The following is a 140,695-nucleotide window of genomic DNA, read 5'->3' as shown; positions in this document are numbered from 1 at the left end:
TAACATAGAAAAACAAACAATCACCACATAAGGAAACAGTAGGGCACCGTTATAGACTCACAAGCATACAAACGCACCTACACAAGTAAAAAAAACAATCGTGTATCGTCTTAGGATTCCAGCTGCCTAAACAAAGGGAAGCCACGAAAACTTACTCAAAGTAAAGATGGAGGGGATGCAAAAGTAGCGTAAATGCAAGGGAAATGAGAGGCAATAGGGGTAATGAGAAGGAGGAAAAAACGCTTACAACAAACAAGAAAATATACGCAACAGACAATACAAGACAGACAAAACAACCAGTTAAAAATAGGGGCACCGCCTTGGAACGGCCAGTAACCTAAATAAAGGAAACTGGGGTGTTTAAACGCGTTTAGGGCATGCCAACCTCGCACTTACCCTATCTTCAACAAGTTAGACAACACAATGTAAATAAAATCCCCGCTGAGAAAGGCTCTAACATTAGTCAAAAAATAACAGATAAATAAAGCAAAACATAAAATTAAAGCAAATCTCAGGTATATTTACACCAAAGTACACAACAACTTGTCTGAAGTCAGAGCAACAAGAGCCTGACTTTAAAGGGCATGACTAAGAAAAGGCTATAATGCCAATTTCAAAAATCTTCTTTTCTGAAACCTGAAGACCTATAGCTTAGATATTTGGTATGAGGCATTTTCTAGTGGATTTTTTTGGTCCAAGATACGATACCAGGGTCAGTATTGTGCCCGCCCCATGGTCCCTTGAATTTACATAGAGTTATGCTTTAGACAGGCTCTAAAGGCTATATTTCAGCTTAATAAATACATATATATATATTAATATTTTACTCCTTTCGCAACAAAACTTTTGTTAAAACTATTTGATAACATAATAGGCCCAATCCTAAACTACTCCTCAGAAGTCTGGTTTGAAAATGGAACAAGTACTAATGCTTTTCTGTAAACGCACTCTAGGTGTCTAGGTGTGAAACTATGCACTCCGAACACTTTTGTATATCATAATAGAGAAACTCATAGTATTTCATTTATGTTTAGACGTTTTTATCAGTAATTAAATCATGTGTATAAGGTATATAGGCTTCAGTAGAGATCTCGGTTGTTCGTAGTGTTGTGGTATTCGGATTCTACACGATTTCGGGTATCCAAATAATATATGAATGAGCGTTTGCTCGATTATTATACTATTCTATTTGACACCAACAAACATCCAGTCGATTATAACTATAGGACCATTCTATATGTTCAGCGTTTTAGTTCGTTCGAAAAGCTGTTTACTTGATTCAAATTCTGAAGATGTTTTTACTTACGCATGTTTCTTTTTATCATCATTACGTTTTAGATTATATGAATTGAACATGATTTGATAACAGTATTCTAGATTCATTACCTTTGGAAACAGCTGGCAAAAGATACAAAACAGAGACATTTCCAAATAGATAACTAATCAAGGCGTGTATCCAAACAGGATGTTTATGTGAGATTCGTTCCTTCATTTGATACGAAAAAAAAAACGAACATAGATAAAATACAATTAAAGAGATAGCAGTAAACGAATTTTTACAAGAAATATGCTTATGAAGTACAGTTCTTACTATTCCAGTCACATTTTCTATAACAAGAGTATTGTTGCTGATTTCTTTGTAAATACAAATGTACTAGTATAAGACCATGTCATTGATGTTGTTTATCATTCGAGAGATCTCTGAGGGTAGTTATCGGAACTGTTTCAGTTGGTAATATGTCTAGAGGGTGTGTGGACGGTAGCATGCAATACCACTAACGTCCATGAACAGGCTCAGTCAAACCGAAACTGCAACATTTTCGTTTTTGTCGTGTTGAGCGACCTGTGGAGTTTACACTTTTTTCTATTTCATTACTTTTAAAACTATCGTCAACAAACATTAAAAAATCAAGCATTTTGGACACGAGCAAAATTTAAAGTATCAATTTCGACCTTATTTGATGACGGATCATCATAAAACTTTCAGGATACCTTTGTAAGCGCTAAAGCCTTACAAAATGCAAAAACAAATATAAAATGTCTACAAAATGGTGATTTTTCTTGAATTTTACAATGGAAAGAATATATCTTTATCATAAACCTAACATTACTAAAGATATTTCAAAAATACCAAAATGACAACCTTGGTGGGATTTTGAATGATGTATTGTTTATATACCGGTATTGTTACGGATTAGGTCGATAAAAATAGATGAAATATATAAGTCATTGATGTTGAATATCATAAATATGCAGTAAATCTACATAGAGAATTAAGACAATTAAATTTCTCTTAATTATTTAATTTCTCTAACTTTTTTGAAAAAAGTGTATGTAAAAGTATGTAAAAGATGTGTTCGACCTATTACTGAACTCTTTGAAATTTCGTCCATTGAGAGCCAGACACGCTCATCAGCATATAGATGAAGAATGTTCATGAGCCCATTATTAAGGAAATGTATCAATATTTTGTTTATAAGCGCATATTATTAAGTCATTGCAAATTCGTGTACCATGTTTGGTGTATCTCTCCACTACAATGTCTTTTTGGTGTCAGCCTACTTTACGAGGTATGGGTCTATTGCTGTGTTTGGGATGTTCTATGCTTCAGGGACATCTACCTTGCCTTTTGTTTTTATGAGTCAAGTGTTGCTTCATACTTGCTGCTCATCGCCGTAGAGGAACGTCTGTAATGTCTGAAACATCAATATTTCTTTGTAAAATATAGCAAAAAGATCTTTTGGACACAGAGAACACAACTACACAAAAGTAAAAATTGCGGTTTGTTGGAGACTGTTCTTGAGAGAAAATAAAATGTGCAACATCTTTATTACAACGGCAGAAGTAGAACCTTGTTACACAAATCATTGAACGAATTCTATGATCAACCTTCTTTAGCAACTTAATGGATTATTTTTTGGATAGATCTTTTCAACAGTTAAGGTATTGGACCCGTAATAGAGTACCTCCTTTTTGAAGAGTATTCAATTCATACCATAAACCTACTTTGACTTTGTTGTGTTTTTAAATCTCACCTTAAGAATAAATTATTGTGTAGCTAATAAGAATAAAGCATGGGCAGGATGGATTTAATGAAGAAAAATGATGGATATTATTTCATTAATATATGTTATATGATTCACAATAGTTATTGCATAGGATAGGTATTTTCATAAAACATAAAATTCAGTTTAAATAAATGCATGTATATTTCTGATATTTTTAAAAAAAGATTTCTAGTACTAGCTAATACATCATTAATTTTAAGAAATTAGCACTACGTTACAGGTATAACAAAGGGCATTACACATAGTTTGTCAGCCCTTGATCATATAACATGATCATAACACAGATATCTGTAGAATAATATCCCTATTATTTATTTTAATTATGTTGGGTTTCAAGTCGTCCTGACGTATATGACCATATATTAAGGACTTTCCGGTTTTCCTCAGTACAGGAAGGTCGTACGTGCATCTGGAAATATGTCACACACGAACGAGCACCTTGGTAGAACCAGCAGCCATTTGCAAACCAAAGGGATAGTCTCCTGACGTGAAAGAAATATGAAACCAGTGAGATTAAGAGCCAACGGCGGTGTGGGGCAAGCGATTTTACGTCGGCGGCCTAAACCACTCGGAAACAGGGCCTCCTGGTGAGCACTATCATGTATGTTAATGGATATGTGAATAAAACTGTAGTCCAGAAGTTTAAGAACATATTCAAAGATAACGAAGTTGTTCACTTTTTCACTTTTGTATCTGTATAAGCGTCAGAGATTCTTTTTTCATGGTAAACGTGCTAAGATCTTGTATATTTACATATATACTAAGGCATTGAACCTACACCTCATATACCGTAAATACCGCTAACTTGGAATTGGATAAATTACATTAGCCATTCAGGAGCTTGACTGTTATCTCAGATCTACCTATAGATATAAAATTTGAAAGCACCTTAGATGTGCCAAATGAATTTTGGTTTTCATTTGAAAATATTGACTTAACAAATATTTGTTTTGAGACTTAAGAATTAGAGACTTGGAAAAATTGGAATATTGAGATATGCCAAGTTTAAACACGATAACATTTATTGTTTTCCTCCACTTATTTGTGGGACTAAAGTGCAGCAATGTTATGAAAAACAATGGAACAGCCGGGAAAGATCTCGATGTGCAAATGCTGATCGCACTTGGAAGAAAATTGAACAAACCATTACTTACGATTATAGGAAAGGTGATTGAAAATCATCATTTGTGCACTGCTTGGTCGGAATGGACAACTTGTGGCGCCACGAATATTGATTTCTTTTCAACTAGAAATCGAACCAGAACCTGTGCGTTGGATAGGTTAAGAAATTTTGGCATACCGGAGGCACAAACTGGCGTTTGCGAAGGTATTTGTCCCACGGATTACAACATGACTGCAGGTGGGTTCTGCCTGAAACATTACACCACAAAGAAATCTCGTGATGACGCCGTTCGCGTGTGCAAGGATGACGGAGCTTTTCTAGTCAACATTGACTCGGATTCTAAGTACGAAGTCGTTAAAACTATACTGGCTGCTAACGACGAGAAACAAAATTTACATATCGATGGCCGGCGCAAGAATTCGACTTCCCAATGGGAGTATACTTACGGATCTAGAAGCGGCGTTTTCCATTGGTACAGTGGCTATCCCAACACTGGTGCCAATAACTTATGTTTGATGTTGACTGGGTATAGGACAGTAACTAACCAACAATTTCTTTGGTTCAATAACCCATGCAATAGTGCGTATGCGTATATCTGTGAAGTTCCTGCGTGAATAACAATAGTGTTTTAATGCATATACTAGTAGTGAAATTTCTCAAAGTTATATTTATATAGTATTTATATAGTATTTCAGCGGATTGATAATAGTGAGACTAAGATATTGCTTTTCAATTCCAAATTTCGCTTTAAAAGCTTATCATATTCGAAACTGTTTAGACTGTGTAATTTGGAAGATCTTGAAAAGTTTCGTACTTTGTATTATACTATTCTTAACCAAATGAAAGGATTGTTTTATGTCCAGCCAGAGATAAATGTTAAGAGTTATGCCCGGGAAGTGATAATGTTTTATGTTACAAAATAAATTTGGGACAAGTGACAAATTATTCAAAATGTTAAAAAAATGTTTGGCAAGCGATACATATTCAAGTTGAATTTATATTAAAATATGCCTGTCCGATATTTCAAAAGATCAAACGCCAGATTAGGTATTTCCGTTATTTGTAATGCAAATGAAAACATTATAAATAACAACATTCTGTAAAACGCAGGGAACTGTACAGTATAAATTTTATTTTCAATCATTTAATTATGCATATAGGGTGGTCAGAAATTTTACTGACTGGACTTTAGATTTTGGCTAAAATTATCTTTCTTTAAAATTGAAGTTTGGTCATATTATGAGCATTAGAACATGATTTTGTATTTCATTTAATAGAAAACTAACAAACAAACATGTCCGAGTCTGAAATCGAAACCAGGTTGACTCGTCAGTAAAACATTTCCTGCAATCATGATCAATACACCGCGAAGGAATTCATACCAAATGACCGATTACTGAAAGCTTTATTATTCAGGCAGTATACCTCCAGTGATAAACAATTTTCAATTTGAACGAAAACAAATAGATGTCCTTAAACTAAGTACGAAAGCTTTCTTAAGAAAAACAGCGTTATTTCCTGAACTCTTTAAATTTTTATTGTTTTCATGCGATCTGGCTGCCAGGCCCTTCAACCATGTATTGACCTCCAAATGGATAATACAGATATATTTAGTTTACATATATTGTTTTCATTTTTGTACAATTATAAAACGTTTTCAGACATTCGTTTATTAAGTATACATAATGTGTATAAATTCAAAGTATTTTTGTTACTTTAGAAGAGTGAAAAGTAACACATAATCTGTGCACCTATTCATAAATATTTCAAATACATTACGTACAGTTTGGAATTTTATTTGAATATAAAATCATATATAATTATTTTTTTTTATTTTATAAATATTATTGGCAACTGCAAAGTTCGCTTTACTGGCCTTGTGGTAGAGGGTCCTCTTCGAGGTCGTGGGTTCGGTCCCCGGCTGCATCATACTAAAGCACACTTAGCTCCCTTGCTTGGCCATCAGTATTAACTCGTACTCTCGTGGCGATGGATTCCATCTGGAATGAGGGGTCAAGAGAGATATAAGTTGAAAGACCGGAAATGAATTAGTACAAAAATCTGAAAACAAGCTGTTGAGTTTTGCTGAGTTATTGTTTCACAAAAGCTGTAACGGAAAAGAAAGCTCACCGACTGATAACACAACAATTGCAAATTTGGCATATCATTCTAGTTTTATGTGGAAATTCTCAGCTTTAAATATGCTTACAGTGTTCACAAGCATAGACATACGATTTGAAAACTTTGTACATTGATTAGTGTCTCTTTTGATTTACTTAATTTCGGGCACGAAAATTCCGAACATGCCAATAAACTTTCCGTAATTTTGTTTACATATAACAATAGACAACAAATTTAGCCTTGGTAATAAATCGAAAATCACAAATTAAGTTAATGACATAATTTGAAAAGAATACCAAAAAGGCAAGAAAATATGTAAAAAAAATAGCCAATATGTAAGTAGGGTCAAAATGCTATGTTATTTGGAGATTGATGTTTGTTTAACAAATCTTGGATAAGTTTTGGAATTATGATTATGTAATTTACTTGAAATATGATCGATTGACTTAAAAGGTTTTGACACGCTCACATTGTATGGGATGCAACTGGACCATTGACCAAATTTCAACCTATTTTGGGGATACTTAATCTGAAATCTATATATTACATCAATTTCAACGTTTTTAAAATAATTAACATAAAACTGATAAAATGATAACATTGGAAATGCAAAATGACATTTTTACATTAAAACAACAGAAAAATGCAATTCTTATTAACAGTTCTGGCCCTTTTCTAAGGTAACAAAAGACAGAATCAACCAGTTCTGATGTATGAAGTTGTATTAGATTATTCTCTTCATATTAAATATAAAATTACTATTCTAGTTCTATTTTTCGCAATATTTCATGAAACAAAAACGCGCTGTTCAGTCTACCAGGCCTACGTGAGTCTGAAAACATATTGAGTAAGTTTTTTTAAATATCCTGGTGACGGTTGAATTGATTTGTGTTTTTTAAGTTTAATCAAATATTACTGTGTGTGTGTTGAAGCATAAGGGACGTTTAACCCAAAGCTGATTATGTATAAAAGCCGTTATCCGACAATTCATGGCAATGAAAGAATTTAGTTTATGCATAGAAAGATAAGGAAATGCAGCTCAAATAGATATCGCAAAATAAATTAATACCTTATGTTGCCATGGAATTATTTCCGGCTTTCATTTTGATTGAATATTGAAAAATTCCAACAGCTTCCTTATTTTCTAGCCGATTTTGAAATTCATTCACTAAAAATGTTCGTATGTGTAGGACATTTTTGCACAAATCCAAGATCTGTGTGAATGAATTAAATTAACAAAGAATAACAAAGAAGAAGTTTACATACAATTCAAAGCAATTCATTTTGAAGTGAAACCTGTCTATAAATAACAGCATTGGGGAACGAAAAAATCGGTTTAATTTCACAGGGAGTCTCTCAAATTAGGTATGATACACTATTTATCGTTAATCGGGAAGACAAAATAGTGGCCATTAAAAGCAGATGGTATTGTACCAGATTGCAATTGATTGTATATACGCCAGGTTTTCAATATAATAATTGAAAACTATGAAATTTTAAGCGTTAAGAGATGTTCATAAGAGCTTCAAAATTTGTGAAATGGACTGTTTTTGTCATTACAATGTCTTATAGTTACAAGCACTTTGTTTCGAAGCGTTCTGGGATGTACTCGCGAAATAAGACGAATAACAAATAAAGTCTGGCCAACCTATTGTATTTACCTAGTTTCTGATTTATCTGTATAGGTGACGTTTGTTCAACAAAATGTTTTTATAAACCGTACATCAATATCTCAAAACCTTTTTCTTCATTCAATTATTATAAGTAATTTTTTCGCATATACCGTAACGCAAAATGACTTTACGTCAACTTTCCAATATGGCGGCGCCGTAGCGCGAATTACTTTGGGTCTACCCAACATTACGATGACTAAGTTTATTCTATTCTTGTGATAAATGAAAAAGCAATCTTTCCTCAACGCTAGTCAAAACAAAATAATAATAATAATAATAATAATAATAGTACGAACACCACAAATGGACAAGAAGGAAAACAAAATCAAGCAAAGATGTGCTAGCAAACGCCTCGTTATTTCAATAACACATTGACATTACGTTACATATTACACTTAAGGAACGTATTTTACTTGATGTAGACTTAAAATAACCCCTCTCCGAGTCAGGAATGGAAGTGGTTGTTACTAGAGATATAACTAAATACATTACCTATTTTATATATGAAGTGGAACCTAAACTTCGTAGACTGTACATGTCTGAATGCCAAAGTTTCGGAAAGAACAATATCAAGTAGTTTACTTTGAAAAGACAAATGAACGCACAATAATACGCACAATCTTGGGACCAAAAGAAAAGTCCGGCCTTTTGGAAGTTTCTGACATATTGAATAACGGAGTAATTTGGCCAAGAACAATTAACTGCATACCATAAGTCGTTCTTTATGATCTGGAGCAAGTTGTTCAGACTCGCGATTAGTTCTGTTTTATGACATTTTGATGGTGTCTCAGTCATTTAAATTACGAAAATGAAACGGACGGTCGTGAAACGTGACTTTTATTGCTTAAACTGGAATTTCGTTTCAACAATACTAAGATTTGATTTGTTTAACCATAAGACTTCATTCCACATTGTTATAGAAAATAGATTATCCCTATTAGACACTTTGTGAACAAAAATGTTTTGTTTGTTTGTTTTGGGTTTAACGGCGTTTTTCAACGGTATTTCAGTCATGTAACGGCGGGTAGTTAACCTAACCAGTGTTCCTGGATTCTGTACCAGTACAAGCCTGTTCTCCGCAAGTAACTGCCAACTTCCCCACATGAATTATCAGAGGTGGAGGACGAATGATTTCAGACACAATGTCTTTTATCAAATCGTCACGGAGAACATACGCCCCGCCCGAGGATCGAACTCGCGACCCCGCGATCCGTAGACCAACGCTCTCCCTACTGAGCTAAGCGGGCGGGCTGAACAAAAATGTACTGAGTCAGTTTGTAGAAGAGCTGTCCCAATGTTTCTTGTGCTATAATGAAAATGAATCTAGCCATACATCCTAACAGACATTGAAATTATTTAAAATCATAGAACTCACTTTCAAACAACCCGACAAATGGACTCCAAAATATCTGTACTAAGCCCAAATAACCTATGGCATAAGGGGAGTCCTACAAATGCCTGCAGAAACGTACTATGTATGAAGGCCTTTAAAATGACTTTAACTAGATCTGAAGTACAAATGGTAGAAACTTTACCTATAAAATGTAAATACAATCCTGTCATTTGATAAAATGAAATACAGATCATTGAACGTATATGCCTCTTGTATTGTGCAAAATTGTCTTTCTGGAATGGTGGTCTGTGGGCCTGTTTCTGTAAGTCCTCTAGTTTTTCGATTTCGTAACCCAGAAATTAGCACAGACCATAAGTTATTTCAGATACAACATGCAAAATTCTGGATATTTATTACATGTATTGGTTTACAGAAAAGATAATAAATTGAAATAAGCTTATTTACTTAAATGATTATTTACGAATAGGTAGTTCAATTTACTGGCATTTGTGTTGGTGTTTTAAGCTTTATTTTTTATCTGAATGAAATCAGTATTAAACAATGATTTCTTGGAAGGTTAATGTTCAATCATTATTCTTCCAACATTGATTTCTTTAGACCTAACCATTCTTGCTAATTTTATAATGCTAACCCTGACAAAAACCGCATTGCCCGTCCTTTTGTCCAAATATCATATTCTGGATAACTTCTCTAAACGATTTCAACAAATTAGGTCAAAATCTAGATAAATCGATTTGTTTGCATGGCCAGTTGTTTGGACAATGCACGGTTAAGGAAAATGACCCCATAAAACCCTAACAAATGCTGTGTATTGCGGAATACCAATGAAAGTATTCATAGTCTTAAGGGATCTGATACTACTTAACAGAAATGTATCAATATCAAGTAAACAAGCACATCTTGTCAAGCCACTGTAAATGCGATATAATTGATGTATGTTTTATTAGTATTGGTCCTATGAAATGTTATAAAATGTGCAATACCGTTAAAATGTCCGGAAACGTTCGGTGACAGTTTAAGGGAATCTGGCCCAAGCTTAAAAGATACTGCTATTCATCTTTCTTAGAGGATTGTAATGCACCGATATAGGTTTAATTTCCATATTTACGCCAACAATTAAACACATCCTGCACATAAAAATGTTCTATAATAAAAGTTTGTTATACCGAATCAGCTGTTTTAACAGTTTTACCAAGAAGACACTTTAAACACACGAAAAATGTATGTGTTGTGATTTTTAATAACGATTCATTGAAATATATATAGAATTTTTTTTTATTATGTATCCGATTTTATTTAACAAATTAAGCATTAAAGTTTTTGGAATGCTACTGTACTTATATGTATATAAGCTAGTCAAAGACATATCCACCTTAGCATATTTACACATTCCATTGCTCAGAATATAAAAGGTGTAGCCACATGTCTTCCCTGGTTCTTGTAGAAATATCTTGTCACAAAGGCCCGTATAATAACATACACTAGTCTTATGTATTGATTTATTTTAACTTTGTCTGAATTCAAGACCATAGTCGACATCGACTCAAGGATGCCAACAATGGTTTCAAGTTACACAGACACAGGTGGCCATATGGCGACTTTCCAGAGTTTTGTCGTAGAAGAAGATCCTGGTGTATCATAAATTATATCTTACACGGGCGAGCACGAGGATACAACAAATGGTCATTCGCATACCAACTACATAGCTTCATTAAGAAAAGAATTCTACACAAAATAAATAAAATTCCACGGCGGTGAGGGGAAAGCGATTCCATGTTTGTGACCTAAACCACTCGGCTGCGGAGGGTCTTGATGAACAATTGAATAAGTGTTACTAAATATGTAAATCAAACAGTGAACCACAACTTACATATTTCTCTTACATAACTATAAAATAAAAATCCCTTATTTTTGTATACAGAAGATATAGAAAATATTTAAAGATAAAACAGATATTCACTTTTTCACCTATATACCTGTATATACGTCAGAGATTCCTTTTTTCATGATAAACGTTCTAAGATCCTGATTATTTACATATGTACTTAGACATTGAACTTACGCTTCATATACCGTTAACACCGTTAACTTGGCACTGAATAAATAGCTAGACAATCAGAAGAATTTACTGACGATCAAGTTGTCGGTGTTTAACAGTATTCTCACATCCATTCAATCAGATGTGTATATATATAGTTTGAAAGCACTTCAGTTGCGCCAAATGAATTTTGGTTTTCATGTGAATATATCGACTTTAAAAGTATTTATTTTCACACATAAGATTTAAAAACATTACGATGAAAGTTGGAATATTGGGAAAAATGACATGTTTAAACACGATTACATTTATTGTTATCTTACAGTCATTTGTGGGACTGAAGTGTAGCAATGTTATGAAAAGCAATCATGGAACTGCCGGGAAAGATCTCGATGCGCAAATGCTGATTGCACTTGGAAGAAAAATGAACAAACCATTACTTACGATTATAGGAAAGGTGATTGAAAATCATCATTTGTGTACAGCTTGGTCCGAATGGACAACTTGCAGCGCCACGAGTATTGATTTCTTTTCGACTAGAAACCGAACCAGAAAATGTGCGTTGGATAGGTCAAGAAATTATGGCGTACCGGAGGCACAAACTGGCGTTTGTGAAGGTATTTGTCCCACGGATTACAACATGACGGCAGATGGGTTCTGCATGAAACATTACACCACAAAGAAATCTCGTGATGACGCGGTTCGAGTGTGCAAGGATGACGGAGCGTTTCTAGTCAACATTGACTCGGATTCTAAGTACGAAGCCGTTAAAACTATACTGATTGCAGACGACGAGAAAGAAAATTTACATATCGATGGCTGGCGTAAGAATTTGACTTCTCAATGGGAGTATACTTACGGATCTAAGATCGGCTACGTACACTGGTACAGCGGCTATCCCAACACTGGTGCCAGTAGCTTATGTTTGATGTTGACTGGGTATAGGACAGTAACTAACCAACAATTCCTTTGGTTCAATCATCCATGCACAACAGCGTATCCGTTTATCTGCGAAGTTCCAGCATGAAAAGCAGTTGTACTTTTGTGTAACATGTTGATTTAATCCACCTATATTTCACGTTCTCAAAGCTTCACATCTACCTAGCATTGCAATGGATTTTTACTAAGTGTAAATATAACATAATTATAAATAGTAGTTGCTTATCATCAGTTGACTAGTGAAACATTTTTAATTCCTAGGTATAAACATGCAAGTCATATTTCGTCAGTCTTATTTCTGATGACAAGCTTTACAGCTTGATGAAAAACTGTCTAGACTGTTCAACTCAGTTCAGAGGACAATTAACCCCTGTTCTTGAAAATTTCCATATTTTCAATATGCATAATTCTTATTCATATATCCTTGTGAAATCACTGCTTTTGTTGCGCCGAGGAAAGTGTGCTACTATATTATAAATACTGTATAGCAAAATCGTGTTTTGCTTAAATTTATTCACTCAAAATCGGTTTTATGTCACCAGCATTTTTCACGTTTTAGTGTACTGATAACTCCAAAACACAGTTTTCTATACATTATTTCTTAAATCAAATAAAAAGATCCAACCAGTGATTCTGTTATGATTTAGGCCCGACAGGTGATACACGTGAAAGATATATAAAGAAAGTAAAGTGCGACAAGTGACAATTGTTTCGAAACATTTAAAAAAAATCATTTTTGACAATTATGATGAAAATGAATAAACATCACAAACATCACTGACCATGTTGACAATAATTTCAAATGTTTTATGTCAAGCAAGTGAAATATATCGACATTTGTGTCATATTAAACAACGGACTTTGGTTATGTCTATTTGGTATAATGCATTTAGAATAAAACCATTTATAAATGACAACATTCTGCAGGAAGAAGGGAACAGTTTAACTTAAATACTTTTATCATGTATATACTTTGGTTAGATATAAAAGGCCCATAATGCCTTTGTTTAAATGTTGCTGCCACATTTTCCGTTATGTAATTACGGCTGTTGTATCAGTTTCAACATAAAATTCACAGCCTTCTGAAACTTTAACCCTCATCCTGACCAATAGAGTCCACAGATATAATAAATTTACTTTTTTAAAACTTATCATATAATTGTTATACAGTTATCAGACATTGTTTAATAGATTTATTCGATATGTGTTGATTCAGATTATTTAGTTACTTTAAAGTAATGGAAAGTTAGATTTTTTTCTATAATACTTCTATTAGGAAACATTTCAAATATTACAGTTTGTATTTTCTTATTAATATATAATTAATGTATTTGACGTTTTGATACCCGTTATTATTATTTGCAACCGCGAAATCCGCATTGATAGCCTAATGGTAAAGCGTCTACTTCGAGTGCGGGATGCTGTGGGTTCGATCTTCAGTGGTGTGAAAAATGATACTATACCGGTTTTGCTTTCATTTCAGCATAAAACGGGAAACTGGCGTCCATTCTCTCGTTCTATCGTTGCAATTAAACGTGACAATAAATTAGTATAAAAACGAAAATAGATTCGTATAAAAAAACTGTTATAACTCCTGTTTTAAAGAGTTATTGCCCTTGTTTTCCGCACATCTTCATGCAAAACCTTTCAGTATTTTGTTTTCAAGTTATGTTCTTAAATACTGTTTCTTAAAGGTATGAATGACCAACCATAATACAATATAGATTATTGAATATTAAATGGAGGTGATTTTATAATAAATTTCTGCTTTTTTGCGTGATATTATTCTATCGCCCAAACCATTATAAAGTAAAACACATAAAACAACAATAACACATTTTACATGTAGTGGTACGCTTATAAAATAAATCTGCAAGTGATTCCTTGGAAACATGGATAATCTGAGAATTTGAGAACCTGAGAAATTTGCAAGGAATCAGCTAAATTCATCTCAAAACTCTTAGTTCTTGTAGCAACCGTCAATGTTATAGCATCAGCTTTATATGAAACGACCAGCATCTTAGAAGTGGCGACCAGGTAGATAGTAAATTCCAAAGACAGCAAAAGCCAGCTAGATTAAATTTTATGACGTAACAGTCAGGTCAGCAAGAACTAGTGAATTGATATAATTGGATATTGACAAATTTCTTATGTTGCTAAGGATTATATTGACAATCAGAAAATACAGAGAACTTCAATTTACATTTAACCACACTTCACAAACATACATATACATTTGTATGTTCAATGAATTGTATAATTATTCTGAATAAAAGAAATTGAGTTTCCTGGTTTTAAGACTAGACAATACTTGATGGATAACATACCTAATAGTGCACCTCCTTTTGAAGAGTATTCAATTCCTGCTAAAACTGCTTTTGGCTTTTCAATGGGGCATAGGTTCAAGCCCCACTGGAATTTTTTTCTTAATTCCTTTTTTTCCTAGTAAGATTTTACTTTTTTGTCAAGACTTATTATTGATTTTTTTGTACAAAATTGATTTTTTTTTATTTGAATAGATATTTCTTGCTGTTCAAATTTAATTAACCCCTGAAACAGAAGGGGACAAAGTCAGACATCTTTAAAAATACTGAGTTACTTGTGGTAAAATTTTGCCATACTTCTTTAGATTAAATACTGTGAAAGAAATATAGGTAGGTTTTACTTTTGTCCCATCTTATTTTTGAATGAAGTGACAAAATATTATACAGTCCCACAGGACTCGGTCTTAACTTTTCAATGTTGTAGTTAAAATTCTGTCACATTAAATCTGTTTACTTGAGACAACTTGGAAAATAATGATAGTGACAGATTTACTAATAACTGTTGTTTCTTTCATCAAAATTAATGGTATAATGAAAACATTTTGGACAATGGTCATCACTTTGAAATTTGTCTCTACTTTAGCTTAAGAAAATATCATAAATTACACAAAACTTATAAAAATATATAACGACACAGAGTGACGGTAAACATTATTTAAAAATTGCAACACAGTGTGAAACAATGTCATCTTGAAGAATATGCCAAGCAAATGTCCGTTTTCAACCATTTCTATCAGGTATCTAATACTGTAAGGGATATCCACTGGAAACAGACTACACAATTATTGTCTTTGGTCTACAAATAGTTTAGAAAGGCATTTTATATAGCATTAAAAGCTTGTTTACAATTCTTATCTCAACATTGTCTTAAAACGTGACACGAGGTCAAGTAATAATTCCTGCAACATACATATATGCCTTAAGTAGAATACGGCCTCATCAGAACAAACAGAAATTCTTCCAGTTCTGATTGCACTACCTCCTTTAAAACCTCAAGGAACCTGTCATTCGTGTGAAGATGTGTGTATTATTAAGCTGACGAGCCTAACATTTGTGCATAACTTTGTTTCCTAATTCTAGAAAAATAACAGTTAAAAGTTCAAGAACAGACTCCTTAGTTCGGCTGACATTTATCTCTGTATCGCTACATCGATATCTTCAGGCGAAAGCTTGGAATCTACCCCCGCCAGTGTAACTGTAGCATAAGCATGATGTCTGTACCTGGTGTGAGACAATAGGATCAGGACTTTAAAGTTCTCCGCGTTACTTAGCTTAGAGAAGAACTGTTGTCTCGATTTTGGTGTGTTGAAAATCAGTTATACGCTAGGCTTCGGGTAGACAACACTCTTTGTTTCGTAAAAGTTACAAAGTATCGGTTTAAAATACCATGTTTTAGAGAGGTTTATAGTAAACTTTTACAATTATCAAATTTAGTTCGAAATATTTAACGTAGAAATATGAATAATCTGACATCCTATGTTCGGAGAACAGCTTTGCATTTGCCACGGTACATGTTTCTTCTACGGGAGTGAGTTCCTGTGCAGCACCGTTGTTTCGTTGATTGGCAATTTTGGTACAGTCGTTTAAAACACAAATCATAATTCATTTGAATGATTATTGGCACTAAATTTGATCACAGGGATTAATTTATTTAACATGCCGCTATATGCATTTATATTTTGCAAAATTATTAGGAACAGTTGTAGTTTGTATAATGTTAAAGAACTGTTTACTTATACCTATAACTTGCAACTACAGTACAACCTCTCCAGGCAGCCCTCTCATAAGGCAAACACTCTCTATAACAACTTCATCAAAATTTCCCTAAACTGAAATAGCTCAGTGGTTTGCACACTGGCCTTCCAATCCTGAGGTCGGGGGTTCGATCCCCGGCAGCTACTCGGGAATTTTCAGAAACGCTTTTCAGTGTTTCCCACCCAACCAGAGGCGTACTGGTCAGGAACCCAGGCAATCCTTGTGTGTATTAGTGCTATACACTGGGCACGTTAAAGAACCAGGCTGTCTATTCGCAACAAGCTAGGCTAAGTTAGCCGGACAAGCCTGTATCTGATTTCTGATCTCTCTGTCATGGGGGCTTTGTCTCACTCTGTCCCTCTGGTCAGGTCGCTCTGTGTCTGTACTAGTAGAGGATGAATTATGCGCCCTGTGTGGCTGCATTTGAACTATGTAAGGCGCCTTTGAACGTGAAATTGATCATGAAAAGGGCGCTATATAAATCTGGTATAATAATAATAATAATAATAATCATAATAATTTAAGGGGGAATGGTACTTTGTCAAAATTTAAGATTTGCTGATTGTCTTATATACCAAAATAAACTTGAAGATATTTCCAATTGATATCATCATCTTTTAGAGCAATAAACATGCGTGTGACGTTACCATGACGTCGCAAACATGACCCGTTTTCGCGCTTTTTACGTCCGTTAATGGTAGCACTAAAATAGTATAAAACTCGATACTACAAGCGTATTGTTGGCGTCAATGCATTAGATTATATATCAAACGACAGAATAAAGCAATTTCTTAGTGATTATTAACATGAACAGGTATTTTCTATCTGAATTTTCGAAGGAGGTTCGAAAACAGACATTTGGTTGTTTAAGAAAATTCAGGAAGAAAATCGATTCTGATCCATTTTGCAAAAAATTGGCCCGTGGAATTTTTGCCAAATTTTTATATGTGAAAATTCATTATGTTGTTAATATCTATGCCAAAATAGAAAAAAGTTCACCGAAGCGTTTTTGTAGTAAAACCGTTTGAACTTGACTACTGCAGCGTCGTTAAAAGACATGTAATCGTTATGTAACGTTGCATGTGTTTATTTTAAATGGCTTGTCATAATTCTACCTGGAAACCTATAAACAAGCAGTTATGAGACATGAATTAAATATTTCAATCTAATCGTAAAAATATTACACATTTCATAACATGCAGTATTCCAAAATATTTTCGTTGAAAAGTGCGTATCTTTTAAATTACTAGAAGTTCTTGATGTTCATTTCAATAGCCACTTCATGCACCTTTTTCAAACTCAGCTGCTCTCTAAAATAAGTCGCGATAAATACGGACAGGCTAAAAAAGTTAAGTTTTTGAAGAAACGGAGTGTCGGGAGTAATAATAAAACGGAGAAAAGCAAAATAGAAGAATCGTCAATTATGCATATTTTGGTAATGTATTTGACAATGGTTGCAAAATATGCGGAAAAAGACTTTACTGAAGCCCGCCCGCTTAGCTCAATAGGTAAGAGCGTTGGTCTACGGATCTCGGGGTCGCTAGTTCGATCCTCGGACGGGGCGTATGTTCTCCGTCAATCTGACTAAAGTACATCTCCTATATTACGCTACGCATAGGATCTGAAAACGACCTATTCATTGCCTCGTTCTGACGGCTCTTTCGCTAGCCAATCAGAGCCTAGCTTACAACATCTTGCAAATCTACATGTAGCATTGACTTTTGATATTTACAATTCTTATGTCGTTATGTATCAGATAGCCGGCTAGCTCAGTCGGTAGGCCACTTGCTTTGTAAGCGAGGGGTCCCGGGTTCGAGTCCTGGAATAACCGCATATTTTTCTTATCCTTTGACAATCGTCGTCTGATTGGATAAAATAAAAATAGCAATAATGGAAATCCAAAATATACAGAAGACGAATGGGTCGTTCTCAGATCTTCGTTTAGAAGATCAAGTACTTTAGTCAGATTGGTTCTCCGTGACTATTTGATGAACGACACTGTGTCTGATATCATTAGTCTTCCACCTCTGATTCATGTGGGGAAGTTGGCAGTTACTTGCGGAGAACAGGTTTGTACTGGTACAGAATCCAGGAAAACTGGTTAGGTTAACAGCCCGCCGTTATATGACTGAAAAACTGTTGAAAAAATGGCGTTAAACTCAAAACAAAGACTTTACTGGAAAAGAACCTATTTTCCGAAACTAAGTATGGTCTATATAGTGTACTACATTTTAAAATGTAAAATCTAAAATGCTATGGCATTTTACGGAACCCCTATTTAATTAACGTTGCAGCTGCACTAGGTAAGCATGGGATAATTAAAATACAAACATTTCCGCACAGTTCTATCCGAATGTTAATTTCGTTTAAATTGTATTAATGATACAATTAAAGGCAGATTTATAGAATTTAAGTAAGTACTACAGTAATAAGACTGTTAAAAAAGTTGATTAATTTTCTGAATCAAGTTTTTACGCTCGTTTCAACAGTATGGCGGGTAGTTTCCTTAAACATTGTTCCTGGGAACGACCAGTACTAAACCCCTAACTTCCGACACAAACTACCAAGTGTTCTCACATAAAGAGCCATGTTCGGTAGCGGGGCTCGAACTTACAGTCCTCCATCAGTGAGATATCTCAGTGAATCAGACCACGTAGGCAGTCCTAAAAGTTGACAGTTTATATATATACGCTATTTTTGTTTGCAAGCAGTACAACGGAATTTTAAAATTCGAATGTTACGTATGAATTTTAAGATTCCGCCGCGTACTGTTTGCAAATATTACACGTCAATAGTTACCGTTCTACTGTTTTAACATATGTTATTTGAGCCGCGCCATGAAAAAACCAACATAGTGGCTTTGCGACTAGCTTTGATCCAGACCAGCTTGCGCAGTCTTGTCAGGATCTATTTTGTTCGCTTTTAAAGCCTATTGCAATATAAGAAACCGTTAGCGAACAGCATGGATCCTGACCAGACTGCAAAGCCACCGTATGTTGATTTTCACAAGGCGCGGCTCATTTCATTTAAATATTTATGTTATTTGTTATTTGTTGCACAGGGCGGGGAAAAAAGCCTGAACAGAAACGGCTAAATTATGAGTTTTAAACATGCCATCACGGACAGGTGCCCCTTCCGTTTACATGACGACATAACGATATAGAAAAGATGAATGTTCGTCCAGATGCCGTTTGTTTCGCGGCTTGTTTCACAATATTGTCTTTCCTAAAATTCAATAAAAAATATATTAAAGTTTGCAATGTTGGTCCAAATAGAAACTAGCAGTATACACTAGAGAACGATCACTCAAAAAGATGCTAAATCCGTTCCCGATCCTGGATTATGTACTGAGCTTTTATTTTACACGTATTTTAGAAAGAATAAGTTTGAATAGAATGGCTGTATAATAAGTCTTAATAAATTAAGAATGCTTATATTTTTAATAAAAAAAAAACAGCCAATGAGCGGCAGTAAGCTTGTCTACCTGCCTGACATAACTGAAATACTGAAAGGGCCGTAAAACAGGATTCTATCAATCAAAACAAACAATAATATGAATTCATTTGGAATTTCCATATAAGCCGACAATCTCGCATGTTATGCGCCCTTTTCCGAGGTCACCGTACCGCGCTACTGATAATTTCCTTACAAGTCAACACGATGCTGGTACAAATCTATACTTTAGGTTGTGTTTCTGTAATAAAAATGTAAATAACAGTATCTGTTTGTCTCCCTTGGCTATATTTTTGCATGAAAACAAAAATGAGATAATCTCGTAAATATTAGTACTAAAGAAATATTATCAATAAATCTATCTATAAATATAAATTTGCCATCAAAATAATATGTTTGTTTCAAAGCACCTTATTACATAAAATAAATACACATACAAAAATGATATATATGCAAATTTAACACACCCGTGTGAGTGATAATTTTCTATGACTGCTATATAAAAATAGGAATTTTCTAAATGTTTGAGTGAAAAAGAGCAATAATTTTATTGAGTTTTCTGTCAATTATTTATGTTAATTTCGTTTTGAAAATTATATTATTATTGACCCTTGAGCCATTGGATATGCTATGGTATTCACTGGAAAAGGTCAATATTGTCCTCCTCCGTTGAATATCACATCATATCCGATGGCTTAACAGTCAATAACTGTTTTATTATATGGGTTCAAACATCAGACAAAGTTCTTCAATTGACTGCTTTAGGAAAAAGTTGAAAACGTTTTTCTTCAGAGACTACTTTGCATTATTCTAAGTTTTGACTGAGTTTTAAACAGTGATGCTGGTGACAGTGATAGAAATTTAATGTTTGTCTGTGATAATTGTATGTTAGTAATATTTTAAAATATAGTATTATCATTGACTTTAAATTAATAATTGCTATTTTGATTCGTTTTAATTAATCTTATTTAAAATATTTTATATTTAATATTTTATTTCAACTTGTATTGTAAAACGCCATTGAATATGTTTTAAATGTAGAAATAGGCGTTTAAGCAAATAAACCAGTTTCAGTTTCCAGTTTCAGTTTCAGTTTTCAGTAAGTTTATAAATAAGTAACAAATATTGTTGCAACATATGTAATGTTTGAAAGTAACAATAACTGTGTGAAAACTTATCAAAGTTTACACGAAAACAATTAAATATGGTCAACTTCATAGATTCCAAAAAATTGGAGCAATTCTGTAAAAGCTATGGAGCCCGATATTCGTGCTCAATTGCATAAAGAGGCAAGCAATTCTGGACTGATGTACAAACATATTATAGAGGACGATGACTCTGCAGCAACGAAATAAACAAGGGAGAAAGTCAATTCTGACATTGTAAAATTTTCAGATCCAGCACATACAAAACGGATCGTAGAAAATAAACTTGAAAAGATTAGTCGAGCCTGTCCATCATTAACCGAAAAAGTGAAATCATCATAAAAAATTCACATACGCTGTCAATCAAAACAAGCAAAAAGGAGAAGCTGAATTAATACAGGCGCTAGAAAGCATAGTTCCACATATGTATGGAGAGCACCATCTTGCAGCCACTGGTTTAAAAATAAGGCTAATAATGTAAATATTCACGTGCTTACGTCATGTCTTAAGCGACGCTGTTTATTGCGTCACAATGCTCTAATTTAAACGGTTGTACTAGAAAAACACTTCGGTGAACTTTTTTCTATTTTGGCACAGCCATTAACAACATAATGAATTTTTACATACAAAAATTTGGCAAAAATTCCACGGGCCATTTTTTTGCAAAATGGATCAGAATCGATTTTTTTCCTGAATTTTCTTAAACAACCAAAAGTCTGTTTTCGCACCTCCTTCGAAAATTCGGATAGAAAATACCTTTTCATGTTAATGATCACTAAGAAATGGCTTTATTCTGTCGTTTGATATATAATCTAATGCATTGACGCCAACAATACGTTTGTAGTATCGAGTTTTATACCATTTTAGTGCTACCATTAACGGACGTAAAAAGCGCGAAAACGGGTCATGTTTGCGACGTCATGGTAACGTCATACGCATGTTTATCGCTCTAAAAGATGATGATACAAATTTGAAATATCTTCAAGTTTATTTTGGTATATACGACTATTAGCAAGTCTTAAATTTTGACAAAGTACCATTCCCCCTTAAATATGTTTTTTGGGGCATTGAAGTAGCTGGGCAGTTCGAAATGTTCCCATTGTTTTTAAATTCTTATTTCCAACAGAGGGAAATGTCAACGTACCAACTTCAAGTATCAATCCGTTTATCTAAAATATGTACACTTTACTAAAGCTGAGATCAAAATGTTTCCTGTTTATAAAACCATAGATAATTTGCAGAAACGTAACCGTAAAGGGTTAGTTATCATATGTAATGTGCAGGCCAAATTTGAATAGAATAGCTCATTTCAATCGGTGAACATATTCTATGTCATACAACAAATTATTATGTTTTCCATCTTTAGCAGAACATTACATTATAAAGAGACATGGCAACTTTTATTTATTAACTAATCAGTCTAGAATATGGAATATAGATTCAAAAGGATTTTTAACAGGCTGCATTGACCAAAGTCCTCTTCACCTACTCAAACTCAAAAGAAGACACATTTCCAAACTCTGATATCAAAAACAGAGTATTTGTTTGAAAGTCCATGCACACACTAGCAATCTTATCTTCGCCGTCTAGCAGTTTTGTAGACTTAGCACCGCCGGCGTCTATCTGGATAACAGTCTTCCTACAAGCAACATAAATGTTATTGTACATGTCTGCTGCGATTCCTAGCGGGTCGACAACATTGATTCCGTGGTAATCAAACAGTAAATCTCCATTTGCTGCAAAAGCAAACACCGAACTCTTCCCATAATTGGATACAAATAGAATATTTCTCTCCTTGTTAGAGGTTAAAACCAAGGGTTCTGTAAATATCGCCCTTCCTTTGGAATCAGTTTGAATCCGCTGTGAAACTTTTCCTTTGAAATCAACAAACTGAATTTGCCACTTTGCAATATTTAGGTTTGTCGGGATTTTTATTGACAACGCTAATCCACCAGTAAATGCTGTGATTCCAAAGCATTCACCTAGAGGAGTGCTAAATGCTTCGTGAAAGTTTTTTCCAACGGGTCGATTGTAAACCATTCGTTTACACGGCAATGTTAGATAGATTTTCCGCCTTTTTTCTACATAACATATATCTCCAGGAAATATGCGGGATTTATCGATATTGTGTTTCCTCTTCGTGATCATATATGATGCCTTGTCGTGTAGATAACATAGTTTCCATTTAAAAGTTTCTGTGCAACAATTGCAGAATTTGTTGCCTTGATAGCTTATTTGACAGAGAAATGCGACATCTCCATTTTGTACAACAGTTCCACATCGAACTTTCTTTTGAAACGCTTTGCTCGAATTTATCGGCAGTGCATGTGTTTCTTGTGTGTGTATGATACATTCATAAAACCGATTCTCTACTTGACCATTTTTATATTGTTCCTTTCCCGTAACAGGTTGCTGTGTTACTTTAGCATGCTTTGTGTCTAAATGTACGCAACAGGCTGAGCATATGGTCTGTTGACACTGTTTGCAGTAAAACACATTTTCTGCATCACATTTACATTTTTCACATTGCAGTACACTATCAGACCCGTTTTGAAATTCACATGCAGCTGTATTGCTCGTTTGCCCACGCCCAGCCGAGGCAGAACATCCCATACTTCCGTAGCAATTATGAGTATTCAGTTATCATTTACTTTCTAAATAAATCACTTTTCGGCATTTGCAATTAATAAAAATCATGACAAAAGCTCCCTGCAATATATTTAATGTTTCCTTATTTTCTTAAACAAGACTTGTAATTTCTGTTAAATCATTGTATCACGTTTTCAGTTATTCATAACAGTAGCGAATTTGTATGAGACTTATCACACTTCACACAGCTTTATCAAAACAAGAGGATCTTAGGTAATAGTTGGAGTGTTTGTTTTGGGGACAGAAGAGTAGTGGGAACGTGACATGTCTAGTTTTGACGGTACGAGTTCTCCAATCATACATCAGTTATACACAAAATGACAAAAGTTATTGATAGGAGGGTTTGTTATCACATATGCCTATTTAGTTCAAATTTTAGCCATTTGTCGAAACACGTTTGTATAGTTATGCCGAGGAATATCATGCTTATCAAAATATAACAACTTACAAAAAAAGAATGTGATAATAATCAAAGTGATACAGCAATATCCCGTGACTTCCGTTGAAACTTGAGAGTACATAATAGACAAAAAAGCATATATAGAAATTGATGAAAATAAAGCTCTAATCAGATATTGTAGAGATGGTACCTACCCAAGAAAATTTAATTGGAACAACTCTGAATTGACCAATAAACTAAAGCCAACATAAAACATTGGTCAAAAGTGAAAAAAAAATCAAATAGGTCCTTTTACCAACAACTGATCAGGCAGGCTAAATATGACCTACATTTGTTTAAATCTCTTTGTATTCAATATAGAACATGCACACTTTTCTCATAGCTTACACTGACAGTTATTTTATAAGTTGTAGTGAGGCCCTGGTAGAAAGTTTAGTAGTGCATGAAAATAAAGTACAATAATGCTTAAATTCCATTAAAGAAATTTTACGGAATTAAACGTTATTAAGTTTTGATGTTTTAGCCAAAGTTATTTATTGTTCCCAATGATGATACAGTGGTTAACGCAAAATTTATATGTTAAAATGTAAAATGTTTATATCCAACAATGAGAAATTTATAAAAAAAGTTAAATTGGTATCTCGTTTTTGTAACAACGTAGCTAGACTGGTTACATTCATCATTTTGAAAGTGTTTCTTATGCTTTAGTCATTTTGAAGCATTTCTCTTACTGTTTAAGAGTACTTTGCTGCAAATAATGTAACACAAAAAGTCATTGTCATCAAACGAAATTACAACATTTTAAGGTAGTGGTTGAATTACAACATTTTAAGGTAGCTGATAGGTAATGACTCTCTGCAATGTATTATAAGCAATTCAACATTCTCTGGATGGAACTATCACGATCATTACTTTCCATGAAAAATGAGTAAATTCTGAAAAATTACGTTGCAAAGACGTTAGTAGTATGTAAGTATTGGCAGTGGTAACATAATCATTTTAGGGCATTCCTCCTGTACCATAGCTATAAATGGCGATATTTTCAATTTCTATAGTTTATAGGGCTCAGTAAAAGCTTATGCAGTAGAATGATAGGGAAAAAAATCATTACATGGATCGAGAAAGGCATAGAGTCTACACTTAAAGCGCATCAATGAGAATTTTGCGTATGTACATTGTATAGACTTGAAACCACATTGCTTAAGGATTTCGATTGATTATTTTAATCAATGAAGTATAAGTGCTTTATCATTACAAGTAACAGACACTTGAAAATTAAGTGTTTCAGCAAGTGCTCAATGTTGGTACGTGACGTGTTTGATAAGATAAGTTGAAATATTACGTAAACAATTTTACTCCCTCATCTTAAATATAATGCACGCTAAGCTAGAAGGCTGAATGAAGTTTTGTCGTTTCACTGTTTCAAGGCAAAAAACATTGAATTTGTTCGAAACACCGACACAATTAAAGGTCTTATTTATGACATCATTAATTGTAAACTAGCCATTTTGTGAACTAACAAATAGAAAAATGAAAACAGATTCTAGATATATTTTACCGTACTGCTGCAACAAATCATTAGCTGATAATCGATGTGTCTGGCACTTCAAATTTAAAAGTTGAATTTGTTGATAGTGTAGTCGACTTGATGGATGTTCTCCAGACTTGATCGGTAACAACATAATATGGACCTTTTTCAAGTTTGTTCAGAAGTGTTTGCTTGACTGCGTTTGGGATTAAATTTTTCAAGCTATGAAAAATTGCTGCCTTGCCTTAAATTGTATGTCCGTAATATATTCCAGGTCAAAAGGTCAGGATCGTGTGAGCTGTTTATAGTTACATCATTAGAGGAAGCGCGGACTGTTCCTATATTGTACATTTCTGTAAGTGGCAGCATTATACAATGCTATGATCATTTGACGACGTAAATTCCTTACTATTAATCCGACATTAAATTAAGCACCATGAATGGATGACTGTGCTACGGGGGTATGAGCATTATGTCATACGCACCGAACCGTAAAATGATATAAAGTCATAGCAGTCTGAATATCTTTTTTACTGCTTAATTTGCTTTCAAGTTTCAATAACACTCTCACTGGAATGGGTATCCTATTTGCCGTTGTCTAAACCACAAAATGCGATCATGATATTATTAATCCAATGAAAGAAACAAACGTAATACTTTCAAAGCAAAAACGTGTTTATTTATCAAACAGGTCCCTTTGTACAGAGGAAAGACTATTAAAAGGGTATTAGGTCCATATTGCGGTGCACGTTTACGTTTTTTTTCTGTAATGCACTTCAGAATACAAAGATAATTGCAAATGTATTTTTCTTAGTAATTTGATTGTAACGTTTTGGCACAGCACTGTAGCTGCCAGGAAATTTTATGGATTGATGTATGGCTTTTGGAATTGGTATTTGTGGTTAATATCCATCTGGTTCCCATGTTTTCTATAATCACAATTAGCTGTTATTTGGTCCTCGACTCTGAGTATTCCCTGTACACAGCTGAAGCGCTCTCATATATTGTCACATTGTGACCCATGTCCGCAATCCGTCTATCAGAACCTGTAATTTGTAAATATGCTTCAGTAGAATGCATACGTGAGAACCTTTTGGAGAGATGAAGTAGATTTTCAGACTTTCCGGAGACGTCAGACTTTCTGAAGATAGTCAGTTGTAAAGGGTGATTTATTTGCAGTGCCACCAGCTCAAGCATTTTCGCATTAGCACTGTTATTGCCTATAAAGGAACAAGTACAGAAAAGCCCACCCATTTAGCTACTTCATGGGGCCGTGAGTTCGATCCTCGGGCTAGGCATTATGTTCTCCGTGACGATTTGATAAAAGACATTGTGTCTGAAATCATTCGTCATCCATCTCTGATTCATATATGTGGAGAAAGTTGAAAGTTACTTGCGGTTTGCGGTATAGAATCCAGAAACACTAGTTACGTTAACTGCCTGCCGTTACATAACTAAAGTATTGTTGTTAAACCGGAAACAAACCCAAAAAATAGTACTGCAAGAAATTATGTTTGGTATTACTCTAAAAATGACACCTACTCAGTTTTCCGTTGCCAAAATATTTTTTCAACAAATTATCTTTGTATTTTTATATGTTTTTAAAATAAAGCAAATCATTGTGCTGTCGTACTCTTTGTACTTTAATTATACAATCCGGGAAGAAATGTTTCTGGCGAAAAGGAACGTTATAGTTCCTACAATCTTTGTAGTAAAAAACAGCACTTAAATTTTTATGCAATCTAGTTTTATTATTTTAGAAGAAGATGACTCTCACAGATACTGCGGAAAAAAACAGTATCATTTTACTTTTCCAACGCAAAATCTATTTATATGTACGTTTTCATTAAAGAAGTTAACAGGAAATTTTCCCAAGCTGGAATTTGAATCGCAGCAGGACAGCAAATGAATGAGGATGACGAAGTCTTCTGTATTTAGTACATCACTCAAATTGATCAAACATTCTCAAAACGGAAGGAGAGTCAAAATTGTATATGATCTTTATGGTTCACCTATTTCGCATTACAATATAAATTCACAGATGCGACGTCTATTTTTATAAACACAATTTAGCTCTTCTATAAATATATATGTATCACGCTCGTCTTATTAGAAACCATCCGAATTGAAAAACGGTCCTTTCAGTTTTAAGGACCTTTCGGCTCTACTCAGCTTTTTGGATTTCATTTTAAATATCTAGTAGCTTTATTTTCACTTAAACAATCGTTTGATAATAACAACAGGACTCAATAATGTGTCCAAAATCGATCTAGAACCGCAAGATATAGGTTATTTTACCGACGGGAATCCTGATTGCACCCTGACTTCTTGAGGAAATAGCTGATGATGTATGCGCGGATAGTCTATTGCTTCTTTTTATACCCAGTTGAACCATAACGTTTCCATGGTAACCTTTAAAACATTCACCGGATATTACATGCATTTTTATGTAATGTATGCATATATCACTGACGTCATTAAATTCCTTCTACAGGATGTTAAAATAACTGTAACTAGAATTGGATACCTTAAACTAAGGTAACATTACTGAAGTCAAAATAATACATTAGGTTATTCTTATTAGTATTTCTTCCATATTTCTAGGTATATAAGATAGTATTTTTGTAATGGATAGCTTTACATGGCAGTGCAATATAGTTCAAGATAAAATGAAAATGTTTTAAAAATATTGGGTTTGCTGATCTATTTATTCTTAGAAATACCTGTGCTGTTGAAGTTGTTATTCTTGTCCCACCAGAAGCGCCTACTATTAATTTGACATCTCCGTTTCCATCCACAACTATGCTAGGACTCATTGATGAAAGAGGACGTTTCCACGGTGATATAAAATTGGCAGCAGACGGCGGAACGCCGAAATAATTATTTTTTCCTGGTGTTGAAAAGTCGTCCATTTCGTCATTGAAAACAATTCCTGTACGTCTACCAATAATCTTTGATCCAAAAACTAAAAGACGTTACTTAAAATATGTATTATGAACTGTAGTTGAAAAGAAGTAACAATTCTGTAATTAATTTGTTTTACCAGTATCAAAATATAACAAACACCTGTTTAAGTTAAATAGTCAGCCGATTGACTCATTTACTTGGACCCCAAACTACTTACATAACTGCTTAAGCCAAGTGGCCTTTTAAGCTTTAACAAGAGCTGTCACTTATGGTGACAAATGCCCCCGCAGCACCTTGACCTTTGACCTTGTGACCCCAAAGTCAGTAGGGGTGGTGTACTCATAAAGTACTATCAGCATGTAAAGTTTGAATGTCCTGGGTGAAGTGGTTCGCGAGTAAAGTGCCTTCATGCAAAAAGTTAATGTTGACCCCTGTGACCTTGACCTTTGCCCTGGTGACCCCAAAGTCAGTAGGAGTGGTGTACTCAATAAGTACTATCAGCGTGTGAAGTTTGAAGGTCCTGGGTGCAGTGGTTCGCATGTAAAGTGCCTTCATGCAAAAAGTTAACGTTGGCCCCTCTGACCTTTGACCTGGTGACCCCAAAGTCACTAGGGATGGTGTACTCAATAAGTACTATGAGCATGTGAAGTTTGAAGGTTCTGGGTGAATTCGTTCGCATGTAAAGTGCCTTCATGCAATAAGTTAACGTTGGCCCCTGTGACCTTGACCTTTGACCTGGTGACCCCAAAGTCAGTAGGGTTGGTGTTCTCGTAAAGTACTATCAGCATGTACAGTTCGAAGGTCCTGTGACCTTGACCTTTGCCCTGGTGACCCCAAAGTCAGTAGGAGTGGTGTACTCAATAAGTACTATCAGCGTGTGAAGTTTGAAGGTCCTGGGTGCAGTGGTTCGTTTGTAAGTGCCTTCATAAAAAAAAGTTAAACTTTGGCCCCTTGACCTTTTGACTGGTGACCCAAAGCATGGGGATGGTTTTTCTAAAAGTACTATGAGCAGTAAAGTTGGAAGGTTCTGGGTGAATTTTTTTGCAGTAAGTGCCTTTCATGCAATAATTTAAAACTTTGGCCCCCTGTGACCTTGACCTTTGACCTGGTGCCCCCCAAAGTCAGGGGGTTTGGTGTTCTCGTAAAGTACTATAGCGTCAGTTCGAAGGTCCGGGGTGAAGTGGTCGCTAGAAAAGTCTTCAGTAATAAGAAAATGTTGGCTCTGGCCCTTGACCTTGTCGGGTGACCCCAATGCAGTAGAACTGGGTCCAAAAAAGTATATCAGCATGTAAATTTGGGGTCCGGGGTGCGTGGTTCGCGATTAAAGTCCCCATGCAAAAATTTAAAGTTGGCCCCCTGGCCTTGATTTTGATTGGTGACCCTAAGTCAGTAGGAGTGGTGTCTAAAAAGAAATTTCAGCTGTAAATTTTAAAGGTTCGGGGTTTGAGGGGTTTCGCGGTAAGTCCTTTCATGCAAAAAGTTAACGTTGGCCCTTGTGACTTGACCTTTGACCTGGGATCCCAAAGTCGTAGGGTTGGTGTACTAATAAGTCTATCAGCACGGAAGTTTAAAGGGTTTTGGGGGTTGCAGTGGTTGGGAGTAAAAAGTCCCTTTCCGAAAAAAAGTTAAGTTGTGACAACGAACGAACGAACAACTAACTAACGAAAAAAGGGAAAGTCGAAACTAAATGCCTCCTTCGGGGGCTTTTTAAAGGTTTTTGGGGGCTTATTCGTTTAACATTTTTTTGTATCGAATGCTTTTTGTTTTTCTAAATAAAATGTTTTAAAATTTTAATTCAACACTTTTCAAACCCCACATCTGGTTTTGGGGAAAATTTTGTCCAAAATTTTTAAATGATTTTTTTATTATAAAAAAAACAAAAACGATAGAGTCTAACGAAAAACTCATTTAACGTATGTATAAAAAAATTAGGTAACCTTATATGACAGTCACTTTTTAAATTTCCAAATCGCAGCAGTACTTTGAACCTTGAATTCTTTCAAATGGGAAATGTTCAAACATTTTCATTATAAAATTTTAATTTCATTCGGTTTTGCGCGCTATTAAGGATGGCGGGAATAAAGAAGTTATTTAATCATATTTTAAAATTTTTCCCGGGCCAAAAAGCCAAATATGCATGATTTCATAAGTAATGAAAATTTACCCCAATGTGTAAAGCTTTATAGGAAATTGCACTCGTGTTTTTGCGGTTTTAAAATGCACTGGGTGTAGCGAAAAAACTCAACGGAGAATTATGCATATTTTCCAAAACAAAAACAGATTCTTTAAAGCACATTTTCAATTTTATTCTTGTCAGGATAAGTCATTTTCTCCTGTGAGATTTTAATACTGGTCGTAAAATGATAAATCCCCGGATGGCATACATGCCGCATAGAGGCAGCACCAGTTGCTTTTTTTTTGGCTTGGTTTCCCCCTTTTTCCCCGTCCCGATGCAACGAATATACGTACACTTGATATCAATGTTATGTTTTATTTAAATGAACTGTCTTAAAAAAATTGTCCCAAATTCATTCAAATCTGTCGTTTTTTTTTGAGATTAAAAAAAAAAAAACAAAAGAAAACAGGTGGGGTTTGAAAAAATGTTGAGTTTGTCTGCATTAAATCCGGTGTTTTCTCTTTCTTTTTTTAAATTTTTTTTATTTTTTACTGTAAAGGGTACTGGGAAAAGACACGGCATCCCCCTTCGGGCCCGAACTGAAAGATGTGTTTTCCGTGGGCCCCGGGACGTAAAAATTGGATTAGTGGGAGACCGAAAGTAGTTGTGTCGTTAATCGAGCCCCCTTTTGACTCCAAAATTTGGGTCCCTCATATTCTTGACCCGTGAAACGGATAAGCCTTAATACTATTCAGATAACCGGGGTGTTAAGTTTTGTCGCACGCGTACACGAAGAAATACCCATTAGAAAATCTTAAAATTGTTTACTCTTTGGGTCAGGGGGGGACGCTCGTGGGTAGTTGATTTACGTTGTTAAACGATTTGTCGTACGTTCATCTAGATGGACAAAGGTCGGCATACAGCTGTGTACGTAGAACCCAGAAGACAATGGACCAGTGTGTGAATATTATCTTATTTTTATTTAGGAAGGAAATTGCAATAAAACGTAAATTTCATTTTTATATTCATTTGTTTCTTTTCTTCTCCCTACAATTTACAGTGATCGAAATATTGTAATCTGTAAAAACTAAAATAGTTTTGATATGATTGAACTTTAAACGCTTCAGAGATCTAAATGCGATGATCTAAATGAAAGAGATATATTTTTCGTTGTGTGCAAGTTTGTTTAATATCAAATCAGAAATAAAACCACCATCATGCAGACAAGAAATTGTTGATAGACGCCCGGCGGACGACGGACATCAAGTGGTCACAAAAGCTCACATTGAGCCTTTTCTCAGGTGAGCTAAACAAATACATTTTTTGTACACATTTTTGTATACATTTGGAATTAACAAAAGAGCGGATGTGTTATATAACACAGGCAAAAGGTGACAATAACAAATTTAAATATCTTGGAAACAAATTAGAATTGCTATTTATTTGTATATATCATAAAAGATTCAGTATCTTTTGCCAACATTTCATATACTCTTAACAAAGTATTTACCTAAATGTCGGATAAATGTCATATATCTATTCATTCTATAATTAAAAATATTGCCAAACTACAGAGAATGCGATAGCACACTTACATACAATAACAGGGTAAAATAATCTAAAATATAAAGAAGCTCTCATTAGTGTTCGGTGAAGATCTGAAAATCCCAACCCGAGGGCGCACCGCTCAAGTCTTAAACGAGGGTTGGGATTTCGGATCTTCACCGAACACCAATGATGGATTCTATTTCTCACTTACACTGCGAAAAAAGGGACAATATACTGGAGTGTACGGTCCCGTATATTTCGAAAATACGGGCGTATACGGGATGTATATTACAAATATACGGACCTAATATACGATCCCGTATTCGGAACATCTAGTATACGGGAAGTCCGTATATTTGTCATGCATATACGGGATCCCGTATACGCCGAATATACATAAATGTATATTTCCCGTATATATGCAATATACGAACTTTCCTAAAAAATCCCTAGAAATGGTGTTTATTCGTGTCCTGCTTTAACATAAGTTTCATTTTCATGTATTCGAAGGGTCTTGAGACTTTTTTTCCCGTATACTTTCCGTATTTTAGAATATACGGAACACGTATACGAGCCTGTATATTCCGAATATACGTAGTATACGGATCCCGTATTTTTGTCATATACGGACTGTGATTGCATCTAATATACGGGGCATATACGGACTTGTATTTTTCTAATATACGGGCTTCGGTTTTTTTTCCGTATACGCATGATATACGTAGTATACGGATCCCGTATTTTTGTCATATACGGACTGTGATTGCATCTAATATACGGAGCATATACGGACTTGTATTTTCTAATATACGGGCTTCGGATTTTTTCCGTATACGCATGATATACTAAGTATACGTATCCCGTACTTTTGTCATATACGGGGCATATACGAACTGTACTTTTTGATATAGTGCTACGGAATAGTCCCGTATATGCATGGTATACGCAATATACGGATCCCGTACTTGTGTCATATACGGGGAAAATACGAAACTGTATTTTTTATATACGGGCTACGGAATAGTCCCGTATATGCATGGTATACGGAATATACGGATCCCGTACTTGTGTCATATACGGAATGTAATTTGCATCTGATATACGGGGATATACGAACCTGTAGTTTTTGATATACGGGCCAGGTTTTTCCCCGTTTATGCAAGATATGCAGAGTATACAGATTCCTATTTGTGTCACATTTAGACTGAATTTGGTTTTCGTATTCGATGAATTCACGGACTAGTATTTCTAAAAGATACATTTACAGACTTTCCGTATATGCATGTATAGTATACAAATCCCGTATTTTTCTTTTATGAAAATGATTTTGTATATGGGCACACACTGAAAGATGACAAATGAATGTCGGTGATACCTACAACAGAATACGGTATGTTAGAAAAAAGCAAGACAAAGACAGGGTATGAGAAAAAAATCATATTGTTATTAATTGGAGACATGTCAGATTAAACTAACATTTTATTCAACTTAAAACTTTTTAAATCAGTTTTCAAACGGTTATGAATCATTTCATTTCTTGTCCAAATGAAATAAGCAGAATTAAAATGTGAGTAATCACATCAAGCATTTCTTTATATTATTATATGTTCATTTCTGATTGAAAAACTAGCAATTCGAACACTTAATTCTGCGCGGTGGACTCAACAAATCAGTTTGAGTATCACTTCTTTTACTATTGTCTGTACATGTTTTCGTTATTCCCATGAATGCTGATTACCGCTATAGCTTTTCGATTTGCCGTCTTCTAAAAAGAGCAGTACACCCCTCCTAATGTCCGAAGATGTACTTTAAAAAGACGCATGTTGGTTCTGTACTGGAACACGATATGTAAGCAGGTTACAAATTATGAACCACATGGAAATATTCAGTTTCCTGATCTCAATAAGTATAAGCTTTATCTGTTGTTACGAATGTCACTGAGAACGAATGGCTCATCCGGGCTGTCTGTCTGCATCTGTTGATCAAACTAGTAGAAACTTCACACATAAGTATATTCTCTATCGTGATAATAAATAGTCGTCCGTTTTCTGATTCCAGTAAAAACAACTCTTGTGTCAACCTGGAATAAAAAAAATGCACGCATTAAAAGTTATAAAAAATGGACTCTTGCAATTCATGGATACTGATAATTATATATATTAAATGATGTGAAAATATGAACGAATAAAATGACATGTGGTCGCGCCGGGAAACAAACCTGACCGCAGCGGGCAATAAAGAAGTTTTCCACTGTCGTTACCAATTATAACGCAAGGCAGGGTTTAGTGTTTAATGCGCGTTAAATATACAATTTTTATCGTAAAAAATAGTTAAAACATCTTATTCTCATGTGTTTCCGCAACATTATAGTCTGTCAGTATACGTAGCATAACTATACACCATTAATATCCATATATCTAAAAAAATATAATGCCGTGCCATGAGAAAACCAACATAGTGGTTTGCGACCAGCATGGATCGAGACCAGCCTGCGCATCCGTGCAGTCTGGTCAGGAGCCATGCTGTTCGCTTCAAAGCCTATTGGAATTGAGAAAAACTGTTAGCGAACAGCATGGATCCTGAGCAGGACTGCGCGGATGCGCAGGTTGGTCTCGATCCATGCTGGTCGAAAACTAAAAACTACGTTGGTTTTCTCATGGCACGGCTCAATTATATATTTTTTTTCTGTTCTTGTCGGACGATCTGGGGCCAGTGCCTTTTTTAGTATTCGTTTAAACATTGCGTTATTTCTTAAATTTATTTTAACCCCAAGATTGCATACAGTTACACTAAAAATAAGATACTTTAATTGCGTCAAATGTTTAATCACCCTTTAAATTTCATTGTGTATTACAATATTGCCTGGGATAAGAAATATCCGGTCAGTGTTGTTTCAAGCTGGGTCATAAAAATATGATAACCCACTTACTACAAGTGATAGGTACTTTAAATTTTATGGTTTTATGGTTAACCTGTCAAATACATCATTTTGCGCCCTGCTGAAAAAAAAAAGACGTTTGTGGTCATATTTGAAGATTTACAGCTGTAAAATGGCATAAAACAGAGAACTGAAAAAAATACCAGTCAATCGGAAATAGCGGTCAACTTTAATTTGTTAAAATGTCAAATGGTCCGTTGAAATCGATTTTAAAATAACAGACTAAGCTCAGCAATTACTTATTGTTTGTACATGTATGGTCCTAAAGTAAGTGTTTGTTTTAGATGTATAATATGTAACGATTTTAAATATGTTAGATACCATATTCATATTACTAAATATTACTTTTATTTTGACAGTAAATAAAGTATTTATACATATTCGACTTGTTCCGCATTTCACTTTATATTAATTTAAACTTCATTCAAGTACATCGTTAGTAAACCGTTTGCCCGTAATGCATCAGATAAAAAAATATAATGACCAAAGCGATTAGTTATCGATTCACCCCACCCCCACCCCCGTGTTACAACAACAACACTTTGTACGGGAATCGGCAAATTGGATTATTTGTTCTCCCGCTTATCGGTTTTAAAGATGTTACTAAAAATTGGTAATGCAAAAGATCTATAGTATGTATGTATTTTAGGTCACTATAAAATTCTTAAAACTTTAGGTTAATAATCAATTTACATATATATAATTGTTATTATTATCAACCTTTTTTATATAATACTTGAAAAAAAATACGCATGACAACCGCTACATAGACTTACAAAGTCTGTAGAGATAAAATAATCTGTAATAGTATTAATTTCTTCATACTGACACTGATATTTTCGCAGAGAAAAACATTTTCTCTAGACAGAGGCAAGAGAGTTGTAATTTTTGCAAAAGTGCCATCTAGAAAAAAAGCGTTATTTTGTCAGATTACCGGTACCCATTTTCTAAAAATAAAAGATTGTAATTATTAACTTTATTAATGCTTTCCGAGATTCCAGTTTATATCGAATGAATGAACGTGTGTGCCGCCTTATTCATTCTTAAAGCTAGCCTCGGCTACCTAGCTTCTACGAAATAAAACTTCTATCCGGAGTTGTTTTTGTCCTTTCAACTTTAATCTCGTTTAACCCCAATGGTATTCATCAAATGATTTTTGCACGTATATTTTTTATTTCAAACACTTGTAACAGCAACATTTGGTGACTGACATCCTTGTAGACTATCGGATGAAAGAATGAATGAATAATAGTTAAATGATTAGTTGTGAAGAAAATTATCAATCGAATGAATGAATGAATGAATGAACTACTTAACGGCTATTCTGAATTTCCTTTTTTATATTAAGATTACAAAATATAAACTGACCTTTTTGACGCTTCTGAATTGTGTTAAAGCAATAAAAAGCAACCGGTTTCCGATTAATTGAAATATAATTCATGGTCTGGTTTGTCACAAAAAAAAATCAGTTTATTAAAAATTAAAACATATAAATCAAATAAGTACTTACTCGTGACTTCCTTTCCCTCTGAAATATGCAATACAGATTATCGCGTGCGGTCACTTGAGCCAGATGTTATCGCTTCGGGATATATGGAACGCGCGAAGCGTGACGAAGCGTGTTCTCAAACTGATTGGAATACCTAATATCTATGCATTAAAGATCCCAATTAATTTGCGCTAATTTGTGTTAATTGGCATTCATCGAGTTTCTGATTTTTTCAATTTGCAGGTAGAAAAATGTTAGAAATTGTCAGACTGGGTTACCAGGCTTAGGGTACATGGGCTATCTATCTGATTTAGTTAATATGCATACAATTATATCAATTAATGTTGCAGTAAAACTGTTCGGCAGAAATTATATGTACAGTTTATTTTCTGGGAGATGGGTAAATCAGTGTAAATGCTATATCATTTGATTTAATGAAGACACTCATTAACCTTTGCCAATATTTTTCGAGCGTTTTCGTTAATCAGTCAGTCACGCCATCCACGTTACCACGGTTATCATTGCTTTAAAGTAAAGTATGTGATGTTATCGCTACCTGTTTTATCTTTATAAATTTTATTTTTTCTCTTAAAGTATTTATTTTTTAGTACGCTTGTTGATGGTAATGTGTCTTTCTTTTTGTCTAGAATATTTTAAATAATTGACTTTTTACAACGGGTGAATATGATAAATTTTAATAAATGGACCATAAATATCACGGTGCGTTGACAAATAAGTGGAAAGTTTGCAAATAAATTTAGGGGAAAATGTATGGCCAAAACTCAAACCCACTACCCTGATATTGGCAGCTAAACGCTTTGCGCCCAGCTACCTGCACATGCGATAGTATATATATCAACTAAGAATTATATATGTAATATTTGTATCGCAATTCATGTTTGGACATTGAAAATGAATTTATGGAAATATACGAAATATTCACATGTGCTAGGTCAATACTAAAGAACCTACATCCACGAGAAATAAAATAGTCTGCCACAGTGTATACTACAGTGGAAGAGAGGGGACATAGGAAACATTTTATTTATCACGTGCACACGTGTTAGCACCACATTCGCACATGTTAGATACCACGTGCGAATGTGTTGATTTACACGTGCGCACGTAATAACTATCTTAGCAACACGTTCGCATGTGATAGCTATCACGTTCGCAGTTGTTAGCTGACACGTTCGAACGTGAAATATTACCAACGAAACTATCGAGATATCAGCCTTTTTTCATAAACAAGAAACACTTACTTCGTAAATTACAGCTAACTATAAATAACACTTCTTATGAAAGACATCCATTTAGAAAAATTGCAGATCTTTCACGCTTTTTCATTGATCAGCTAACACGTGCGCACGTGTTAGTTATCACATGGGCACATGGTAGTATAACGTGCTGTCACTTGCGCACGTGATAGTTATCACCCGCACACGTGTGAATTACCACATACGCACGTGGTAGTAAGGCGTTTGTTCGAATCTTTGGACGCAGACACATTATATCGATTATTTTTCGTCTGTAAAATATTAGAATTGATTTCATAAGTAAAGTATCAATACATGTCTTACATACTTTTTCAGTATAAAAATATAAATGGATTAGTTCCTCTTTTTTTACTGTATGCACAAGGTTGGAAATGTGCAGAAAAACAGTTAATTTATGCTTGCATTAGATTTTTACAATGGCGATGATCAACGGATGTATTTATCACTACAAATAAATAGGGATGAATTGATTTAATCCTTTTCTTTTCTCAATCGGCTATAAGATTAAATGTTTACAATAAATCGGGAACGCGCTAGATGAAATGATGGATTCATTCATGTTTGATTTTAAATTTATACCTGTTTTGGTCCGTGAATGCTTTTTTCAGTTCATGTCATATTAGTATTAAACATTTCTTTCTTTCAATTTTGGCATTCATTCTACATACACGTACAAGTTCGAAAACATGCAAAACGTTTGACCTTTGAAATGGCCGGAAAATATAATTTTCACTACACACATTGATTGCATCCCGTATTTTTGAAATATATAAGTTATTTAAACCCCGTATTTCCGGCATATACGGGAAATATACGGAGTTGTATACCAAGCATATACGGACATATACGTCCCGTATTTTCGAAATATACAAATTATTTAAATCCCGTATTTCCGGCATATACGGGAAATATACGGAGTTGTATACGAAGAATATACGGGAAATTTAATCCCTGTATTTTCAAAATATACAAACTATACATACCCCGTATATCCAGAATATACGGGAAATATACGGTGTTGTATACAAAGATATCGGGAAATATAAGTCCAGTATTTTTAAATATACAAATTATTTAAATCCCGTATTTCTGGCATATACGGGAAATATACGGAGTTGTACACCAAGCATATACGGGACATATACGTGCCGTATTTTCGAATATACAAATATTTAAATCCCGTATTTCCGGCATATATGGGAAATATACGGAGTTGTATACGAAGAATATACAGGAAATTTAATCCCTGTATTTTCGAAATATACAAACTATACATATCCCGTATATCCAGAATATACGGGAAATACACGGGGTTGTATATGAAACATATACGGGAAATATACGTCCCGTATTTTCGTAATATACGGATTTATGTATTCCCGTACACCAGACATATACGGAAATATACGGTGTTGTATACGATCAGAATAACCCTTTTTAGAATTTCCCGTATTTCAATAATATACGGGGTATCGTATACTAAGAATTCCGTATTTCATAGTATACGGAAATCCGTATTTTATTAGTATACGGACTTTTAAATATACAAGCCCCGTACACGCCCGTATTTTAGTTTTCCCGTATTTCTTCCCGTATATGGGTAATATACGGGATCCCGTACACTCCCGTATATTAACTCTTTTTTCGCAGTGTTACGACAACAGAAACAATAAAACAAGCATGAAAATATGGAACTATTTTATGTCGCGCATAAAATAATAACGTAATGAAGCCTAATCACACATCACCGATTTGAGTGTACAGCGAGGTCAACAGTAAATTAACAATTTCAAGAAAGTTAATGAATTAAACAGTGTTTAACGTTTAACATATAACAATGGAGAAAAAACGCGTTAAAAAATATAACAACAACTGTCAACAGTGAATTATGCTCTTGGGAGTCAAATATGGAATTGATTAGTTCTGAACTATTTTTAGACTACACGGCATATTATACTTGCAGTTCCAGACAGCTGAATTCAGTAAAAACAACATAAACGACCCTGAACGTCGCTGGTCAATGAGTGGCCTCTTTGGTTGGTCAATATGCAGAGTAATATTGAATGTGCCTCCGTAAATGTTCGAATTTCCAGAAATGGAACTCGGTGCACGGTTGGTGTCAATGTTGAGGGAGGATGTTTCTTGAAGTTGTGCTTGGGATATGTGTACTTGGGAGCTTCTTGTTGGTGTTGAATGGTGGAGATTCTGTGGCTTATTTAAACTGTTATTATGCTGTGGCTGGACATTCTCTTTCAAGTCTATGTCGTGTTATTGGTACTGTTTAATTTCTCAGCATGACCATTTCTGCCTGAGTGGTTCCAATACTCCCGCTTTCATAGCCTTGGGTATTGTATAATCAACTCTTGGATATGGTGCCTGCTTTTTATTTTTGTCTTTTGACAGTTCCTGTGGTATGCAGGCTCCATAACTTCAGATCCCTTTTCTAAATTCCAGTTTGTTTAGTTCTGCCCATTGTTTCTCGTTTGGGGCAAACCCATTACTTTATCTGGATGCCTCTAAATTGCTTTTTGTACTTTTAGCATGTGTAAATGTTGATATCTGCTCAACCCGGGGCTAGAGGGCGTGAAAGGTAGCATGCATTTCCACTACAGTCTATGAACAGGCTCAATCAAACCGAGCCTCCAACATTTTCGTTTTTGTCGTGTTGAGCGATCTGTGAAGTTTCCATATTTTTCTATTTTGGACAGTTGAAGACAAGATTTTGGACATATTTTGCTGGTGCCTGTTAGTGCTCTTCCTGTAGTTGTTTAGAGAATGTGGATTCTTGTAACCAGTACCATGGGCTGCTTGACCATCTGGAATATCATTGTTCAAAAGTTTCTGGCACAAATGCTTTCTGAAACTGGTGTTTGTCAGACGTTTGTTGTTTCGACTAGGTAAGTTAGCTTTTTCAGTCATTTTTGTCATACGATTGTTTATATTGTTACCTCCAACGGGCTGTGAAATGAACCACCTTTCATGCTCAGCTGGTAGCTCACTGTTTGTTACTGTGGCTAGATAAAAGGGGCTGTCATCATTTTGCATTCTGTAAGGTCGTTTATTGGCATATTTCTTGTAAATCATTACAGGGAACCTGTTTTCATCTCCGGTAGCATACATTCTTTGGTTTGATGCCCTGACATTGCCAATATCTTCGCCAGTGCGCGTCTTGGTTTGGCGTTCATGAGACTCAATATATTCACATTTCAAGTCATCGTCATAATGCAGCTTCAAATCTCCCCAGCATAAGTTTCTGTGCTCAGCAGCACCAGCCCTCATTCCAAAATGCAGGGTATTGTTAAACCATAAGGTGTTTATCAATGATGACGGTGATGCAGGCCCTAATTGATGGGCGTCATACAAAAGATCAATTTCTTCGTCAGTTATTTCATCATCAGCACGTGGTTTATTACCACGACCTTGCTCTTTTAAGTCTTTTTGTTTACATTTTAGGACTTCACGGGTCTTCGAAAACTCATAGCCTGTGATAAGACTTATGCCATAGTTGTGTCTCTTTAAATATCGTTCAAAGCTACTCAACATACTTCTTAATGTTACAGGTTCATACTACTGTCCGTTCTTTTGGCAAACACCGTTAAAAACCTGTGTACATCCAATTCTGATGCAGGTATCTGGTGAATTGGACGAAGCTCATTCTGGAGTGCGAGGTAATTTTCAAGAAGTTTTTGATGACTTAATGTTTTTCTTCTAGTTGATGAGTTTTCATTTTCTAAGAGGTACTGGTCAATTTCAACAGGTCTGACAAAGCGATTGGCATAAAACATTAAAAATATGATAAATTACAGATTTTAAACACAATATCTACCAGTCGCTGTTTTGACATGACCATTTAGCAAGTGGAAACAAGATAGTCTTGAAATATAGCATTGTTTTTTTCTGACATGCTATGTTACGGGCCGACTGGAAAATTGTACATTTTAACAAGAACCGAGTCCGACTGGCCAACAATATGTCACGGTATAGGACTTGAATATTAAAACGGGGACAAAAACTTAGGCGGCCGGGAAGCTCAATCGGTAGAGCATCGGAACGGTATTCCGAGGCCCCTGGTTCGAGTCCCGGTCTGGTTGCACATTTTTCTTACCCTGTGACAATTATATATATAAAAAAATACTTTTTAGGCAAGAATTAAATTTAACTTATATTAACATAATATAACAAGTATTATCAATTTTGTTAATTGTACTAGGAACAGAGTTAGTAGCAAATTTTTAACTTTTATACTTGAAACAGGGTCTTTAATACATTTTTGCTGATTCATCTAAACATATTTTTGTCATTTTTAGGCTCTATTGCTGTGAAGCATTTGTTTAAATGGACTTCAAAACCAAGTGTGTTAAGATGTGGCAGTGGACCAATGATACTAGTTGTTTAGAAAGGGAGCTTGCTCAGATCAAGACTGGTACAAGGCCAAGTACTAATAATTCACTTGGTTTATCATTCAAACTAACCTGTGCTGGTAATGGCAAAATAGGCTTAGATTCAGTGGGAGACTCATTGCTCAATGCAGGCATTTCACACAACTTTTCTGCAACATATTAAGGAGACTGATCAAAGGACTGCAGGGCTGAGTTGTCAACAAAGGAGAACGGGTTGTTCAGCTCTGTAGAGTCAATATCATCCAAGATCGAATCTTCAAATACATCTGTTTCATTTCTCGGAACTGTGGAACTAGAAGATTTTGTGTAGACTTCATTTATTGACACTGTATCTGTAGCAGTACTCTTGTTTGTTTGTTTATCAAAGTTAAATAAATAGTCTGGTAAACCCTTCACCAGTTCAAGTTTTGTCACTGTGATAATTTGTCCATCATTGAATAATTGCACTTTGTACATGCAGTAAGTTCCTAGTGGGTGAACGATGTCCGTTATTTTACCTTTCTCGCCATTTAATCCCACTTGAACAGTGTCCCTCACCGAAAAATCATGCATTGTTTACAATATTTGACATTAGCGTTATTTTATATTCGCCAAGGGAAGCAACTCTATATAAGCGATCTCGTGATTTTACATATATCTACCTCCCTTGACTTAAGGCGTAAGAATAAGAAAGTAGTCCGCACGCGGAGTGCACAGACACTTGGGGTTCGGACCCCACACACCCTATTCTCCTCCGTCCCTGGTAAAGTTTAGCCAATATTTTTTAGCATTTTACCATGTATTGAGCATAGGTGACGATCATAAAACGCATTTTGTAACATTTCAGCGTGTTTTAAAAAAATGTATTTTTACCATCAATGCTCTAAATAATACAAGATTTGAAACATCGCACGAACACTTGGGAAACAATAGCCAATTAAACTTTTGAATGAACCCCTACCAATGAATCACTGGTATCAATCGACGGGTTTGTTGCCATTTTGTCAAATGTCACCGGTCCCGACAACTTTCATTTGTATTCCACCGAGAAATCAATGAATATTATAAATCAATCAATCTAAATTTTATGGAACACTTTCTTGCGAATTGATCCCTGCTTTGAACTGCGCATATCGTTGCCGGGTACCAAAATTAATACCGTTTCGACTGCATTATACCGGATTATCGCTTCAGCACGTGTTTGTTTACATAAAGAAGTGATGATATGGTTTACGTAGTTGTAAGAGTATTAATTTTGGTACCCGGTTTATGACATGCGGCACACAAAGCGAGGGCCCAGCGCAAGCAAGTGTTCCCATTGTTCGTGCGATGTTTCAAATCTTGTAATATTGAGAGAATTGATGGTAAAAAATACATTTTTTTAAAACACGCTGAAATATTACAAAATGCGTTTTATGATCGTCACCTATGCTCAATACATGGTAAAATGCTAAAAAATATTGGCTAAACTTAACCAGGGACGAAGGAGAATGGGATGGGTGGGGTCCGAACCCCAAGTGTCTCTGGCGGAGTGTGGGATAACCCATGTGAGATAAGATGTTCCAGCATTTCAAAAAATAGAGATTTTTCTGTCCGATAAGTGAGGAAGGACGACTCTCTATGCAAAAGAAAGACAAACAGATAGAAAATGTATATAAATGATAAATATACTGTTCATATAAAACATTTCATCTGCTTAATAACCAAATTCAGGCTTTACATGTAGGACCGTTCAGTCACTTACATATTAAGCCGTTTCATTTTCATGGTTCAGAACTTGTATCATTCGCACAAGCGTATAAGAGTTCGTCGAGGCAAGCCCCTGACATGAACAAATATCTCTTATAAAGTTATCGCTCTATAGTTTGTGTATATTACTCAACACATAATTTAAGACCTTGATGACAAAATGCTCGCCGTCAATAGTCAGAATCATCTGCCTTTGATCCTTCTGTGCTTCAGCAGTAGAGCCGACTATTGACCGACAAACCATTCAATTAATGCATACTTATTAACAACAGTAATGATGGGATATCTTACCTGTGTAATAAATGTTTTAAAAGCGTCTGAACCTATGTCACTATCCCCAAGTTCAGTTCTCAGAGAGTACGCATGCTTAAACGATTCAACTATCCTATGCCAGGTTTCGACAGCTTTATCTACAGTTGATACACTGGTATTGTCAAATCGAAAACCTTCAATAGAAAAGAGTGTGCTGTAATTTCGAACGAAAATAAAAAAATCTGAACCAAATATGCATGTATTAGAAGGAAAGCTTTCAACAGCCTTTTCCGGTTTATTACGCATGAATATGTTTCTCGCCGAAATAAGCATTGCAGTAGTTGTCTAAATTTTAATAGCAATCGACGAAACAGAATATTACAACATGTTTTTGAAAGTGGCCATATTATGTATATGTTTGTGCTGACTGATCTGGCTTTAAACAAATATTTGATCTTAATTGTCGGTAACGTGTTTTTCTGTTACAAGTTGTTTTGATGAATGGAAGAGATATGAATAACATATGTTACAATAAATAAAGGTGCCAACCTTTCAGTATGTTAAGTATGAATTGATAAACAGCGCCGCTAGATGGTGGTGGTGGAGAATACACGGTCATATTATCATGCATCTTAAATACAAGCGAAGGTTTGACAGGAGCTGTATAGTTGGCAAGATCTTCCTGTGTTATAATACCTCCTGAAATATTAACAAAAATAGCTTTTTATGTCGTGAATAATCACCTGAGTACTGTTGCTTTGCATGGCGTATGATAAATACTGTATTGTTTTAGAAGAATAACAAGAGTCGTCGGAGGACAGCAAAATCCGACAATTCAAAAGGCTCGTCAGTAAAAAAGCTAAGATAATAAAAACATAGACATAAACAAGTACTAAAGGGGCAACAATTTTTAATCGGAGAACTATCTGTTCTGATGATGCTTAAAGAAATAACAGATTACATTTAAAAAAGTGCTAAGCTGAAAAAGGGATAGGAATTTGTGAAAAAGCGAAACAGAGTAATAGCTCCTGTGCACTGCATGTTCGATTTTCTGAATGAACAAGTATGTGAAGTTTCAATCCATTCCCGTTAGTGGGTATGAAGATACTGCCTTACATACAAAACTTATCAAAAATGTCAAGTCGAAAAAGGAGCATATCCTTGTAAAACTGCAAAATAAATTGATGAAACTTGCACATTATATGTCCGCTCATTACAATGAAAAAGTTTATAAAGTTTCAATCCATTCCCATTAAGCGGATACAGCGATATCTGCTTACATACAAAAAACTTAACCAAACCGGGACGCCGACGGATGGGCGAGTGCAGTAGCTCTACCTTTTCGCTGAATATGAAGTCATTAAGGTATCGATCAATTCAGTGAATTAAATAGGCTCATCTTCTTAGAGATCAACTTTACGTGAATATTTAGTGTTGTTTTACCTCCCACGGGATCTAGCATTTTCACTGGATAAAAGGTGGTCATATGAAGACCCCCTATACTTCTGTTGATGGTCAGTACATTTTCATGTCGTTCTAGGCTAAAAGTACGTAGTTGATAAATCAAATCAATTATAGGGATTGTTAATGACCCTAAACGAAAACACCTCTCCCCTATTTATCATACTGACCCCGCATATTTCCTTTGAGGGCCACTAACAAACCAATTAATTAATAATATTAGGTTATACTCACCCTCTCTCAATTTACATATTTAGTTCCTGCTTTTTCAAAAAGAACATTTTCATACCGGCGTCCCTGATATCTTGTGTGATGTTTTCTGCCAGACTACCATTGTAAAAAGAATGAGGATCATCAGCAATTATCTCTAAGGTCCTTGCCAGACGTGGGCGATACATGACGTCACCTTCCTTGTATAGATCACCAGTGCTAGGATTGGTTATAAATTTTCTGCGAAACAGTTTCATTTGTTAATAAAATGATATCATAACAAGGAAGTTTGCTTAACTTTATCAACATATACTTAACCTTTATCAGTCTTATCATTTACTTTTACTCAGTGTAGCTCGTATTATCAAATATAAAATAGACTCCTTACCAATGTATCGCCTATGTTACGGCAAAGGGCTATGCTTTGTCGACAGAACTTGTATAATTGAAACACTCCTTTCTTACTGACCTCTGAACACTAAAGCCAAAAAATGAAACGGTTTTACTACGCAGGTACATATATAAAAATATTAAAAGCAATCTTACTCGAAAGACGGAAATTCATCGTAGAACTTTTCTTTGCCTGTAACTCCTTCAATAAGAGCTGGTCCAACGGTTATTCCGTTTTTGCACAAATCGATCGTCGGTTGAAATAACTGTTTCCATGGCAACCGGCCACCAATTGTCCAGGCTTCATGTAGACCCCGGATCTCACCTGGAATGCCGATAGCTTTGCCACCTAAAAAGATGAGATCTTAGTTTAAAACTGATTTCTTGCATTTTTCCCTTCATACGTTTCAAATCCAAGGAAACATGCTCTGGTGTATTTATTTTGATTACTGGAGCCCGTATTCAGCAACATTTTAAGTCTGAAACTTAGACTTTAATCTTAATTTTCTCTTTGCTCTGTCGTTGCTTGTTTAAAATTACAGCACGAACTTGCATTATACAGTTAGAAAAGGTTAATAAAATTCCATAATAATTATTACAAATTTTCTGTAAGCAAAAGTGAATATCATAAACGATAATGAATTTGAATCCTCGATGCAACATATACTAGTTTATGTCTGAAACGTCTAGAAGTCACAACCATAACTACAATCTAGCCATAAGTTTCTCTATTAAAACTGATAATTTCTGTACAATAGATGTGACAGCGGTCGGCATTAATTCTCCCGCATTGACTGTTCACACGTATTGAATGTACACTATTAAACCTATGTTAAACTGAACCTAACCTTTAGCAAGGATATTGTACACTCAATACTAGTCTGGCTACCGGCTAGATGATCTTTATTGTTTAAGAAAAAGTAATTCTGTGATATATTCAGACTTCTTCAGTCTTGGCTCTGATTACCGTGTCTTCTGAGAAGACAAGGAACATAATTATACAAAATTTGAATAGCCTCAGGAGTTAACAAAACACTGGGTCTGAACACAGACTAATTCAATACGTGCTTACATCTAATAGGGGCGATTTAATGACTTTTGACATCGCTTTATAATATTACACAATGTACACTGATTAAATCGTCTTTGTCTGATCAGGGTCCCAAGCTGACTTCCTACAATGATTGACGCTTGGGTAATAGGGGAGATGGGATGAGGGGCGGTGTAAAGGACAACCTACTTTGAGAATGAGTTCCATAACTTTCGACCCATAAATCTTAGCATATGCAGGTAAAAGTACAGCGCCCTGGGTTCCCTAACTTTAGCCAAATTGTTTGAATGATGAACAAATCAAAAGTGTAATCAGAAGTAAATAGTCTTAGCAAGTTAATGCAGAAATATGTCTTTGTGTTGATTGGTGCTGCAAAAATGTCTTGGACAAGTAATGGTACGGTTCGGCAGGTTAACTTCAGAAACTGTACCAATGGCAATGTAATAATGACTGGAAGTTTGATCATTTTCACTAAATGTTGGATATGTAAAGACATACGAGCATTCAAATTTGGTATTTGACACCAATATCTAGGCAAATACAGTGTATAGCAAGAAGGACAAATATAGGTTACCTGTGTGAAAAGATTAAAACATGAATTTCAGAATTAGTTTTGTGAAAAGGTACAAACCGCTTTCAGACGAGGCATTTTTGCCCTCTGTAAACATATCCTCTGTGGCTGCAGAGGGCGCTTGTTCACGAGCGATAATTGTATGCACCTCTCCAGTTTGTCTGAAATCATTAAAACACGCATCTCAACAGTGTGCATAGTTTTTTTTAATTCTTCATTTAGTATTAATTATCTATATTGCTTGAATCATTCTCTTGATTCTTAAGCTCGAATGCAGAAAAAGTTTATTTCAGACATATACTGAATAAAACATTCATATGTTTTAATATGTTAAAATCACTGGAATTTAACATACTGAAACTGTCTTATACGTTACTATGAATACTTGGTGATATCAGTATTATGTATGCATAATTGTCACTTACAAATCTCTTCCCTTTTTACATATTGTTATGATTATCCTACCAACTTTTTCAATGAAAACAAACGTATTAAATTTATATTTCCTAGATCATATAATGTGCTGTGTTAAAATCGTTATATATATCAGATCTGTCAGAAAAATATCAGAACCAAACCTGTTGTACTTAAAGGCCCAAAATATTTTACATTTTTATTTTAAAACAGATGAAACAGTTTTCCCAAAATAGATTTTATCTTTTTTTGTTAAAAAAAACATTTTTAATAGCACATAAAATTTAAAGTTACAACCTAAAGGAAGAAAAAAACAATAGATAAATGAAAATTCTAGTATTTCACAATATAAAACCCCTTTAAAAAATGTAAAGAATGTAAATATCAGAAAAAGATTTAACAGAAACAAATGTTTTTTTATGTTTCAAAAACGGAAAAGTGGCAGCCACATTTTAAACAAAGGCTTATGAAGCTTTAAAACATTTTAAATTACGCCCCCTCACGTGTACTTACACCAAATACAAAATATTCGGGCAAAAAAAAAATTTCCCAAAAAAAGAAAACGCGGTTAAATGGACTTAATAGTCAATTTGAGTTTTAACATTTTTTCGGCATCTTTGGGGGGAAAATTATTAAGAAACATTTTTTCAACATTCGAAAAAAAAAGCCGTATTTCCCTTAAATTTTACAAATTTTTTAACACGCAAAACAAAAAAAGAGGGATTATAGTAAAACTCAATAATTTGGGTTAAAAAAGACGAATCAATATATGACTATCAGTACTAATAAAAGGGGAAAACAGGAAAGTGCCCTTTAAAGGGGAAACAAAATCAGCATGCCTTTTCCATAAAAGAATCATTTCAAAACTTAAAGGGTTTAAAGGGAAATACTGGCTCGAGCTTGCAATTTTACCCAGGAAAATTCCCAGAGACCACACATTTCCCCCCGTCAATAGATATAAACTCTTTTTCTTGCATATCGACCTTTCCAAAACCGAAAAAAAGAAAAAGGAAAAATAACTTTTCTTGAAGCATTAAATTTTAAATTTAATCGTAACTTTACCCGTTTTTTCAAAAATTACAGCACGAAACATCTTACACCATTTTGTGTAACAACCTTCCTAAAAAATATCTTTTATATTCCAATTTAATGAATTGTGTAAGAATTTGACCAAACTCTGCATCAAACATATATCAACGAGTTTGAGGGACATCACTTTAGATAGCCCAAAAGTGTGTGATTTCGTGACGAGGCACCTCTTGCCATACATCAAAACCCCCCAAAATTGAAAGACCTGTTATCTTATACTGAATCATTATTTTTTTAAGAAATCGTGACACCCCCCCGATACTGACAATAAAATAAACCCAAAAATGAATTTTTGTTTAACACCCTAAAAACTTTTTTAAAAAGTTTCAAAAAAATATGACCAGTGATGCCCTACGAAGACAGGAGAGTTACATTTTCAAATGAATAATGTTATTTTCTGGCATTCAAACATTTTTCTAAATGCCTAAAATCCCTGCATATTGTACTTTTTTTTGGAGCAAAAGGGAATTTTAGCAAAGAAAAATTTATATACCGCTGTTTTTTAATGAACATTTAATGTTTAATTAAACACAACGAAAAATACGGGGAAATGGGGGGAACAATAGGTGGTTTTCTTTTTAATATCTCAAAATTTTTAACGTACCTTTAAAAATAAAATACGTTATAAAAATTAATGACTTCTATTCCCCTCCAACCAATTTTACATGTACAAGTTTTTCGAATCCCATTTTCCGTCGAAATTTTGGCGACGTTTCCATAAAAAAACTTTAATTTATTTTTTTAAGTCTACGTGATATGGGTATGCATCCCACAGAGCTTTAAAATTTACAAATATTAACATTTTTGAGTCAAAAACAAAAACCATTTTTATGCATTAATGAAACCCCAACTTCAAAAAAATGGGTTTTCCCACGTGAGAAACGAAAATTTAAACCCAAATGAAATAAATGCTTTCATTCAAATCTGCTAAATTTTTTTCTTGAAGAATCTAAATTTTTGTACAATTTTTTTGGAATTTGTGTGTATTTTTTTTTTTTCTATTTACAAGTTAAAGGGGTCCCACAAAAAATTAATTTTTTGCTTGAGGGGTAATTTCAGTTTTGCATAAAAAAAAAATTAGAAAAAGTAGTATCTAGATCCATCGCAGTGACATATTACCCCGAAAAAATGTTTAATGTTTAACATTGTATTGAATAAATGTACACTAGCAAATATTTGATGTTTAAGCTGATTAAAGCCATATTTTGTTTCACGGGGTTTTTTATCTATGTTCTAAAACTACACAAAAAGATACCTGAATAATTTGAAGAACAGTAACTTTGTAAAAACACTTTTAATTCGGAATTTAAAAAACGAACAAAACCAATGTTTTTGCGAAGTTCAGTGAATAAAACGTGGGTCTTTAGATTAGGGGGGTCTTTAAACGACCGACAGGATTTCCCCAGACTGACAACAACTTTTAGCAAAAACTTTCACGGACAAAACTGGGTCCAATATTACAAAAAAGGCGAGACCACGAGAAATCACATCGGGCAGTAGGAAAAAAAGGTGTGAAAAGGGGTTATGAGTATCTAGATACTTCATAGTTTTTTAAGAGTTTTATCAAATCAATGAAAAAAAAAAAACTAACTAATTTACGACTTTTTTAAGTCTCGGAAAAATTTTCGGGTTTGATTTAAAAGGGAATTTTTTTGTAAGTAACCTCAAAGTCCTTTAGGTCCTCGGTGCTGCCCCCTTCGACAGTACATAAATTCGGCTTATAGTCTTACATATAAAAAGAACAAGTTTAAAATGAAAAAAAATTCATTCAATTTTTATTTATACTTTAACATTTTGTGAGTCCAAGTTTCTTTCCCCCTACCCTTGTAGTGGGGGGGGAGAAAGGGTCCTCCCCCTATCCCACAACATAGCATAGACTCCAACACAAAAAGATGGCGGCATCGCAGGTCCCGGGCCCCCCCCCCTTGAACACCTTTACATGACTACAAAACCTAAATAGTTAAAATTTTCAAAATTTAATGTAACTCGTTCTTCTTATTTACTTTGGTTGTTTAGAGAAACTTTCAAGTTTCAGCATTTGCCTTGGTTCGGTCCCCTTCACCCGGACATAGTGATTTTTTTGCACATTTCTTTCATATTAAGAAAAGCAAACTTAATTTAATCTTACCCGTTTTTTCATACCTGCGTTATCAATCTATTCTTATCCCCGGCAGATAAATACCCAAAAAAATCTAAACAAGGGGCAATTTTTTTTAAAAAAGAAATTGTACCCCGAAATGAAAATTTTAATTTTGTGCGGTGTTTGTATGCTCATGTATATAAAAGCAAGTGACCCGTACTCTTTGGGGGGACTTTATCAGTTTCAAAATAATACAAACATTTAACGTTGATTAAAAATTGTCTGTTTTTTTTTCCTTTTTCTGTCGCCAGGATGTTGTTTCAAAAAAAATATAAAATTTTGCAAAGTAAATTTTTGTCCAAGATCATAAATTATTTTAAATTATCAAAGTGACTATTTTTACAAAGAAACAAAAGGGGTATCCCCGGTGAATTTTTTGCTCATTTTTAGAACTGGTATATAAAATGGGCAAAATTGTTAAATTATTTTTTCAAAAATTATTTATTTCCCCTATTTTAGAAAAATTCTTCCGAGTCACGGAAAAGGCTGCGAATTTTTTGCCCTTCTTGATGCCACGGGGGTTGTATAGGGGTGACCGTGTCGTCGCGGCGTTGTTGGTGTAGTTCATTTTCTTTTTTCAGTTTTGGGAGTCTCATCTGTTTCCTCCCGAGCCCAGACCAAGTCCAAGGCCTTGCACTTTAAAGCAACTGTGACTTGGTAACTGCCAAGTGCGTCCTTTAGACATCGCATTTGACAAAAAATTTTCAAACTATTAACATATAAAGTAATTGACTTCGGACTGGGGAGATTATGTATGTCACTAATCTTGTCCAATTCTTTTTAAATGAATCTTCTCTGTGTTATAAATTGAAGCAGAAAATTTGCATGAATTTCAGTGGGAATTGAATTGAAATCGTAGATTTAATAGTTTTTATGTAGAATCTGTATTACTGTTGGGTGGTACATTTCGAAAGCGAATAGACACTTTAGCCGGAAAAAGAATAAAAGTCTATAGCTGCACTGTGTTTTCTAACAAAAGAAATATACTTTTCTATTGATATATCAACAATTAGACTTATTTGACTCCTATGTCACATCAATGTTAAATTTCTTTTCAGAATTTGGGTTTTCCCCAAACGTATAATTTTGAGAGTGCCCCGAAAATTTCAAAAAAAGGGCACTTAATGAAAAAATGTGTATGATACCAAACCTGTAAGGAAATTTATTATCAACAAAAAAGCAATAGATTTAAAGTACTGAATAGTTTTAACAGTAATCATGTTTTATACACTACTAAGTATATATGTCACAGTAGTGATGTTTAAGATGTGTCCAGCCTGACTAAAGTACAGCCCCAATTAACGCTACGACAAGGTCCAAACTGCTATTGAACCCGTTCTATGCCCTTTTACGGTCCCAATCGCCCCTACTTACAACATTTTGTAAGCAAAAGTAGAATTTAAAAAATCTATATTTACCCGGGGGTTTTCAATTTTACAATTTGGCGGCCACATCGCAACTACCCTTCGTTTTTTGAGAAAAAATCATGTATGGTAGGACTGGTCAAAAGGGTGTTAGACACCCGGGTTAGTCAGTCGGGGCACCACCCTGTAAGCGAGGGGGTCCCGGTTCGACCCCCGGGCGACTGCACTTTTTTCTCCCCCCTTGACATTCACCAATTTTAAAGGTTCAGCCAAAGCTGTTGAAAAAATCCCCTGATTGGTTCAAATAAAAAAATTTGGGGAAAATAAAAATAGAAAAAAGGGAAACCCAAAAATTTAAACAGACGACTAATGTGAATGGGTCATTCTCAGATCTTCGTTTAGATCACGTACTTAAGTCAAATTGAAGAAATGTCATTCTTTCTAGATTCTGTTATAAATGTAACATATTCTATATCCATGTTTACGTTTGCTCGACAGGCATGTATATATCACAATGGTGTGTAGGGGTACGTAACACGAACGCGTTGCCATTGTTCAAAGAAATCAAATTCAATTTTAAAGTATCTGCTTTCTTCATTTTGTTAGACAATGTGAAACATAGACAGGAACAAGCACAGCTCTCTTTGCATAAACCACATATAGAACAGGGGAGACATCGGAACATTTTAAAAGCCGGTCCAACATCCCATATGTGTCAAAGAATCTTTGATGGTAAATACTATCTTTTTTTGATTGATTTTTTACGGGGCTTTTCTGTCAGTTTAAAAACGAGACGTCAAAGAATGTTAAGTGAATTAACTTGATAAATAGTGAGAATACGAGGGGCGTTCAATATGTAATGGTACTCGGTATGTAGTTCCGTAACCGCTTGTTATTTCTAGATGCGGATTCAGTAGATTCAGCTAAAATATAATCATTTGGATGAGGTGTCCCGGGGTATAGGACATTTTTATGCCCCAAAATATTAAGTTTGTAATATGAAATTTCCTTGATTCTTCTTTCAAAAACTAGACATGTTAAATTTCTTTTTAAACAATAAAACAAATCATGACCCCTTCACAAAAAATTTGAAAAAAAAAAAAAAAATAAAATATTTAAAACAGTATAAAATTGACGTGAAAATTTACTCGAAAAATAAAGAAGTACAAAAAGCCCTGCAATTTTGTCAGGCCGATAACCTCAAAAAAAGATTCTTGTGTCTTAAGTTGTTACATTATCTAAAATCGATCGCGAAACTAGTTCCCACAACTTTGATTAATCGCTCTCAAACCCTTTCCAGATGGAATAAAACCAGATTTTAGATTTTTTGTTGTGTTGAAAAATTTAAAAATGCAATAAATATTTTAAAAAGCAAATGCAAACCATTACCAATTGCTTACCTCTAGAAAAATGATAAATTTTTGTGTTTTTAAACAAGTTATTCTATTTTTGTGACTCAGATGCCCAGGACAAACCTAAAATAAAATTTTGGGTCCTATACCTAAATCACCTCCTAAAGTGATTTATTTTTACTTTGAACTCCCGATTTTAAAAATTTTGATCGTCGGTTTTTCCCAATAAATAGCCTAAAGTCCCGAAAAATCATCTAAAAATAACCAGGGGTTACAGAACTACATACGGAAAAACATTACTATTAAAACCCCCTCGAAAGCACTTAAACAACAACTAAAAATTTAAAATTGGTGAGGCTTTCAACTACAACCCCCTGTATAATAACGTAGTACCAATATAATATGTTCACTCTCATGCATATCCATATGGCTTACTTTCTTTTTCTTCGCTCCACTTTTTTATTATGTTATGGAGACAGATAAAAGCTGTAACGCTTAAAAAAAACAATTTCTCCTTTCCCAAAATGTTTTTGGTCGCTGACCGACTCAAACCCCCATCCCCTGGGTTTAAAACCCCCTTTTTTGTAAGAACCCTTTTAAAGTGAGGAAGCCATTCAACTTGGTTACGGTAGGTCGGTGGTTTTACCAAGGCTCCTGTTGAGCCTGAAATAATGCATGAAGGGACAACTGTAGTCTTCCTCCACCATAAAAAGCTGGAATGATGCCATATGACTTAATTTTTGGGTGGGCCCTTAAAATAATTTTTTTAAAAAAAGTGTCTTTTAAATGTTTTATAAATTAGCCGTTCTCTATGAATGTGTATTCCCTTTAATATGAGGGTTTTTCATTAAAAATTTTTTTTCCTATTTTCTAAAAATTAAAAAATGAAATGTAATTTAAAAAAAAAAAATTGTATGTTAATAGATGTTGAAAGTAATTAACTTCAGTGCAGATTTTCAGATAGGCAAATTTAAATCACAACATCTTGAGTTATAAGATATTGTATATATTTCACAATATTGCATTAATATCACTTAATATATCAGCTAATAAGTATTTTCAGCAGGAAAAGCTAACACGTGATAAAAGGAATATTGCATTTGTGCCTTTCCATATAGAATTTAGTAAACTCGTTGAATAAAATTGACAAAATACCTGGCAAAGCCTCACATTTTATTTCATTCAACTGGTTTAATAAATTAAATATGAAAAGACACCCATGTAATAACCTCTGTCAGTTAATATCCTTTCCGCAGCATTAACGTACTAAAACGTATTACGTTAAAAGCCTTTCACCGTTTCCGTAAAAAAACATTTTTTATACAAATTTTTTTTTGAAAATATTTTAAAAATGTCTGGGTTGCAGCTCTAAAAAATTGTTGTACTTCATCTGGGGCATATGCGACACTTCAACACATCAAAAATGAATTTTGAGCGATTTGATGATTTCCAAAAATTATAAATGTACCCGGGTCCGTTACGGACCCCGGGGGGACTTGTGTTTACCGGGCTCAAATTTTTTTCAAATTAAAAGTTGCATCTTATAAACCCCGGTAATTTCAATTCGTTAAAGGGCTAAAATTGGGCCCCCCAAAAAGAAAAAAAAAAAAAAAAAAAAAGTCCACCACATACATTTGACGGGGACCCCTGCGCTGCCCCTCTATTACAAATAAAAAATGCGGTTTTCGTTTTAAAGTTTTGCATTTCTATTTTTTTTGTATTTATTTCCGGGAAATACTAAAGGGTCGAGTGACGTCTTTTTTGGGGTTTTTCAAAAACTTCAAGCCTGGCGAATTGCATAATTGGCGGCCGCCAAAGGATTAGATATTCCCTTTTTTCGCAAGGCTATCAACGAAAATACGGTAGTTGCCTGCTATATGTTTTTCCGGGAGAAAAAAAACCCATTTAAAAATATTATGTATCTTTTTTTTACCCAAAAAATGAAGTTAAGGTAGGTACGCCAAAAAAGGTGGGTACGTCTAGGCTGTACCCCCCCATTTTCCCGGGTAATATGTTTTTTACCGAAAAAATCTTTTTACACAACAAAAAGGGTATAAAGAGCTCATTCCAATTGGAAATTGTAATGCGTTTCCGACGTTTTCCTATGGGGAAGTAGAAAAGATAGATTTCTAACTTGCTTGAATTGTAAAAGCGTTTGCAAGAACAAGTCTGAAAATTTACAGAAAATTGTTCCGAAAAATCGCAGGATCGTGTTATAATATAAATTTTAATTCATGCGGTAACAACGGTTTTTTTCGGTTTAAATCATCGTCACTAAAAAAATGCATTCAAAAAGGATTGAAGGAACTTAAAACATTAATATAATTTTTTGATATTATGCATAATTTAAATACGGAACAGCATAAAAGAGTAAAATACAACAGTCTAACCTGTTAGCGGTCACCTTAATATGTGACCCGCTTAGAACGGGCACTTCAGGTGCGACCGTTATAAGACCCTTTATAAAGTATTCTGTCTAACGCGGGCACAGACCAAAAGTCATCACTAAATACGTAGTGGAAAAACTGTTGATACTGCTTTACTGTAAAGCTGAAAAAAAATCCAAAATAATTTTTTATCTTAACACGAAAAAGGTTTAGAGACACGATTATGCTTTTTTGTTGTGTTGTTTTGAGTAAATTTTTGTTCGCGAAAAGACAACGCCCTTTAAAAAAAGGGTGTGGAAAATTTAAAACAGTTTCATCGTTTTATACGATGTATCCTCTTAAGAAAAGAAAAATAAGCAATTTTTAAATTTTAGAAAAGGTAAATACTACATTATTTTTGTTGAAAAAGATACTTTTTAAATTTTTAGTTTATGAAACCCGAAACAGCTTTTAACAAACCTTGTTGTTTAACAATAAAGAATTTGTAAATTTAACACAATATTATTACATACTAAGCTAAATTTAAATTTTTAAACCATGTTGGTCCTTCTCGAAAACCTGGACATGATGGCCACCGTCCCATAGTGCACTTTTATCATCTTTCGATGACCGTAAACAGGTTAGAGTATTTCGAAACCCCCCAGCTGCGTTTTGAAATGTTAATTTCCAAATTTAATCATGTATACACGGGAACAAAACTTCAATTTTATCAAAAATCGCGCGAAATTTTACCACCAGAAAAAAGAATTCAGCAATATCTTATAGAAAAACTTATATTTCATTGAAGCCAATTTCATTGTAATATAACAATAATAGTCGTAGCAACAGTCGTCATTTTGATGAAGATTCAAACGAAATTTCTGTTGAATATACGTACAGCAGTTTTTCTTCAACTTCATCATGAATGTTGCATAACTTTGTTAATTTTTTGTTGGAGAAAATCCCACTGACAGGGGTTTCTAGGCTTTCATACTTATTCATATTTAGCTCTTGGAGTTAAGAGTATGAAGCAATTAAAAAAGCATTTGGGGTGTGTAGAGAAAAAAAACGCCTTTCCCCCCTTTTTTTTTTGTAGCAATTGATATTGGCGTGATTAAGAGAAAAAGAAACGCCCTTTCCCTCCTTTTAGATTTGTAGCATATTGAAATTGGGGGATGTAAAGAAAAAAGAAACGCCTTCCCCCTCTTCCCATCCCTTTATTGTAGGTAGTAGCACAACTAGAACCTACTCGGATACTTGTCCCCACCGGTGAATGGGTTTCTTGAAACTAAATAGAGTATGCACAGGATTCAGAGCATTTCATACATGTGTTTTAAAACAATTGTATAAGCCACATTATAATAAAAGCAATAACAGTCAAGCTTGCTTGGGAAAAACGACGTCTATTTAGCGACCATTTTCTTAAAAGACCCTTTCACTTTCCCGTTTTAACCCCAGTTGTTTTTAAACAGTTATGTTTATTGGGGATAGTGTGTTCAGGGACCCCATTTTGTCTCCCCCCGTTCGTGGTCCCCTCTCCATGCAAGGATTGTATTTAATGGACTACCAAGGAAAAGGGGGGGAAAGGAGGGGTCCCATTTTAAACTAAAAATCCTCCGTTAACCCATATACTCGCGTTTTAAATTTTTTCAGGACAGGAAAAAAAAAACAAAACAAAAAAATTTAGAAAAATATAAACGTCTAAAACCAAAAGACATAATCTAAATCGCCTATTGCAAAATGTTTGCCAAAAAATTTTAAAAAAAAGGAAAAAAAAAGGAATTATTTAAAAATTTTCCTTTTTAAGTAACCCCCGAAATACTGGGTCTTTTTCTCAAACAAATATTTCCAGCGTCACTTTATAACTTCAAAATCTGCGCCTTTTTCTTTGTTACCACTGCTCTAACCAAAGCCCTCTATTCTATTTTTTTTTACATAATTAACCTTTAATTTCCCAAAAGAGATCCTAATTCGCACAACCGCATTTCGTACATATATACTTGTTAATACCCGAAAAGGGGTTTTTTCACAAACGCCGAGGCTTAATTAGTTTTTAAAGTCGCCCCTGGGTTGTGTACTAAATATATGAATTTTTAATCGATATCTATAATTCCTTCTGATTTAAAATTAATAACTCTTCATTTTAAATTAAACAGTACTGCGTTGTCACTGCAGTGTTCATTAAAACATTATGTAATGCTAATATTAACGAGATAAGATGACCTTTTAAATTTTTTCAAACTTTTGCAGAGACTTTAAAGGATTGTAAGTAAAAAACAGGGGTTCGGCGACCCGTAAAATCGCGGCTTTAATAAATGAAAAAAATTCAGCAACCGTCAGGGAAAATTTGGGTTCGAGACAGTTTGGCCTTTTCCGGTTTATTCCTTTGCAAAACCCTTTTTTTTTTAATTTAAATACTTTTAAAAAAAATTTAGATAAAGTGTCTGTGCTATATAAAAAAATATTTTCAAAGTTAACACTTATCATGTAATTTTCCAATAATCAAAATGAAAAAAGGGAAAATTTTCCATTTTCCTTACAGAGGGAAAAAAGGGAAATGTAAACTTTCCCCAAAGCAAGGATCAAACCATGGATAAGAGTCCTTCGCAAAAATAGGCCGTAACAAAAACAGCAAAAAAAAAGAAATTAACGTAGACATTAAAGCGGTACTTTAAAAAATTTTAACAAATATATTTTTTAAAATTTTTGCAAAAAAACAAAAGCGGGGAAAAGAGGGAATAAAAAAGGGGATTTGGGGAAAGTGAACAAGGCAAAGGAAGGTAAAAAAGGAAAAACCGACCCAAAAAGGTGGTCTCCCTACACTGCAAATCACAGTAAACTTACGCACGCACGCACACACATACACACACACACACATACACACGCACGCACGCACCCAAAGGAAAAAAACACAAAGGGCACCTCCCCGGGCCGGCAAATAATATGGGAAGCACCCGACCTTCTCATAGTAAAAGAGAGGGGTTGTAAAAGGATTTTGGGGGAGGGGCAAAACACCGCTTTGGACCCACCAGAACCTTTCAAAGGATATGCGGTTTTTAAAACGCTTAAGGGGATGCCAACTTCGCACTTACCTTTTTCAAAAATTTAGACGAAACAGTATAAAAAAAAAAAGCTTTCCACCCAGAAAGGCTCAAAGATAGAAGATTTATTTAGCAAAACTCCAAAAAACAACATTTTAATCAGTATATAAAGGGTTAATACACTTTTCTACTCCATTTTTTTCTTTAAACCTCCCACTCACCCAAACCTCCCTTTCCTTTTATCCCCCGTCGGGGGGGAGGATAAGATTGGTGGTCCGTCCTCCTTTCCGTCGGTCCCCTCCGTGCCCCCGGAAAGAGGTTAAGGACGCATAACGGTTCTTTCTCTTTGATGTCATTCAATTTCGTTTTTGTGACCTTTTCTTTTAGTGACTGTTAGAACAAAGAGAGAACAATGGGGGTATCACATAAATACCCTTTGTTAAACTTCCCCCGTCTATCCGGGGCCCTATTAGGGAAATGGTTTTTGGGAAAATTTTAGAAACTTCTATCATGTTCCCACCATAGGGAAATGCGACCCCTTTATTTAATCAGATTGCTCAAGGAACACCACACCAGAGTTATAGCTCCTAGTAGTTACTAGTGTTTACTTCGTATGGTAGTATAAATATGGCAATTTCTGCCTCATAACTTAAAACATATTTGACCTAGAACTATGAAAATTAAATTGACCACCTAAATGCGATAGTGCACACACAATTTTCTCAGGAGCTCTTCATAAATTCAAGTTATTGGGCCTTTTAATATTTAAAAACCAAGTAATTTTAATAACAAACAAACCAACTGGGAGAATTTTATGAACTTTTTTCATGTTCCTCCCTGAATAAATTTTTTGCCAATGTGAAGTTTGTGTCCCTACGGGCACCCCCACCGCCGGCAGGCCCCCCCCCCCATTTTTTGTTTTCGACTAAATCTTTCCTGGTTTTCCAACATGCAAATATACCCCCCCACCCCCCCCCCCCCCCCACAGCCCCCCACCCCGACACACACTCACACACACACACACCTTGCTTCTTCATTCAGTCATCCCCGCCAACGTTTTACTTTCATTTTCATTTTCCATCAGTATTTACTATCAACATGTGAAGTGTTGTATCCTCACCAGGTCACCGCCCCCACCCACCTTCCACCCTTTTCCCATAGTTCACAAAAAACATTTCAGTAATTTTTTTTAAATATAATGGCCCAAATTTAAACATACAAAGGCAGATAAACTAAAATATTTGCTATACCCTAGCCAAAAATTCATCAAGCAATATCCGGTTTTCACTATCCATTGTCAATTTGAAGATAATGGCCCAATTTTTAAAAACCCTTACAAAAGGGAGATAAAACAAAACAAGCTATACCAATAGCCCAAAAATTTATCAAAGCAATATCCGGGCTTAACAAACCATTTTCAACATATCATTAAATTTTTTCAGATTCAGAAATTTTCTTCCCGGTTGTCTTTTTTTTTTGTAAACCTTCCGGAATATTTATCAAAGGGGAAGTTTAATCCCCACCATCCGCACTACCCTTTTTCAAAATTTTACTTGATTGTGGTTTTTAGACTTCTGTTTTTAATTAAAGTAATAAAATTATTGCTTCTATATTAAAACCTTTTAATTTTTGCATCCCCAACAAAACCCATTTGGGGGGGGATACCAATTTTATATGATATGCAAATCGTTACGCAGGTAAACCTTTCCACGGAAAAGTTAAAACAGGGAAAACTTTGTATGAATAAAATAATTAGCTCGTGTAAAACCAAAAACAAATCCTTGAAAACCCTTAAAAATTTACTCAATGACTCAAAACCAAGGCACCTAAAACGCCACAAAGGCACGACGTAGCAGGGAAATGGACAAAACAAATTTAAATATATTAATCAAATTTTAAGTTACATATATATACGAAATAGCCTAAAAATTTTTTACGCAATAACCTTTTTCATGAACCCTTGACCCTCCCTCAAATTTTGACCTTTATCATAAATCTTTATCCCAAACCTTTTTTTTTAGCTATTTCAATTTCATTAATCTCCGAGACAGCAGCTTTATGGCTCGTTATCAACACACTTTAAAATTTATCAATGTATCAATAAAAAAAACATAAACATAAAACAGAAAGTGAATATTTAATGGGAAATGAAATAGGACGTTATTGTTTGTTCATTCTTCTTTGAATTGTTGACTTTTAAATATTTTTATAAAAAATCATACATTTGTACATTCTATATCTTTTGAAAAAAAAAAATAAAAAATAATAACATATAAAAAGCTTTTTTGCTTTATATTGTATTGTTTTACTTTTGCTCTTCGTTTTTTAACTTTCCTTTTTAAGGGGTGAAACCCTATTTTCCAAAAAACAATATTAAAAAATCATTCAATGGTTCAGGCCCAAAGTATCCGATTTTATTTTTCCCGACATTTTTTAATCGGGTTTTCCTTTAAATTATTAACCAAATGCACCGGGGAGTATTCGTTGAATTGCATACTTTAAAATGCACGGCTAAAAAGGGGAAAAGAAAAACTGAAAAAGTTTTTCAAAATGACTTATTTCCATATAGGACGAGGTCCGTGATTGTATGACAACTTTAAGCATACAACCGAAGCACTCTCCCACTGAAGATATACTATTTGTAGCTTAAAACCCTTAGATATTGCTAGGTCCCGGGCTTTAAAGTAAAGAATTATCTTTGTCCGTTGAAAAAAATGAGTCCATTAAACTTTTTTTTAATGGACTTTTACCTAAGGGTAAGGTGCATTAAAGGGGTTGCACCCCAAGACGATGCTAGGGGCTGGGTTTTTGCACCCCCCGAAAACCGGGTTGTGGCATAAGGGGTATTGACACCTGAAGCCCGTGCAAAGGGCTGGGAGGGGTTTTTATAATTTTAAACCAGGGCCCAGGCACGAGGTGCTGATCCGAAACGGTGATAGGGGGATGGGGAATTTTACTCGGTGGGGGGATATTTTACTGTTTCGAGGGATTCTCATTATGAAACTACAGCTTCATTTTTTAAAAAAATTAATAAAGAATTTCGCTTAAAGGGAAATTTTTTAAACATTTTCGCGATCTTTTTTCCCTATTTCAAACTCGTCAGATGAGTTTAAAAAGGTATTTCGTAAAACTACTATTCAAAAAACCGAAAATAATATTATCTCCTGTAGTAATTTGTTATTAAAGCTTCTCAGAGATAACTTACATACACTACTTCAAACATCTCAATGAATCCAAGCGAATTTTGGGTTTTGGGGGAAGTCAACGTACAGGTTAAGGCCGAAGGCAAGTACAAAAATATTCAAGCAGGTATTTTCGTGGTTTATGTACATCGAATTATTTGTAATTTTTAAGGTATGGATCCACCCTTTACTGGGGTAACCTTGTAACTTTTGAACATGACGAGTTTGTTTGTTTGGGGGTTTTAAAGGTTTTCAATAGTATTTTAGTCATGTAACGGGGCCATTAACCTAACCAGTGCTCCTGGACCACCGTAAAACCCTTTTTCCCCCAAGAAAATCCAAATTCCCCCCATGGAAACAGGTGGAGAAGAAAGAATTCAGACACAATGTCTTTTTAAACAAAACGTCACGGGGAACATACCCCCGCCGGGACGAAACCCCGACCCCCCGTCCCAGCCAACGCCCCCCTCTGAGCAAAACGGGTCAGGGGTACAAAAAGAAAGGTGTATACAACCTGGGTTTTATCAGATTTACTGTTAAAAAATACGGAATTTTGGCTTAGCCCCTTTTTCAGGTTAAGAATTTTAAATACATTACCCCTCACGCTTACTTGTATCAAAATTTAAAAAGGAGCAATCGAAAAAAAAACTTTGTTTTTACTATCATCTTCTTAAGTAAACGCTTCCCCTGAAGGGTATCCGCGATGTACGTGCCAGGGGGGAAAAAGTACGATTATGTTCTATTTTACGTAATTTAACAGTTGTTTTTAAAGGGAAGACAAACGTGATTTGATATAGGAGTGCCTACTGAATTTACAATTCCCCGGGTTTTACAACCTGTTTTCACATGAACTTGTTATACAAATATTTTTCGAGAGAAGTTGCTAAACCTTTATATTTTTTTAGCATTCATAATTATAACATGAAAAGATATGGAAGACCAAAAGCGAATTAAAACACGGAACTCCTAGCTTTCGTCATTCCTTTGAAAACGCAATTTTAAAAATGTAATTTCAAAAAAACCCCTGAAAACATTTCCTTAATCAAACGGTGCTCCGATACTTGTTTATCTGCAAAAGGTGCTTCGAATTCCAGAATCAGAAGTATTTTCTACTTTCTCCCATAAATATAATGTAGGACTGGGACGATTACTCGGTTAATCAGATCCGATTCGATTACTAGGCGAAACCGGTTTCAGTTTTGCAAAACCGGTAATCGCTCTTTATCAATAAACGTTATCTTTATACATTTCTTTGACAAGTACATATGAAATGCAGTACTTGTTTATATGTAAGCCCAACCAGACTATTACTATCCTTTACGTAATACGTACCGACCGAAGTGGAGAAACATCTTTATACTAACCTGAGTCCTTGTCCAGCATCATATTGTATTTTTTCGAGCGTTTCCTTTTCATATTGAGTGCAGCTGTCCCATACCAATGATGCGTATTCTGTAATTGGTCTCAGATATGATATATAAATCTGGTTTAGAGTGTTCCTTTTTAACTTAAATTAAAGCATACGCATTGTTCCTAAAATTTTTGATGCAGACAAAGCTATATCTTGTATATGTTTATGCCAAGTACCGTCGTCACTGAATGTAACACCTAAGTGTTTATGGTAAGTACAAAAATGAAGCGTCGTCTGAAAATAAATAGCAGGACGATTTCTATTTTTTTTTGACAGAGAACAATACATTACTTCTGTCTTAGTCGGATTAATATTGCACTAACCATTGTTTAGCCCAGATAGATACATTTCTAAATCAGTATTAATAGTGTTTTATATTAGTTTTATCTTTTGAACTAATCGCTAGGGAACGTAATCGGCAAATAAACGTGTTATACTATTAGTGAATCGGCTTTATCATTGAGGGTAAATTAAAAATAGCAAAGGCCCTAACACTGAGCCCTGTGGCACGCCGGCTTTTAAGTATTGTTCATCTGAAAATGAAGTGCCTAAAAATTTACTCTTTTTTTCCTATTAAGCAAATAGTTTGAGAACCAGTGTAAATACTTTTCAGAAAAGCCGTTTGTTTCAGTTTAAAGATAAGACCTTTATGCCACACCCTGTCGAATGCTTTGCTTATGTCGCAGAAGACTATACATGCGATTTTTTTTGTCAAAAGCCTTACAAATCTATCATAGAATCGATAAGGTGGTAACAGTAGAGTGGCCTGGGAGAAAATCCGGCTTGATATTTATATAAGTTTATTTCATGTAAAAAGTTGTATGAATATTTAAAAACCTTATCCTTTCCATTACTTTTCCGAGACAACTTATTAGTGATACAGGTCTTGTAGTTCGATGGGATTGATTTTTCTTCCTTTTTAAATAATGGCATCACTTTTGAATCTTTCCAAATGCTTGGATATTCATAAAGTTGAAAAGCCCATATTAAAAAAGAACAGCTAAAGGGTTTAAAAAATTGTATAAACAAGTTTCCTTTAACATTCGTGACTAATTTCGTCAGGTCCACTGGCTTATTTACTACAAGATTTAATAACATCCGTGATCTTGCTCTGTAATAGTGATTATGCTCTAAAATTTTGTTAGTTTTCAGCAAAAAATTTTGGGACAAATTAGAGATAGAATCATCAACTGTTAAAATTAAAAACAAGAAGTCGTTCAGTGTGTTAGCTTTGTCAGTATCTGAAAAGGCTAGATAATCTCTGATTTGGGAAAGCGGTGGTATTGTTTCACAGCTCGAAGAGTTATCTTTTCCCAAACTGTCTGAATTTTCCAATATTGTCGTTGATAAGAAGAACTTAAATCGCTTAAGGTAAATTCTAAATTAATGAAAAATATTTCTTTGGCATGTTTTTTCATACTGTTGACTTTATTTCTAATTTTTTTATAAGAATTCCAATCAGAAGTTTTTTCCCGAATTTTCAGCTTTTCCTTTTTGTCTGTCGCGTTGTCGAGAAGTTTTTCTAATTTCCGAGTTATACCAAGGCCTGTATTTTGTCGTTTTTTTGCGAAACTCGTAGGAATACATGACTTTGCTAAATCAAAAAAATTGGTTTTTTTTAAAAGTTTCAGTTGCAGACTTATATCGTTACAATTCAGAAAAGACCAATTGTTAAACGAATATCGTTATTAGTTTGAAAAAATCTGCACGATGTAATTCTGTCCTTTTAAAAGAAGTCGTAGATGGAAGGGTAATTTAACAAATGCATATGTCCCAATGATCACTTATACTTCTGTCAGTTTCAAAAAATTCCAGAATGTAAAAATGAATATTGTTAGTTAAGGCAACAGGGTCAAATAATGTTCGAGAATAAGCACTATACGAGTGGGTACATTTAAAAACATTGGTCATATTATTCAACAGTAATATATCTCTAAGTTTATTATTTTTTCAAATTTAACTGATCCTCGTTGAATCCTCTAGCAGAATTATATTATAGATAGTTCGAGCGCTTTGTCAATCCCAAATATTGATTCTGTCCCAGAGTTCAACGGCCGAATTCGGTGGCCGATATAAGTTGCATACAAAATATTTCCTTGTTTCACATTTAATTTCCATCCAAATAGACTCCGGCAATATGTTTTTAATGTAGATTTCTTTTCGACCAAAGTTTAGCTGAACATAGGTAAGAAGGCCCCCCCCGAGTAAGAAGATTTATCTTTCCTGTAAATAGTATCAAAACCTTCTAATTTCAAATATCCTCGTAATATCAAGAGATAGCTTTGTTCAGTAAAACATAGTATGTCATAAGCTAAGAAATTAGTTTTTATGTATTCAAATTTTTTTCTAATGCTGCGTATATTTGATGAAAGATTAGAAAAAGATGCATTTAAAAGGTACTGGATTCACTTCAACATCTCCAATAACAACAATAAGATTTTCTGTACTACAACATAATATAATTATTTAATATAGGAGAATCAAAAGGGCGTATCTCCCCTAGACAGTAATACATTTTGCATTTTTACATACATGAAGCACTTTAATACTAGTGAATGAAGATTTAGTGTACTATGTTGAAAATACGCAAAATGGAGTCTAAGAAGATAAAAAAAGGTGGGTATATATTTCTTTTAGCAACCAAATAATCAAAAATAATAGACTTGATGAAATACAACTCGCCTCACAACTCGCTGTTTTCTAATATTTAAACAGTCCAATGGTAGATCAATAAGAAGTTAAAATCTTCACCCATTGGGGTAAAGTACAACTGGTTTCATTTCTATCAACCACTGGAAGTGTATGTAATAAACAATGCTATGTACGTGCGGGCACAAGGTAGACCAGGGAACAACAATTTTGGACTACTTCAACAAGAATGATACGTAGAAAAAAAAAAATTAAAATAAAATTTTGAAAGATCATATCTAAATAAAAAACTAAAAAATAACTAATTCCCCGGATGAGACATTTAATTCCAACAATGTGAGAAAAATTTGGGCTAGTTGAAGAAAAATATACATGTCTCAGAATTTTGAACCATCTTTTGGATTTTTAAAACCAATACTGAATACTCGAAACCTTCTTATTCATACGTGAAGTTAAAATAGTGACGCAAATAAACTTGCTGCTTTCATTTATACATAGAAAAGTACTTGCATTAATTGAATATACATAAATTTAGTACAATCCATCAGTATATTTACAATAATTGAACATCAATATTCTATAAAAGAAATCTTACAATTGTTTAAAAATAATAAAATGATAATAATAATAATAATAAATTGAATATAGCAATGCTAAAGTAGAGTTTTCTTGCCTGTTATAACATTCTATAAACAGAAATAAAAAAACGAGCCCTTCATAAAATGTAGGTTCAAAAAGGTATGCAAAAAAGGGGCAGATAACAAACAAAACATTCTATGTCAAATATTTTAAAAAAAACTCATTTTATCAATTTCCAAAAAAGATTGTATAAACAAAGGTAAAGAACTCATGTTCTTAAAATACAACAATAGGTACAGTTAGTTCCCTTTGAAGTTTAAGCACGTTTATTTCGTGTTGTATTTTTTGATGGAGAAAATATTTATGACCTAGAAATTTTGGATTTTATTTTTAAAACAATTTTTACACATAGCATTTGTTAGATTGCAATAACTGTCCGGGAAATTCGGAAATGTGCAACAATTATTTTGTGTAAAACATGCATACAAATCAGAAATAAGAAAATATCGTCGCACAGGTGAAATAAAGGAAGTGAAAAATCAAACTATGAAAAGTACTAAACAAAGGAATGTGTGCAACAAGGTCGCTATTAGTACATGAAGGTTTGTTTAATAATTTGACAGCTGTCCAAAACAGGCAGTTGAGAGTGGGTGTAGTCCTCTAATAGCGTTAATATCGTCCCTATTTTTAGAGACGCCCCTCTTCTCCCCAGCACTTGAACGTAGAGTTTGCAGCCTGCAACCCCTGTTTTTGTCCGAGATTTGCTCGTTTTAATTGCCTGCTTCAAAGCTGAGGTACTCACGATATGGGGTCAAGTTTTCCTGGGGAATACTCCGTCTCTCATTTCTTTTCTAGCGTTATACAATCGTGTCTTTGGGTTTTGAGTTTGTAAATTTTACAATAACTTTTCTATTGTAATTGTCTACTGGCTTCCCTTTTCTATGACACTTATCTATATCCGAAGAGGTCAAGGTCAATCCAACAGCATTAGCGTGTTGCAGAATCCGATTTACCGTTATCACCGGGGATCCCTGAAATGTCTAGACACATTCGGCGCCCGTATTGTGCCAGTTCATCGTGTTCATCATGAGCTGATTTTAAATCAGATTTGAGTTTTATCATTTCACTTTTTAAAAGTTTAATCTCATCAGTTCCTGAGTCTCATTTTGCACTATCTCCTTTATATCTTGTTTGAGATCCTTGATGCTCTCTTTTTTTAGTGCTGTTTTTAGATCTCTGACTATTATTGGAGCAAGCTTGCCACTAAGTTCTATTATATCTTCCTGGCTAAACTTCATAACTGAAGGTGTTGTGGTGGGTGGGGTAGAGAGGTGTATAGTTTCAATATCAGAGTCAGTTGTTTCGAAATAATCTGTGCCCTCGCCCTCACTATCAGCAGTATAATCTGTATTTAACACTGTGTCTGTTTGCGTAGAAAATCTGTACTTTTTTGTTATTTGCTTCTGTGTGGGTGAGCTTTTTTGACGTTGGCGTTTGCGCCTTCCCATTTATGGCGGTTTCTCTCACAAGGTCACTAGCCCAATTAATGTCATTATATGGTTAATAATAAGTTTCTTTTCTTCTAAAACGTATTTTAAAAATGCTTGTCACGAAAACATTCAAACCTCTTTTGGTATCTCTTTGGTATCTCACATTCGGGAATTAGTAAAAGTGACTAAAATATCACATTTTCTTTGTTGACTGAAAAGTCTGCGCCATCTTGTTTTAACAAATGGGATGTTATTGTACAGTAAATAGAAATAATATAGAAGAGCAGTCGGATATTGTGGCAACTAAAACAGGTAAGAACTTTTTCATTTCATTCATACTAATCAGTTTAGTAGATTACGACATGATTATAATTTGCATCCTGAATCTTTACCAAATGTGATTGCTACTATTTGATATTATCTTGATAATGTATAATCCTTTAACAATGCAAAACACAAACATACAATCAAAGCTAAATGAATGCAGTGCAAACCTACTTAGATCAGTAAGCTGACCACAAGACTTTGAAAACAAATGTCACAAGTTTGTTACCCCGGGCGTTACGTGTGTTATAATTGATTATTTAATATAAAACAGTCGTACTTGTAATTAATCGTTCCCCTACTATTTAACACGTGGAGAAAATGTCAGGTACATGTGTATAACAAATCAATTACTGGTGCAGAATCCATGAATATGTGAAAGGGTAACTGACCGGCGTTGCCCGTCCGCTTAGTTCAGTAGGGAGAGCGCAGATGCACGGATCGCGGGATCGTGCGTTCGACCCTCGGACTTATGTTTACGGTGACGATTGATATAAGACATTTGTATCTGAAATATTTCCTCCTCCACCTGTGATTCATGTGAGGATATTGACAGTTACTTGCAAAGAATAAAGTAACTAACATATTTATAGAACTCGAATTTGGAGAACAATTACACACGGTCAAATTTAAATCGTTCAGCTTGGGATCGAAGTCGCGATATCTGGATGCAAATCACTGTGGTTTATTATTTTTTGAACTAAGTAAGTGAGTTTTCATGGCAAAACGAAAGTTTAAAGCAAATGTTGCATATGCTTAACTAGAAAAGTTATTCTCTAAGTTCCACCATTAAATTTATTCGTCACAGCGCCTTTGTATTCATACACTTTTCAAAAGAATAATATTAAACAGGGAAATCAAAAAGGAAATGTGATCTTGATTTTGTATACGGCCCCTTGCCGGCGGGGGATAGAAAATGCCGGCTGTATCTCCATGCAGAGGGGTACGACTCCCCCAAAAATGGAGCCACCTGTTTGCCGTGGGTGGCGGCCCGTAAGCCGGAGAAGAGGATCCTGGATGTTGAGGTGCCCCATAGCATCTCGGGGAGATGATGTGTACTTGTTTACATGTGTACATCCTCTTTCCGGGATGTGGATGCCAATACACATCTTTGGCCTTGATTCGGTTTTTTTTGTAGGACGTTTTAGGCGGTCGTATTGGCCCGATACGATCAATCGGCTAGTCATGCCAAGACCCTAGGAAATCTCTTTAATTACGTTTGCATCTTCTTGTTCTTCACTTTAAATTACATCTATGTGTTTTCTTTTCTAGATTGTACAATTTTTGGCTTTTCCCCAAAAAAATTTAATGTCTCTCCTATTGTCATTTTCTTACTGCGTCGGGAAATTTTATTTTCGTTCCACAGTTATTGAACATTCACTTTTAAATATGTTTTTCCCATTTTTTTCCCTGAAGGCGGTGGTTTAGGGTAAATTTTGGGTTTGGGTGTAGAAAAATCCTTTAAATTCCCTTATTGTTTTTTTTGCAATCCGTGGTGATAAAAAAAGTTTGAAAATATCTGGGAGTATACAAAAAGGGTACCCCTAAATTATAAGCGGGGATATCCCCCTTTTTTTTACTTTTTCCCCTTGGGTTGGACCCCGCGGGGGTGGGGGTTGCGGTGATGAATTAAAAACTTTTTAAAAACATGGAAAATACAAAAAAAAATTTAAAGACCCCCTTTCGGAAACAGCCCTTTGACGGCAAGGGGGTGGAATTCTTCTCCCCGACCATTTGGCTCAAACCTATTTCCCCTGATTTTTTCTAAATTCAGCCCACGACGAAACTTTTAAAAATGTCAAGTATCTCCCCTTTTTGGTGTTTGAGAAAACATTTCGAGGTGTCGCTGGTGCCCAAAAAATCAGTTAAGAAACTTTTTACGGGGGCCCTGCTCGTGGAGGTTGACAAGGGGGCGCTTTGACATAATTTATGGGATGACGTTTTTTTTTTAACACTTGTAAGTGTACCCCCCCGGGTCTTGAACTCTAAGGGGGGGTTTCGTTTTTGTTCTTGAGGATTTGGGAGACGGAAATTGGGGCGGAATTCCCGCCAAAAAGCCCCGCTGGCTAGCCCGGCCACCCAAATAATAAAAACTAGGCAAAGTTTCCAATGAACACTTCATTTTTAACATTTGGCTTTCCCATTTTTCCTTCTGTTATAAACTTTTGGCTATCTTCGTCAAAAAAATTTTGTAAAATTTCCCAAAATTTTCTTTAAATTTTGTTATAATTGTTTAATTTTGGGCTACAATGAAAACAACTTTTAAAGCTGATCAAAATTTCCCCCAAAGTGCGGGCCAAAATGGTCTTTCCCATGAACATGTCCCCTGCATTTTCCCATTCCCGTTTTTTTGGTGAATTGCGGGACCCCCTTTCACCCAAGTTCGGACTGCAAGAGGGGGAAAGATAAAAAAGGAAGTTTTTTTTTGTCAAATTTCCACACGGGGCATTGGATTTCCTGAAGCTGGGACAAATTCCCAAATTGCAAAATTCGTTTCTCCCTCATGAATCGACTTATTTTTCCCATAAAAAAAATCTAACCCCAAAAAAAATTTCAACCCCAATGTATTGATGCGCCCTACGAAAACGATTCGTCCCGGGTTCCAAACCCTCAAAACGAAAAAGCCAAAAGTTGGGAAAAACCTGTTCGCCCCAGTATTTTAAAAATGCAGCGTTAAACCCAAAAGGTTTCCACCGCTGTACAAAATTTTCCCCAACTACGCAAATTCCCCTTTTCGCCCAAAGCAAAAGGTTTACATCAAATTTTTTTTTCAACTTTGGGATGAGTAAAACCCCCGACAAAAAATTGCCTTGAAAATAAAGGGTTTGGAAAGGGTTTAAAATGATCCCTAAAAAACCTTTAACGGTTCCTTTTTGGGATATAAACCCCGGTTTTTTGGGGGAGGGGGGGGGGGGGGAGGTGTGCGATCCCCCATTATTGCCCCGCCCAGTGAAAAACTACCCAAAAGGGGGGGGGAAAGATCAAAGGTGGAGGTTCCCCCTTGGGGCCCAATTGCAACACTTACTTTAAATTTCCAGTCGTTCAATTTTTGTTTGCCATTGTAAATGGAAAGTAAAATTATCCAGTGGAATTGCCGTGGACCTTAAAGAAAATAAAAAGGGAAATTCTCCTTCTCTTTTCAAAATAATCCTTCACTTATGTCCGGGGAAAAATTTTTTTTAAGGGAAAAAAACGGCCCAAAAATAGCTTTCAAAAATTATTCAGTGTTAATTTTCTAAATCCCAACTGATAGAGTTCTGGTGGTACATTATTTTTATTAATAATCCCTGTCGCCCCAAAAAAAATTTTTAAATACAAGTATTCAGATTTTTGAATTAATTTTACTTTGCATCGACCAAATTACCTGTCGTTCTTTTTTTTATACCCCCCCAAATTTAAAAACTAAATTTTAAAAATTTTTAAAGCCTTTTTTAAAAAAATTCCCAAAAAATTTTGTTTATGGGGTTTTAAAAGGTCTTTATAAATTTTTGGGGCTGTTTGCCAGAAACACTGAGGTCAAATTATTAAAAATTTTATTGAAAGAAAGCCCTCGGGTTTTACTAAATAAAAAAATTTCCAAAAATTTATCTTCTTCCTGCAAAAAAGGGTAAAAACCTTTTTGTTTTGATTTGACAATTTTTTGTCAACCGAAATTTTTCTTGTTTTGAAGGGAAAGTACGGGAAAGATTCATGGCAGTGCCTTTTTCCAATTATTATTTAAAATTTCTTTTAATCTCCCTTCAGACCACCCTTATATTTAAATTTTTAAATAAAGCGTTTGGGAACATTTTCCCAACTTTAAAAATTTTTAAAAATGTTTTGGGATTTGGGGAAAATTTTACAAATTTTTAGGGTCCTTTTGGGGGGGGGTTTTCGGTTCTTCTGTCGATATTGCTGAAAAGTCCATTCCTAAAACTTAAAAAAAGGGTTTTAAAAAAAAAAATTAAGCCTTGGTAAAGATGATTTGAAAGACCGTTTTTCCCGGAAAAAAGTAGAGGGGGCCTTTAAAAAAATTCAATATAGGGCCCGACAAAAAAAAAATCTAAAAGCAGTTAAGATTCGGAGCAAAAGCCCCGAAGAACAAAAAAAACAAGCAAAAAAAAGATCATGGCATTCATTCCTTTTATAAAACTTAATTCTAGGTCTTTGGTTAAAAAGGTTGGGAAAGGGTTCGTTAAAAAAAGTGGAAAGGAAAAAATTCAATGTTTCCCCTTTTAACCCAAAAAACGGGGCCAGTCCCATTGCTTAGCAAGGAGGGGCATTGCCCAAAACATTTGGTTTAAACGTTTCAAAAAACTCTTCTTTAAAAAATTGGTAAAAGATTTTCCCAAAAAATAAATCAACCAAAGAAAATTAAAACCCTTTTTTAAATTTTTTTCAAATAATGGGTGAAGATTATTTAAACCTTTTTTAAATCACAGAAATTTCTTGGGGCTCTTTAGGACACGAACTCTTTAATGTCACGTTTTGGGACCCGGGCCCAGACCAAATTTTATTATTTAACTTTTTAAAAAATTTACCCCAAGAATTTTTAGACTCCTACTTGAAATTTTTAATTTACATGGGAAAAAAATGGAATTTTTCCCGATTCCCGGGAGAAGTTAGTTATTCCAAACCCCGGGAAAAAATAGCACTAACCAGTAATTTGGACGATTTTCCCTTTTAGTTTTTATGGGAAAAAATCTTTGAACGTATGATCAATTTAGACTGTTTTTGGGATCTTGAATTCAAGGCCCAATTACAAACTTTAAAAGCGGTTTTCGCCCCAAACAGCGCCGACAATTGTTTTCTTTTTTGATGGAAAATTTTATTCGTGATGTTTGTTTAAAAAAAAGCATTAGTTTGTCTTTTTCGATTTAGAAAAAAAACCCCATTTAACCCACATGGGAAAAAGGTATTATGAAGGTTTTTAAAAGACTTTGATTTAAAAGGGTTTTCCAACTTTATATCCAAATTTTTTCCGTCGCCTTTTTAAATTTCGTGTGGTTCCCATCCCTTTTTGACTTTTTTGGCAGGAACAGGGAGTTCCCCCAAGGTTTATTTTATTGTCACACTTTTTAGGAAAAAAATTTATAAAATTGGAAAGTTTGTCCAAAAAAGGGCAGATTTTTCATTATATTTTGGGTGATTTTCTATTTTTGTTATCGTTCAAAAAAAATCCCTCCCATTGGAAAAGCCAAATTTAACCCGCGGGGTTTTAATAAAGTTTTAAAAATTGGGATGGGGAAAAAGGTTTTAAAATTTTCCCCAAACAAAAAATCAGTGGGGGCCACTTTTGTCAATTGCGGGGAAAAAAAATTGGAACCCCGGGGCTTTTTTCTAAAAGGTACAAAAATTTCCCGTTGTTGACCCAAGCAAAAAATTTTTGTGTTTTTTTGATAAAAAAAATTTCTTTTTTACCAACATAAAATACCCGAAAGCCAAATGTTTGAAATCATTGAACTTTTTTAAAAGGGAAATTTCCCAAAAAATGATTGGGGGCGGATTGAAGGTTTTGTTAAAATGTATAGGCTTTGATTGAAACCCAAACTCGATTAGGTTTTTGTTGTTTAAGGTTCAGCCCAAAAAAAATTGTTTTTCAAATGGGTTTGGGTTTATCCCTAAACAAGGTTTTTTGTATTGTCGTGGGATTTGAAAATTTGCCTTTGAAAAATTGTATGTTGAAGCAAACGAACCTCCCCTTTTCACGAGACGTGAAAAAATTTTATTGGGAATATGCTTGGGGAAACTGCCAAACCCCTCCAAGTGCTATTTAAATATATTTAAACCCAAGTTAAAACCCATTTTGTATGACCGAAAAAACCAAAAAAAAATTAAACCTTTTGGAATTTTGCATCAGAAAATTTTATGCAGGAAATGATTTTTAATTTTTATTTTTAAAAAAAAAACTTAGTTCGGGAAAACCACCACCATGGCTTTAATTGCAAAAAGTTCTTTTTGATATGGAAAAAACCCCATTGAAAAAAGGGGGGGAAAAAAACTCTGAAATATTCAAGTCCAAATATAACGAAATCGAGGGGATTACAAGATCAGGGTTTTAATTTTAAGATGGTTCAAAAGATTATTCAAAGGTTGGATGTGCCGCCCTTAGCCCTCTGCCCCCCAATCAAAAATTGGGTTTTCAAAAAACTCTAAATTTTTCCGCAGAAGCAAAAACATTGATTTGGCCCCCAATTTATTTAAAAATATAATGAAGAAAAGTTAATTATCTTTTTCCCACTACTTTTTGTTTCAATCAATCACAACCCTAAAAACAAAAACAAACCTTCTTTCCAAAAAATTCTATCGGGTTCATGAAAAATTTTTTAAAAAAAACCATCATATTCTGTTTGGGTTCCTAGTTGTTTGGGATTTTTTGGAAATGAAGATGTGATACTGCAGCCAAAAAAAAAATCACTTTCATTAAACAATTCCCAAATTTAAATACCCTTTTCTGGTTTTAAAGGTTTAAATTTAACAAATACCTTTTTTAAATAAATGGCCGGGCCCCAAGGAAAATATTGTTCAATAAAAAATTGTGAAATTAAAAACCCACTTTAGGGTTTAATGGCCCCAAGGAAAAAGATCTGTTCCCAGGGAGGAAGTTGTTCTTTTCGTTGTCGTTTTGTATACTCGGTTTACTAAATTGATCTGTGAACAATGAGTTTAACTGTGTGGACATGTCAAAAAGCTTTTTTTAAAAAATATTTTAAACAACTGTATAGACTTCGATCCCCCAACGGGGAAATTTTAATATAAGGGTTGGGAAACATTAAAAGGTTGTTCGAGCAAAATTTTAGCCGAAAAATTTTACAATTATTGAAACAAATAAAGGGATATAATTTATTAAAATTGAACCCCTTTTTTGATTTTTTTTTCAAAAACCTTTTTATACTTTTTAATGTATGCATTTGATGTTTTACACTATATATGTATATACGCTTTTACTTTAATAGTTTTATATATGCTTTGCAATTAACGTAATCCATTTAACTTTTTCTCGGCGATATATGACCTTTTTGTGTCGATTCGCCGTAAAACCCAACTCATTCATTCATTTGATTTTGTATACACGTGTTATGTGTACTGCGCTTGCAACGCACGAGCGCTGCTATCGTGCGCTTTTCAGGTTGATACTCTCAATACTAATCATATCAAAACAAATAAGTCATGCGGTAATTGTTTGAAACAATCACATGTTTTGGAAATGGTATAACTTGTGCTTTTATATTTTGCGGTTTTGGGGCTCCAGGCAGCGGATGTTAACATTCATCATTAACAGTTGAGTTATATCACCCGGCAAAGTTAGACTATATGCATGGTTGCAAAACTAAAAAGGCAAAACTGATGAGTCATTTAGTGTTCTACATATTGAAAAAAAGAAGTTTTTACATGTGTACGATTCTTATATATTTTGCGTTAAAATATGGTATAAACATATCACCAGAATTGGACTTTAATGGTACATTTCTATTGATGCGTTTAAATTATCATATAAACATCAGAGACCTTACAAGAAAACTGTCTGTTCTTGTATACCACTAAATATGGATCTGTCTTCGGTTCCGATTGAGAACCTCACCAAGCTTCACTCATTCTAACAATGTGTGTTATTAACGTGTTATATACTTTAAAAGCCGCTTGCTTTTCCTTCTTTTCTGTAGTCACTGTAGGCAGTAATTTCGTCACCTGTTCTAAGGATGCCCTGTACAACGGAGATTGAGTTTATGTTCGTCACAGCATGACCTATTTCTTGTAGACCATTAATCAGCTCCTTCAGAAATATACAAAAGTAAACTTTATTGAGTGTTTTCTTCAAATAATTATTGAAATATTCGAGTTAATAAACATTGTAATTTATTTTCAGGTTCAAACTTAACAAACATAAATATATTGTTTTCTGTACACATTTTTGTAAGACTTTATCAAATCTGTATGCACTATAAACTTTTTCTATACTGAACAAAAGAGCTCACCCACCATTTTCAATTTTGCAAATTGTTTAAAATTACTGAAAATGCATTTTTAAATTAAGGAGACAGTTAGATCAATCCATCAATGTTAACATATCAAAATTTCAATAGTACTGAATTACGCAAAATTATAGTTTTTATTCGTTTACAATCAAAGCCCGTTTTAAAAAAAGTCACAAAGATACACATGAAAGATGCGTTATTAGGAAATGAATATATACAATTTATAGAAATAAAGGAAATTTAGATTTTGTTTTTTTTTTACTGGGAAGTGTTTAAATTTTGAACATTTGTAAAATGCTTTTTTATGCTAGGGCACGACCATGTCTTTATTTTGTTTTGGTTGTCGTTTTCTACCATCACAACGTTTTTCACTAGTTTGTAAATTCCAGACGTTTTAGTGTATTTTTTTCAGAACTTCAGAGTTGAAGTCGTAAAGTAAGCGAATTTATACAATAGCGTAATTTGATATAGGTGTAACAGACAAAATATCACCTGATTTCTACCAAGTAACTAAGAGTAGCCTTAGCAGTTAGCTTCTCCAGTTCAAGGATACAGGTTAACTGTTACTATTGTTCTCATTCAAGTAACATTATAATGTATTGATTCCGAGCCTCATGGATTTTGCATTAAAATATCAAATTTAATGTTATTATTTAATTTTCATGTTTAATAAAGGATTTTCTAACCGATTTCTCGACATACCGACGGATTTCGAGCCTTTCGCATAAAACGTTACACATTAACCAATATATATTCTCATCGATGCAAGATCATTTTAGCAGCATATATTTACACAATTTGTAAGCAGTATGTTCAAACCTATCAAATAGAATGGGATTTTCTTGACAAATGAAAATTTTTCATGAGTTCTAGGATTTTCATGTTTAAGTTCAGAAAATGTACATTCTTAAGTAAATTAAAACGTAATATAAATAATGAACTTGTCCTTAACTGCACGAACGTGTACAGAATTATTCTCTGAGTAGTTCAAAGTATCAAATATGTATGGTAATTTGCCACGACTGCGAGTCACAGTTTAGTTGTTGTTGTCTTTTTTGTGTCACCTAAGGAAAGAATTATGTTTACAGGCTGCAATCACTAATTCCAGTAAACTTTCAGGAACACCAGCAGAGTTCCAGATAAGATTTTCTATGAGTAAAATAAAATTATTCATCGCATGTTTCAGGGACCGAGGAAGTAAGCGAATCTAGGTTAGTTTTTGTAGTTCAGTCTATCGGGTTCATGAATTATACTGGCACATGACTAAATCGTCTAGGTCAATGTACATTTTATAAGAATAATAAATTAAATATACTTTTATATGTTGTAGTAAAGTATTTGCTTAAAACCACTGCAACTAAATTTTACCAGCGTATTCCGGAAACATAATTTTATGTCTAGGATTATATGTTTTTAAATCATATACCTTTGGCAATCCTGGCTGACAACATATTTTTGGTGGGTACAGCTGATGGTGAATACGAGGATAGTCTATTGCTTCTTTGATACCCCAGTTAAACCACAACGTTTCCATAGTAACCTGCATTAGAGTCTAGACTTTCACAGATATATATATATAGAGAGAGAGAGAGAGAGAGAGAGAGAGAGCGGGAGAGAGAGGGAGAGTGAGAGAGAGATTTTAAAACGAAATAATCACCAACACAATATACCAGAATATTTCGGCAAACGCCCAGCAGTACAAATGAGCGTGTACATTCCACAGTAAGACCACTCATTAAATAAGATCAGTTTCGGTGCTGCTTTATATACTAATTCGAATTGTACTACACATTCGTTACATATATATTCGGATCTCCGTTACCATGTCTCAAAAATCAGCAGTGACTAATTTAGGCTTCAGGGGAAGCTATATTTTCTCACTGGATCTGAAGGATAGAATGAATTTATTTTGTTGTGTGTGTTTTGTTTAACGCCGTTTTTCCAGTACTTCCGTCATGTAACGGCGGGCAGTTAATATAATATGTGTTCCTGGATTCTGTACAAGTACAAACCTGTTCTCCGCAAGTGACTGCCAACTTTCCCACATGAATCAGAGGTGAAGGACGAATGATTTTAGACACGATGTCGTTTATCAAATCGTCATGGAGAACATACGTCCCGCCTGGCTACCTTGAAACCCTATATCGAGTAGCCTTATCGCTTTAGTCCTTTTATTGAACTGCTTATGAAAAGGTGTTAAAAAATAGACAGAATTATTTACCGGCTTAAATTTATAAAAATGATTTTACTTTCTTTTATGATTGTCATGTTGCAGTAATTAAAAGGAAGAAAAAATCCCTGTTTAACAGTTTTATCTTCTGAAATGAAAAAGAAAGTCAGAAAATTAAGAAAGTATGAGTGATGATAACCGCTATTGTAGAGAACAAATTCTAAAAAAATATATGTGTATGCCTAGAATTCTGAAACCCTATATTAATTTAAGCATTCCCAACTGTAGACTTGTATACAAGCACTCAACAAATAATCCAAAACGGTCATTGCCGAATAAACTAAAATGTTCGGGCTACCAGGCAAAAATATTGGTAGCCCATTTTTAAAGCTCTGTAATATAACAGACCAATTACGGCACGTCGCCCAACAGTAAAAATGAGCGGGCACATTCCAACCCAAAACGGTTAGTTTAGATGCTGCTATACATTCGTACTGGTTAAAGATTTGCAAATACAGTCAAACCTGTGTTATAGACACCTCTGAACAGAGCCCTCCTGGCTCGAAAGACCGCATGTTTTGTTTCCTATTTTAACATTATTTTACAGTGTATTTTAACCTGTGAATAAAGACCACCTATAAATAAAGTCCACATTTTGGCACTCCCAGTGGTGGTCTTTATAGACAGGTTTGACTGTATACTCAAATCGCTGTTATTATAATATGTTATTATCTCACAAATCAGCAATGAAGTTTTTGGTTTAAACTGATTTCCACCAGATGTGTAAAGTGATGAGAATTTGTAACGTAAAAGTACCACAACTTTAACGTTTCAGTGTCCACCTCGGCCGACTGGTTAAGGTCGATGACTTTAAATTACTTGCCCCTTACCGATGTTGGTTCACGCCTAACTCGAAGCGTTGAATTCTTTCGGTTAGGAAGCCATCCCGCTGGATTACTAAAGGTCGGTGGTTCTACCAATGTGCCCGCCCTTGATTAAATAATGCACGAAGAGGAACTTGTGCTTTTCCCCAATCACCAAGGCTGAAAAATCGCCATGTGACATATAACTGTCTCGGTGCGACATTAAACTCAACAAAAACAAAATTTTCGAAATTAATATACAAAATTTATTTATTATTACCAGTGCCATCGATGTAGGTATACGAGTTGCGCCCGAAGCACCAATCACTAGTTTTACATCACCATTTTTATCCACAACAATGCTGGGACTCATTGCTGTCAAAGGACGCCTAAGTGGTTCTGCCAAATTTGAATTTAATGGAGGGCAGTCATATCTACCTTCCACATTTGGTAATGAAAAATTTCTCAGAACATCATTGAAGACAATTCCAGTTCTAGTCCCAACAACCTTTGAGCCAAAACTGAAAAAGAAAAAAAAACTAAAAAGCTAAAAGAGTACTGCAATGGTTTTGGCATTTCCTTAAACCCTTGAAATTCTGTAAAAGTGAAACTATTATCAGGGCAGTTCAAAACGCTTCGATACGAATGACCTAACTTGTTAATTTATTTATATACAGACATATGAATTTCGGTATATTATATTTAGTACATATATTCATTATAGTCAAAACGTGATGTTGTCTGTATCGGAACGTGTTTAACTTCCCTCGTATACGTAAGTATGCGCATTTCAGAATATGTGCAAATGTCTAAGGAATAGACATCATCTTTTGTTGCATTTCAGCTAAAACACTTTTCGGTCAGAATTCCCGGCCAGCCTACAAATGATTTTAAACGGAAATTGGACTCTAATATACTCTCCAATCTTTATGGTAAGGCTTGCTATTGGTATTCCTATGGGAACACAATTAATCAGTACTATCGCTGTATTTAACAATATTTGAATGTTGTCTGAATGATATCATTCGTATGGTTACTAGTACATTTGTATTTTTAGCTCCAATGCTTTATTCCAGGGAGTTTCAGTTTAAAATCAAGCTTACACACAGACATTAAAGCATATTTTTGGAATTTACATTAAATTTTCATAATATACTCTGTGCTATCATGAACACACATATTAAAATACGAGAACTGATTTTAATTTCAATTATGTATTTTTATTTCTTATTTGGATAGAATGTACCTCGTGCTATATCGTAAGTGATTTATCATATATTTCTCAACCAATAAGATATGCTTGAACGTGTACCCATGATCGCTCACTTTAATGAACGTAATCTATATATTAGCAATCAACTTCTCTAACAGGGTTATCGTTAATATAAATGCCATTTATGTTACTTAATGTTATGATTGCGTAATTCTGTAATTGATTACAATTTATAGACTTTTCTGCGAACAAAGTATTTCAAAAATCGAATTATCTGGAACGCTTTTTACAACCATCGGGTCTATAGTATACTTTCACTTGTAATTGGTAAAGTAAAACAACGTTTATTGAAATAACACTTATGGTAACATATCACACTTGACTGAGCAGGTAATAGATACAAGGGTATCATCAAAAAGGCATCCGAATTCAAGTAGGGCGTCACCATCCTAGACTCGAAACATACTGTACCTAAATAGTAGATCAATATTTTCCGCTTGATTACACTCTACAAACCGTCATGGTTTTTGCAACATTTCGATTACTTCCCTTTATTTTATCCAGAACTGTATAATGCATTTTTTTCACTTTATTTAGCTATAAAATCTTTCGAACTTTATCATTTCTTGCCTTTTGATGAGTTGTTTTATGAGAATCAAGCCGTAACATTTTTGAAAAACATTTTTTTTTCAAACACATTAAATTGTAAGTACCGTCTTGTATATCAGATCATTTTTGTCCAGTTAAATTTAACGGTCCCGGAGGGTATCATTTCGTTCTGTATGAATCATGCGATGCAATTACGGGTGTTTGGCAGCACTTTTCTGTTCATGTATTGCTATGTTAAACCTTAAATATTCAAAGAGGCTAACATACGGCCAATTTCAGATCTTTGCAACAAGGGAAGGGTTCGACAGAGGATTCCCGATGTTTTGATTAGAATGATGGTCTTTATTATTTATTGTCCGCTGATATAACATTTATGTAGAAGGTGCTTAATTATTATTACATGTAAGTTAGATATATGTTTATTTTAAATAACTTTAGATGTTTTCATAAAGATAAAAATGCACATTAACTAACAAAACATATTTTTAATACTTGATTTATTATACATCTGTAACAGGATGCTAAAACAGATTCCTTAAAAAGAATATTTAATGTGCGCTAGAAGGAATCTTTTGGTAAGCTAAATCTTTGAGACGCACCACATGCTTATTACTCACTTCTTTAGTTCGAAGCTTAAATGTCCATCTTTGACTGCGTCTGTCATGATCTAAGCTCACTGAGACCGAGCTGCTATGACATGTTTTTTGACCTACTCCGTTGAATCATTGATAGCATTTCCCTGGACGATTTGCCTATGTACATTTGCCTTCTTCGAAACCTTTATACAATGTGTTTATTGTATGATTGTTTTTCCATATTTGTTTACAAATGCTCTTTTAATATTACATATCGTACCTATTTTGACCAACTTCTGTGAGATGACATAGACTGACATGGATGACTTGTTTTACTCTGCTTTGTAAGTTTCGAACATAGTGGGATCTATCAACACCATGAACATTAAATTCCCGAACCGTGATTTACCACTGGATGTTTCAAGGCAGCGTACAACTCTTTTCCTTTGTTGTTCTAACTTCATTTTAGTTTTACACTGTGTTCGGTATTTTTACTTTGGCGCATAATTATACATGTTCATACATAATTGGTTACGTGTTTTGTTTGAGAAGGCTGTGTTCTCTTAATTTCCTTAATAAGATAAAACTACATATATATATATTGCAAAAATAGAATACATACTAAAGACTGACAGTGTGTGTTACTGACACAGCATCACCATCAGGTCCTAGTACTGAAAGGTGTGAAGTACCGTGGTCTTCGGGCTGCTTCACAGTGTTCAGAGAAGCATAGTAAGCCGCATCAAATGTTTTTGTATCGATAATTCGAGCACGTGTATCTTTTACATAATCTTCGTTTCTCGTCTTTTTCAAAATCTAGTTTATAAATATAATATTCATAATTTATATTTAAAATATTAAGAAATAAAACGTCACAGAGCAAAATTTATTGTTTTTAGTGTGTTATTGCTGCTTTTTTTTTTAGATGATATATTCCTTTGGCTAAGACTATTTGAGCCGCGCCATGAGAAAACCAACATAGTGGCTTTGCGACCAGCATGGATCCAGACCAGCGCAGTCTGGTCAGGATCCATGCTGTTCGCGAACGGTTTCTCTTATTGCAATAGGATTTGAAAGCGAACAGCATGGATCCTGACCAGACTGCGCGGATGCGCAGGCTGGTCTGGATCCATGCTGGTCGCAAAGCCACTATGTTGGTTTTCTTATGACGCGGCTCATTTGTGAAAAGTGAAAATATGGAACACATCAGGGTGTATACAGAAATTGTAAAAACAATTTGTTTAATCTTAAACTTATTTTGCTTATAATGTAAACAATTCCTTTTCAAAAAAGTTGTCATAGACTTGGGTAATTTTGGTAACGTTACTTAATTTGAAAAGAAATCATCGACAATAGAAATGGTTAATTAATACCATTACCTCGTCAATAGACATTTTTATTACTTCTGTACAAATATCATTGTCTCCAAGCTGTTGTTTAATAGCCGCAGAATGTTTGAACGCTTCAGTAACTCTATGCCACGTGGTTATAGACTTTTCTACTGTCGAGACACTCAAGCCATCGAATTTGAAATCTTACAAAATATAACTATCAATGTATATAAACTAACCCAAAACGTCCGATATAGTATCACAAAAAGTAATGGGAATTAGATTGTTGCAAATAACATTTAGTAATCTTGTGTTGTCCAAGTTTACGGATCGGTCTTAGAATTTTAAAGTTTGGCATTGGAGAGTTTTTGAACCGCTATCAGAAATTTGAAATTTCTTTGAAGAATCAGTTTAATGTCTGATATGTAATGACAAATATGCTTGTAAATGATCTTGTTATGCTTGTTTATTCAGGCTCAAGATATTACATAAAACCAATAGAAATATATTGTTCCACTTTTCGCATTACATGCATACATTTTTAATTAAATAGTTTAGTGTTAATGTCCCCAATCGAAGCTGATCTTCTTACCTTTCAACAAATCCAGCATATATTGATACAAAACTCCACTTGTTGGAAGAGGAGGAGAATAGATGGTCAGATCGTCATTCAGCTTTAAAGAAATAGGTGGTTTTATCGGGGCTGTGTAGTTAGCCAGATCTTCCTTTGAAATTATCCCATCTGAAATACAATACCAGACATCTTGCATCTGTAATATCTTAAAACATGAGACACGTGGCAGTCATAAAACGGTGCTTCCGAGGGATCTACTTTCCAGATTTGATTAAGACAAACACCTCTATTGACTTCGATAGCCTTATAATCTAAAGTCGTTCATTAATAAAATAATTTCCTCGCTTTTATTCTATGATTTTTGCATAATTGGAGTTTACTTTATCAATGAATCGTCAAGGTTTGAATTGAAACTTTGCATTTTCTTATAGGTTTGAAACCATTTAGATATTATATAGGTAAAACTGTAGATCTACTTTCCAAAGTCTATGTCTATTTAAACATATAAAATTGTAAATTAAACTTTCTGTTACTCAAAATCACTTAGAATTGCGGCTATGACCTTTTATTTACTAAATAACAGATGTTTCATGTGTCAAATTTTATTTTTCTTGAGCATATTTATTACTTTTTTCTCTTATATCTGCAATAATGTCATCCGTTAGATTTCCTTTGTAAAAGCAATCTGGTCCATCGTTTGCAATTGTCTCCAATGTTTTAGCCAAAGCCGGTCTGTACATCATGTCACCTTTTTTGTATATTTCCCCAGTTTCAGGGTTGGTCAAGAAATGTCTGAAATTTAATGTTGCACAGAATAAAATCATACAAAATCTTCAACTCTCCCTGTTCAGTAAAGTACAAATAGAAGACATTAGATTACTGTTATGTTTCTTTTTTCAAATTTTGAAATATTTGATTGAGAGAACAATATATCAAAACAGAAAGTGAAAAAGGTAAATTTACTCAATACATAAAAAATGATAAAAGATGAAGAGACAGAAAGTTGTTCGTTTTACATGTGAGATCAAATATATGCTGATCGTCAAATTATAGTAATTCAAAATCTCTATCAAATCCCGTAAGAAACAATATCTCTTATATATAACATACTTATAAATACTTCTCTTTACACGAATAAAAAGAATTTTCTAAAACAATCCTCATATTTTGCTGCCACCAACATTATCTCATGTAAATATTTGTCTATTGCTTTTAATGAAGCCCGTCGATGTACTAGAACCTGTAGGTTCGGGAGCTTTGGGATTGAGGCTTTAGGTTTGGCAACACTCGCCCAATATTCTCTTTAGAAATATTTTATCTTATCGACAAACTTAAAGAAAGATACATTATCCGAACTTACAAATAAAGCTGATTGTCATTTTTAGTTTAAAAATTGTAATAATAACGAAAAGCACCATTTCAATATCTTGTAACATAGAAAGAAAATGTGTACTTGCATGAAATCTGGTACTTTCTCTTTCAAACAAAGTTTGTCATTCTTTACAATCTCGTCTATAGCATTTGCAAGAGCTGTCCTAACTGTAACTCCCTTCTTACATAGATCAATTGCTGGCTGAAATAATTGTTTCCATGGTAACCGGCCGCCTAATTTCCATGCCTCATATAAACACAAAATTTCTCCGGGTGTACAAATCGACAGTCCACCTTTTGAAAACAAAAACATGTTGGCGGCATATATCATCAACAAAAGAAAAACAATAGAGATAAAATGAAAAAAAGCTGACGACAACTACAGGAAGTACAAAGCTAGATAATATTTTAGTTACTATCGCTAAAAATTTATTGCACCTGTCTTTTTTTATTTGGCTTGAAGCTACGGCTTTAAGCCTATATATTGTTTTTCGGTTATTTTGCTTCCCGGGAAGCAGAATATAATCAAGCAGCAGCATGTAAGGTGTCTACCGATTGGTCAAACCTACATGTTTCGGTCAAACGGGTGTTTGCGTTTAATGACATGCTATTATTACTTCGAGTGTGTTTCTCGAACAATGATATGATAACAAAATGTAAATAAATTACATATAGATTTTATTGAAAATGTCTATCATTTCATTTCCCACTTTACATATGTATGTTTTAGGTACTGTTTTAAAGTCTTTGTGAACATTTATGTATGTCATAGTAAGCACAGCCCTGAAATAATGTAATCTGCCAAATGTGTATCTCAGAGGAATTTCTGCACGTACGTTTTGGCCAAATCCATTAGTGTTTAAAGGGGTATCTGGTTTTAGACTGCTTCTGTGCATGTTTTCACCACTTAGTAATGTTTGCGAAAAAGATAGAGAAGTTGATTATTTCCGGTTTCGTATAATTTAAACAGTAACAAGGGAAAAACCTTATTTGGACTATATTTTGTGTTGTTTTCTGGTCCTTTGGGATCATGGAATCCATTCAACATATGTGTTCCGCTAGTGGGCGTGAGAGGTGTTGCACATTTCATTACCTCTCATGAACAGACTCAATCAAACCGAGTCTGCTATTATTCTTATTGGTTGCATTCTTTGCTTCCAAAGGATCTTTTTACAGATTTTATAAATAGAACAAGTGGATTCTATGGATGCCTTTTTACAATATTTTCCGTTTCAAGCGAACTATTTTTGTTTTGATCATCAGCTGCTATACTCGCGTTCTTAATATTATAAGTTCATAGTTGCAAAACCAGGCAAGAGTTTGTGCTCGCTATTTATAGATATTCATATATAGCTTCTTGCATAACGTCTTTGAGAAAAAACAATTATTGGTATAAAACAATAACATAAAAGGATTCTAAGGATGGAATATCAAAAGGTAACGTTACTGGTCACATTCACATGAGTCTATTGCTAACTACTTATCATAACAAACCCCGTCGTAAAATAAATGAAATAACTATTTACGTATATTTTGATTAATTGTTCTGATTCATATACTTTTACGGCCCGTATTTTTACATTTATAAGTCAAACACGCCCAGGAATATACGAATATTAAAATAGTAAATTTATTCATTTATTTTTACAGTGAGATATATATATGTTATGAAACGGACCAAGTCGTTTAGAGATAGGATCATCTATAAACACGTCAGGTTGAAGTGCCGCTGGCGCCTGCTCTCTTCCAATGATTGTATACACTTTTCCTGTTGATCTGTAAAAGAAAAATGTGTTCTTTATGCAGAAAATTTAAACTGTATGGCGTAGACCTAATATTTTGAGATTTGCAAACACAAAATAAGTCTCGAATAAACTTGCTCTACTTTTGCATAGTTCAATCAAACACCAGTCCTTATAAACATTTTCAATTCTTTCCTACATGTTTACAGCAAATGCCTATTAAATAAATGAATTCCTTCATAAGTAATGTTTTTAATTGGGTATCATACTTTAATGGACTAACTTGAAACAGTCACGGCTTAAAGTCGTAAGATGGTGGCTCAAGTGTTATAAGGATTTTTTTATCTTGTGCCGAACTTAGCATTTTTTATGCCAAACTGGCCTATACTTCGATGACGTTTTGAAGAGTTGGTGGGGGGGGGGGGGGTGTTACGGTCGCTTACGCATAGAAAGCCGATTCTTTTGCTCAGTGGTTAGAGCATAGAACTACCGCACGAGCGACCTGAGTTCGAACCCACCACAGGCAGTGGTGAGTCGTAGTTATAAAATGCTTTAATTTCTGTTACGGGGTACTGTCATAAGAATAACTACGAAATTGAATAAAGTATATAAACAAAAGAACTAAAACATTCGTTGAACTGAACATAATCTTTCAATACAAGTTTTACATGCATAATATCTAGAAATAAAGAATACATTTAATTGTATCACTGCAGAGAATTTGTTACAAACGATGAACATAAGTCAAATAAGAAAACCGACATTCAAAGAACGCAATCGCCCAAACTACTCCACATAGAAATATGTGAATGTGTAACTGTATACACGCACGCAGTGAATGAGCATATGTTCACTTACACAAGCGAACAAAATATCTTTACCGCAGAAGTAACAAACAAGCATAATCTTCAGTGTTTAAGCCCTACCATGTATCTTTTTTACAAAACATTTTAGATAAAAGGCGAATCTCTGACAATTGTAGCAATATTGCAGAACACAAAATATATATGATCATATAAAGATGCTCATATATACAGATAAGATCATGCGGTAAACTCATTCTACTCGATCCTCGGATGATAGCCAAAACGAGTACCAAGACTCCGACTCGAAGTTTCGAGCCAGCCAGTTTCCGTCAAGGAATTTCGCTGTCTGGCTCCGAGGATTTATGCAAAGTCACTCGATGGAAATCCTTGGAGTGACTCGAGATGAAATCCAATTAGCGCAATACACACCTGTATTGGTTTATCTAGTACAAATTATGCTTAATTTAGTGTATTTCACATAACTTTATTTTCTTTCTAAATTTAATTCACAAAGTCAGAAATAATTTCAATATCAAAATTTCACAAATCACTTTTCTTTAACGGTGGTCATTTGAAAGTTTATTTTATTTCATATTATTACAAATTTAATCCATTTTACATAAATATGCTGCTATTTTAATATTAGAATTCACAAATTTTAAACAGTAAAAAGAACAAGCTCATTATATACAAATTCAATCAAGGTAAGGGAATACTGCCTCGGAGTTTGTTGAAATAATCTCGCGTCACTCGAAATTACCGATTAGTTGTTTATTACAGACTCATTGTAGTGTTACCTGTAAAATTTCGACTTTGAGTTCTTTCAAGTAATATCTCGAGGTGAGTCGACGAAATTCCGCTAAAGTGATAAAACTATAACAATCGGTACTCCGAGTCAGAATAAGGCAGTACTTGGAGAAATTCTACGCTATGCAAGACCTTTCCTTCGAGGAAAAACGGAAAGTGAGCTGGCTACACCTCCCCCCCCCCCCCCCCCCCCCCCCCGATCTCGTCTACTTGCCTCGCCATCGCACAATTAAAGAGGAAAGCGTAAACTCCAAATGTTAATTGAACACCAAAAATGCAATGTGCCGAACAATGCAGTCATAGCCTCTTGCGATAAAACTTTTGTCGTAAATAAGATAATGGGTGGCAATGGCAACACTCAGATTTTGTAGTAAATCACTATAAAATCAAATCTGGTTGTTGAATACCTTGTTACAGGAGTATCTTTATATTATTTTTTTATTTAAATACTAATTTCGAATATATATGATAAAATTGGCAAATGATTTACGAAGTTTATGCTTACAGTAGCCCTGCTGAAGAAGTTTTCTATATTAATTACAATAAAACGAAGACATGATTACAAGGCTTATGTAATTTTAAATCCAGAAATTTGTAGGTACTTTATTCAGCTTGTCATCAACCATAACTCAAAAAGTGAAAACATCAGTTATGTCTTGATCTACAATATTTTTGTATCATTGCGTAGAAATTCACAATAACAGCACCATAAAAATCTAATTACAATTCAACCTTTTGTAATATGTTATAATGGCTCCTCCTCCAATACCACAACTGTGTGCATTAACAACTCCTGAACACAACACAGCTGCAATTGCTGCATCTACAGCGCTGCCGCCTTCGTCCTTCATGATGGATCTGAAATCAATTGCAGTCATTTATGAATTTCGGCACGTGTTTAATTTATCAAAGCAAAATGAATGCAGAATACATGCATAACCTCAAATAAATCCTGTAAAATTGCAGAAGTAAATATAAGGCAAACTCGAATTAACAATATCAGTTCTTCTGGGGGTATTGAATTATCATTTACATGTAAAACACATTACTTGTACTAAATTACTGTATGCTTGCTTCTATAATTCACCATTTCTAACTACATGATTGTTATGAAAATGAGAGTGTAAATGGGACACATATGTATGGTACTTTGACAACACCTGCTGTTATCTCATATAAAACAATTATAAAAAATCAAAAAATGCCACGATGTCTCTTAAATGTAGTGTTTTAATTTTTTAATGTGTCAAGTGATTAACTTTTCCATAGGTCTAACGGCAGTTCATTCCACTTTTGGATCAATAGTATAAAAACTTCTGTCATAAGATGTTTTGCACTTGTTGTATGGAACAACATAACGACATTCAGAATTTTCTGGCGCTCTCAAACGTTGTCTTCTAGGAACATACTCTGTAATCATTTCTGTTAAACACTTATAATTAGCTGTTCTGCCAATGGAACAGCTATACATTAAAAAAAGTATCTTAAACTCAATCCTTGCTTTCACCGCAAACAATATATGTAATACAATACTTGTTCGGAACTGTCAAATCACCCCTGTTAAAGACAATTTTCTAGCACATGTTTTGAATACGGAGCATCTTATGCATCTCACCATTAGCTACACCAAACAGTATGACATTGCAGAAGTCCAGATGTGAAATAGCTGGAGACAAAATTAAAATTGCATTCGCTGCTTTGGTTGATTATTTCCGGATGATCTTAATTCGTATGTAAATCAACATGGCTGTACGACATTTGCGATATAAATAACCTTTAAAGTTCAAGGTTTCATCTAGAAATGGGGGTAGAAAGCTATCTTGCACTTGACATATAGTCTTGTAAGGATTAATCTTTATGCCAAGCTGTAAGAATATCCACTTATATATACAAGAGTTATGTACCTAACTTCCGTAAAGTAGTTTACAACTGTTCGTGTCCATGATCTTCCGAGGGATGGTTCTAATTTTTATATGCGACCAAAGGTCTTGATACGGTGAAGGTTCTAACATAGTCATTTCAAATATCATTGCATGTATAAAACTTTTCAGACCAGACTTTGACTCTTGAGCTGTGGACCTGGTTCTTTAATTTATCTTATTCATGTTAAGGCGTGTGCCGCGTTAATTGAATATTTATGCATATATATATATACTAGTTGTAGACGGGAGAAAAATATTCAGTTTAACCCTTACATTTGAACTTGTGTCTGGATTTCAAGCGACATATTGTCTTTTTATATTGGTAATATGTTCCCCCAAATTATAATGGCGATTTAAGACTGCAAGAAATTATATGCTAAAAAGCAAAAGAATCGCACTGGTAATATACCAATTAAACACGTATAAACTTGCATGTGATTAGAAGCATAACTAGTAAAATACTACTGCTATGATATCGTTCTTCAATTTAAATGGTACAAACGTTCCAACTTCCGAACTTTCTGGAGAGTCGGCGGCAACGGCTGCATGTTTAAAACGACCTTCTTCGTGGGTAGAAGGAACACCATTTAGCGGGATCTGAGACATCTTGACTTGTCTGCAAATTAAACCAAAACTTGAAAGATCAATGATAAGTATTATGCCGTGACGCAAATTAAGGTGAAATGCGCCTAATTTGAAGTTCTTGGGTTCCGTTTCGAAATTTTGTTTAATATAAAATTCAGCATATTCCTCATAGAATGCGTATTTTACTTTTGATATTTCTATAACTTTTTTCTCTACAAACCTTCAAACACGACCATTAACGTCCATTTTTGATGAACCATTATTTCACGTCCGTCAGACTGTTTTCTTAAATCGTTCTGTTCAGTCAACAAGTATCGATTTGCTTGTTTCTCATCATATTTTCAGTTAAAAATGTCTTTGAAATGGTGTATAATTTGTGGAGATCAATTCAACGTTGAAGCCGATATTTACGTTAAAGTGACAAAGAACTAACATGATCATGAAAACTTTATTTTCTGTCGATTGATGGAAAAAAATATGGGGTCACCGAGTTCAGTTTAAAATTACGTTACGCTACCCCTATCCCCAAATAAAAACATAGCTTAGTTTGGCTGTTTTTCTGATATATATCTTTTCAAATCTTAGTATTTTACATTCTCATTCATCAGTTGTTCACTACAGGCGTGAACGTGAGAAAGAGAGCTTTTCTTTCAAAAGAGATCCTTATAACTGTAAAATTGGCGACTTCATTGAGAAATGGTTTGAATGCAGAATGTATAACATACGCCAATACGACAACTTTGCTTAAAATACTGATCATGTTATTTTTGAAAGTCGCTTTAAATATACTTTCTATATGATATAGCTTATTTTTTCAGATTTTTCTTATTCAAAGTACCAATAAACACGTTTTCCGTTGTAAAACACTGCTTACATGAAGAATATTTGCATATGCAATTGTGTATATTGTTCGGAGTCATTATAGTACAATATCATTGGTCAATATTATACAACAGATTCAAATATTCTAAAGGTTGTGATCAGACGTATGACCCTTGACTCAACCGCCCCTCCAAGGGAGTAAAGGTTGTTCGTATCTTGTTTTTTTCTTAATATTGTCCCTAACCCTCCCTAAGTACGCACACACGCGCGCACGCACATCCCAAGGTCTTACATTTTTACTATTTCGTTTCTTACTTCTCCACCCTAGTAACATCTGACCATAAGAGAGGTTGCCATGAGCTTGCACTGTCAATTACCCGCTCCACGCATACGTTCTCATAATTTGATGGCGGAATTTGGTTTAACGGGTCAGAGTTAATTTTTGAAATTTTATACCACAGACGCTATTTGAAATAAATCATAACTTCTGCAAGTTCAGTATTCAAGATATAAGAGAGGTTTCGTTGAGTTACAGCGAGTGTCAGTTACAACCGCTGCTTTCTTTCTTTCTTTCTTTTACCGCATCCGCTTAGCTCAGTAGGAGCGCAGATCTATGGATCGCGAGTTCGGTCCCCGGGTAGGGCATGCCGGTTTGATAGAAGGCACGTGTCCGAAATCATTCGTCCTCCACCTCTGATTTATGTGGTGAAGATAGAAATTATTTGTTGAGAATACAAAATCCAGGAACACTGGTTAGGTTAACTGCCCGCAGTAACGTAGAAAAACAGAGCTAAATCCAAAAAAAAAAACACACACACAAAAAAAACAAAAAAAAAAACAAGAGGGCCAAGATGGCCCTAGGTCGCTCACCTGAGAAACACACCATAACAGTGTAAACATATTTGACCTAGTGATTTCATGGAAAAAAATGTATTCTGACCAATTATCATTAAAATTGGAGCAATCTTGAGTATAAATAAGTATTTTCTTTGATTTGACCTAGTGACCTAGTTTTTGACCCCAGACTACCTATATTCGAATTTGATCTAGATTACATCAAGGCAACCATTCTGACCAAATTTTATGAAAATCCAGTGTAAAATGCAGCCCCTACTGCATACAGAAGGCTTTTCTTTGATTTGACCTAGTGACCTAGTTTTTAAATCCAGATAACCCATATTCGAACTTGACATAGATTTCATCAAGGCAATCATTTTGACTAAATTATATAAAGATCAATTGAAAAATACAGCCTCTATAGCATACACAAGGTTTTCATTGATTTGACCTAGTGACCTACTCTTTGATCCTAGATGACCCACATTCACACTTGGCATAGATTTGATCAAGGCAATCATTCTGACTTAATTTCAGGAAGATCAATTGAAAAATATAGCCTCTATCGCATACGCAAGGTTTTTCTTTGATTTGACTTAGTGACCTACTTTTTGATCCAAGATGACCCATTTTCAAACTTGATCTAGACTTTATTAATGTTATTATTTTGACTTAATTTCAGGAAGATCAATTGAAAAATACAGCCTCTATCGCATATACAAGCTTTTCCTTTGATTTGACCTAGTGACCTACTTTTTGCCCCAGATAACCCATATTCAAACTTGACCTAGATTTCATCAAGGCAATCATTTTGACCACATTTATGAAGATTAACTTAGAAATACAGCCTCTATCGCATACACAAGGTTTATCTTTGATTTGACCTAGTGACCTATTTTTTTTATCCAAGATGACCCATTTTCAAACTCGGCCTAGATTTCTTCAAGGTTATCATTCTGACCAAATTTCATGAAGATCAACTGAAAAATACAGCCTCTATCGCATACACAAGCTAAATGTTGACATACGACAGACCACTGACGCCGGACATCGAGCGATCAGAAAAACTCACCTAAGCATTGCTCAGGTGAGCTAAAAAAACAAAAACAATCTTTCTTTTTTTATGATTGGAATGTTTTCTTTACTCGTATTTCTTATGTTTCTAATATTAGGAAACAGTATTATGTATGGAATATGTTTCTATTATGTGTCTATGAATACAAGGATAACGTTTGTACACACATCTCCGGAGAACTAAAACCTCTTTGCAAAGGATGGTGTTTCTATCCAGCCAAGTTGCCAAATAAATTAACCTTTTCAGAGCAACAGCTTCCGTAGCTGTTTTCCCGCAGTTAGTCTGGAGGATTCACTTTATTCGAACAATCGAAATATTTCCAAAACGTAAAATTTGTAATAAAGTTAGATAAAATAATATTTACTCGAACATGATGTTATAATTACATAAAGGTTTTCTAAATTTTAAAAAGTTGTATTTGCACTTTTTTCCGAGTTATGTTAAAAAGAATATTTCTCATTTTCACCTACGTTTTACTTTTTTCGTACCTATCCGAGGTTGGCCAGGTTCTGTTTACCCCAGTTTTATTTTCTGAAGACTGGTTGTTGTTCGAGTCTGCTTCATTAACTAATAAGATATTTATGGCATATATTTATAATGAAGGCCTATATTTGTTTGCCTCAGTTCTATTAGCTGCATGTAATGGAATTATATACTGGTACTTGTTAAAATTAAAAGGCTGAGATAATTCAAATAAAGGATTTTCACTATATTCTGTCGGGTTTTTTTTTAAATTTATTTTTGTAAATGTTAACAATGTAATGTGCATCGATACATGAGTTTTCATGTATTATTACTAACTTGCGAGATAAATAATTTCACTTGTAACGTTGAATGAAATCATTAATAGTTGTCAAGGCCTCTTTTAATTAAATTCTACTTAAATAGGTTAAAGATGAGTTTGTCTTGATCACGAGAATCAGAAAATCCATTGAATTGCGCATTTTTGTCTGGGGTAGGAGTAGAGTAATGTAATCCAGCGCAAAAGGTAACGGGGTGTTGATTTTGTCGCATTCTCATATATATCAAATATAATCTAAACATTAAAGTCTGAGTTCTACACAGAAATTATTTCGCTAATGTAACAGAGTTTTAAAGGCTATTTCGATTTAATTTTACTAGAAAAAATAAAATAGTAGAGTTTATCCTAAAAGGAGGAGATACATGAAAAAATACTCAATTGCGCTATCTTGTGATTTGGGGGGAGGTGGGGGGTGTAGGGGTAGCGTAACGTAATTTTACGCGAAAACGAATTCGGTGAACCCATAATTTTATTCGTTCAATCGACAGTAAATAAAGTTTTCATGATCATGTTAGTTTTTTTTCAAATTCTATCGTTTGGGTTTTACATAAGACAAGATTAACGCAAACTTTTTATTCAAAACTAAATGTCATATTTGTCGATCTGACGTCACTTTAACGTAAATATTGACTTCAACGTTAAAATGATCTCCACAAATTTTACACCATTTCAAAGACATTTATAAATGAAATTATTATGAGAAACAAGCAAATCGATCTTGTTGACCTAACAGAACGATTTAAGAAAACAGTCTGACGGACGTGAAATAATGGTTCATCAAAAATGGACGTAAATGGTCGTGTTTGAAGTTTTGTAGAGAACAAAGTTACAGAAATATCAAAAATGTAAAATACGGATTATATGAGGAATATGCTGAATTTTACTTCAAATTAGGCGCATTCCACCTTAAATGTGATACGGACAGGAACATTCCTGCACACTGTTACTATGGTAATTGTTTCTGCCGTATTCTCAAAAAGGTGGGTCTATTTTCTACTTTATTAGGTGATTGTTTGCACAAGATAAACAAGTGTTTTCTTCAATTCATAGAAGGAAACATTAGAAGAAAAAGGTGCAATGTGTAGTCAAATTTAATTCTGAACCAAGAGTTTTTTGAAATCACACACACAAATGAAGGTTCTCTATCGTTTATTGTTTCATTTTCGACCAAGGTGTATATCATTTAATACCAGATTCATATAGCGCCTATACACGTTCAAAAACGCTTCATCATCATCCAGAAATACTAGAACGATGACCAGAGGGACAGTGCAAGAGGAAAAACAGAAAGAGAGAGAAATCATTGGATACAATCTGTCCGGCTAACTTTACCTACCCGTTTGCGAATAGACAGTGGTTTTCTTACGTGTCTGGTGTGCAGCACCGGTACACACGAAGTAATTTTTCCAAGGAAAAACTTATAATGTGTGGTGTAACAGGGTCTAAAGTTCACTCTACTTACTACAACAGCAATAAGAACAACTACTCTTTTATAACTACTATTTAATATTGACTATATTCTACGGTGATAATATAAACATCAATGTCTTCCTTCATGATTCTCTAACATAAACTCTGTTATTTCAAATAATCTCTAAACCTTAACATTAATACTTCATCGTTAATTGCCTCGGTCCTAACCAAACATATTCATTTTGCTTGTATCGGACATGAGTATCTAACCTGAAAGGGGACCAGAATGATACTAAAGTCTCAAAACTTCTGCTTATGAAAGAAATGATTCGTGACTCGAGTCATGCGGCGTGATCAAAAGACCGGATGTTTATAATTACTCTGTCATTTATTCAGTTAGTCAGCTGTCAAAACGATTAGTAATTTTGAAACATTGGACAATGCATTAACTTGGCGATATAATGTAACCTGTCATTTATAGCACATGACTAATTTCTAGACCGGAAAGCTGTGTTGAAAGGAATGCGAAACATATTCTTCAAGTACATGACTTACTATTTACCGAAAAGCTATGATCTGAAAAAATGCCTAAAAAGTATTTGGTATAATGGATTCTTTAAACCATTATACCAAAAATGTCCCACAAGTTAGATGAGAGACACTCAAGAGCATATCAGAAATTTACAGTTGTGACCGGATTCGAACCCCGGACCTCTGAATTGACAGTCAAGCTTGTAACCACTAGACAACATGGTCGTTCTTTGCCATAAACACTTTTCTTAAACATGACAATAACATCACAGTTTATTTTTTTTTTCCAGATCGCTTTAACCTCTTTTCAGTAGATATGACGTAAATCCTGCAAAATGCAAGTTCGAATAACACGCGCTAGTGCTTACAGACAGTTCTGAGCTCCGGTCAATATTTGGTGGGTACTTACCTAGTAAGTCAGAGAGTGGCACAGGGGTGAGGGATAAAGAAAGTATTACTAGGTGCAACATACCAGACAATATACAAAGCATATGATTCGAAACCGATCTGAAGCAAGTTGAGAATAGGTGCACCGCCTTTGAACGGTCAGTAACCTATATAAAAGAAATTGAGAATTCACACGTATTTGGGACATGTGCACCTCGGACTTACCCTGTCTGCGACAAGACGATACAGTATATATAAACTTATGCCGGCCATACAACTAGAAAAATATTTCCGAACTTCAAATTAATTCCAACATCAAATTTTATTGCTGATTTACAATATTTAGTTAAGTATATAATACAGGTAAAAAGCCCTCAAAAGAAATCCAAGCCAAACCATAAAATTAGGCGATATTTAACGGCAGCTTCTCCAGATTTTAATTTCACCATGTATTGCAAAAGTATCTATGATAAAATTAATTAAACAAAAATATAAGTATAATTTATCTATTCACATGCATGAATTACATATATAAGCAGTTCAAGAAGCATAAATAATAATCGTAACTGTTTCTGGTTATGAGCAAATATTGATAGTATCAAGTACCCAACCCATTTGCAGTATCATTGAGAATTCTTTTTTCTTTCAGGAATCCCCTATGAATGTTGGTTTTTTTTTCTTGTTTCTGACTGAGATTCACGTATTTGGTGCTTAAAGCTTGACGAGTCTGCTTTAGAAATAAAGAACTTATTTTCTGTATCTTGACACCTATGCACCCAACCCTTTGCGATAAAGATGGCAAAATGCTAAAGTTAGTCTACCAGTAAGTGCTAGAGATCTTAAAATATCTTTTAACAGGTATTCAAAGAACACATTTGTGCTGTAGTATACCAGTAGAAGAAGAATACAGCATATGCTCCATAGAAAGGGCACAATAAGTATTAGATGTAAACGTTACTTCAAAATTCCAGATGCAATATCTCGAAAATGTGAGTTGATATTTTTAGCTCACCTTAGCCAAAGGCTCAGGGCGTCCGTCCACATTTTTCTTTAAACAACATCTCCTCCTAAACCACCAAGCTAATTTTGATGAAACTTCACAGGGATGTTTGTTAGATGGTCCTCTTTAAAAATTATTCAAAGGATAGAATTCCATACAGAACTCTGGTTGCCATGGCAACCGAAATGAAAAAATTTAAAAATCTTCTTGTCCAAAACCACAGGTCATAGGGCTTTAATATTTGGCAGGTAGCATCATCTAGTTGTCCTCTATCAAGATTGTTCAAATTATTCTCCTAGGGTTAAATATGGCCCCGCCCTTGGGGTCACATGGTTTACATTGACTTATATAGGAAACACTTTGAAAATCTTCTTGTCCAAAACCACAAAGCGTAGAGCCTCAATATTTGACATGTAACATCATCTAATGGTGTTTGTTTTATCGTTGTTTTTCTTTATTGCTTTTTTTCCAGTTTTTCTTCTATTTAATTTACTATCTTAACTCTTCTACTATATAGTAAGTTTATATCTGAAAATTATATTTTTGTTAAGCATATATATTTTTTTTCCATTTTAGTCCAAACAAAAATCCGCCATTTAGTTTAATATAACATTAATTTGACAGCCAGAGGGATGGACCGATTTCTAATGTTGGCAAAACTTGTGGTCCAACCCTTTTGTATTATCGCACATATGCAAAGTAACTGAATATTTCTTAATGTACAGTAGTATTATATGTCTTGATATAATGATAGTTTGATGTTGTATATATATTTACATGTGTATCTGTATATTATTGTCTTGATGTACATTTACCATAATGTCTTGTGTGATAATTACAATAAAATATGATTAAACTAAATCTAATGGTCCTCTATAAAGTTTGTTCAAATTATGCCCCTAGGGTGAAATTGTAATAAAGTGTAAGGTTTTTATACCAATTTCAACATTAATTTGAAGGGTGGAATGTCAAATACGAAATCAATGTGCTTCTCATTTTTTCTTAAACACTAGGCAACTGCATGCTTTGGTTTTAACCAGCATTTCTTAAAATCATAAATAAAGAAAAATGACTATTTTGCAATAAACGTTCTTAGCAATTTATCTGCAAAAGAAAAAAACATATGATATTTCCGTTTCTAATGTTCCATCGATATCAATGATGAAAATGAAAAATGGATGAATGATTTACATGAAAAAAAATATTTTAAAAAATGTACGTCCTGTCGCTCTGCACATTTTCATATTTTCTTTTAAAGTTACATTTCACATTTTGTAATACCTATTCCCATGCTATTATTACCTGTATAATTTCGAAATTAGTCTAAATAATGATTTGATAAACATTTATATTCTAATTTCTAATTAAATATTCTTCATGGTATAGATACAAACAGATTGTAAACTAACGGCAATTTTGCATTTTTCTTTTAATTTTGAGAATTTTGCATGTTGTTGGAAGATTTTGTGATTAAAATGGAGTTAGCACGGTAATACTAAGATGCAAGTTAAGTTCCTGAATTTTGTAACTTTTGGTTCCACTGCTTAAATAGTGAAGTGCTTTTTATGTCTTACTTACCAGAAACCAAATCGCTCTTGAATCAAATTCCGTGCTCAAATTGTGCTCTGATTAGCGTCGGTTTGTACGTATTTATCTAAAGCTTTGTTCATTTATTTGTTCACTACTTTAAAGGTCCATTACTAAGGGAAAGTGAGTTGGCAATTTGTTTCATAGCCAGTGCATAGACTTCTGCAAGACACTAAATAATGAAGATTGGCAGGTCAAAATTTACAGAAGGTCTTTGGAACTCAAAGAAATGTATGTGTATTATGTTGAAATTTCAATGAATCGACAGAATGACCTCCCAGGTCTTTTTAACTTTCTTCATACTTCATAGAAAAATAATTCTACATATACTGCGATTTATTTCGAATTTCTACATACCAACTTTCTTTTTCCAATAAAATGAAATAGTTTCTGTGCTTTTTAAAAGAAATTAAAATGTTCACTTTCCTTAGTATTGGACCTTTAAAATTAATACAGCTATATTCAACATCTAAGTTCCAAGTACAAAGCACAAGTAACTAATTGTTTTATGTGTGGCAAAAATAAAATGCTATGTTACGTAAATAATATGTGATAAAGCCACAGATGCCGCAACATCGCACGCAATTACATAACTGATATTCCATTATCATACAATCTATACTATTTGATAATGTAAGTTTATACATTATCATTACAAATCATAACATGAAACTTCGTATCATCCTAAATCTATGTAATAATATTAAGGGGTGTGTAACATATACATAGATAAGTCGTGTGGTAATTGATTTACTGGATGGTGCTGGGATATTTATAATTATACATATATGATAAGGAGCAACAGATGCTCAATTGATATCCGAGTTTAAATCATGTTTTAGGAGTAGGTGTTCGTTAAAAATTCTTCATCTGAGGACGCCACCCAGCTGACTTACGGGAGGTCGGTGGTTCGACCCAGGTGCCCGCCATAACAGTGTAAACATTTTTGACCTAGTGATTACATGGAAAGAAATATTTTGACTAATTTTCAGTAAGACTGGACCAAAACTCGTTGCATCTTGAGTGTAAACAAGCATTTACTTTGATTTGACCTTGTGACTTAGTTTTTTTATTCCACATGGCGCAGATACACACTTGTCCAAGACTTTATTATAACAAACATTCTGACCAGAATTTATGAAGATAGAATATAAAATGTGTCACATAGGGTGTAAACAAGCTTATTGTTTGATCTGACCTGGTGACCTTGTTTTTGACCCCACATGACCCAGATAAAATTCTTATGATATTTTATGCAGACAAACATTCTGACCAAATTTCATGCACATCTAGTTAACAAGAGTGTTAACAAGCATTTCCTTTTATTTGACTGGGTGACCTCGTTTCTGACCCCTTATGACACAGGTCCATCTTGGTATAGAAATCATAAAGACAAACATTATTTTAGGGTCATAAATGGTGTCTCTAGGTTGTTTACAAGTTTTTCCTATTATTTGACCTTATGACATAGTTTTTGACCCGACATGATCTAGTTTCGATCCATATCTAGAGATCATAAAGATAATCATTCTGTGCAAGTTTTTATCAAATCAAAGCATAAATGAAACCTCTGTATGGCTAAAAAGGTCAAAATAGAAAATTATGGCACTTTCAGGGGCAGTAACTCTAGGACCCATGATGGAATCTAGTCAGATTTTGAATGGAACACAGATCTTATTGTGACTTAAGTGTTATGTAAGTGTGGTTGAAATCGAATATAAAAATGTCATTTCTATCGTTTTCACAAGGTATAAATTACCAAATTTAGGCTCTTTTATGGATCAATCAGGGGCTGTAACTCCGGAACCTTTGATTGGTTTTGAAAGATTCATTATGGAATCCAAGATTTATTTTTGGTGAATATGTTTTAAAAGATTGTATCAAATCAAACCATATATGAAGTCTCTATATGGCTGCAAAAGCCAAAAATAGCACATTATTATTATGTCCAATGAACATACTATTTTGTCATGGTCGTTTGACTTAAAACTACTTTGAGATAAAGCATGTTAATTTGAGAAAGTAGGATTGTCGTTAAACAAAATAGTATGTCACTCTGACATGATAGTATACACACTTGACATGATAGAGTGTTGCTTTGAGAAGATATGATGGTCGTTTAACAAAAAGTACTCACTATGACAAGATAGTATACACTCTGAACAAGAAAGCATGTAACTTATGTCTCTCAAACAAGATAGTATGTTAAGTATGTATGATAGCATGTTGCTTTGAGAATAAAGGATGATCGTTTAACAAGATAGTACGTCACTCTGATAAAAATGGTTCATACATTAGACATGATAACATTGCAATTCAACATGATCACACAGTACTTATCAAGACATTACAAGTACTACTCTGAAGAAAGAAGACACCTTGTATTTATCTAACATAAGACAGCTCTGTGCGTTCCATGGCTTAGTGCAATACTTTAATTGTTAAATTATACAGACTGTAAAAACATTTTTTGTATATTTATATCATTTTATAGATTTCATAGAATTACTATATCAAATTAACATTTTCGTTTTTGCCTTGTTGAGCGACCTGTGAAGTTTCCACTTTTTCTATGTGCTTGATTATGAAACAAAATAAACACTGTGATTTCGTGAGTGAATCTGACACACTAACTTTGTTTATCATCAAAATCATCTTCAGTAATCGCCTCACTATATAAGAGTATACACTTGATGTATGTGCTACTCAGCCGCGAGAAGCAAGGTGTGACGTACTTATTTCCCTTTAAATTTACTATGGCTATGTGGCAAGACGTACTTATGAGTAAGAGGCTGCGATTTTGGTACGTGGCATTCCCTGTTTGATATCTGTCTTTGTTTTTATGAAGACTTTATAGTGCCTATAGTGCCATTTACAGTGCCATTGGTTTACAACAGTGATGTTTTACACGAACAGGTGTTGCTACAAGCTTTACATTTATTTAGTCAGTCTCATAATTATATCTTTGATTTGTATGTGTAGAAGAAATACGCTGATTGGTTTACGGAAATGCCCTTGCTTTCGTCAGTAAATTAAAAACTGGCATTAAAAACGTACCATATTGAAACATTATACCCTCTACACTTTGCGCTACTAGCTTTTGAAAATAAATAGATACATTCATTATATCAAATTTCCACAAATCTATAAAGTAAGTAAGTATATATGTAAGCTTGGGGCTATCTTACGACTAGAATGAACGACTAGAATGTACAGTATTGTGATCATAGTAAAACATATTTCACAGGAATCAAAGAAGACATTTTATATGCATATTAAAATAAAACAAGGCAGTCTGAAAGACAGCTAAATCCGACTGTTATGGATAGTGAAAGGGTAAACCTTTGAACTTTAGCTGTGACCTTGACCTTAAACTGATATGGCTGACTCATGAATTCTGCGCAACGTCTTGATGAGGTGATCATGTGACCCATGTTTCATGAAAATCCTTCAAGGGGTTTAGGAGATATAGAGCTCAAACCTTTGACCTTGAGTTGTGACCTTGACCTTGAGTTGACATGGCTGACTCATGAGCTCTTGATGAGGTGATCTTTGACCCAAGTTTGATGAAAATCCTTCGAGGGGTTTAGGAGATACAGAGTGGACACGAAATGGAAGGCTCAAACCTTTGACCCTAAGCTGTGACCTTTACCTTGAGCCAACATGGCTGACTCGTAAGTTCTGCACATCGTTTTGATAAGGTGATCATTTGACCCAAGTTTTATAAAATTCATTGAAGGGGTTTAGGAGATATAGAGCGGACACGAAATGAAAGGTTAAAACGTTTGACCTTGAGTTGTGACCTTGACGGCTGACTCATGAGTTCTGCGCATCGTTTTGATAAGGTGATCATTTGATCCAAGTTTGATGAAAATCCTTCAAGAAGTTTATGAGATATAGAGCGGACACAAAATGGAAGACTCAAACATTTGACCCTCTGTTGTGACCTTGAACTTGAGCCAGCATGGCTGACTCTTGGGTTCTGCACATTGTCTTGATGAGGTGATCATTTGTTCCAAGTTTTATAAAATTCCTTCAAGGGGTTTAGGAGATATAGAGCGGACACAAAATGGAAGGCTCAAAATTTGACCTTAAGATGTTATCTTGACCTTGAGCCGGCCTGGCTGACTCATAGCTTCTGCACATCGTCTTGATGAGGTGATCATTTGACCCAAGTTTCATGAAAATCCTTTGAGGGGTTTAGGAGATATGGAGCGGACACGAAAGAGTTACGGACAGAAGAAAGGACGGACGGATACCATTCCTATAACTCCTCCCCTCCACCCCCTCCACCCCGCCACTTGTGCCGGGGGATTAATAAAAATACATGAAATGTAGTTAGCATTAAAATTCATTCATTCGTCGATCCATTTTCGAGGGCATGATGTGTTACAAACCTTACATTGTAATATATTGTCATATTGTACCTAAATGTGTGTATGGTACGATGATAAATAAAAGACGAACTCTGAAATATGCTTTATTATTTATTTTCAAACATGACATAGATATGAAAAAAAAAACACAGGTAAAACTCTAACATAGTTATAAGAATTTGGTGAAGACAGCATCAAATAGAAAGACATGAATAGCAAACCTTTATGAATCATAGTCCAGTACAAATATTATCAAATATATTGCTTTCCAGTAGCCGACTTAGCTATCCACCCGTTTCCGTGTCCTTTACTAAATTGTTCAGCCATGCTAAAGCAGTATGAAAGTTGACATCGGATCTCCCGTTTTTATGCAGAAAAAATAAAGACAGACATTGTTCAATTATTTTGAATAATTTTATTTGTATAAATCAAAGCCCATTAAAGCATTGCAGTGAACGAAAGTCACTTTGTTTAATTTGTTTGTCGTATACCGACGCTAATTTCATAAGCGTGTGAAAATTACGCACGCGCCGGTTAAAGGGGAAGCTTGGCGAATGTCAGGCAGAGGTGTGAAAAATTTTGTAAACGCAAGCCATTCCGGCGATAAATTGTCTGTTCGACTGAATAGGTGTAATTATCACTGTAATTAAGCCAAGGGGACCACCAAATGAGTTCGAGAGTTCGAATTTTCGAAATTCGAGCGATCCGAGGTAGAACTATATATAATAAAGAAGGAATAAATTCGGGACCGGACGAAGAGTTCGAGCGATCCCGGGTGTTCGAAAGATCCGAGTTCGAGCCATTGAAGTTCAACTGTAGTTAAATTTAAAACACGACAATGAAGATGAGGTTTTGATTTCTATTGACAAACAATTCTATACAATTGGCCCTGGGTATAAAAGACTCCCTTAAAATATTTTACAGTTTGTATTTGGTATATAAAATATTAAAATTGTATTAGAACGCAATGTGTTATTTGTTTGTGGCTTTTGCAGAATGCTTTTCCCATAGTGTTAAAATGGTGCGTCGACACTTGTTTATGCAGGAACCGTGTTTGCAAAAGTTGCTTTGAAATCCAGAGTCAAAAGTATTTTCTATTAACTCCAATTAAGTCACAAAAGTCATGCACCTGTTCTACATATGAAATGCAGTACTTGCTTAAATATATGCCCCACGATACCATAACTATCCTGTTTGTAATAGATACCGACCGAAGTGGAGATATGCATCCCTATACTGACCTGAGCCCGTGCAATGCGTGAACACCGAGCCACGAACTGGCTCAAGTTAGTATGGCAAATATACTAAAATTGAGGCTAGGTATCTGATTTACCGTATGATCGTGAACAATACATATATAAAATACAGAAGAGCAGTCGCATATTGTAGCCTGCAGAACTAAACCACGAAAGAATATTACCATTCACACTAATCAATGTGATAAATTGCGACATAATTATGGTGTGCATGATGAATCTAAACCAAATGTAATTCCTTCTGTTTCAAATTTTCTTGACAATGTGCACTTCTTTAACAATTCCAATTTACACAAACATGTAATCAAACCTATATATGAAAGTAATCTGTAAGCCTACTTAGCATCAGTAAGCTAACCACAAGACTTTGATAAAAAAAAATCACCAGTTCGTTACCCCGGGCGTTTGTCACGTGTGTGCTAATTATCAGTTAACATAATAGAGTTGTTCATGAAATTATTCGTTCCCCTACTGTTTTTCATGTGGATAAAATGTCAGTAACTGTGAGTCAATATAGGTGCAGGTGTAAATGCAACTGACCGTCGTTGAATGCACTTTACAAAGCCCGTCCGCTTAGCTTAATAGGGGAGCGCCGATCGCAGGGTCGTGATTTCGATCCTCGGTCGTAATTTCAGGGTAACGATAGAAATAAGACATTGTATCTTAAACCTTTCCTTCTCCACATATGAGGAAGTTGGCAGTTACTTTCAAAGAATTGTTCAATATTGATAAAGAATCCTTGAACGCAGGTAATGTTAATTGTTTAAAAACTGACATATTGTTGAAAAGCGGCGCTAAACGCAAACAAAGCATAACCGTTACAGATTAAACAAAATTGTATCTAATGTAAAATCAATCAGCCGAACAATCATCGCTGCTAAAAGTTACTGTTTTCTCAAAAAAAAAAAAGACTGGGAATGTAGAATGAATTTAGTTGCTCAGTTGGATTATTTCAAAATTTTCAAAATAAAGCCTCCTATTATCCTATTATGCTGATTTTTAACATTAAATACTAAGTTACTAAGTTCCAAATGAACGTTCCTTGATTAATATTGAATTCAAACTATGGAGAGTAAATTAAAACTCAGACATACAACAAGCATGTTAAGTTAGTTCCGTAGGTACAACGCAAGACCGTGAATGGAAAGGAAGCGTGTTCGATGCCAAGGTGCGCTGTGATTTTACAGAAGCCAGTACGTCCTTCGTCCTCCACCAGTGTTATATGCGGAGAACGACGATGAACTGTTGTTGAATCTTAAAATTGACCTCAAAGTGTATATGAGCCGTGCCATGAGAAAATCAACATAGTGGGTTTGCGACCAGCATGGATCCAGACCAGCCTGCGCATCCGCGCAGTCTGGTCAGGATCCATGCTGTTCGCTAACAGTTTCTCCAATTCTAATAGGCTTTAAAAGCGAACAGCATGGAGCCTGACCAGACTGCGCGGATGCGCAGGCTGGTCTGGATCCATGCTGGTCGCAAAGCCACTATGTTGGTTTTCTCATGGCACGGCTCATATATCTAAAATGATGTTGAAAAAAGTGTAAAAGGCAATCAGTCTATTAATCGGTCGGACAGTGTTATAAAATAATGAGGCACGGCATATTTCCTAGGAAGGGTATTTTGCTTTGTCTCATTCGTATCAATAACTTTGAAAGATCGAATTCATTGTGTGTAACATTACCGGGAAATATTTTTTGTAAAGCTATGTTGTACCGTTTTGTCGCGGGCAGTGCAACCTTCTGTAAAATGGAGAGCAAATTAAAACTCAGACTTAAGCAAGTCTGTAAAGTTGGTTCCTTAGGTTCAGAGCAAGACTGTGAATGGAAAGGAAGCGTGTTCGATGCCCGGGCGCGTTGTGGTTTTACAAAAATCGGTACGTCCTTCGTCCTCCACCTGTGTTATATAAATATTTTGTCCATTATACGACGTGTAGAACGACTATGTGCGTTTGTGAAATAGTAAAAATGACCCCAAACTGTATATCCGAAATGATGTTGAAAAATATGTTGAATGCAATCAGTCTAACAATCGAGGCTTATATAGAATTTATTCAGTTTGCCCCTCTAGAACCACTCATTCCGCCTGTTTATTTTTTTTTTTTGCCAAAATATGCTATTTTTCTGTGTTTTATAATAATTTTCATCTTTTGTCATTTCGCATCTTTGATGTACTTTCGTTGTATGGGTTAAGTAGATGATAAAACAAGCTTCTGTTAGATCGATACTTGCTGATTTCCAGATTAAACGCTGTTTCAACAGCCGAAAACTTTAATATTTATCCGCAAAGGAAGAAGTGCCAACGGAAAATCGACACTGTTCTGTGTTGTAAAATTAACATTGATTGACAAAATGTCATTGCCAATAGAGTATACGGGTTTGGTGTAGAATGTACGTGAACAGGTGTTTTGTCCGATGAGTTGGACGATTCTACTTCCATTGAAAAGTGTGATACTGTTGAAATATCTGATCTGGTAAACTTCATGGGTTCGAAAAATATCACCCCGACAGAGAAGAATGCATTTAGTTTGTTCCATCGTCAAAGTATTAATACATCTCAAGGCCAGATGGTCCTCCAGACTGTACAGTCCAACCTGAAGCTGCAAAATTAGATGCATTAAGTGTATTTATGGAAAAAGTGAAGCTTTTGACAAAAAGCCGAAGTTGAAATCACCTGAAGGTTCACCATTTACAGGTAGCACTTTTAACTTTCAAAACGAAATTTATTTCACTGAGTGGGGATTGTATTCCATTAGGATAAATGTAATACCAAGGCCCCAAGGTTTGACCTCTTTCATTTCCTTAATTTACCCAATTTGTTGACCTGAAAAATATTGCAAAAAGTGGAAATTTAAGGGGTACCCATGCCCAATTTCTCTTGATGTGGGTTGGGTAATGCATCGCTTTAATTAAAATGCGTAAACATACTTTTAAACAGTATATACCCGTTCCAGTTTTCTACGAGTGGGTTGAGTACTTGTTTTACTTATGGTACAAATGCAATACAAATGTCAATACCTCTTTCATATTGCACAATATTATGAAAATCATCCAGATATATTTGATAGGATCTCCTTCCCAGTCTTTTAAGAAGTTAATAGGGAAATTGTTTGCTTAGTATTTGGGGCACACGGTTACTTTATTGATTACTTATTTTACGCTGAAAGGAAGGGCAGAGTGATAGAAATACCGAACAATATGCATGTTTTGCTTATTTTCAGATAAGTATAAGCTTTAATAACACTTTTGAACAACATTTCGTGTAAGCGCAAAGTCACTTTATACACACTAACTTTCATTAAATAATTAAGGACCCTATTTTTGTATACCTTATACATCTACATGGCGTGATTTTACAATTGATTTTAAAAATCTTGCCTTATGCTACAGTCCTAGACAAGTCTTATGATCCACAAACGACGAGACGAAAAATGGACGGCTCTTTTCGTTAAGTTTTCAAAAATGCATACTTACAGCATAGGTCATCTGTAATAGCTAACAGTAAATACTTCTATCAGACAAAGCTATACGTTAACTTGACTTCTATGAGATTTCTTATGAAGGGCTTCATGTCAATGGAGGGTTTATAAATACATCTGAGAGATCTGGCTTTCTTTAAAACATTTCTCTTTCAGTACCAGTAGCTATTCTTCGTTATGACGCTGGGTGTTCTTTAGGATTCCCTATGTTTATTTGGGGGCTACCTGAAAAACGCGGAATATATGAAGTGATGAATGACACATTACATGTTATTGAGAAGCTAAGATCAGGTTTGCCAGAATTACACAAAAGAAGAATGAAGCATGATTTTATAAAAATAATGCACTGCGCTTCACTGTGATAATGTACCAAAACTTATTCTTTTCACCATATATGACGAGTTTTCTATCGATGTAAGTTATGATCAAAGCCCTACTATGGATGCTAGAATTAGACAAGTTATTTTAGCAGAATGTATTGATTTGGTCTCAGATTTTAGACATGATAATACATAAATACATTTCAGTCTTCCTTTCTTTGATCTACTCCCAGCCAAGTTAGTGGAGCTTTCTGCGCCAAAGTACTGAACACCTTTCCAAGTATGTCTCCGTAAGAGACATCAGAACTGTTGTCCGCAATTATTTGCTCGATTATGCTAAAATTTCCAGTGAGTCAACAGCTCTAATTTCCTTTGCTCCTAAGAATGCACACTTAAATACACAAAGGCTTTACAAATTTAAAGTATCCTTAAAATTGAAAACGCTAAAAAGACAGTTGGTGGTCTCCCACCAAGATGATCATTCTGCACTGCGCAATATAAATATATACGCCGATATGCACTAAAGTTTCGAGAAAGTGTCACCTTTTTAGCAGTGGTGAAAAGTCAAAAGTGGACTTTGGTAAGTCTGGCAGTATGCTGCATCAGGTGTACGGGATAAGACAGCTTGATCATGATGTTTGAAGTAAAGGTACTCTGATACCATCAGTTTGTTTAAGCATCAATATTCCCAATGAAAAATATAAATCATGTTACCATTGTGAAGTAAATGTCATTTATAAAAATTCGGCCTTTCAGCCGAGTAGTCCATAAAGGCATACGACAGAACTTTAAGGTCTTCTCCATGAGATGGGCGAAAATAAGGTTGTTTACTTTATGCTTCTAATACTTTCTGATATAGAACCTGACCACAGAGTCACATACCACTCTGTTAAACTTGCTCTAATCTTGTTGTTAAAAAATCTAGAATAGCTCCAGGACATTTTAAAATAGTTAAACCCAATGGAAAGTATCATCTCAATACTTAACATAGCCATGCAAAATGCTGCTCTGGCCAGAACTGAGTGCAACTCGGACATTGAGTAACTGGGAGTGCAAACTCAATGCCAGAAATAAGACAAAGACAGAGAAGGTTCCTTAGCTGCACCTCAGTTGATCCATATACACAACTCCTTTGATACCGCACAGAAAGCATGACTCACAAGGACGTTCCCTACGCACATCCTGAGGAATTGGTTCAAACTTTAGAAAGACAAGTACAGACGGACCTAGATCAAAATATAACCTGTGGGCATTACTTTCAGAAAGATCTCAGTTCAAAGGCAGGTACTGCAATCAGTGACGTTAGATCAGCATGAAATAAAAGCAGATGTCCAATCTTAAGTATACTTAATGTTATTAATTGTGTTGTAAAATAATATGCTTTTTTTCATAAGCAAATTTATGTGTTTTAAAGACATATATAAACATTCAATGTCAATACCAATTAACTGATATTGAATGCAACCTTCGGTATTATACATCTGAAGTGACAGTTATCATTATGCAGGAATGACAAAAAGTTCTATACCTCTGAAATTCTCTTGATTCTATTTTTCAGAGAAGCAGAGGTTCAAGGAAAACTGCATTGAAGTACACTATGTTTTCAAATCCAAAAGTGTGACAAACCCGTGTGCTGTAGACCTAAACGAGGACCTGATGCTCCAAAGCTGCCAGAACCAGTACTGTCAAATGATAGCAAACACTTCAAAACAGTTTGACGAGGTTCTTGGACAAGATACAATGGGCTGTGGTAGGCAAACTGAAAAGAACGCAACTTTTACATTTGTGGTGGAACGAATACTGGTACTTACTTTTATAAAGAAAAGGTTGATATTATTTAATGAATTTATGAAAAATTGAATGTCAGGGTGTTTCTATTCTTTAGATTTTGACATTATGAATAAAATGGAAATTAACTTGATCTAAAAATTTTAGGTTTTTGCCAAATGTTATATTAGATTTGTTTCATATTTATTTAATGTTAATTAAGCTGTCTGCCTTCAAATGTCAATCAAATATTTCCAAGTACTTAGTATAAATTGATATTTTGTTCTATCACATTGCCATTGTCTCCTAACTTCAGTTTTATAAAGGCTGGATGCTGGACTCTTACTTTTACCTTATGATAATACTGGAACAGTAATGGGATGTAAAACCACCTTTTTTAACATCATACAATGTTTTGATGTGTTTTACCTCCAGTCAAATTAGTTTCTACACATGTATCTTACGTTTGTAACAGGCAGTGAAGAACAGTGTCCTCACTGGTCATAATTTTAAAAAGAATGGCACTTGTGATGAATTCGCTAAGCACCGCTGTATCTTTGCCAAGAATATCATTCATTTTAATACTAATATTCTTCACATGCATATACATACATACAAGTCAGACAAAACACATTTTCAATGTTTTCTTACCATGACTTTAAATAATTATTCCATGAATACTTCTTTGGCAACAAATAAATGCTCATATATGTATGTATGCTTCAAAACAGAAGTTCTGATTAAATATTCTTTCAGATTTTTTCCATCTTGAAACACTTTATTCAATTCGATGCTGCATTGGGTTAAATGTCTAACTTTCAGGTGACGTATTGAATGGTATAGTATTTGTATGTCTTCAGTTAAGCTGTAGTTTAAGAACTTGCAGACTGCTTCAGCCACGAACGTGAGGAAAGACGTCTGTTGATTTTGTTATACAGAATATGCACAAAAGGATCAAGCATTCGTGATGAAATACAGCGTGGTTTTCGCCAGGCTTGCATGACTGCTGGAAGAGGAAACCTGACAAAAAAGTCCTGATGCAACATCACATTTAACACTAGGCTCCCAGTGACATCGGTTTTAAGATAGTGATCATATATTATTGACATCAAATAGACAATGAATCTTTAACAAGTAGTAACTTAAGAGCACCACATTTGTTAATGAATCGTTTTAGTAAGTATTAAAAACGTTTAACAAAATTATTTATTGATGTTTGCACTTAAACAGTTTTTAAAATAGAAAGAAATGGAAACTTCACAGGCCGCTCAACACGATAAAAACGAAAATGTTGAAGGCTCGGTTTGAGAGCATGTTCATGGACGGTTGTGGAAATGCATGTTACCGTCCACGCCCTCTAGCCCCGGATTGAGCAAACAACATTTAAACATGCTAAAATTACAAAAAAAAGCAATTTAGAGACATCCGCAGATGTATTCAAACGGCGTTGCACATGAAACCTTCAATGATACACGTGTTGGGGCATGTAATTCCATGAAAAGCGGCGTTTGGTCAACAGATAAAATAATGGGTTTGCCCCAAACGAGAAAACAATGGGCAGAACTAAACAAACTTGAATTTAGAAAGGGGATCTGAGGTAATGGAGCCTACATATCACAGGAACTGTCCAAAGACAAATTAAAAAGCAGGCACCATATCTAAGGGGTGATAGTATAATACCCAAGGCTATGACAGCGGGAATATTGTAACCTACCAGGCAGAAATGGTCATGCTGAGAAACTACAGTACCAAAAACACGGCATAAAAGTCGTGCTGAACGATCTGAGAAGATCGCAATATAACAGCCCTGATTGAATGTAAGACATTTAAGACATTATTTGAGACCTTTACATGAAAAGTTGGTATTCTGACAAGCCCATAAATTAAATAAAACAAGAACCACTAAATGTTTTAGTTCTTCCTTATTGATATCTTCAAGATTGCTCAATATATATTCACATTTTTTAGAATCACCATTTTGTCCACACAAAAATACCTGCCTACCAACTTCCTCCCAGATGGTATAAATCAGAACTGGCAAACAAACAATTTTAAAGGGTTGTCCAATTGGACGGAGTGTTATGAAATATGGAGGCTCGGCACATTCCCAAAGTGGGCATATTTTGCTCGATCTCAAATTGTATCTGTAACCTAGAACGGTCAAATTCATTGTCTGTGACATTACCCTGTAATATGTTTTGCCTGTATATTCGTTTTGGAGAAATTTTGTATCAAGACATGCCTTAAACATGTATTTTAAAAGGAAGAAACAATTATATTTTTCCTTCCCAAATTGTGTTCGCGCTTACTTTCTCTGATCAGCAGCTTCGAGATGTGCCCATCATGGTACATTATTGCTTTTTTATTTTATGAAAAAATATTTGTTTATTTCAATACAATCTTCCGTCTTGAAAGAAAAATATTCTTTCGAGTTGATGCTGGTCTTTCATGTTGTTCGATTAGGGCATATGCATTCAGAAATTTGGATCTACACGTCAGAACCAACGTGTTTAACAACATGTCAAAGTATTTTACAAGAATCAACCGGCATGACATTTAATCATGAAAGAAGCTTTTAATATTTATTTAATGAACGTGTTCAATGAGGATGTTCTACATTGGAAGTAAATATCGAAATATCTAAATATAAAATTACTTCAGAGAAAGATAGCCATTGGACGTATTTAAAGTGCGAGATAAATTAAAACTTATTTTTTCTGTTTATATTAATTTTTTGCTGCGTTTCCACTGCATTAGAGAGCTTTATTCCTTTTTGCAGACATTTGTAAATTGAACAAAAAAATATAGTAATAATATTATTTAAATTTACATACAGTGAACAGAACTAAATTAAATACGTGTTTAATTGCTGTGTTGTTTAATAATACGTTGTTTTACTACGTTATAACAGTAATAAAAATCGGTGGTCTGTAAACCTTACAAGATTTTTTCGTTTCCACAGCAGAAGTTATTTGGACTCCACAAATTTACAGTAGCCGTGTAGATAAAGTCAGTTGCCCCTATCCTCTGAGGGTTTGAAACCATACAAAGAGATAAGAATTATTTCTTCATAGAAGCCGTCCAGCTTGGTTATTGAAGGTCGGTGGTACTACTCCCGTGACCACTCGTTATGAGATAATTCATCGCGGGGAAACTGGGGACATCCTTCATCATTAAAGCTGAAAAGTCCCCAAATGACCTATAAATGTGTCCCTATAAAGTTCAGCACGACCATAAAGTAACTATCATATTCAGTCAGGATTATGTCTGGATGCAATTGGAGTTTTACCAACCGGCGCTCGTGCGCTTTTCAGGATGATACGCTCATTATTAACCCTATCGAAACAAATGAGTTACGCAGTAATTGTTTGAAACAATCATATGTTTTGAAAATGGTCAGTATCGTATATCATTTCTTGTGGCTAGTTGTCTCCATGGTTCATTTTAAAGAGTGGGGTTATATTCCCGGACAAAGATAAACTATATACATGTTTGCAAGACTTATAAGGGGAAAATGATGAGTCATTTAGTGTATAACATATTGAAAAGAAGAAACTATAACATGTGTACATGTCATATTTATTATGCATTAAAACATGGCATGAACATAACACCAAAACTGAACTTATATGATACATTTCTATTGATGCGTTTGAATATCATATAAACACTAGATACCTTACAAGAAAACTTTCTGTTCTTGCGTACTGCTAAATGTAGATTCGTCTTCTGTTCCGATAGAAAACCTTACTAAGCTTCACTTATTCTAACAAGATGCGTTAATTATTAGCGTGATAATTATATACTTTAAAAGCCGCTTGCTTTTCCTTCTTTTCGATAATCACTGTAGGCAGTTATTTCGTCACCTGTTCTGAGGATGCCCTGTACAACGGAGTTTGAGTTTATGTTCGTCACAGCATGACCTTTTTCTTGTAGACCATTAATCAGCTGCTTCAGAAATATATAAAAGAAAACTTTATTGCATGTTTTCTTCAAAGAATCATTGTAATATTAGAGTGAATAAACATAGTTATCTATTTTCACGTTAACACTTAACGAACATAAATATAATTTTATTCATTTCACAATCAAAGTCAACAGACAACCTTTAACAAATAGCTAAGACTGGCCTTGGCAGTAAACTTCTCCAGTTTAAGGATCCAATTTTACATTCAAGTAATAGTTTAATGACTGATTCTATGATTCACCGATTTTGCATTAAAATATCAAATTTCATATTTCTATTCATTTTTATGTTGTTTTTGTTTATGATTTTCGTATCGATTCATCGACATACGGGTTTCCTGCCTTTTGCATAAAGCGTTATACATTAACCAGTATATATTCTCATCGAAGCAATACCTTTTTTCTAAGCGTTAATTTGCATAAATTGTAAGCAGTATTTTCAAACCTATCCAATTAAATGGGATTTTCTTTACAAATGAAAATTGTTCATGAGCCTTAGATTTTTCATGTTTAAGTTCAGAAAAGCGACATTCTTAAGTAGACTAAAACGTAACTACTGTAAATAAACTTTTCATTAACTGCAAGAACTTGTACAGAATAATTCTCAGAGTAGTTCAAAATATCAAGTATATATGACCGTTTGACATGAATGCTGGTTACCGTTTAGTGTTTTCGTCACCTAAGGAAAGGATATATGTTTTCCGGCTTCAATCGCTAATTCCAGTAAACTTTGGAACTTTCACTTAAGAAATTCTATGAGTTAAAAAAAAATATTCATTAAATATTTCAGGGATCGAGGAAGTAAGCGGATCTAGGTTTTTTCTTTTTATTTTAATCTATCAAGTCCATGATTTATGGCACATGATGAAATCGTCTTGGTTAATGTACATTTTTTAATAATAATAAAGCAAACTATTCTTTGATATGGTATAGTAAAAATTTGCATAAAACCATTGCAACTTAATTTTACCAGCATATTCCGTAAAGTTAACATAATTATATGACTTGTATTTTAGATGTTATGATTTTAAGTTATAAACCTTTGGCAATCCTGGCTGACAACATATTTTTGGCGGGTACAATTGGTGGTGAATACGTGGATAGTCTATTGCTTCTTTGATACCCCAGTTAAACCACAACGTTTCCATAGTAACCTGCATTAGAGTCCAGACTTTCACATATATATATAGAGAGAGAGAGAATTCAAACAAACTCACCGACACAATATACTAGACCATAACGGCAAAACGCCCAGCAGTATAAACGAGCGTAAACATTCCGAAGTTAGTCCACTTACCAAATAAGATTAGTTTCGATGCTGCTTTATATACAATTCGAATTGTACTGCACATTCGTACTGGTTCAGCATTTGCATATATACTTATATCTCTGGCATCATGTCTCACAATTCAGCAGTGACAATTTTAGTCTTTTGAACTGAGTTTGACCAGAGAAGCTGTATTTATTCTCTCTGAAAGTCAACTTGATCTCAAGGGTTAAATGAATTTAAATTTAAAGAGATATTAAGCATTATTACAATTAAATGCAGAACAGGTGACTTCCCATACGTGAGAATGTGTGGGTTTACAAAGTCGCATCATAAATATGATAGTAACTAATCACAATATATCTGACCAATAATTACAAATCACCTAGCAGTATAAATAAGAGCGAATCCGCTCACCCAAACGGATTAGACTACGTTTAGATGCTGCTTGATACACACCCGAATTGTATTTTACATTTGTACTGGTTCAACATCTTCATTTATTACATATTCGTTCCGTTAAGTTACACTGGTACCGGAAACGTCAATATTTTTCATACACTGTCGCCTAAATTTCATATCGGGTGCGTGACGTAATTCAGTGTGTGTTGTTGTACTATTATTTTCTTTTTAGTCCAGTATTGTCAATCCTATTCAGGCTATTGAACATATTTATGATATTTAAGAAATATATATACGTGTAGATGCATAATGTAATAAAAAGGTTATTATCTTTGCATCGGGAAATATGCACTCGTTCTTCAGCGGAAGAATATTGCCCTCCTAAAGTCGCGCAATATTTCCGCTGAAGAACTCGTGCATATTTCCAAATACAAAGCTAATAACCTATAAATATACCCTATTCTCTGTTATCATATTTTTCAAATGAGCAGTGATTTCGCTCTGTTTGAACTAATTTCCACCAGTTGTACGCAGTGATAAGAATCTGTAATATAAAATTACTACAACTATTACTAGCTGATATTTTAAAATCAGTGGCCACCGTGGCAGACTGGTTAAAGTCGCTGACCTTAAATTACTTTCCCCTCATGTATGTTGGTTCGAGCCAAACTCGAGGCGTTGAGGCCTTCATGTGAGGAAGCCTTCCAGCTGGCTTACTGGAGGCCAGTGGTGCTACCGATGTTCCCGCTCTTGATAACAGAATGCACTGAGGGACACTTGGGGTCTTCCTCCACCAACAAACTGTTAAGCAACCATGTAACATATAATTTTAAACCCAACAAAAACATTTCTTTTTAAAATTCAGATACAAAATTTAATTCATATTACCAGTGCCATCGATGTAGGTATACGAGTTGCGCCCGAAGCACCAATCACTAGTTTTACATCACCATTTTTATCAACAATTATGCTGGGACTCATTGCTGTCAAAGGACGCCTAAGTGGTTCTGCAAAATTTGAATTTAATGGAGAGTGGTCAAATCTACCTTTCACATTTGGTAATGAAAAATTTCTCAGAACATCATTGAAGACAATTCCAGTTCTAGTCCCAACAACCCTTGAGCCAAAACTGAAATGAAAAAAAAGAAACAATTAGCGAGAAAGCTTAGATAGTACCTTTTTATTCATTTAAATGCTTGAAATTCTGTAGAACTCATAACTTTTTATTGTTGTTTGATACAACAATTTTAGTGTCAGTTCAAGAAGTATCGATAGGGAGGGCATACTTATTAATTCATTTATATACAGACATGAATTTTGGCATATTATATTAGTACATATCTCATATGATAGTCAAACCAAGATGATCTCTGTATCGGAGCATGTTTAACCTCTCTGGTATCTATAAGTATTTGCATTACAGAATACGTGCAAATATTAATGCGATAGGTATCTTCTTTTGTTGCATTTCAACTTAATTTATTAAGTATTTCCTACAAATACATGAAAACGGAATTTGAACTTTACTAGACTTTTAAAAATAGTAGGCACACCAGCATCTCTAATCTTCAGGGTAAGACTTGCTATTTGTATACCAATGGGAACTAATTTCACATTAGTTTATCTATACTATTTTTGTATTTATCACAAGTGATGGTATGTAAAGCCTTTTGGTAGAAGCACAATAGTGAACGCTATCAGAATGATATTTTTCACATGATTATATTTGTATTTTAGCTCCTGTGCTCGATATTATTTAATGGACAACGGAGCTCCAAGTTAAAATCAAACTTAATCATAGACTACTGCATCGTTTTAGAATTTACATTTTAATAATGTATCCAAAACTATTTCAAACACAATGAAATGAAATCTGATTTTAATATCAATTTTTTTTTCTCATTTGGATGGAATGTGGCTGGTGCTAAAACGTAAGTGATTTCTCTACTAATAAGATACGCTCGTGAATACTCGTACTTCAATGAACGTAATCAATATACTAGAAAATTGTTCAACAGAGATTGCGTTATTATAAATGCCAAATATGTTACAAAATGTTATGACAATGTTATTCAGTAATTGATTCATATTTACATTCTTTTTTCGAACACAAAATTAAAAACCCGATTTATACCATACGCTACTTACAGACATCGCGGCTATGGCATATTTTCAAGTAAAACAGCATTTATTAAGAACTTTTATGACACAACAGCTATAAGGGGCACCGCATGCTTATTCCTCACTTCTTTAACAGCCAGAAGCTCAGATATCCTTCAATGACTGCGCTCACTGATACCGAGCAGCTTTGATACATATCTTCTGACCTTTTTCATCGGGTTATTGATGGCTTTTCTTTGGACGAGTTGCCTTTTGATTTCACTTTTCCTTAATAACTTTTGGTACATGTTTATATTATTTTTTGTGTTTTCATTACATATTTGCTTCTTTTAGTGTTTAGTCGTACCTATCGTGACGAATACGTTTGAGATGAAGTCGACTTCATGGATTACTTGTTTCGAACACAGTGGGACCTAGTCAGCAACAATAACATTAAAGTTCTCCCCAACCATGATATACCGCTGAACGTTTCAAGACGGTGTACAACTCCTTTCCATATTTTTATTTTTTTCATTTGTTAGATGTTTTATATCCTATTCTGTACTTTTATGCACAATAATACATCTTCCTACATACTCTGATACATTTTCTGTTTCAAAAGGCTTTGTTCTCAGAATTTCCTTTAAAGGATAAAACTAAATGTATATAATGCAAAAAGGGAATACTTACAATTTACTGACAGTGCTCGTTACTGACACAGCATCACCATCAGGTCCTAGTACTGAAAGGTGTGAAGTACCATTATCTTCGGGCTGCTTCACAGTGTTCAGCGAAACATAGTAAGCCGCATCAAATGTTTTTGTATCGATTATTCGAGCACGTGTAGTTTTTACATAATCTTCATTTCTCGCTTTTTTCAAAATCTGATTTATAAACTCAATATTTAGAATTTATATTCAAAATGGTAATAAATACCAAAGATAAAAGGTAAAGTTAGTTTCTCGGAAGCACAGTGCACAACGTCACTGAGAGGGATTTTAGTGTGTTATTGCTGCTTTGTTCTTCTTGCTCATACTGTTTGTGTAAAGTGAAAATGTAGAACACAAAAGAGTGTATATAGAAATTGCAATAACACTTTGTTTCATCTATCTTTCAAATTAATGTTCTTATGAAAACACTCCCTATTCAACGAAGTTTTCAAAGGTAATTTTACATAATTTGAAAAGAAATCTTTAGTAATGGTAAATTAGCACCATTACCTCGTCAATAGACCTCTTAATTTCTTCTGTACAAATATCATTGTCTCCAAGCTGATGTTTAATGGCCGCAGAATGTTTAAATGCTTCAGTAATTCTATGCCAGGTGGTTATAGACTTTCCAGCTGTCGAGACGCTCGAACCATCGAATTTGAAATCTTACAAAATATAGATATCAATGTATTTAAACTGACTCAAAACTTCTAATAACGTATCGCAAGAAAAGTAATGGGAATGAGATTATTTCAAATAACATATTGTAATATTGCGTTGTTCACGTTTATGGGTGCGTCTTATAATTTTAAGGTTGGCATTTGAGAATGTTTTGAAATATCAGTTTTATCTCTGATATGAAATAGCAAATGTACTTATTAAAGATCTTGTTAAGCTTGATAGAAAATATATCGTTCCATTTTTCTCATTACATGCATACCTTGTAAGATAAATATTTTAGTGTTAAATGACTCAAATCGAAGCAGGTTTTCTTACCTTTCAACAAATCGAGTATATACTGATACAAAATACCACTTGTGGGAAGAGGCGGAGAATAAATGATCAGATCGTCTTTAAGCTTTAAAGAAATAGGTGGTTTCGTCGGGGCTGTGTAGTTAGCCAGATCTTCCTTGGAGATTATCCCATCTGAAATAAAATACCAGACATATGTAATATCTCTAATATCTTAAAGCAAGAGACGCGTGGCCGTCATAAAACTTGCAGAAGTGAAATACCTCTATTAATTTTAATAGCCTCATAATTAAAAGTCCATGATTAATGCAACAATGTCGTACCCTCTTTATTCTTTTTTTGCAAAAATGGACTTTACTTTATCAATGAATCGTCACTGTACCATGCTGATTGGTATTAAATGCAACTTTCTATTTCTTTATAAGTTTAAAACAATTTAGATCCTATATAGATACACTGTAAATCTAGTTCCCTATTTATATGTCTATTTCAGCATTTAAGATTGTAAATAAAATTATCTATGTAATAATGTAAATATCTGTGAAAGCAACTGCTCAGAAAAATGGCAATGATCTTTTATTTACTAAATAACAGATGTTTTATCTGTCAAATTTTATTTGTCTTGAGCACAAGCACACTTATTACTTTTTTCACTAATATCAGCAATTATGTCATCCGTTAGACTGCCTTTGTAAAAGCAATCGGGTCCTTCGTTTGCAATTGTCTCCAATGTTTTAGCAAAAACCGGCCTGTACATCATGTCACCTTTTTTGTATACTTCTCCAGTTTCAGGGTTGGTCAAGAAATGTCTGAAGTTTAATGTTGCATTAATTAGAATTATACAAAATACTTAACCCTTCCTGTTCAATATGGTAAAAAAAGAAGACACAAGATTAATGTTATGATTTTTTTGACTGAGAGAAAACTTTATCAAAACAGAAAGTAAAAAAAGTAAATTTACTCAATTCATGAACACTATTAAAAGATAAAACGAGGGGAAAATTGTTTGTTTTAAATTTAATATCAAGTATATGCTGATCGAGAAATAATTTCATTATCAAATCTATAATTATAGTCCTTTTCATTGGTCTAGATGAAGTCACATGATCAATGATAAATTGTCGTATTAACTCGAAGGCGGAGCCAATAACACGTATTGACCTCCAGTTTTCACGTCATCATGGTTTGCAATCAGAACAATGCGACGTCGTATACAATTCACCACGATAAACGACCAAAGGCGGCAGATATTTCTATTTATATTTTATGCTTATGTTACTTTTTAAGTTTGTTCGATATGTGGATTTATCGGTTACGCCCTCGATCGATATTGCTTTTATCAGGCCGAGGTCGATATCGCTTTTATTAGGTCAATATATCCACGTTTCTACCTCACCAAAAGGCAATAATTGTATTGTATCTCGATATCTGTATCTAATACCGGAAGAAACTAGATCCTCTATATATAATATACTAGTAAATACTTTCAGGCTCTTTACACGAATAAAAAGATTTTTTAAAGCAATCCATATATTTTACTCTCAACAACATCATCTCAAGTAAATTGGACATAGCTCGTCGATCTGGTAGATTCAGGAACTTGGGAATTATCATAGACATTCTGTGGAGTCCATATAAATGTTTCGTACTTTTATGTGAGGATATTAGGTTTGAGGCTTTAGATTTTGCAACACTCACCCGATATTCACATTAGAAATATTTTATCTTTACAACAGACTTAAAAATACATGATCAGATTGAACTTGAAAATAAAGCTGATTGCCATTTTTACTTTCAATATTGTAATGATAACGAAAAGCACCGTTTCAATATCTTGTAACATAGAAAGAAAATGTGTACTTACATGAAATCTGGATATTTCTCTTTCAAACAAAGTTGATCATCCTTGACAATATCGTCTATAGCATTTGCAAGAGCTGTCCTTACTGTCACTCCGTTCTTACATAGATCAATTGCTGGCTGAAATAATTGTTTCCACGGTAACCGGCCGCCTAATTTCCATGCCTCATATAAACACAAAATTTCTCCGGGTGTACCAATCGACAATCCACCTTTTGAAAACAAAAACATGTTGGCGGCATACATTATCGACAGAAGAAATACAATATAAATAAAATGAAAAAAATGACGACGACTATCGGAAGTACAATATTTTAGTTGATATCGCCAATATTTTGAAGCAACTGTCTTTTATATGGCTTGGAACTACGACTCTAAGCCTATATATTTTTTTCTTGTTTTCGGTTATTTTGCCTCCACAATGGCAGTAGTGCCAACAAAAGATAAGCCGACAAGCAGAATATTATCAAGCAGCAGGATGTAAGATGTCTACCGATTGGTCACACCTACATGTTTCGGTCAAACAGGTGTGACAATCTATTATAACTTCGAGAGAGAATGTTTCTCGAACAATAATATGGCAACAAAATGTACATAAATTACATATATTAAGACTTTGTTTAATTGAAAATTACTCGTTTCATTTCTGACTTTACATATTCAAGTTATTTTAGTTACTATTGTAAAGACTTTGTGGACATTTATACCTGTCATAGTACGCACATAATGATGCAATCTGCCAAATGAGTATCACAGAGGAATTACTGCACTTACGTTTTGAGCGAATCCATTATTGTTTTGAAGGGATATTTGGCTTTAAACTGCTTCTAAACATGTTATCACCGCTACTTAAGTCATGTTTGCGAAAAAAGATAGAGAAGTTGACTACTTCCGGTTTCGTAGGGTTTAACAGTAACAAAGGGAAAACCTCATTTTGACTACAAATAGAACAACTGGATGCAACGGATGCATTTGCACAATATTTTCCGTTTTTGCTTTTGTTTAGATCATAAGCTGCTGTACTCGCAGTTTTTGATATAGTTCATAGTTGCAAACTAGACAGGCATTTCATTTAAACTTTTGTGATAGCTATTTATAGATATTCATGTATAAAAATATCGTGATTTAACTTCTTGCATAACGTCTTTGAGGGAAACAAAACAATAATCGGTAAAAACAATAACATAAAAGGAATTAAAGGTCTGATTATCAACGTTACCATGTATAACAAAACGTTACTGGTCACTTCTTATCATAGCAATCCCAATGATAAATTAAAAATAATTATTGAAATAACTATCCACGTATATTTTGAGTAATTGTTTAGATTCATATGCTTTTCACGGCCCTTATTTTTACATTAATAAGTTAAACATGCTCAGGAATATTCGAATATTAAAATAGTACATTTATTTTTGCAGTGAGATATATATGTTATAAAACGGACCAACTCGTTTCGATAAATGATCATCTATAAACATATCAGGTTGAAGTCCTGCCGGCGACTGCTCTCTTCCAATAACTGTATATACGTTTCCTGTTGATCTGTAAAAGAAACACTTTTTATGTGGCAAATTTTTACCTGTATTGCGTAATATTTGAGATTTGAAAACAAAAATATGTCTCAAATAAACACGCTGTACTTTGACATATTTCAATCAAAGCCCTTATAATTTTTATTCTTCATTTACAGCAAATGCCTACTAAATAAATGAATTCCCTCATAAGTAATGTTTTAAACATTTTTGAATTGGTAACAGTTATTTATAATTTAATTGACAAAACGAAATGAAAACTTGAAACAATTTTGTCTTAAAGTCGTAAGATGGTGGCTCAGGTTTGAGAAGGACTTCATCTCGTGCCAAAAATGGCACTTTCTATATATGTCATCATAAATGATGACGTTTGGAAGAGGGGAATTGTTACGGTCGCTTACGCATAGCCTAAGAGAGTCGGTTTTTTGGCTCAGAAGTTCGAGCATAGAACTAGCACCCGAGCGAGCTGAGTTCGAATCCCACCACAGGCAGTTGGGAGTTTGGTAATGAAATGATATGCTCTTTAATTTCTTTTACGGATTACTGTCGTTAGAATGTCAATGAAATTGAATAAAGTATTTAAACAAAACAACTGAAACATTCGTTGAACTGAACATAATCTTTTAATACATTTTTATTTTCTCTTTTGTTTCTAATTTTAGTTAGATTTTTAAAACATGCGTAAAATTGTATTATTAAATGCATAATATCTACAATAAAGGATCTTTTTATTTCTATCAATGCATAGACTTAATTACAAACAAATGACAAGAGTCCAATAGAAAAGCGACAATAAATTTATTAAAGAACGCAATCGCCCAAAATATACACGTACATGGTGAATGAGCACATGTTCACTTACACATACGAAAGCATAAACCTTTAATACAGACGTAACAAACAGGCATACACTGCAATCTTTAAGCCCTACCGTGTATCTACATTACAAAACGGGCGAATCTCTTACAAATGTAACATTTACCACAGAAACATTACAAAATAGACAATATTATATCCTCATATAAAGAGATATAGACAGAAAATAATGGAAACGTAAAGATATATATTTAAAAAGTTTGAAGAATCCTGAGCACCAAAGGAATAGTAGTCAAGCGCATCGGAGGAGGACGAGGGTCAAATATCAAACCAGTCCGTTCAAAGAGGGGAGTCTAAGTGCTAGCTACCCCAAGCTCCTATATATTTTTCGTTATCGCACAATCAAAGAAAGCGTAAAGACCAGTTGTTAAAGAATTGAGCATCAAAATATTGTGTTAATAACAAAGCAATCAAAGCCTTTAGCAATAAAACATTTGATAATTCAGTACTATTAGATAATGATCGGCAATAGCAATACTCAAGAATTTTATGATGTTGTAAATCAGATCTGCATAAAAGTCTGGCTGTGGAATACCTTATCGCAGGAGAATCATTATATAACTTTTTGATTTCATCACTAATTGCGATTTATGGTGACCAAATTGGCAAACGGAGCCCGTCCGCTTAGCTCACTTGGGGGAGCGTTGGTTTACAAATAGCGGAGTCGCGAGTGCGATCCCCGGGCAGAGTGTATGCTCTCCGAGACAATTTGATAAAAGACATTGTGTCTGAAATAATTCGTCTTCCACCTCCAATTCATGTAGGAAAGTTGGCAGTTACTTGCGGAGGACAGGTTTGTACTGGTACAATATCCAGGAGCACTGGTTAGGTTAACTGTCCGCCATCACATGACTGAGATACTGTTTAAAAATGGCGTTTAACCCAAAAACAAACATAAACAAACAAACTGGCAAATGGATTACGAAGTTAATTTTTACGGTAGCCCTGCTGAAGAGGTTTTCTAGTTATTACAATAAAACAAAGACATCGCTACACGCCTTTTGTAAATTTGAAATTCAGAATATGTCACCAATCACATAACTCTAAAGGAGAAAACATCAGTTATATATTTTAGTTACAATATTCATTTGTATCATTCCGTACAAATGTATCATAACTGTAACATAACAAATTGTATTATCAAGTTGCATCAATACATAATAATTTCACTACAGCGTCTTAAATCGCATCTGGGCAAAATATTTATAGTATGGAATATCAAACATTATACATACAACCTTTTGTAGTATGTAATAATTGCTCCTCCTCCAATACCACAACTGTGTGCATTGACTACTCCTGAACACAACACAGCTGCAATTGCTGCATCTACAGCGCTTCCGCCTTTGTCCCTCATGATGGATCTGAATCAGTTGTAATCATGGATGAATTCTGCCATGTGTTTAGCTTAATCAAGCAAAACGAATGTACAATTACGCGTATGTACACATACACTCTACAAATTTGCAGATATATATTTAGACAAACTCAAATTAAAATACAAGAGTAATTCTGGTGGAAATGTTTTATCATTTAAGAAATAATTTATAGCAAAAGGGTGCTTTAACACTATTTATGCACGATGGGTGGTTATACGTCGGGCGTAATAATTTTACTAGGGCGCAGCCCGAGTGAAATTATTTGCACGACGTATTACCGCCCGAGTGTATAAATAGTGTTAAAACATGGTTTTGCTATAAATTATTTCGATTTAATATGCCCTTTATCTAATATCGTAGCTAAAATATGGTAGCACACTTTCTTGGTCGCAACAAAACATTGACGTCACCGCACGTTAACGTGACGTCATTCTAGCGTAAGAGTGTTTAGTTTAAACAGTATTTATTAGATATATCATGTACATAAATATATACAGTAACATTTACAATCAAAGTGATGTAAAGGATCTGAAAACAAGTTTTCAGCGAAAACTTATATTAATTCATTTCCTCGACAGTAAAACATGTCGCAAGAATATAGTGTAAAAGAATATGGTGTTTGTCTATTTATTTGTTAGTTTAAACTCTTTTTATATCTTTTTAGTTAGTAAAGTATGAACATTGTGAAAATAGTTGAGAAATGCTGCTTGGTACTAAGAATGTGCTGCATGCGGCCAGTCCGCGCCAATGGCCACCCGCACGCACCGGTATGCCGGTCACGTGGAGAACCGCTTCGAGGCAACGATGTATTGTTGCACTTTAGTAAAGACCGATATATTTTGGGTCGTTGTTAAGTGTTCGTTACCAAACAGTAAGTTATCAATAGTGGGTGCACAAGGTAATTCATTTAGGAGCATTGTCTTTGTGGTATATAAATCGGGCATGATAAAAGGTAGTGATTTGTTGTTTCTGGTTCACCGCATATACAATAAGGATTATTTGAAATTGATTTACGAAAAAGGTCATAATTTTACTAGCGGAGCGAGTAATTATTTGCCCATCCCCCGAATGTTAATGGCAGGTTTTGCGTTATTTGATTTAAAGCCTTTACAATATATCTAAAAGGTAGGACTCTTGCTTTGAGTAGTAACGGAGTGGTTTTAAAGAGAAAGGCATATTAGAATTACGTTTAAACAAATTACTTGTACTTCATTACTGCATCCTTCCTTCTATACTTTTCTAACTACAGTGAAACCTGTGTTAAAGACCACCTCTGAACAGAGACCACCTGGCTCTAAAGACCACATGTTTTGTTTCCCAATTTACATTTACGTTGTATTTTAACCTGTGAATAAAGACCACCTCCCAATAAAGAACGCATTTTGGCTTTCCCAAGTGCGGTCTTTATAGACAGGTTTGACTGTGTAGGCATCGTGATGAAAGTGTGCATGGGACACAGATGTCTGTGCTATGTAAAGGAAGGACTGTGGCTAATGGTATTCTTTACAATAGAAACATTTACATCGGACATATTGTCTTATTTCAGACTTGACTTCTACCTATAAAACTTAACTTTACAAATCAAACTGAAACTGACTAATTTGATTTAACGCCTATTTCTATACAATGACACATTTGATGGTGTTTGTTCTTTTAATTTAACAAACCTTAAAATATTAATGACGAAATGTAAAACTCACCAAATTAAAAACTTATACCTGGTGTTATCGCATATAAAACTATTATCAAAATATTTAACACAATGTCTTTGTCTCTAAAATGCATTGTTGTAAGATCTTTTGAATGTATCAAGTGATTTACTTTGTCGTACTTCTAACTGCAGTTGATTCCACAGTTTTTGGCCAATAATACAGAAACTCTGTCATTAAATGTTTTGCACTTGTTGTATGGGACAAAATAACAACATTTAGTCTTAAAATTTTCTGACGATCTCAAAGTTTGTGTACTAGGATCTCTGAATCAGTGATGTTTAATATATAGATGAAAGGGAGTATCTTGCTTTCTCCGCCGGAAGCAAATGTAAGTCATTACCCGCCGCCAGGAGGCGGTGGGTTTATTGGTATGTTAAAACATTTTCTTGTGTGGGACATGGAGCAAGTCACGCGACAGGTTTTCGATTTTGTTTTGTTAGTAGATGTGTGATACACTAATACTTTATTTATAATAAATGATAAATATTCTATTCATATAGAATAGTACACTATAAATTATTTCGATTCTAATATGCCCTTTATCTAATATAGTAGCTAAAATATGGTAGCGCACTTTCTTGGTCGCAATAAAACATTGACGTCACCGCACGTTAACGTGACGTCATTCTAAACTAGTAAAATACTACTGCCATGATATCGTTCTTTAAATTAAATGATACAAACGTTCCAATTTCCGAACTTTCTGGAGAGTCGGCGGCAACGGCTGCATGCTTAAAACGACCTTCTTCGGATGTAAAAGGAATACCATTTAATAGGGTCTGAGACATCTTGACTTTTCTGTCAAATGAACAAAACATACAAACATCAGTGACAATCGTTAAGCAAATTAAATGTGATACGGGCAGGAACATTGAAATAAGGACTGACTCCAGTCTATCACTATGGTAATTGTTTCTGCAAAATTCTCAAGGAAAATCGGATCTATTTTCCATTTTATTAAGTGATTGTTTGTACAAGATAATTAAATGTTAGAAGAAAACATAAGACGAAATAATTAAATCGTGTAGCCAAATGTATATTCTGAACCAGGACAGTCTGAATTTCTTCAAAGCACACATTTTCAGTGACGGTCGTTTTCTAAATTGCTGGCTTTGTCTGACACAAATAAGGTTCTCTATCATTTGTTGTTTCATTTTCGCCTAAGGGGCATATTATTCTGTACAGATTTATACAGTGCCTATACTCGTTCAAAAACGCGTTTTCATACACTACTAGAACAATGACCAGAGGGACAGAGTTAGAGAAAGTACATAAAGAGAGAGAATCATAAGATACAGTCTGTCCTGAACTTTACTAACTGTCTTGTCTTGTGTGCAGCACCGGTACACACGAAATCATTTATTCCAAGAATGAACCAATAATGCCCCGCAAATTAGATGGGAGGCACAAAAAAGCATCTTTGAAATTTACAGAGCCTTGACCAGGATTCAAAGCCCGGATCTCTGAATTGACAGCCAAACTTGTCGAGACCACCTTATCGTTCTGAGCTATATACACTTTCCTTAAGCACGACAATATCATTACAGTTTAGATTTTCCAGATCGCTTATACCCCTTTGCAGTTGATATGACGTAAAGCCTTTGCAAAATTCAAGCTCGAATTAAACGCGCAAGTGTCTTAAAACAAAGCGAACCAAGAAGGCAAGTAGAACAAAACGTACAAACAAAGGAACGCAATGGTGCAGAGCTTGGGGACGACCGGTGGCAAAATTACCAGCTTGGAGCTATAGCTAATATTTGGTGGGTACATGATCTTACATAGTAAATAGGAAAGTGGCAACTAAAAGTGGGAGGACAGGGAAATAAAGTATCACTACCAACATACAAGACAATATACATAGCATATGATTCAAAACCGATTCGAAGCAAGTTAAGAATAAGTGCGCCGTCTTTAAACGGTCAGTAACCTGTATAAATGAAACTGGGAGTTTAAACGTATTTGGGACATGTGTATTTCGCACTTACCTTATCTGCGACAAGAAAATACAGTATATATAAAATAACTTATGCCGGTCACACTACTAGACAAAATGTCCGAACCTCAAACTAATTCCAAAATGAAGTTTTATTGTTGATTGATAATAAGACCCTCGAATGAAATCCTAGCCAAACCATAAAAATGGGCGATCGATAATTAAGGGCAGCTTCTCCAGATTTTAATGTCACAAAGTAGTGCAAACGTATCTACAATGAAATCAGTTAAACAAAAATATTAGTATCATCTATTGAGTCACACGCAGGCATTACATAATAAAGCAGTTCAAGAAGCATAAATATTTCACAAATACCTTTTGTGGATGGTTTTGTCTTATTTCTGAATTTGAGATACTCATGTTTGGTACTTAAACCTTGACGATTCTTTTTGAGAAATATATATTTATAAGTTTGGTTAGAAATTCTGTTCTGAAATTTGACAAATATGTTCTGAATGTTGACACCCAAACGCTATGTTACAAAGATAGTAAAATTCTAAAGGAAGATTACCGGAAAGTGCTAGAGATCTTAAGATATCTTTTTTACTGGTGTTCAAATTCAAGCAAAACACTAGTGTTGTAGTATTCCGGTAGAATACCAATACAGCATATTTTCCATGGCAACGGACACAATATGAGATATGTAGACGTTACTTTTATACTACTTATTCCTTGCCAAATGTTTGAATTAGTTCAACCCCAAAATTTAAATTGATCAACCTAACTGCTGATAAAGGCTATATCATCCGTAAGAAAAGACCAGATTGTATAAAATAAAACATAATGAATAGGGACAGTCTGAAGTATAAGTACAAAATTGTTTTCATATTCTACAAGGATGATTTCGGACTAAACCGGACTAGGCCTAAAAGACTTTCTTTAAAAAATGCATTTGCATTTTGTATACATTTTTCATCTTTGAATGGAACTACCAAATCACTTATCACCGTTCAAATATGAATGTCCAATGCACTGCATTTTCTGAGGGTGTCTGTGTTATATTTGATTAATTTTTTAATACACACGTCATTTGATAATTCTTGTGTCAATAATTAACATCAACTGCAAATTTAGCAAATATTAAAGTAGTTCTGTACAATTGAGGACCCTGAATTAATGGCGTAACGTCATTTATCCGGATTCGGCGTACGGAAATGAAAATCATTCTATAAATTAATAACATCCTTTTAGTGAATTTATTAAAATGACACTGTATTTTATTTCTAAAGTCAAAATCTAATATTTTAACAAATGTCCCGTCAAACAATTCAAAATGATGTCTTAGAATTAGAGTGAAATATTCGGTTCACTTTAATATTGATCAAATAGGTATAAAATAAGCACACAGACTTATAGATTTTATTTCACCACAATATAAGCCAATGTTTATTTACAACTGTGAGAAGTTATATTCAAATCTACATTGTAGAAAAATTGGTGGTCGAGAAAATCTTTCCAAAGTTATGATTTTCACATTATGAAAAGCTGAGTTTAGCAAAAAGCAAGCCAAAAATCAAATCCCTATTCCTTTTAATATGTGCTGAGTTTGCTAGGTATTATCTAAAATTTTGAAAAAAAAAAAATCATAGTTTAATCATTACCAAACACTGTACTTTAGAAAAAAATCGATTCATTCGTGCAGAACCTCCATAATCAAAATATCATATTCAACCTTAAAATTAGCGTGAAATATTCCTTCACTTGAGTCCTGGTCAATTCGATCAAAACAGGGCACATGGACCTATACATTTAATATCACCAAATTATAACCCAAATCTTTATTCACAACTTTGAGAAGTTACATTCAAATCTGCATTGTAGAAAAAAATCTATTCACAAAAAAGTTTTGAAAGTTATAGCTGATTTTTCCATAGACTCACATGATTATACAAAAATGAGTGAGGTCAAAAGTTTTCAAATAAGTCAAGAAAAAAATCAAGCACATGACCGTATTCTTTTTCATTTGATCATATTCTACATTGTAGAAGGAAATCGAGCTAAACATGCAGAACTACCTTAAGCATAACATCCTATTGCAAGAGCTATCGATAATTAGATAGACACAGATCTAGGTAACTAATGTTCGAAAGATATATTTTTAAACGTGCCAAGTTAGCATATGCATAAGAATTAATTACGTATGATGTAATTTTAAATATTATGGCTTCTTTTCATACCAGTAATTGTCAGACTTTACTGTTTTCATAAGATTTTCATTACAATGTCATGTTTGTTGCATATACTAGATCTGATTGTCTTCAAATGAGGGTGAAGTCCAAAAGCTACTATAAACGCCCTAATGCCCAAAAAAAGGAGAAGAGAATAATAACAGAATAATAACACGACGGAATTGTATTAATAGTTTATTTTTTTCCAGTTTCTCCCATGCATGCGTACGATTAACTTTAAATCATCAAAGATCTTTGAAAACAATTGATCATTTGGGATGTGTATAAAATGTTTGCACACATTCGGCATGAATTACGAAATTGAAAATTGTACTTTTAAGTAGTCACTTGTCTGCTTAGATGTGTGGCAAGATGCGATATGTAAAAGATGTATTAAGCACACTCATATGCAAACTAATTAGGCACAGAAAATGTCTGGAAAAGAAGACCTTTCTTATGAAATTCTTTCACATATAGAGTTTACAGTTTGTTTATAATATTTGAATCTGAGTAATTTTTTTCAAAACGATACTCAGCAGTTACCTCTGCAGCAAAAAGGATCAAGCTTAACAAACTTAAGGTGACCTCCGCGGTAAAAATTTTACGGTCGCTGACTTCATATCACCTGCCCCCGACCGATTTGGGATCGAGCCTCACCTGGTGCGTTGAATTTTTGGTTGAAGGAAGCCATCAAATTGGTTTTTACGGAAGGTCGATGGTTCTCAAAAGATGCGCGTATGTGATGAAATAATGCACGAAAGGGTATATGAGGTCTTCTTCCACCATCAAAGCCTGAAATGTGCCATATGACCTTTAATTGTGTCAGTTCGATGTTAAAACCAGCACAAGAAGTAACGACCTTTTGATTCTCACAACTGCTGTCACCTTTTCTGATACAACACAACGCATATGCTGGTATGTTCCAATTTTATAGAACATTATCGCATCAGTGATAATGCCGTCTTCTGTACTTCATATGAATTGCCTGCCTTTAAGGGATTATTTTAGAAAAAAACTTCTGTTCGGCGGTCGTCTGTGGCTATTACAGGAAGAACATGAAAAACAAGTAATTGAGACAAAGGTTCTTACCATTGACAGCCACTTAATAGTGCAGTGTATGCGGATTTCGAATCCGCTGAAATGTTTGCCATGTTCAGGTCTCCTATATATGCGGTGTTACAACCTCCTTAATTGAGGCTGTGGATGCATCGTATTTTGTAGGTACCAGCATGGCTGGCATAGGCGAAGGTACCTTATTCTCAGGGTTATGGAATGTGCATACACTGCACTCTGTTGCGGACAAATTTTCGTAAGATGGGGGCTCGTCCAGATTTGTACAACAAACGAGTGTGGGATTTGAAGTACCCCATACGATTTGGGAATTATCAGTTCATTATGACCTTTACGTCGTCATATAGTATATGATGCCTTATTTCAAGTGGGGTTGTGTTACGGCCGTCTACTATACTCCATATGAATTACCTCCCTCTAAGGGATTATTTAGAAAAAGGTTGCAAAATACCTTCTGTTCGGCGGTTGTCTGAGGCTATTACAGGAAGAAAATGAAACAAGTAATTGAGACAAAGGTTCTCAACATTGAAAGCCACAGTTCAGGTCTTCTATATAATTATGCGGTGTTGAAACCTAATTCATTGAGGATGTGGATGCATCGTATTGTGTAGGTTACCAGCATGGATGGCTTAGGCAAAGATGCCTTATTCTCAGGGTTACACTGCATTCTGTTGCGGATTACTGTTCGTAAGATCAGAAATAACAAGATTTCCCTAAATCAGACTGCACAATTTCTGATACAGCTTCGAGAAACTTGCCCTTGTTCAGTGTTAGTCAATGAAGCTTGTATTTTGTTCGTAACTTGCGCCCTTTTCGTACAACAAAATACGTTTTGATCCTCCAAGAGAAGCTTGTCACTTGACTGACATCTGATTTTAAGTCGGTAAACTGACTTTTGAGATCATAAATGCACTAGGAATTGGCAAAATAAGAGTACGTGCTGCCGTTGTAGATCATTTATGAAATGTTTCCTGAATTCCACAAACATTTTTACTGTATGATATCCCATTTGTATGACGAATTTGTGGCAATGTTATATCCAAGCTCATCTATAAACATATAGAAATGGTTAGTCTTCAAAGGCGACAGCACTATGCTTTCTTATTTGTCACATATTTTTAGCGGGTACAGCTACGAGTTTTGCAAAATAACGTACTCGTATTTATAGTCTATTGGCAGTATTCATTAAAATGAATAATATGTGAGTGGTCAAAAAGGAGGCCCCACATTTAATATTTATATTATTTGTCATTTATTTTAATGAATACTGTTTTGTGGAGAATACATATTTCTTTCCAGGACCTATAAAATGTACGTGAATACACATGTTTTGATTCTAGTAAGAAATAAATATGGTCAGTATATGGCCTTCACATTCGATATAGCACATTCAAACACGTCTCGATTTATTTTCATATTAAACTTAGAAGACTTAAACTATATAGTATTATACAAAACACAACCAGTTCGTACGTCGAAATTATAACGCCAAGCGTAAAACGTCATAGCGGTGCGCTGTTAAAGAAAATCACTTGAAACAGGCAAATTTTTAGTGAATATCTCCAGAGACGTAGACATAAATCTTTAATAACGTTTTAAACTCGAAAGAATATATCTTGCTCTTCAATAAAGTCATTGTATACGCCCTCGTGATTAATTCCTTTGCATCTTAACTCCAAAATTGATTTTTATTCAACGACAAATCACTAAGTGAGATATATTATTTCTCAATTAACGTCCAACTATTGTCAATAACAAATTGTAGAAAAATAATTTATTCTTTTTTTTTCCAACAGTGCTTTAGCTAAAATTAATATGTACTTGCTGGATGTTTGAAGCAACCCGTCTGAAATATTTTTCCATTACAGCTTCTTTTATTTGTGGGCCTACTATGTAAATGCGTGGCTCTGGGGCTTTGTTTTTGGTGCTCTGTGTTTCCGAGAAATCTACCCGTTCCTATTATCTTTTGACTTTGTATGTTAGATTCTATAACATTTGTGTCGAAGGTTTGCTTTGCGTGCTGGAATATCAAAAATGTGCGTGTACATGTAAATGTATACTACCACATGTGTTATACATACACGCGTAAAAATGTAAATGTAAGCTTAAATGCACTTGCGCGTATATATATACATGCACTTGTCATAATGCATGCACGTAAAAAATTTATACGTGCACATCCATAGTTACATGTTCCTACATATTATACAATCAAGAATAAAAATTAGGTATAAATCAACGCGTGCACGCACATTCTACGTGCACTTAAACACACGCATGTACCTATATGGGGCCTCCGTGGCCGAGTGGTTAAGGTCGCTGACTTCAAATCACTTGCCCCTCATCGATGTGGGTTCGAGCCTCACTCGGGACGTTGAATTCTTCATGTGAGGAAGCCATCCAGCTGGCTTACGGAAGGTCGGTGGTTCTACTCAGGTGCCCGCTCGTGATGAAATAATGCACGCAGGGGTACCTGGGGTCTTCCTCCACCATCAAAGCTGGAAAGTCGCCATATGACCTTAAACTGTGTCGGTTCGACGTTAAACCCAACAAAAAATGTACCTATATCTTTACAAGTGTACGTATACAAATATATTTAACGCAGGCATGCGTAATGCTGAGTGCTCGTATAAATATTCGTGCAGCTATATATTTACCATTGTTCGCGTGTAATATTACGCGTGCACGCCTCATTCTGGATGCTTGAAAAAGTACAAATATGTGTACATGCGTAGATCGAAACATGCATTTGTAATTAAATGCACATGTATATATACGTGTGCACTCATATATAGACGTGCACGGGTAAATTTATACGTGCACGTGCAATTATAAGTGCATGTATATACACACGCACACAACCATATAATTATGCAACTACATATTACACGTGCACGTATATTTTTATAGGTGCACGTACATTTTGAAATGAAAAAGCAGACCCTAACGATACACCACAGATATATATAGTGACTTTGTTAACCTATTTAGCTTGTCTTTTCATGTGATTTATATAATATGTAGTACTGGTCATCCACCTCCTTTAGATTTTCACAAGTTTGTTTAACTCGTTTCATTAAAACTGTGAGTGTACAGTTGTAAAGGCGAACCCTTCTGGAAAGTTTATTTAGTTAAAAAGAAGCATACAAAACGATATTTGAATTTTCGTGTGACAATTCGTGCATTAAATGAGATATTAATACTAGAAATAGTCTAAAACTGTAGAAATTCTTTATATAACCCTATAAAAATCTAAATCTTCCAACATCAAGTTTTAACTAAATATTTGCCATTAGTTTATCTCGATTTTGTATCATTTAATGTTGGTTGCAATTCAAGTTAATCTATCAATCTATTCCAAAAATCTGAATGGTGAATCCCGTTTAGCAATTTATGCAGTTTCAATTTGCGTTTGCCAATATTAGATGTTTACTACAAAGCGTACGTTTCGCGTGATAAAACTTCATATATTTGCATTTACATTTATCAAAAACCTGTGAAAGTGCGGATGCAGGTCAAGCATGAAATTAAACATTGACGAAGATTTCAAAACCGATACCGAAAAATTAGTATATATTTAATGTGTGAGTATTGCCTATGCAACGAGAGGATATTAGGATGTTTAAGAAACAGATTAACAAAGAAAAACATACATGAATAAATAATGATAATAACAGTTAGCACACGATTCGAATATGCGATTCGTTCACATGCGCAGTAAAAGTTTAGATGAAGCTACCTTTACAGGCAAATTGTTATGTCACTTTGATGATCCACAATATGCCTGCAAGCGCCTCGACATTTGCACAGTAAAATATAACTGAATGGCTGAGTGTTTCAGATGCAAATATTTTGAAACAAAAATATATATCTACTATACTGTTAATTTAAAGATGTTGTGTCCTGGACTGAAGTGTAAAGAGCAATTCACAGAACACTGATTTTACAACATTCTAAGTCTTGAGATATCTCATTTCGTTATTTATCGTTGTATCGAAGTAATTAAAGGAAAACTCTGCGAAATAGAAATTATACAATTTGTAATATTACATAAAATAAATAATGAATACTAATACGGACAAAGTACCGTGCCAGAGCCATCGAGCTATTAAAGCACACACTCTACAGGGTTACATAAGACTCTATACGGAAAATTGTTATACTCCTTAAAATATCCGGGGCTGCTCAAGTTGCAATTGTAAACACTGTCACAATGCCTGCCACTATGCATGAGCGGTGTGATAAACTACGAATACATTAGTGGAAAGGGAGGAAGTCCATTTTTTTAAACTAATCCCCCTCCACAACGATTAACGTGTTGTAAATTAAATTTAAAGAAAAAAAGACAAAATTTAGAAAATGCTTATATCAAGGAAACTGAATCCAACGACATAACTTAAGAGTTAAATTGCTTGCATGTACAATATTTTCACCAACATATTTAAAATAAAGATTTTGTGACAAATTTACCTTAGAGCAACTGTCGTAAAGATCAAATACCGGATCTTTTCCTCAAACTAATATTCTCAGCGTCCCTATTTCATCTTCAAAATCTGCGTTTTATCACACTGACTTTTAATTCCAAATGATTTCCAGTTTTATAAAAAAACGCATTTCGTACAAAGAGTACTTTGTTATTAAAAGGGCTAGGGCACAAACTGTGTTCAATATTATATAATCTGTATAAATCGTCTCTAGATGTGTGCAAAAACATATTAAATCTTTAATCGTATAGTCATTGATGCATTCAAGAATATCCTTCTGTGATTAAACATATTGATAGCTCTTCAACGGAAATTAAACACGTACTTCAGTGTGTCACTTAGGCATAACGATAGGGATAGATACTAGTATTAACGAGAGAAGAGCGACACGCTTTACTCTTGTGAAAACTATTTGCAGTTAACGTAGGTATCTGTAAGAGAGAGAGAGAGAGATTATTACACAGGGTGCGACAGGCCTGTAAACTGACAGGCTGCTAGTATATGAGAAATATAGCCACCACAAGTGTCGTACGTATTAACTCGTCAGATAAATCGGTTGTCGAGCTAGTTCGGCATTTTACACGAAATTGAAAGGCTTTGACATCTTTTCATTCATTCACAAACTTAACCCTAATTTCAATAGTATATTTATAATTAGCTCATAATCTGATAATATCCGAGAAATTTAATTCTATATAGGTATACAGGTAACGATGTATTGACTATATCTATGAAATGTCAATATGGATTTTATTGAAATATGCATGTATTGTCTTGTGCGTGCATTATTAGCTCGTAAATCGAATCTCTTATAGCGGATTCTAAATCGTTCCATAAAGAAGAAACTGATGGAATAAACGACAGTGATACCTAATCAATTTCATCAAGCTGTTTTATGAATAGTATAATACGTGTAACACTAACTAGGGTGTCTGAAATGTTATTGACATAGGTAAAAATATTGAAAGTAATTGAGTCCGACCCAAGTGGAGATAAGCATTCTTGTATCATAGCTTGGTGTTTTCCTTAACATATTTGGTGCAGGTAAATTGAATACGCTGAGTACAGGGTGTGGTTACTAAAAGTGTGCAGCTATTAAATACCCGCACGCTAGTTACCGCTCTGTTGGATAGGAAAGTATACAAGCATGTCTGGAACAGCAGTGGATTTTGTTGATTATCTGCTCTCCCATTGGTTTATGTAACCTGGGCTAAGGAAGGATTTTAAGTACTCACTGAACTGCAGTATATGGCAATGTGGAACGACTACTGAACTACCATATATGGATGGCTATTATACAAAACAAAAAGAACATTAAACTCTCGGGTAAACAATTTATACTCGGAGGCTACGACCCCTCGTACAAATCGTTTACCCTCGAGTTTCAAAGCTGTTTCTATTACTTAGCATCCTTAATTTAACCTGAGCCCGTGCAATGCGTGTATTCCGAGCCACGAGGTGGTATTTGCGCTTTGAACTGGCTCGGGTTAGTATGGCAAAGAATTCTGAAACTGAAGCTCGGTATCTGATTTATCGCATGATCGTCTTCTATATATTATAGAAGAGCGGTCGGATGTTGTGGCATGCTGAACCAAATCAGGTAAGAATATCTTTATTCATAATAATCAGTTTGAAAAATAACGACATAATAATGATGTGCATGAACCTTTACCAAATGTAATTGCTACTAGTTAATATTATCTTGACAATGTACAATTTCACAAAGCAAATCTACGCAGCGTGAAGTCAAAACAATACGATGCAGTGCAAACCTACTTAGCTCAGTAAGCCGACCACAAGATTTTTTTGAAAAAAATGTGACAAGTTCGTTATCTTTGGTGTTATATGTGTGTTGTGATTGCTTATTCAATATAAAACAATTATGCTTGAAATTATTCGTTCTGCTACTGTTTAACATGTAGAAAAATTGTAATTTGCATGCGTATATATAACAAGTCAATTCTGGTGCAGAATCCATAAACATGTGTAAGGGTTGCTTTGGCCTAGGATAATAAATTTTGGTACACAGGTGTGACATCATAAAATACGGTCAAATTCGATGTTGAAGTCAAGAGTCTATGTCAAATTGACCGGAACAGTTAATCAGTTTTCGGATGATACCTCGAGAACTCTTGGGCCTAGGATCATGGAAGTTTATAAGAAGGTTGGTCATGATATTGTAGTGCCCCCGCCCCGGTCACTGTACTTTACTTGGGTTAGGGGTAAAAAGAAATGTTAAATTAAACAGACCAAGGGCAAGGGGACTACAGTCTGGGGACAGAGTCCACCATTTACAATACTGTAAGGTTATTCATTTTGGGGATAAGCAAAATGTTGACTAAACTAGGGTCTGGTCGCGACCCTATAGGCTGGTAGCGCCTAAGTTAAAAGGCTGGTAGCGCCCAAGTTCAAATTTATTTCAAAGTTTAAAATAAACTGCTGACAAAGTTCCTTTCGGCTACAAACAACTTTTTATTTATGGGAAGCCTTAACAATAAATATTAATTAAAACTGAATAAAATAATCAGTAATGAAATATCTGGCAAAGTCGTGTAGCAGGCGGACCGAGAACCAACGCTAAAAGTACAGTTTTCTATGAGAAAAACAGCCAAATACCGATAATAAATATAACTGTATGATTTAATGATAATAAGTACCCTGCAGTTTCAAAGTTTGAATACTTCGTATAGGTTTTAGAAGTGTAAATAAAAAAATGT

General features: G+C 34.4%; 3 protein-coding genes and 1 pseudogene across 10 annotated transcripts; 1 reads left to right on the top strand and 3 right to left on the bottom strand.

Moving 5' to 3' along the window:
* The first annotated feature begins 11,660 nt into the window (after window positions 1–11,660).
* LOC128547577 (uncharacterized) lies at window positions 11,661–12,404 on the top strand. The gene has a single exon (XM_053520586.1). It carries the CDS (start codon window positions 11,661–11,663, stop codon window positions 12,402–12,404), a length of 744 nt encoding a protein of 247 aa, XP_053376561.1.
* A 15,440-nt stretch (window positions 12,405–27,844) lies between these two features.
* On the bottom strand, window positions 27,845–49,299 carry LOC123535260 (scoloptoxin SSD14-like; annotated as a pseudogene).
* A 26,884-nt stretch (window positions 49,300–76,183) lies between these two features.
* LOC123535261 (glutathione hydrolase 1 proenzyme-like) lies at window positions 76,184–100,854 on the bottom strand. Of its 4 annotated transcripts, none has more exons than XM_053520126.1 (13): window positions 100,726–100,854; window positions 100,278–100,383; window positions 91,750–91,863; window positions 90,058–90,183; window positions 87,649–87,746; window positions 86,057–86,264; window positions 85,228–85,391; window positions 84,618–84,767; window positions 84,074–84,228; window positions 83,317–83,510; window positions 80,578–80,818; window positions 78,691–78,816; window positions 76,184–77,062 (listed from the first exon to the last, which is right to left on the bottom strand). In XM_053520126.1, exons 3-13 carry the CDS (start codon window positions 91,851–91,853, stop codon window positions 76,919–76,921), a joined length of 1,710 nt encoding a protein of 569 aa, XP_053376101.1. In that variant the 5' UTR covers window positions 91,854–91,863; window positions 100,278–100,383; window positions 100,726–100,854; the 3' UTR covers window positions 76,184–76,918. The 4 variants fall into 4 exon arrangements, 3 of the variants coding, with proteins under 3 accessions (XP_053376101.1, XP_053376102.1, XP_053376104.1); XM_053520129.1 differs by having other exon boundaries at window positions 76,186–77,062; window positions 78,691–78,804; XR_008366500.1 differs by lacking the exon at window positions 76,184–77,062 and adding an exon at window positions 79,277–79,443 and having other exon boundaries at window positions 78,691–78,804.
* Window positions 100,855–115,072: 14,218 nt separating this feature from the next.
* On the bottom strand, window positions 115,073–138,234 carry LOC123534212 (glutathione hydrolase 1 proenzyme-like). 5 transcript variants are annotated; one of them, XM_045316346.2, is made up of 12 exons: window positions 137,965–138,234; window positions 128,947–129,060; window positions 126,410–126,535; window positions 124,208–124,305; window positions 122,765–122,972; window positions 121,546–121,709; window positions 120,925–121,074; window positions 120,439–120,593; window positions 119,909–120,102; window positions 118,007–118,247; window positions 116,490–116,603; window positions 115,073–115,431 (listed from the first exon to the last, which is right to left on the bottom strand). In XM_045316346.2, the coding sequence occupies exons 2-12, from the start codon at window positions 129,048–129,050 to the stop codon at window positions 115,291–115,293; spliced, it is 1,695 nt and encodes a 564-aa protein (XP_045172281.2). In that variant the 5' UTR covers window positions 129,051–129,060; window positions 137,965–138,234; the 3' UTR covers window positions 115,073–115,290. The 5 variants fall into 5 exon arrangements, with proteins under 5 accessions (XP_045172281.2, XP_045172280.2, XP_045172285.2 ...); XM_045316345.2 differs by having other exon boundaries at window positions 115,073–115,434; window positions 137,965–138,233; XM_045316350.2 differs by lacking the exons at window positions 128,947–129,060; window positions 137,965–138,234 and having other exon boundaries at window positions 115,073–115,434; window positions 124,168–124,305.
* Between the last annotated feature and the right edge of the window lie 2,461 nt (window positions 138,235–140,695).

This window comes from Mercenaria mercenaria, chromosome 12 (genome assembly GCF_021730395.1).
Source record: "Mercenaria mercenaria strain notata chromosome 12, MADL_Memer_1, whole genome shotgun sequence".
Lineage (NCBI taxonomy): Eukaryota > Metazoa > Mollusca > Bivalvia > Venerida > Veneridae > Mercenaria > Mercenaria mercenaria.
This window is presented reverse-complemented; position numbering and strand designations above follow the sequence as displayed.

Excerpts from the sequence above, each read along its gene's own strand:
- LOC128547577 (XM_053520586.1), top strand. The coding sequence starts at position 11,661 with ATGACATGTTTAAACACGATTACATTTATTGTTATCTTACAGTCATTT.
- LOC123535261 (XM_053520126.1), bottom strand. The coding sequence starts at position 91,853 with ATGTCTCAGATCCCGCTAAATGGTGTTCCTTCTACCCACGAAGAAGGT. Across the intron at positions 85,392-86,056 it reads GAGAAAGTACCAGATTTCAT|ACATTTCTTGACCAACCCTG; the intron begins GCAAGTACACAT and ends ATTAAATTTCAG. Across the intron at positions 84,229-84,617 it reads TATGCTGGATTTGTTGAAAG|ATTTCAAATTCGATGGCTTG; the intron begins GTAAGAAGATCA and ends ATATTTTGTAAG.
- LOC123534212 (XM_045316345.2), bottom strand. The coding sequence starts at position 129,050 with ATGTCTCAGACCCTATTAAATGGTATTCCTTTTACATCCGAAGAAGGT. Across the intron at positions 121,710-122,764 it reads GAGAAATATCCAGATTTCAT|ACATTTCTTGACCAACCCTG; the intron begins GTAAGTACACAT and ends ATTAAACTTCAG. Across the intron at positions 121,075-121,545 it reads TGCTGATATTAGTGAAAAAA|ATGGGATAATCTCCAAGGAA; the intron begins GTAATAAGTGTG and ends ATTTTATTTCAG.